Raw genomic sequence first — 121,896 nt, 5'->3', positions numbered from 1 at the left:
ATCGGAGTTAGAAAAGAAATTGTTTTGGGATTGGCTGTCATTAAAAAATAAAACATTAGACCGGCGCAAGTATGAATAGTGGCGGTTTAAAAAGATTTTAATTCTCAGCAGGATAAATTATAAGAGTGAAGGTAGGAATAGCATTCCTCAAAAAAAGAATTTTTACGAGTATGGCATTGTCGAATAAGAATAGAAGTCTCGAAAGCCGTGGATCAATGAAAGACAGTATGCCAGTAAAACGGTAAATTTAAATGAAATATGTAGCGCGAATGAATATTTCTCGATGGGTCGATCGATGCTTGCAGACTCTGTCATAAGATTTGCATAATTTCCAAATCTGTTGTGCGCAACGACGATGAAAAAAACTGGAATCGACGTTGGTACACGTGCCTCCACGATGTTTCATATATGCTCGTGAGAGGGTGGCGATCGCGTAGAAGATTTTCAAGCCCGACTGCTCCACGTCTGTGCCGAAAGGAAGAAGGGGTGGACGTTGATAACCGGGAAGATATTGCGGTTTAAACGGCTGGAAAATTGTCCAAACTGCCATGATGCATAATTTCGACGTGACTTAGCGGCACTTGACTTGACGCTTTGTCCCTGTTTAATGCGACAGGCGTGTTGTAGTGTCTGTGTGTAGTGTCGATAGACCAGACAGGGTTGCTGCTGTCGTAGGAGGGTATTTTATTTGCAAAGACAATGTCAACTCCGGTTATGAACGTTTCGTTGCGATATTAACGAATTAATTCACACGTTTAAGCAGGGTAATCGATCGTTAACTATTGTCACATAGCACTCTGTACGCTAATATGTAAACTCTTTTCGATTACAATTAGATCTGTGTATACAACGAACGATCGTTTATAGAAGCAACGTGTTCCAATACTTTCGAGGAGATAAAGTATCGTAGCATATGATGCGATTCTACGTACTCTTCACGCGATATATGGATAGTAAATTACAATTTAAAAATAGAATGTCTTTAATTTGTTGTTTCTTCGATTCTTAACAACGACTTCTAACTAAAATCGAGAAACCTTGGTGTCGCTTCCCTTAATCAAGAAAACTCGGTCTACGACATTTTAGGAGCTTCTTTTTTATACTTTGATCACGAGCAGAGCTCGTATTGCCTACTATCTGCCGTGTACTTTCCTTTTGCAGCCTGTCAATCTCGCATTAACGACATTTTGTTTTTAAATTGATAGGGATCGATTGCAATTTATCGACAAACATTGAGCACAGTTTTTGGTGGTAGTTTTCAATTTTTATTTCGAACCGTAGCTCATCGTAAAAATACAATATATTAAATTCTTGAGTAGGTTTTCACGGACGTTGCGCGGAAAACCGATAGGATTCTTTATACGATGTTTGATCTCGTGATCTCCGCGTGCCGATCCTATAATTTTATTGGATCCCCATTTTACGACTATGTGTAACTGTTTGACACGAGCGAGATTGTTACCCCGGATACGAGATTGACACGTTTTACTGTCTCACGTGCAAATATAAGCGATATACGTTTAAGTCGCGTCAAGCATAATCCACTTTTCGATTTCGTCCCACGTACGCTTTCGTTTGTTTCTCCCATTTTTTTTTCTTTTCGATTCCGCGATCGTTCCAACTTTCGACGAGTTTATTTTCATGGAATACCAAACTTTATGGAGAATACAGTCAGATCATTTTTTGTGTTCCTTTTAACGGATCGATTTGCCATTTGGTTTTTTAACTGTACGTTCGAACTAACGGTTTGATCGGAGATCCAAATATTTTCATACATATAAAATATAGAACATATGTAGAATAAAGGTTTGATCTCCAATTAAATATAAATATCATATCATATCAATATCGATATCATAAATACGAATATTATATTAGTAAAATGAACTGTACGATATACTAGCATTATATTAGATATATGCAATAATATTATTCTGTATATTTAAAATCTTTGATATGAAAGCCATGTTATAGAGAAAAAATATAATAATACCTATAGTTAAAAACGCTAACGAGCAAAACCTTGAACATTAGTAATTTGAATTAATGAACTATACAGTGAAAATGACTATAGATTTCCAAATAATCCAAGAACTGTCATGTTATGGAGAAGACAATTCGCTTATTGTCAATTATAATCTCATTTATAGTTCCATCGGTTCGCTTTACTTGGACGGTCTCTGTGGGCTGCCAAAAACAGCAGGGTCGCTGATGAATGGATTCGAAAACGCGGAAATAGAAACGCAAATCAGCCCCTTTGCAACGATGAACCGGAGAACGCTTAGATTTCATGCGGCCGGACCATCCGGCAGCCGACAGACGGGTTGCAAATTCTTGGTTCTAACGAAAATTAGCAATAATTGACCAGAAAATGAACGTTTGTGGCGGATTAAAAGGGGGCATACCGCAAAACAAGCACACGGCTTTGGCCGCGTATGCCTGGCGTTCCTGCGGTATCATAAAACCAGTCCACGGTCTGTAATTTGTAATGAATACGGCTCTAACTAGCCCTCACCCCCTTTCATTGGCTGACAAATCACGCTTCCGTGGTAGAGAGACGGGCGCCTGTATACCTGGACACGTAACTGTGTGAGAATTTGTACATTGGACCTCTTCCTACATAAAGTGCCTAAACCATGCGACAGGACGCTACGTGATATGTCCGTTCATTCGGTATTCAAATGATACGGGGATGATACATGATTTTGATCCGACAATCGGATTATCAACGTTATGATATATAATTTGGCTGCTGGCTGTCTTCTCGCTATCTAACGTACTCTTTGCGCGGCTCTGGTTTTCGAAAAGAGCCAAATGATTTAACGACCTATCGGATTGGATTATCTGGAAGAAGATGAAAGGAAATTATTTTAACGATTTGTTACTACAGCTGTTGACACTTTTTAATCGTGATAATTAACTAAATGTTGGAAGTAGAATCCACGTTTATTCACTTGTTCTTGCACGATCTTTTTTCATCATGTGATTAACTAGCTGCGATTAAATGTAGTGTCACTCTTCGTGAATAGCGCCTTAGGCAAGGTATAAATACGCGTTTGTCCTACTAGATGAACCCTACTATTTTCTCGTATATATCACGTGACAAGTAGGTATACACGTCCATTAAAAGCACTCATTCGTTGGATATTCGATCATACGACACACGATCGTAATCTTGGCCTACGTTGTTATTATTCCCCGAAAATAGAGTGTTACTCGATAATCACGATCCGCCGTGTCATGTGTCACTTTTCGCTTATTATTCGTGATAGGAGACAAGATTAAGTTCGTCTTGCTAGAAATTCTGTGGAAGGATGAGAAAATCGTGGTACATTCGAACCTTGAAATCTAGCTATAGCGCCTGTTAGATTCTTTTACATATTATCGATGACCCGAAATGAAATTCTTTTATGTTTTTCATAACATATTCTTACCTTTTTACAGTGCATCTTTTTTTATATTTAAACATATAGTTTCGTCGTCTAGATCGAGTTGAATTATTAGTTTAGTAAAATTATTAATCTATTTACGCTTTAATTAAATAATTTTATTTGTCGATGTTTGCGTTTAAAAGTAAGTCTGTCTATTCGCGTCGAGTCTAACGCATATCGGTTACCATTCGCATTTCTCCACCGCACATATATTTTATGAGATAAACGAGTCCAGTGAATACTCAGCACTACTAATCCATTCTAAACAAGTTTTACGAGGACACTTTGTGTCAGAGGGTACACTCCCTTCTTATTCCTCGCAAGAAAATTTCTTCCGTTGTGAAAATTCACTTCCACCTCGTCCTCTTGCCAGTAATCTAGAAAGAGGAAGAGGGTGCAACGAATCCTTTTATCTTTCTCTTCGTCGATGTACGATCGTAGAAAGGGAGGGAGGCTCGAAAACGCGCGCGCACCTCACTTCTTCTTTCCAACCCCCTCTCTAGAACCGATATCGTCTATCCACCTATCCCCATCCGGCGCAATCAAAGATTTACAGGAATAAATAGTAAATAGAACCTGGAGGGAAGTACTAGAACCAATTATTGCTCTCCTTCCTTCTTTCTTTTGCTTACTCTTTTTCTTCATCCTTCTTCGTCTGTACGTGTATTTGAACATTATGTTATACTCGAATTGTTCTCGGTTCCCTACGAAATGTTTCGTTACTGTTAGATTTCCTCTGCGATGAAGTATTAATACCTTGAATTAAAAGGGCAAGTGAAACTAGTAATTACCAACTTTTACACTGCGATTTTTATATAAAAAATAAAGCGAGTCTTCTATATAATTGATAAAGTTGATATAATTATTGCATAGTCCTGTAATTCAACTTTATAACTATTGCTTTATATCAATGTACTTTTATTTAGTCTTAGTTTTTTTTCCATTTTTCAGTTTTCGGTCTACAGTTCTAAATTTAGTTATAGTCTGTTTCGTTATAGTCTGTTTCGTTATATTTTGTCTATATTTTTCATGTATATTGAACAAACTTATGCTCGTTTACCATCCTAAATAAACAAAAACAATTGGTTTATTGTACGAATTTTCATTGGAACGCGATATCCTAAGGATATACCCTAAGGACATAGCGATCGTTCGACGTGAGGAAAAAACGAACTGCAGCGAACGATGGCTAATAATCGTGAACGATCACATGGGCCGCACGGAAAAGACGTATCGTATGTTTCTCGAGCGAATTTCTCGACGAGTTCTAACCAAGGAAGTAGACCCTCTCGACCATTCTTCCGACGACGTTACGAGAGAAGTACGAAGAGGAGGGATCGAAACTCTCGCGCGCGCACCCTTTCCTTTACCTCTCAAAGTTTCCCTTCCTTCTTCCCTTTGGATGGAGCCGATATACCGAACATATAGGTGTCTCGTCACCGTATCACCTATCCACCCTACCCTTTAGTCGGAGTCGGAGGGTGCTTCTGAATAGTGTTGGTGGCTTCAGGAGGGAGACGAAGGAAGGTGGAAAACGCCTGAGCTGTTAGTGGGGTCTTTTGGTTGAAAAAGGGGGCGCGCATGCGTCCCTCGAAATCAAGTCAGAGCCACTCCCGATCGCCAATGACCGTCCAACACGATCCTCCAAGTGATTCTACCAGCGCTTCAGTCTAACGTCCGCATCCGCACAGTCAACAACCCCTTATCACGAGCTTCTCTTGGATGCAGTTTCGACGTTGCGCGTGTTAGAGTCCCTCCCTATTCGGAAAACTTACATTAACCGTATGTACTTTTATCATTTGATAGAGAATTAGATAGAGTGTCTTACCATCAGTTTCCAAACACGATGGACAAAATTCTCTTTCCGTTACTCAATTTTCAACCGGGGTCCTTCGACTATTCGACTAATTCCATCTGTTCAAGACAAGAAAGATTCAAGCACTATCATCGATTCGTCTCTTAACGTTTTTACAAAACCTACTAATTACAAGCAGACTTTTTTCTCGTCGTCGACTTTTGACTCGCAGTGATTTTTCTCCGTTAGCGATACGCTACTCATTTTGGTACTAGTATAGTGTTTTGTGTCAAAGTTTTGGATAATTCGTTGGGGTTATGTTCGTTAGGTTATCCTAATCTTTCTAGATGAGTGATTGCATAATATTTGTACTGTACATATATGTAAATTTATTCTTCTGAGGAAATAAATCTATCTTCATTTTTTGAAACAAGATTTTCCGGTAACTAATTGGAAATATAAAGTATATTCTTCGCTAGGTTGTCAATTTTTACGAAGTCCTATTTCTCTACCCTCTTAAGCGGAAAACTCGTTGCGAGTTTCGCTTCAAGTTTAATTCCGAAATTTCTTATCTGATGTACAAGCTCTAACGTAGATCCACATTTCGTATTTAAAAAGACTTGAAAGCTAAGTGAATTGATTTGGAGATTCGTCGACAACGAATCTTAGCATAGTTCTTCGTTTTGTTTATTCTCTATTTCTCGATAGAAGATTTTATCAAGTTGCAGTTATTCTCGATGGGTGAATCGAGACACACGAGGTTCTCCGTTTCAGTCGGCTCCTAGAACTGATTCGATTCTACTGTTTCATTCATTTTTAATTGGACGTTGCTGTCGACAATGGCACCTGTTCCTGTTTCATGCGGGTACGCACATGACACGTCACGTGGGGGCCGCCAGAGTTGTCGACTCGTGCCTCGGTGTTGCACGTGACATCTCGACTTTCTGACGAACACCACAGAGAAAAGTGGGGTCATCGTGCTTTAAACTGTGAAACGAAGAGGCGGTGTGACCCGTTTCATAACGAGCGGCAACGCGATCGACCGGCCGAGCAAGTAATCGTGGCGATTCTCCGTCAATCTTCGCCTGATACGGCCCGACCATTACGGTAAGTCACTACTTGAATCTATTCTCACATACTCTGCGTCTTACTACCTCATCTCTTAGGAGACTCTTTCAGCCTGTCTCTTTAAAATTAATCGAAATAATTCGAACGTTGATACAGTTGTATCTAGGATAGTTATTTGATAAAAATTTGTCATAACAAAAAATAGACAAAATTGTGTATTCTTTTTATCGAATTTTGGTATTTCAATATCGAAAAACAAAGGAACCGTAGAATTTTTTGAAAGACAAGAGACGACAGTGCGAAGTTTGAATAGAAGGTTCGTCATTAATCAGTTCAGAAGTTGTTATTAATACCGTTTCAATTGTTGGGAACTCGAGTAGTCTGACTATCATGACGAGCAACTACTGAACTCCGTTGGACGATTAAACAGCGCACAACTCGTCGAGTTATTATCTTACTTTCCAAGTATCATATTATATCATTTTCCATGCAATTGAAGATTAAATTGTTGGTTGATGTAGCTGCGTAACATCACGTTCGTACCATGCGATGTATTTAATTCGTTAATTCGAGCCTCGTAACATAGCGATCGAAACGTCTCAGGGTGAATTTATAAATCTATACGCAAATTTTAATTCAAAATTGGTCTTATGTAATTATAATCGCTCTGTGAATAGTAATCGATTTCTCTGCCTTATGTTTTTCATTGTTTTATAACGCCAAGTGTCTAGATGACGTTGATCATTCTCTGGAATTTAATCGTTTTTCTCTTAGCTCTTTAATGTTTCGAGATTACTTCTTAAGGGAGTGATAAACACTCTGCGATGGACGTTGATTTTTCAAAAATTCAGAGATGTCTATTCTTATTGAAAAAATGAAATTGACGCAAATGTTTCGAAATCGTTGAATTTCAGTTCGCTATAGGATTTCGTTGATCCTCGTCCGCCGTTTCACCTCCGAAGCTCCTCTGGTTTCTTTAGCCAATTCCCTGGTCCTCGAATCATATTTACGCGAGCGTTTTCAATTGCGTTTGCACGGTAATTTCACATCAGCGGAAACGAGCATGGTGACGAAGACGAGGAGTTGCAAGGTCAAGAAGTCGTCTCGAAACCCCGATGGGATGTTCCATCACTTTCCAACGATTTTACCTTGCACCATTCACCAATAGAGGGGAAACTTCTTCCTTACCCATTTAATGATCTACCAGAGGAACCGAATGAAAAGTTGCCAAAGTGTGTCGTTTTCAACGTTATGCACGTTCCACTCGTCTGTTTCTTTTTCTTTTGCGTTTCTTCGACGAACTCAAGTTCAAACGTTCGTTCAAACGTTAGCTCTTTTTTTCTCTAAAAAAAAAAAAAAAAAAAAACGACAGTTACTTCTATGTAAGGAGCTTCTACACGAGTGATAAATATCTGTTTCTACGTTATTCTAATATGTTTGTTTCATTTCTCCCCTATAAATTATTTTTATCTTTCAAATATTCCAATATAAAATGTTTCGGAATTATAGGCCAGGGCGGTATGATTTATCCCTGTATAATATTGCTGAACGCATTACCAGTCTCTTTAGTCATTAGTGATCGTAATTTTTCAAATCTGATAGAGAATCGGAGCACATTGTTCATATATAATACATTATATTTTTGTTAATTTCCTCACTTTTCATCGAATTTTATCATAAGTTGCGCAAAAAATGCAATTCCAACTGAATTTGATAAAATAACGGATATCATTGTACCGTACGGTAAAATTCTTCATTATCTTTATAATATTATTCGATCTACGCCTATGAAACACCTTATATGGTGCAAATTTAAAGGAAAGTTTCTTGTAAATAGTATAAAAGTGATTATTGATATTAGAAAGTGGAGTAAATTCATGCGAAGTAATTGTTATTTAACTCTCATAGTAATCGGACCATTCCATTTTGCGGTTTCCATTACAGGGAACGTCCCTAAAAAAAATTTCTTCAGAACACCATGTGCGTGATGTCTTCTGAAATAAGAACCTCCTTATAAAAGACATTTTATTTTGTCGCGTGTCATTTGATGCTCGGAGCCATTAGCCATGCCCGGTGGTTTTAACTTGTAGGACGAAGGTAGGTTTACCTTTCCTCTCAACGTACCTGATTGTAAACTTAACTTTCTTGAGTGCTTCGCTTCCTGAATAGCTTGGATATCTTCCTTCTTCCGCCTTCATTAACGTACCGCGATATATTCCTGCGGTTCAGTCTTTTAGTTAAAATGAGATCCTTGGTAAACTTGTACTAGCAATAATTAGTAGTCCGCTACAATTGAAGGTATTAATAATAATAATTGGTTAAAAGACGGAATTGATTTTTAGTATTACACACTGCAGAAAGTTTGCCGCATCTACTGAAATTTAAACGATCTTTTCTGAAATAGATAAAGACTCTTTTCCCTCTTGCATTATGTATTACTTCATCATACACCTTTCATTTTGATTTTATTGATACGAATTTTATATTTTTATCTTTGGTAATAGAAACGTTAGCTCGTAAGAAAATTCTAAAATGAAAGTTGGGAAGGACTTTTTACCTCCAGTTAAAATCGAACCACCTTTCAAGCGTGACAAATCTCGAAAGGACGCTCGTGTTTCCAATCTTTGTTGATCCTAGTGCGATAGTTACGTATTAATAATGAGTAGTATGGTCTGACATTTTTATCGCAAAATGTCTGTTTACCCGTTTTAAGGAAATTAATCCCTAAAGGTCAGTTGGATGAGCTCGCAACGAAAGTGTCACACGTAAATCCTGATAATCGGCGTTTGCTATTTCCGCCGATCTTTTGACTGTGAAAGATTAAAGAAAATCGATAGATATCAAGCTTGAAGGGTGGGAAAGTTACAGGTGTGATGGTGAACTGGGTAAGCCTCGATATAATTTCTGGCAGTAAAAACATAGGAAATGAAAAGAAATAGGAGAAAAAGGAACATATATATGTAATTAGAAATGGAAAAACTGAAATTTCGTTTGAGTCCCACACAGAACCCAATAACGACAGGAAAATCGACGTCTCCTTATCTGCATAATTTTTTAAAAGTTTGTGTGTCCGTATACACAGTCATCGAATGGACCAGGTAGAACATTATTTTATATACAAAAAGTAGTCGAAACTGTTTTCGGTTGAAGTGTTGTTTTCGAGAAAATCAATTTTGAAATATAAGTCGCCGACTGAATGCGCGTGTCTATCCAAATTTTGAAATTTCGGTTTCTCAAATTCCTCTTACAAAAAACTTTAATTTTCTGTTTTCGGCATATTTTTTCACGTAAAAGAAACTTTCTGGCTGATAATAGCAAAGTTGAAGAACTAGTAGAATTGAAAATATAGGGAGCTTTTATGAGGTAAAAATAATAAATCGTTCACGGATACCGCCGTCGTTATCGTGATATCAAGCGGCACTTAATCGACGCGAAGTCGATGTTCCTGCATCCAGTTGGTTATTTATCTGGATTGCATCGGGTTAATGAAAGTGCAGCAAAAGGTGGCGTATTGGCCACGCAGTAGCGAGTGCAGTTTCATCGAGCGTGCAATGCAACGAAAATATCAAAAAGCCCTTCGAACTTATCGACGTAGGCGTGAAGCAATTTCACAGCAGGGAGCAGAAAGCAGCTTTAGCAACAAAGCTCCGCTCGTGGAAGAGTGCGATATTATTTAATGCTCGGCCAGTCGCACGGAAGCGTTATACGTGCTATATGGGCGCACGTACCCGTGTGAAAATTCCCTTCTTGCTAATACCTACTATGCATTGATTCACCGAGAGCCGCGATGTAACAGCCAACAATTTCTCCGAAACACTTCCTTCCATAGAATTTACTGTCATTAATGAGACTTTGGTTTTGTAATCGAATACACTGGCTTGTACCGGAGTGAATGCTAGCGAATCGATCTATCCTATAGTAAACGATACAGTGAAACTTTTATTCGAGCTTGTAACTACAGAGAAAGACACGCACTGGAAAATAAAGCGGAAAGAGGAAAATTGATCTCTGCGTTTGGTGTTTGTCGAAAATCAGTTGCTGCTGGTAGCAATGACTATGAAAAAAGGATATCAGGATCTTGTTCACGACTCGTATTGAAGAAAAGAATAACCTATCTTTGTCGTATTATAGGTGTACGTGAAAGATTAATCGTGTTTTCAATCACACAACGAATCTACTACTACTGGTATATTTCACGGGTATAGTGTATTTATGAACTCGCGGTAAAGTATACGTGGATCGTTGAATAAACATTTCGATGAATTAACAACGGGGATTGCGCTGGAATTTACCTGGTTCGTTAAAAAATTAATTGTCGGAACACGGCAGATAGAGAGTGCGAACGGAAGCTCCCCGAGTAATATCGTAATTGTTATCATCGACGCAAAAAGCGTTTGTGTCGAAAATTCTCGGGCGACTACGATTGATATTAGTAATTAGATTTCGTTTCGTTAACTTTTTTTCGATCGATTTCATATCCGTCCTCGCGCCTCTGAAGAATATACTCGATTTGATAAAAAATTTATTCGCAATCAACTTTGTCGTGTGCATTTGCTTGAAATTAAAAAATGAATTTTTATTAAGATATTTGCATTTGAATGTTGGCACGTGTACGTGATACGTAGATAACATTTTTTGATCGTACTTTATATTGTTCCGACGATCGAATCTGTCATTCGATCGAACGATCTCTCCTTTTTTCCCCGTTCGATCGACCAATGATCGACGCGACGTGACGTCGTGTCCATGTCGCACCAAAAGCATCGAGTATCGAGGGATGAAAATGGTTTCCGCCGGAACTAAACATGCACACGGCGAATAAACATTGGCGTCGGTGTGTGCAATATTTTCCATTTCAATTTATATATAATTTGGTGCAGAGGATAGAGACCGTTGCCAAGAGTAATGAGGTATATATTTTCTATGAGAATGACGGTACACGGTAGCAAGTTCATTGATCAAACTCGGCGTACTTGATTAGTATCGCGCGTGAAGATATTCCAATTGGGAATTATTAATGTTTGTCACACGTCACTTCGCAAACATTTCTTTTCTCGTTAGTAAACTCATTCACAACGAGTGTGATGATTCCTCGACATCTCAATATCCTGATATATTTGATCTGAATATACGAAAATTAAAGAGTGAGGTACGTTCGTGCATCTTCTTACGATAGGATAGTCGCCAGCTTTGATGACCGTTTCCTTTGAATCTGCCACGACGCTTTTTCCATGTCTCTGTTCTTGTCTAGCTATCTCTTTCTTTGGCGTTACGTGTGTTCACGTTCACGTTGCGAGTAAGAACAACACGTGCCACTCAGAGGAGCTCTTGTAACATCGTGTTTGCTGTGTAGTCGAGTACGTACGCAGGTACATCCCGTGTACATGGGTTATATCGATCCCGAGGGAATATACTGTACCGCGCATATGTATTTATCACTTTAACAATTAGTTTAATTGTTTGTACAACTGGGTAACGCTCGTTCACAGGGAACCACCGTACGGAGTTCGCCTTACGATATAACATAACGAAATGAGGATGAAAATTCTGCTAATACACGTACAGAGTTCATTAATCCGCTAAAAGTGCTACGTACCATGTGGAAACGTTTCCTTGAACGAACAATAACGAGGTTCCTTCACAATTATTATTTTTCTCATCTTTTTTTACGCGATATTTAAAAAGGATTCTCGCGTTGCTATTAAGAGGCATGAAGCGTTCAATCTATTTCAAAAGTGGTAAAAATTTTTAATAAGTTCAGGTAATTAGTGAATCCCGAATTTGGAAAAACTTGAAAAATAAATCTATCGGAATTACACAGTAGAATTGGCGGTATAGCGAATTTAGATGCTTCACGGATTAATATTAGCATAAGCCGACACGATTCACGAATCGAATGATAGCTGTTTCAAAATTCCAATTTCTTCTTTTAAGATATTCCAAGTCGCAAATGCATGAAAGTATCGTCGAGGATTTTTTGTTCACGGTACCTTGAAATTTATTCACACTCTGTATAAATCTGCTGCGTGCACATATGCAATACGAGGACGTTACCTCGTTCTTGACTTAGGGATTCGACTCGTAATCCTATAATCCTTGTTTGCAGTCTGATCTTGCTCTTGTGGGTTTACGACACATCAATCGCTATTGCGGAAGAAACTTTGATCAAACACTAATTCAGATTCAAACGTTTTTTTGATCATCGATAATAAAATTATAAAGAGCTAAGGTAATTGATCATAGTCCAAGTGGAAAATATTCAATTAGGGGAAAAATGCAATTTAGATTGCATAATGTACAGGTATAAAAAATGTAACGTACACATGTATAATACATCTCAGATTCAAATCGAAACTTACCGTCTTTCTGATTACCTCGATACTATTAATATGGAATATTTGATTTCGATATGATTAGGAGTGATTATAGACGATATTGTGGGATATTTTTGAGAATCGTTGTGTTTTTTATATAAATTGTAGATCATTTCCAAGTGTTAAACCTCTAATAGGATGATAACGATTCAGGAAAGGTAACTGATAATAATGATTCGTGGAAACAAAACTTTCTCCGAAAGAGTTGGTTGCTCCGTGAAAAAATATTTGGTTTCGACGAATTGAACATTCTTTCCGTAAAAAATATTTTGTTTAGACCACATAAAAATATGTGCATATTTTTTTTATCTACGGCTACAGGACTGTATTTAACAAAGATACATTTCACATCGATCGAACGTTACGAAATAAAGAAACATTTATCGAATTTACACGATCCGCAAAACGAATCTTGAGCCTGCAAGATTTCCAGCGTGGTGAAATATTTTTTGTGCAGAGTATTTTCGATAAGAAATTGAATCGACTTTTCTGAGACTTTGAGGCCTGGATAACTGCATTTATCGTGACAATTGCTACCCCGATTACTTCCGGGCTATGTTTAAAGAATGGTCGAATGTTTTCACGCACACCGGGCTAACAAAGTTATATCACGACCAAGTTGAGCTTCTTTAACGAGTTCATTCTGGGAACGAATTAATAGGTGTTATCCCCTTGATAGAATTTAAGTAACGAGATTAAAACTAAAGGGCCCTTTCCTCGTCAAGAAATTTTGTCTGTTGCCAGTCGACAACGTATTAAAATACGACGTCCTCTCCGTGAGGAAAGGTTCTTATTATCATCCGAGCGATTATCCGAAAAAGCGAACCGCCAACGATGACAAAGAATAATAATATTTGCATTAATTTAGACGGTGAAACATTTTCAATTAGTCGGGCATAGCATTTTCATCGCGTCACTCGCCTTCTCCATTCGTTGTTGTATTATTTGATTGAGAAAATGCTTGACACTTTCTTGTTGGGATAGAAAATTGAAATATATCCATTTATTTGTTTAACGTGTAACCGTTGCTTATTTGTACGGCGAAGGACTGGAATTACAGTTTTCTGCCAGAGAATCTGTTGTTAATTCGACGACAATTAAAATAGCATGTCATTATCGTGATGCGTACGCGACACAATTATGTAATTTGAAAATTCTATAATTCGTATAATTTTATAGGATCGATTGACAGTAAAAAATTAACGATAAAACTTATAGCTTATGTTCGATTTAAAAAAGAAAAGAAAGTGTTCGATAAAGGGAGAAGTAAATGGTTAAAGATGTCGATTATCCTATGGTAGAACTGGTGATCGTTGGTGGTTAAGGTGAAAACCGAGGAAAGGGGTGAGCAACCGACGAGAGGTGCGGCGTGGCCGTTTTCCAAGTAACTCGGAATTAGGATTAAAGGTGGCCAAAAATTAAATCCTTATCTCGGCAGAGCCGACAAGCAAGGCGGAGCGAAAGGGGTCTGAGCGGTTAAGGGAAGAAGGAGTTCTTAGAGAGGTTGCTCTCGCTGTCTCTGCACGGTTGGTCCTTGAGAGGGCGACACTTAATCTGTGACGCCAGCGCTGCAATTTCTTCCCATTAGCGGGCTCCTTCGCGATTAAACATTTGCATAATCTCGGGACGCTTGTTATAATTCGGAGACATAATATACATATATTTAAGAGCGCCGTGCAGATCAGCAATACGCCAGCGTTTCTACACTTTTCGAAAATTTTCTTTTCCATCTCGTACAAATCGTCTTTCCTCCAAAAGCTTTATATCTAGGATAGAGCGCGACGTTACACAAGCTGTAACCTCTTTTATCGTTATTACGTATTAATTCAATTGAAATTCAGTAGAATTACGCGCAATTGTACGCGAATTCCGTTTGCTTGATATATATATTGATATATCTCACGTACCGAGCTAATTTAACGAGGGTACAATTTCCATGTAAATTATAGTAACGTCATATTAACTTTCTCTTTATTAAGCAAACAATACACATGACCATTAATGAAGATAGAGAAATTGTTTGCGCGATAAAACATAGAAAAACAAATCTGGCGATTTGGTAATCGCACTGGCAGTGACTGGCTAGTTTTTCACCGGGGACTGAGCTCATTTAATGCAGATTACAGACGAATGCTAATGAAGGCTAATGAGATTTATAGGAGGGCTGTACGCAAATAATGCTGTTGCGTAATGTACGCGCGCAATCTAACAGTTATATAACCTTTTGATTACGAGGAATATCAATAATCTCCAACGATACCTAGCGTTGCACCCTTCGGCAGACATTTACAATTTGGTCTTCCATTTAGAAAATATTTCCAATCAGTTTGCATTCATTTTTCGATCTCCTTTCGATGTTCATAAATTAGTATTTATGCTTTGTATTTTAACGTATCATGAATAGCAAACGGCACAAATGTGTCGCCCTAAGGTGAGAGACGATTTCATGTTTTAACGTTGCAAAATGGAAGTAGAGCCGACATTATCAACTGCCTTACGTAGCTGAGAAAAGCTAAATGATAAGAATAGTTTGAGAACCTCTGTTTGCTCACCTTCCTATGAAATTGGCGAGGTCCACTTTGACGCGTCGATGAGCTTCTATGCCTCGTAGTGCTTTCAAAACTTCTCTTACCCTCCCGTGCTTTCCTGCGGTTGCCCTTGGCATGTGTTGTATGCCACGCCACGCACATGGATTCACGTTTGAATTCTCCGTAGAATATGATATAACTCGGACAATTTATCGCTCAAGTGCGCATGTACTGTTGATAGAGCTAGCGGTGCTTCATACGGTATATTTATCATTAGCCCTGATTTTCGTATTCGTTTCGATCATTATATTGTATAATACTTTTATACATTCATTCGTACGAGTGAAAAAAAATTTCCATCGAAATAAATATTGTGATATGTTCATAAAAATAATTCGTAATTATTCAACACATGCAACTGGCTTCTTTTCTAATTTTCATTAAAATCAAAAGCGATCGTACGTTCTGTCTTAATGTTAAAGGGAAAGGTGAATTAGGAAAATATATTTTATCAATAACGTGGATACTTAAGATAATCAGCGATTTAACGCAGTGACTGCACAGCTTGCAGGAAACCACCTTCCCGGAATTTAGTTTGATATACAGCACTTCTTATGTTAGCTTGTATAGCGTAATAGTAAGTTCCTTAATCATAGAAACAGTTACGGCGTATTACCCCAGAAGTGTACATCGTTGTTTGCTATTCATTAGCCAGGATTATATCGGGGTGACCGATGGATGCTCACAGTTCTGCCTTTATGGGATTATTTCAATTTCTCTGATAGCATCGCCGATTCCAGTGGCTCTCCCTTTGCCGATGAGAGACTTGCTGTCATACTAGCGATATTACAGCTGTCGTCCCTACAAATTACATAATTAGGTACGATAGAATTCTCAACTGCATCGTGCGACTATTTTTTCCTTTCTTCTCATTGGTTTTTGCATTTTCTCGCCTTCCGGCTTTTTATATTCCATAAGCATGGATGTAATAATTAACCATTAAAATAATCAGTTAAAACGTAATATTATAAAAATATCTCAACTTCTTTGGCAACGTTGAAAGAAAGCGATCTCGTGTCTATTAGTATCTTTCGAAATTTCTAGTTGCCAAGTTACCGAGTCCGGGTAACAGAGTTTCGGCTTAGCATTCTTTCTACTAAGCATCGCCCACCATAAATCTTCTTTGAACGATAGCCTGAAAGGTCTTCCGGTGATAAGAGAGCTCGCGCAGGACACAAGGTAAAGAATAAGGTGTATGTTGGTTGGCATAGCAGGAAGGAAAACTCGTGCTCGAGCTTAGGCATCGGACCGATGCCTAAGAAGCATAAAATCCGAAAATCCGTGAGATCCGTGCGATTTCGCTCCCTTGGCATCGAATCTGTCCCTCTTTCTTCTTCCACTTTTCCTATGTTCGTTCCCCAACTTCTTTCCAGCAATACCAAGACAATCTTCCTCCCGAAACCAACCGTGATCTTTAACGCGGTCTGGTTTCCTGAACATTCGTGCGAAATCTCCGTTAAGCCAAGAGCAAGATAGGCTTTACAATGGACGTTGGACGTTGAACGTCTATCCACGTGGTGTGTTCCAGCCAGGCTAAACGACCATCCGATTGTCCTCTCCTCTCGTCTAATTTCTCTATGAGCGAAGAAACTCGAGCGTTATTCCGTGGCTAAGAAGTATCGCGGAGTTCAGAAGTGGCTCGGTTCATTTCGATGATTGAATCGAAACGCACCGTTCATTAGTTCAATGAGCTTTTGTTTTGTGATGCCATAAAGTCAAGTTTATAGTTCTGTTCCATATGTTGTTGATTCTCGGGCGTTTTTGAAAAAAGCTCCGTCTCTCTTGATAGACATTAACACGCTAAAATTATTAAATCTACGAAAACGAAAGGTTTTAAATTTCTCGTTCTTGCAATTGCTAGAAACATTATGAAAAGAAAAATATCCAGAATTGGTTAATAGGAACGATTTCGTTTGCCAACGAGATTTCACTCGTCTTTCTTAGTTTATGGATTAAACGAAATATGAAATCTTATCCTTTCAATTTTACGCGAAAGATTCATTTTCCGCGAAGCTATAAACTTTTCTTAGAGAAACTGTAGGTCGATGGGTGGGAGAACCTTGGAAGAAGGTAGCAGGGTTAAATACAAGTTCGCGGAAGTTAATTCGCTGAAACGTTCGAACCCGACGTTTGGATGATCGATGCGCTCCAATCCATAAGCAACTTGCGGCGTGGATCGAAATTCATCCAATTATTGGTGAATTCGATGGGCTATAACCAAGCGTCGAAGAAAGCACGGAGAAAGAAGTGCGAGTATAATTGAGGAACGAGGAAGTCGTGATAGAAGAAGCAACCCTCTTTTCTATTCTACGACGAAACACTGGTGCTCTGGTGAGTCAAGCTAGGAACAGGAAAGGAAGCCCGAAATCCAAGTAAATCTGTTCCAATTCCCCCAGTTCCATGCTCTGAACGTTCCGTAGCCACGTTCACGCTTGTCCCTTACTTATTTCTTGCACCGTACACGGCCCCACGGGGGTAGTGTCTTACTTATTCCCTTAAGCTCGTTTCCGTCGTGCTCGGATTCCCCCAGATACGACATCGTTCGCGTCATTCTCCAACGGCTTTCATTAACCCTTTCCAGCGTTAAACCGTTGTTTGTATAAGTCTGCGTAAAGTCTGCTTCGAATGTATGCTACAATTTCGGTGCTTCGCACGCGGAATGCCTTGCGTTTTAAACGTTCTCGGGAGATAGTTGCCACGCGGAATGAGCCTCTGTGTTAACCGGAACGTTAAACGCGACAAATTCGTCGTTTTACGCCATGAAACAAACGAATATCATTTTCGTGTTCGTTTCGTATTTGTAGTCTCAAATTCGTTTAAATCCTCGATTCTTTAGAGATTCGAATAATACGGCAACTGTTATTCCGTCGCTTTTAGAGATCCTTTCTCAAGTGTCTAACGAGTTTCCGTACTTGCATCTGGCGCATATCCGTATAATGCTATTTACGTGGACTGTACGTTTCTTCTTGCAGTTAGTTCAGGCCGAATTTATTTAAGCGAATTATGAACTGTGTAAAGCTAGTCTTAAGTTCGTCTAGTTTGTTTGCAACTATTACATCGGAATCGTGTTGAGGCGCAAGTTTTGTACGGTTAAAGTTCACCGTGGAACACATGGAAAAGTGTTCGCGGCCAAAGCGTAAACTGGCCGCGTAAGATTATTAGCGCGGTGAGTTTATGGCAACCTTGATACCGCGCAAATATAGTAGTAGATGATAATCAGGGATGGGTTCTAAATGCGTGCAATACTAACTTACTTCAACGCGATAAATGATAAGAATAAAGTCCTACTCTTTACGTGCTACTACGATACCCTCGGAATTGAAAGCGCGTTTGCTACCCAGGCAGAAGCAAGTTTTTGTTAAAACAGGTTTAACTTTATGAGATAGAGTAAGGACACCTCTATTCTAGCGAATAGTTTACCTTTAGAGTTAATTTTCTAGATATCTCATAAACCGATTGCACGCATGGAATTACAAATTGCGACTAGAACGAATGGAATTTTCTTATAAATAGATTTTAATTTTGTTCAAGATCCGACGTTTCGCATCTGTCGAAAAAGGGAATTTCTCGCGCGGCTAATCGCTTAATTTGTTAAGTTGATTTTAATTTACCTTCCTCTCGAAGAAATCTCGTTTCCCCACGCTTTTATCAGTTCTTAATGTTTTCTAACCGTTCGTTTGCTCGTCGTAAGAATATCAGTTAATTACTAAAGTTTCAAACCGAAACGAATTGTCCAACGTTCTTTCCATCATCAATTATTAATCGTCCCCAACTACTTAAGAATCGGCCTTTTATTTTATTCTTTCGAACAACAAAGACAATTGACGCTAAAATCACGAGCGAAAGGTTCCAAAAATTTTCAACATTTTGTTACTGTTCTTACCACCTCTCAAATATAGGTAAGTAAGGGTACGTGCTCTTTATATAATTTTTCAAAACGTAGTTCCGATTCTTATTAAACATCTAAAATGAATTATAATTTACACAACGTGATTTTTTACTAGCCTGGTACAAAAATAGAAAGAAGTCATAATCGAGGAAATTTCAGTGTAGGTGCACAACTTGGCCATGATGCAGCAAAATTGCATACAATGCTCGCTGCAAACGTAGGTACGACAAAATTATACTCTACGGAAAAAATGGGTTGAATAAAATATGAACAATTTATGTTTATACTTATATCTTATTAGGAAGAATAACGAAATAATTCTGACTAATGGAACGGTTAATGAAACAAAAATTAGAAATTTTCGGTATTTATCGTGTTCAACGCGAAACAGCCTTTTCATTTTTAATTTTGTATTGTAATAAATTTATGCGATCAAGCGAAGTAAGGATATTCGTTTGAGACAAATAATAATTAATCGCAGAGATGATAAATCGTACTACCTACGATTTCGAATATAACAAGTAACGTAATATCCATCGAGCAAGATCGACCATATTAATAATGTACCATGTAAAATAAAAATATTTACTGCTCACCAGCACGTTGCAATTTTTGGTTAAAACGTTGTGAGCGAAATCTTTTTCTTTTTTCAGGCTTTACAGCATAAAGTCGGAACTAATTATAGAATCGTTAAGAAAAGTTTTTATTTTATTATTTAGCGATTCTATAATTAATTCCGAGTTTATGAATTTCTTACGGGAGGCGAATTTAAAAAGGCTGACGAAATTACACGCTAGTATTACTTTACTTTTAATATCATCGTGAAATATGTTCTTCCCCACGAATGAATTCTTCACGATCAGCAGCAGCAGGTTATTTTCTTTTAACGAATTAACCTGTTTCGTTTCAAGGTCCATGAATGTATGTGTGTTGCGAGAACAAAACTCTTGTTTGCGCGGCACATGGCATCATCTAGTTGTCCTACCGATGTTTCTCTTCTCTTATTGTTAATCTTCTTAATGCATGTTCCGTCGCGTCGCGTCGGGAAACTGGCACACAATACTAGGTCTCATTTTGGTGTATATTATTTATGGTGGTCCACGCAGTGTGATGCTGCTGCACCTATACCTAGGTCAAACATCTGCGCGCTCAATGCGTCCCTCGTAGATAGGTATGTGTTTATTAAATTCAGAATTAGACGAGCTGGCTGACATCTCGGATTCCAGGGTTCCGTGGAAACGGCGAATCAGCATTGTCCTTCGGTCTGGTTGACCCCAGACCAAGTTTCATGCTGCTTGCGCCGTTGCTTCCCGCATATTGCACGTGTACGTGCACTTATGTTCCCGATGAGCACATAAAGATTCGTCTCTGTATATGTGTGTCAGTGGCCTGTCTCTCTTTCTTCCCCCCCCCCCCCCCTCTCTGTATATTCGTCACTGGCATAAAAACTCTGCCATTAAAATACCTGGGAGTTGCCTATTTATAAAATCACTTTCGTTGCTCGTTTTCATTGTTATTTCATTCGAACAAAGGACAGTACGAACTGAAAGTAGCAAGATTTTTCACTTCGTTGAACCCTTTTGGCTCGAGCATCGAGTGATAATATTCGCCTTTGTTGAGGAATGAGATTATTTCAGTTGTTGCATTACAGCGTTAAAAAGGAACGGTGCTTCCCTCCAATAGATTTTTTAAACAATCTCGCCAAGGAAATTTTTATGTAATGGTAATTAACGTAGATGAACTCTATTTGGGGAAATGTACTTTGTACGGCTGTGGTCCGCTTTGTCCGACGCAAGCATCAAAGTTTTTCGTTCTTCCTGAACGCATCGTAGGGAACCAACGAAAATGCAACGTAAAAGAGCGGTGAATAGAGCGGCAGAAGAATGACAGCTGGAAGCCTTCAGACCGCGTGTCTCCATATTTAAATGTTCGAAATAGCACGAATCAAAGCGTGTATCGGTATACAATCATTTTCGTCGTTTTATCCTATGCTTCTCATCAAAAGCGCAAATAAAACAGTTTTTAACAGCTACGTTTATTCGAGGTAATTTTTAATAACATTGTAATATATTCCTGGAAACACTGGAATTCGATCTTTGATATTAGAAAGTATTATAGTAAAAAGCAATCGATATGAGTCGCAAAATTTGATCTCTCAACCTCGAAGGAAATGCAGGAACGATGTGATTACATCTAGCTCCTATAGGAAGAATAATTGGAATTACGTTCTAATTAAGGATCTTGAGCGGCGACGGTCTCCAAGTTGTGTTGCGTGCCACTTTTTTTACGAGTTCGCTCCAGCGACCGGATTAACTTAACCCTTGCTTCCTTCTATCTGCCTGCAATCTGTTTCTTCGTAGCATCCCTTGGTGTTGCGTGGCCATGACGAAGGTAGGGTCTTCTTTCATCTCCGCTCCGCCAGCTTCGTCCTCGGCTTTCTTTGCCTTTTGACGCTGCCGGGGATGAAGTTCCGCTGTTGCTTATTTTCCTTCAGCGTCTCAAATTATATGTCCAACTTATTTTCTCGCCCGACTCGCCCGGGGGATTTCTGCGAATCTCTCAATGCCGAACATTCCATGACGTATCAGAAGGAAACTGGCTACCAGTCGAACGAGTGAGTAGAAGAAGGGACCAAAGGAGAGGGAAACGAGATCTCCTCAAAAGGGTGAGGACTTTATTAAACCCCAAAAGAACCGCGTCGTTCGATTCGATTTCCGAAGCACGCGATTCTGTTTGATGTGAACAACTCCCTTTGCGATCGTAACTTTCCACGATTAAAGTTAAAGGTGTGCCCGTCGTGGCGTTACGTACTACGTATGGTTCCTTAAGTACTAAGCACGCTTTTTCTCAAGGTTCTACCTTACGGGTTGCGGGAAAGGCGTGAGAAGAAGTAATTGCCTCGCCGCCGAAGCTACTCTCGATATCGAGCTAGAAATGCAGAAACGCCTTTGGAAATCAAATCGAATTACTCTGTTCTTTTGGGACTTAATAAAGTCTCTGTTCCTTTGAAGCTACTTCTTCGTACCTTTTCGCGTTCACTCTATCGACGCTTGACGTTCTCTTCTAACGTTCGATTCGCGCAACCAATGCAATTACAACCATGTTATCTCGAGTCCTCATAAATTCCCACGAATTTTTTCTTCCTTTCCAATTTTTTTTTTTTCGTTTTATCCTCTTATTTTCTTTGCTTTCTCTTTTGTTTGCGAAATCTTGGTAAAATATGGGTTTGCGAAGAAAATAACAAATTTATTAAATAACATAGATTTACATTCACATCTAAGAAATTGCAATCACTTTCTCATAAACTCGATAAATCGTACAAGATATTGGCGAGGAATTAAACAGCTCGGATTCTTTTTGGAAAGGAAAAATTGTCTCCGATTTATCGCTTAACGTTCTGCTGCGATTGATGTCTCAAAGACTAGCATTGGAGATGACTGATGAGTCGGCCGATTGCTTGGCTTTCTCCATGATGAAATTAAATCGATGTAACTGCAGACGCGTGCATACTTCGTCGTAGGAATGGTAAAATCGAAACCGTATCCGTTTCTACTTAACGTTTCTTCTCCGGCGATAAACCGCGCCGGTGCATTTAATTCGCTTGGTAAACGTGCGATGCGACGCAGGAACGTCGTTTCCTTCTACCTCTACCCTTCCGTTTCTTCGGTTTTTCTTTAATGGCCACCTTTCACGGGGCTCGTATAACATTAGAACCCTGTACGATGAAACGGAGACGCACGTTTTCGCGTCATAGCGGGTATTTCCTTGGGAGCAACGTCGTTGCGATTGTGAAACGCGTGACGTTTAAACTGAAGAAAGCATTTGAATAGCACGAAATTGAATCATTTATCGTGCTAATCACGTCGCGTTAACCATTTCTACACATCGACGTTCAATCTCTAACGTAACGTCCGTCGCGTCGATCGATCTCACTCTTACGAAACGCTCGATGTTTCATCAAATTATTGGTCAAATCAGACGGTTAGGGCCCAAAAGATAATAAAAGCCACAAGAAAAAGAAAGAGGCGAAAAAGAAGAAGAGTGAAAGCCTTGGTTTCTTTAACGGTGCCACTAACGGAACAGCGCCAGCCACCAACATACGGTTCGGTGGTCTTTTTAATGCTGGCATTACGTTGCGTTTAACGTTTATGACAGCCAGACTGACGGATATTTTATAATGCCTCCCACTAAAATTCATAGCGGCCGGGTTATACGACGTATTTTCGCTGTCTTTAAGTTGGCATCATGCACCCTCCACAATCACACTGTCAACCTGCAACTCATCGTCGTCTCGAATTTTATTCGCCGTGAATATATGTATGTATGTACCGATATCAGAGAAATCTCAAGAACCTTGATTTTTTCCCCGGTTTCATAAATAATCGGATGATCAGGGCCATTTCTACTGGAAGTCGTATATAGGCCGTATATAGGGACCATTCGTTGGTAGTGAAATATTTCATAATGTTTTAAGAAGCGAAGAAATCAAACAGCAATTGCCTCCTTAATAAGGCAAAGGACGCACGATACGATCATACGTTGTTAAAACGAAATTATTGAGATCGTAGATAAAAATTGTTTGATCGAATTGTTAAAACATAGTTGAATGGATTAAGGACCAAACCATTTCACGCAAACCATTTCGGATGATGGATTTTATTAGAAAAGTGATCCTCGACCTGCTTACCGTTTTCCTCGACCAGCTTTTTCCATTTACCCTCTTCACTTAATTGCAATTCGAGCGAAGTAGAGAGTTACATGGTGACGACATTCTCTTTGTTCGGTGAGTGGTAGGTAAAAAAGATGCGCTCTTATCAGACACGCGGATTGCTTGTCCGGGAATCGATGCCGGAACGTGGATCACAAAGCTGTTTCCATACGACACAGCGCTTAACCGTATCATCGTTTAGCTGATTGCAAAAGAATCGAATCGCGTATCGAATTCCTTGCCCAACGAATATCACTTAAATTATCATATTGCCGGTTGAGATTGTCTGTTCGCTGTACAGGGTGATTTCGAAATCGTGTTGCTTCCGGAAATAGGAAAGTAATTAAGTAAATAACAAAAGGAACAAGTAGACCGTTAGTACTTGAACGCTTGATCGACGAATGTTTAACATCGATTTTCTTGAAGACGAAGCTTCGTACGAACAAATTTTATATTACAATATATCTTGTATCTACCATTGCCCGAGAAATCACCCCCTTTCCAGTTGTATCACGATTTCAGAATCACCCTGTATACCTGGTACAGAACAAAGGAGATTTAATTAATAGAATTAACCTGAAATGGCTGCCGTCTCTCTGGCCGGTTTGCAATTTCAATTCCTCTTCGGTATGCCCCCTACCCCGGTGAAAAGGTGACGCGCGCCATCGTCGTTCCTTACACTTAGATTAAATGCATTTTCTAAATTCCAAAACTCGCGACGGACTCGTAAATCACTCCTGAAGACTACTCGGAGGATGAACAACTTGTTCTTACCGTCACAGTGCAGGTGAAACCGACGAGCAGGTGTATGCTCGAGTTTTACGCTTCGGAAGCTGCGCCGTGATTTACGTTCGCACCCATTTGATCGCTAATTTTTTGAATAATCGATAACTCGTCAGTTTAAGTTGTGGGTAAATTTTCGATGGAAGATTGACTTTTCGATTATCGGATTTTAGTTGAAAATTTAGTCAGACCGCGATAAGAGCGTTTACAACTAATTAAAAAATTCGATTAAACCAATATTTTTTAATACGATTATTTTTGTCGAAATTTTTTTCGAGACGTGATCGAATAAAATTTGCTTTTTCTATAGGTATCGTTTGAGATTCTTCTAAATGTTTCCCTGTAGAATGAATGTTGCGTTTGTAAGCGAAAGCATTGAACGGCATTTAAAATCAATAACTGGAGAACGGTTGAGAAATTCGCGTATCCATGACTAGGAACGGTAATTAAACCTGTCATTGTGCCGAGACGTAGCCGTCGCGTAACCGACGGCTGTAGCTGTCGCTCTCTATGTTGACCGTTTAAAAATATTTTCTTCGATTTATTTTGTTCGCTTCTTCGTTTCGCTTTCACGTAGCAACGCCACGTCACTTGCACGAAGCGTGATAAACGAGAGAACGCTGTGTCATTAACGTGGTAACCAAAAATTTTTTAATCTTAAAGCGATTCACCTTAATATCAGGTAGATCTAAAAATTCATTCGTGATTTTTTCAATTTTAGACACAGAGGAAGCTTGGTAGAGTTATCTTATCGATCAGATATCAATAAAATTTCAGAATATATCAAAGGGGAGTAGAATATTATTTCTATGGTTTGATTGTTGAATCAAATTCGAAAAGAAAAATTGAAACGATTTTTCATCTCATCTATTTTCTTTCAACCACATTACATATACCCTGGTGAATCGAACATCCACCTGTCCACTCTACCGCAGAGTATACACGTTCAACCGAATCTTATCCTTTCTTTATCAATTTATTTCTAGAAAAAACGTACTCCTATTTTATCTCGATCGGTGTTTGTTCTTCGAATCCCTTCCATATGCCCTTCCAACGAGCAGAAATGAGCCGTGACAAAATCGCTAAATTGAACACTTCCGCGGTCGCGCACACGCGAAAGTGTAAGTACACGCATATGTATGTACATCAATAAATAAACCGTAGCTGTATCGTGGTTGGCGCGGAAGGAACGTGTGTACGAAGCTCGTCTCACAATATGGTTTCCAATATTGTCCAATATGTATGATTCACCCCGCTGTTTGCACGAATCGTACGCCGTCTCTACTTACGATCGGTCTGCATCCGTTTCACGTGTGTGCCTGCTACTGCGTGTTCTTGAAAGATGGGTTATTGCGTTCTGGAAACCAGCAACAAGATTCCGACGAGCCTAGTTCGTCTCCTGCGTCATTATCGTTGTATTTTATTGGTTGTTTTAGTGACACTGTTCGATATTTTATCGAGGTCGTAACCATTTCCGGCTAAAATATTTTTCGATTATAATCCCTTTACGTTTGCAGCCAAGAAAATCGATTGGGATGTATTTTTGAGCTGAATGACGGTAACGGAAAGTTTTTTTCTCTTTCTTCTTTTTCATTTTTTATGTTTTGCATATACGTTGCGTTTGAATCATTTATTCACCAGTTTATATTTAATCATTTCATTTGTGTAAATTCATGTTCTTATGAATCTTATGATTGTACGTAGATAGGGATTTCCTTCATCTCCTAATTGTTATAACGAATACTTTATTTTGTATATTTCGTATATTTTTGCTTGTGATGTGGACGGAGCAGCGACGATAATAATTTTATAGGTGAGAATGGGAAGGAAATCAATTGCCTTTAAACACATGGAATAGATTTTTTGCAAACGTCTGACAGTCGAACGTCAGCCAATCTCCTTGAAAGTCACATTTAATATCGTACTCTTCTTGGAGTTTCGTACGAAAGAGAAACAAAGGTAATAACCTGGTAGCGGGCTGCGACAAAGGATATTACGATCTGGTATCACGTTGGAAGAAAGAATATCCTCGCGAGCAACGAAGACGGTCCGCGTCCGGAATGGTACACGCGACCAGTAGCTGGAAGAAATAATTAACAAGACTCGGACTGGCCTCCCTCCCATCGAAGGAGTAAAAAGGCGGTCGATTGAATCCGTCTACGCGTGGGTGCAAAAGTGCCTTTATTTTCAATTTTCATAATAGCCGTATCGACCGGTGGCGGCGGTGGCGGTGGACTAGCTCGAACACGAGAACGCGAAAGCCTCCCAACAGTGTCTGCGTACCCGTGTGTCTGTGTACCCTGTGCGCGTATATGGAGGAGGGACGATATAATCGAAAAGGGGACATGCAGCGTAGTAGTTTACTCCAAAGGAGGGCGGTTGTACAGAGAGGCGTAGAGAAGAGGAAGGGATAGATATCAATCATAGGGGTTCAAGCCTGTCAAGCCTTCGCCAAACTGACTCTGGCCTCTATGATAAAGACACCCGAATCGAATGAAACAATGATATAGAGGCTGTCCTTTTTCCTCAACGAGGAATTATCTTCTGGGTCTTCGTCGAGTTCGCCCATACATATTTGAGTAATTTGTAATCAAACAGTTTGAAAATATTTAGGAAGGAATCGCTTTTCTCAGCGCGACGCGACGCGACGGTGAGAAACTAGTTACCGTTAGGGCTAACGAATTTATTGACAAAAGGACTTATATTAACATATTTAATCGCGTAGTGTTAATATTTTTCGTAAAATGAAAGTTAAACCATTTAGTCTATCAAAAAAGAGATAGTCCTCGTTTAATATTTTCACTGCCGACGTAGCGACTATGATACAAGATATTGTTCTCTTAAAAACATTTAGCGTTTTGCTTGTAATATGTATTTCACGGGCAAAAGGAATGCTTCCACGAAGCAAAACATCGGCAAGGTTTTTGTCTGCTTGTTCGGTTAAGAAGTTCGGACGGCCCAGAAGCAACTGAAAGGGCTGGGACGGAAGTAGAATGGAAAACAATAACTTTTTCATTTACCGGGCAAGATATTACCGCGATATGAGCGAGGCTGCACGATAAAACTAAGGCAGCGTCGCACGACGATGGCGACGACGACGACGACGACGACGACGACGACGAACGAACGAGGAAACTCACGATCGGGTATATTATTACATGGTTATATATCGTTCTCGTATCAAGATTTCTGTTCTCTTGCTGTTGCAGAAATCCTTTCGACGTGTAGCCGAAGAACAAGATCGAAGACAGGTTCGCATCGACGATAGCTTGGCGAGAATGGGTTTTCAATGTGCTGCTCGTCGGTGAGTTCTCTGAAAATGTCTACGTAAAATATTTCTTGATCGCCGTAATGGATAGAAAATAACCTACTGCGTATTGCCACTTGCGAAATATTTATTACTTGAGATTTGATCCTGTTTTACTGCCAGGCCTTCCTTTCGCTCCTTACGAGATAATAACTGTAGGTTACATGGGGAAACGTTTCTCGAAATATTTACAAATGTATCTTATCTTTTATGATTGTTACATAATTTACATCGATCTTCCTTTTTTCAAGCTTTTTATTTGTAGGTTGTAGATATGTCATAGATATTAATTAAAATTGATATTAGATAATAACATAATGATATCGTAACGAGTAATATAATGGTTCAAAGACCTCTTATGCAGTATTAATAACACTATCAAACGTAATCCATGTTAATCCTGCAACTGAAGCAATTTCGATGTCGAATATGGACATTGTTACAATATAGAGATAAGACTCGCGTATATTCTACCTTACCAAAATATGATCAAAATGTATATGTATAATACTTTATACATTATAATTTAACATAATACTTACGCAGTATATATAATGGCGGCTAAAAGAAGATTCAAATTGTTACTCGTCTGTACGAGAATTAATAAATTTTGTACTAATAATGAATATCTTTTACTATATTGCCAACGAATATCTATTCTAGAGTATACATATAGTACATCTGTTTATCGTTCGTACTGAATATAATTCCATTTTGTAAAGTTACCATGTAAGATTACAGCCTTTGAATCGTTTATTTTTAAAATTTTCTCTCGTTCGTCAATGTAGATTTGAAACGACTAATAATCGAAACCTTTCGTAGTTAGGGCGATAATTTCTAGTGAATTATTTCGATCGAGATATCAACGATTCCTCTTTTTTATACTCGTTTATACTCGTCTCGAAAGAAACATCTGACTTTGATATCACTCTGCTTTTGACCCACCCCGTATATCGTCATTGTGTAAATGCGCAATATCCAGAGCTGGCTGTCTGCTATCAATGTCTTCGCACGATTTATCGTGACTTTACACGCGAACCTTTCGCGAACGCCCACTGCCATTCCGCCGGAAAAACTTTCTCAATTCGTGTTAGTTTCGCTTATCAAGCAGCGCAAATTTGCTCAGCTATTAATCCTACTTTCGATCTCGTTTTCTCTCCTCTTTATATCCGCCACGGATATCAGACGATATACATACCTTTTATCCGCCAATTTTGTTATCCTGCATTAGTTTTTGGAAATTAATTTTGTCGTTTACTATTCCCTTCTTATCCAATCCACCGTATACTGACACAATCATCATAAAAACAACATCGTCGGAGATACTTCTATTGTTGAATTTGCGATTAAATTGCAAAGATAGGCAATATACCTATCGATACCTCAATGATCGGTACGAATATTTCACGAAAGTGATAACTTTTACGCTTTAAGTTGATATAAAGTGTAATTAATAATACCATTCCAAGCGACTAATTACTTTTTTATCGACTTCTATAACCAACGGAATGTGTGTGACGATCTTTGAATTTTTGTTATTAGTATCTATGTATACCTTTGATACATCATCGAAAATGGAACGAATATTTCAAAACGGTTTCTATAATTCATTAATTATATAATACATGTGTATTATACACTCGATATATTATTTTCCGTTGTTTTCGTGTTTCAAAGGATTAAATCTGACGCTTTCATTTTCCTGGTAAATCGAAGATTTTTTCTGCAGACTATCGACATTCAAACATTTTTACTGTCGACTAGTCAATTTTGTAATCGAGAAGTAATATTTGGTGGTTTCGTAGAACTGATGGCGAACGCACACATATCGCATTAATATACCGACATGCGCAAGTTTTCGATGCATAAAGGACATAGATGAGGCACAAGGGAGGGGGAAAATATTAATGCCAGGGATTAATGCCCTAAACATTCCGTTAATCGTCGTTAGCCATTCGCCGGTCGAATAATAGGAGGATCAACATTGCCGATAGTGTACATTGGCCCATATCGGTGAAATACGTGCTGCTATAATATGTACACGGCTACAGTAGCTGCTGGCATATACATATATGTTGCGATACAGTTTCAATCCCATTGCAACCGACTGCATTCATATATCTGTTCCTTTCTTTTTATTTCGATATCGCAAGCTTCGATCCTGCATTGATAACGCGAGCAATTATCGTGATTTATGATTTATGCATATAAAGGTTGTATTAATTGGACAAAGTCATTGATATTTGATGAATTATAAATATCTTGCGATAATTAGGATGGTATTAGCCTAGTAAGCAACTAGCACATTACATTTTACAAGAAAATTTCCATTTATGTGTGTTGTTTTCGATAGCTTATGATCACCAATTTTTGTAATTGAGAAGCTCTTTAAAAAAAGAGGCTCATTGAACCAGTCGGATTAGTCGCCACCTTCCAAGGATTAAACTTTGGTACGGAAAAATCATTTTTTTACTAGTAATGTGTTAAAAAATATTCGTTAAAGGATGAAATCGAAAATTTGTTTTATTGCCATATTCTATTAATGGAGGTAACTTGGAATAGCTATTTCATTCCCCTCTACTTGATAAGCTTTAGATCACAGTGAACCAACTGGAACAGGGGCGAAAAGGGTGTTTGATTAATTTAGTTGAGGATTTAAAAATCTTGTACGCAGTCGCACGTGGTTTTCCACGTGATAAGTCATGAGCAACGAGGAAATATTGATTGATGAGTTACGTGTCCGTTAGATGAGCAATTTCGAGGAATGATCTGGACCATGGCCCTTTTAGTACACGTCGAACGAATGTTGATGTAGGCGATGGTTCGCGGTGAGCAGGCCATGTATTCGAGAGTATGGAATAGAGTGACGAAGGGCTAGCCGCATGTTACATAGATTTGCGATTACATACATACTATATACATGCATTTATATGTTCATCGGTGCATATTTGCCGCAGAAATTTCATACGGTAACGTAGTCATACTAGCTGTACCCTTTAAATCATTGTACTTTGTTTGAATGAAATCATCTATCTCATGAAATTAGATTTTTTCACTGGGTCGAAATTCATATAAACAAATTATTATGCGTATTTAACTTTTCTCGTACATGGTACTTTAAGGCGGGGGGGGGGGGGGGCGTAACGTCGACGGTACATCGGCTATACTTTTGGTCGCACTTTGTATAATAAATATTCTGTGGTAATCTGTAAACCAAATTGTATCGAAAATAAATTTATGAAAAAATCGTCAACGAACTTGGAAAAAATCTAAACCACGTTTAACTCGATAGGAATAACCAGGGCGATGTTGAAGTAAGAAATACGATGTTTTTAGTCGAAACTGACCTCGTATAACGTTGAAACACGCACACAGAGTGGAGATTCTTTGTGTTACCGTATGCATCAAAGAGTGGCACTGGAGCATCCGCGGCCTCTTTTGCACACACAGAGACTTGAGCCTGGATGTGTTACATAAGCGGAGAGAGGCGGTCGAAGAGTGCCGTTTCATCGACGTGCCACTGTGACGATCGTCACAGCACCCAGCACCGGTCCATCAAACCCATTTCCACCGTACTATTACACCAATCAGCATCGCTTCTGTCGTGGTCCACCTGGCCTGGTCCACCGACCAGGAATTCTATCGTGAATTCCTATTCGACGGAGCTGAAAAATTTCTCCCGTTAGTTATACGTACGTTATCATCGAAGGTCCAAAATCGTCCAATTTTCAGAGAAACTTGGTCAACATCTTCGACCTTTGTTATTTTATATACTTTTAAATTGCTCAGTTTCCAGGGAGCATGCGAATCGCAGTGTTAAACGATCGGAGGATCTAACGGAAGAAGATTAAATGCCCACGATAATATAATAAATCTATAAATTTGCAGAAAAAAAATATTAAGGAAAATAATCTACTCTAAATTAGGTACTGAAATGGCAATTACATGTTATCAAATTTCAGTTGCAAAACTCATTTTATTACAACACTTATATTTTGACATAATTTTAAATATTACACTACTACATGTGTTTCGTAACTAAGAAATACATACTTTTCACATAGTTACTAAAAAGAAAAATTGCCTTGTCGTTAGATAAAAATAAGCCAAGCGAATATTCGTATGTAACAACACGAATCAGAAGTATACGCCACGACTGGTCAGACTGGAATTAGAAATACACATAGTTCGTTTTTTTTTTTTTTTTTTTGATACGTTGTATCAGATCGTTATGCAATTGTTCGCCTGCCATTGCGAAGTGTTGATTTAACAGAAAAGGGGATATTACGCATTAACAAGATGTTGCGTTAAGACACCTTAGACATTTATGAAACACGATGAATATGTAAGCGGCTTGTGCGTTATGTAAGAACGCGTTTAAAGCATCATCCAGATTTCAAAGACGTTATGCCCGTGAAATCATTCTTGATATTTTAGTACTAATGAGAACAAATATTACGTAATTCTTTTTCGGCGATAAAACCATTTTTGAGTGATCGCTTCTAATTAAATAGCTGGCCGTTAAAATTCGCCTACGTGTTTTGAAATCCAATCTGTTTATTTGAAACAAAACAGAGAAGAACACGTATTGAGGTAAAAAATAATTGTGAACGATGATCATTTCATTTTTATCTATTCGTTGGGATGAGTCCAAGTGAATCGATTAGTTTTCGTAGCGCTAGTATTTACTTAGTTAATAAATGAGAATATTACTGGAAAGAATATAGCGCGGTAATTTTTCTTGAAAAATTAGCAAGATTCGTTCCCATCGAAGAAACTTGCGAAGAAAACGGGACTAAAACTGACAGCAAAGTGCTACGAAAATGCCAGCACTCTTGAATAGTTAAAGTCCATGCCTTCGCACAGCTGATCCATTCGGCAATCAATTTCACGAACGGCCAATTTCTCGCGCCGAAGTCTTCATCCGCCATCGGTTCCTCAATTACGCAAAATGGCAGGCAGTTCCAAGATGATAAATTATAGCGAACGCGACGTTGCCTAGAATCTGATCGATTTTTACTGGCCTCGAGCATAAGCTTTCGAGTTGGACCAATGAAATATATAATAGATTTTCCAAGCATTTTGTTATCCTTGTTGCTTTCGTAGTAGAGAACTGGACTTAAATAAGGGAACTTAAAGGCTTCTACGTGCAAAAAGAAGAATTTTTATTTTTTCTTCGATTATCACTTTTTTCTTATATCATCGTAAATATCATCATAGATTCGTAAATTTTTCCTCGCTCGAACAAAGTAAATTTCACTGTTCTTCGTTGATGTAATTATTGGTTGTAACGCGTTTCAAAGTTCTTTAGAGAATTCTGTCTTTTCTCGTAGACCGCTGCAAAACTATTCGTCCTAACTGGTAGTCAAGCCAAGGCAATCCGTTAAAAAAGAGTTGAAGGGGAAGAAAAGGTACGAAGTAATCCATCTGCTCATCTTCCAGTAATTAAAACTTATAATTCGCGGGAACCCTCGGCTCGTCGCTTCCGCCGCGGCATAGCGCGCCGGCCAGGCAACCCTTGTCTTATCTTTCTTCTGCTACTTCCACTTGCTCTTCGTCAGCGTCTTCATTTTCATCTTCCTCCCCCTGGTGTGGCTCGCCCTCGCCTCGTATGGCCTTCTGCATATTTCATACTTTGTACCGCAATTACTTTATCGCGCTTCCATGGATTTTGGTTGCCGTTGGACGGAGGGTGTTAGAACAGAGCCGAGGGAATACTTATCTTCCTGTCGACACTGCGGTCCAAATATATTCAAAATACTTCTTCCGGTGTTCATTCGGCTCGCCCGAGGAGATCGTTCAACGTTCCTGGGTATTCTGATTGATTCATTAATTTTTCCGGACCGTAATATTGCCAGGTTTATTAAACCGAACGCGTGCTGGTCTTTGTTAATGCTTTACCGAGGAAAAGTGGTTTATGAACGTCTACTCGGTGGTAGGGAAAGGTAGGGTTATAAAACAGTTTTATCATCGAGTAAAGCTACTCATATTAAACATTTAAATTCTAAAATATCAGTATAGGTCTAAATTCATTCTAAGATTTTGGTAAATAGCGTCTATAAAATAAGCCTATACTTTCAGCGGAAATTGAATTAATTCTTATGTTCTTGTTACACGGAGAAAAATTACAAAGTTACAACGATATCGTCTCAAAGAAATTTAAGCAAAATTCGAGCGGAATATAGAACATATATTTTTGAAGTCATAGTCCATTCTCGCGGGAGAACACTGTGTATTCGAGTCGATGAAATTTATCTTTAAAGCAGAGCGACAGTTTTCTTCGAACGAAGAGGCGAACGCACCGTGAAACATTCCTTGAATTTCCGCACGCTATCGGAGCTGTTCCCACAAAAGGAGCACAGTAGAGTACTGAGATTTTCTCTTCCGCGCATATTCGCGCACATATCTAGCTGGTCTGAAAAAAAGGTGACCGTGGAGTTCGCTTCGCGTGGAACGATGAAACAAGTCAGAATAAGGAAGAAATATAAGTTTTAGCGCTGCACGTTGGAAAAGACTAAGAAAGTAGGGAAGGAAGTTGACATGAAAGGAATGAGAAAGGAACAAGATAGAAATAAAGAAAAGAAAGGGTAAAGGAAACGCGGAATAGAAAAGTAGAAAACTAGAATATATTTTCTAGCTCCCTTGGCAAGTCAACGATATTAAAGAAGAAGAAAAGACGAAAAGTGACCCGGCCGAAACTCGGCGACAAATTCCAAAGCGCGTGTTCTCTCTATGTTATTGCCTTCTGATGGGATCCAAGTTGGATACGTGTATACGTGTGTGCGAATTTCTTTGAGTTTCTTCAGGTACATCATTTTTGTTTTCCAACCACCAATTTAGAAGTATCAGATCGAAGAAAGGTGCGTGTTTTAATTACCAAATGAAATACATGACAAATGACAATTATTATTAAATTTTACAAAATTAAAGTTGTAAAATTCATTTTACTAAAACACCTTCTATTACAATTTTACTTTGAACGTTGATTCCTGTAAGTTTAACATTTCAAATTAAATCAATTTAGAATATATGTGTGACGTATACTAGTTTTTTACTGAGCTTGTCGATTGTTCTTTGAGACAGGTTTCACATTTCGATTCAACGTTTTTTTTCCCTATACGAAGGAAAATTTTGACGCTTTTGATGCTTCAATAATTCAAACGTTCGGAGAAATTGCAAGTTTCTTAAGAACCAGATAATAAGAGATTTCGTTTCTACGTTTCTAACGTTGAATTTTACAGCGTGTTCTTCCTTTCCGTCGCTGAAAGAAAACAACCAGTGTTTTTATACGGCTTTCTTTAAACGATGTGACACAATTGCCTAACAGTGGCAAGACTTCTTCCTTCTTGCATACTTTGCTACGTGTTTCAGGATTTATTTTTAATACGTGCCGCTCGTAAACAAGTAGCCATAAAAAGAACAGCGTGTGAGCCTGGTGTCTAAGCGTGGAAAGTCTCACGTGCTAAATGAAACGTCGTACAGTCACGTAAGAACTTATACCTCTGCTCATTGAATAATGAATTTAACATATCTCGGAAACAATTAGAATCGTTTGAAATTCTTCTTTCGTTACCTCTACTAGTCAAATATTCAACATTGTAATTAAATTGCTATAATATTTAATGAAACTTCAATTCCTTTTGTGTAGATTTCTTTTATTTCTAGTTGTAAATTAAATATCTGCCGTATATAAGTACGCTTCCCCTTCCTCTCAGTCCTTCCGTTCCAGATTTTATTTTGCCTAATTATTTTTAACTGAAATTAATTACAATAGAAATGATGTATCTGTAAATTCAGAAATACATCTTTTCAATTTGTTTAATTTTAAATAATTCTTATTTAATATTAAATAAAAGTCTATTTTGGAACATGAAACATGGGTGTTATTTTACTATTCTCCGTTTCGTATCAAACATAGTGGTTTGGTGAGATAGAGGAAAGAAGGAAAATTATAGAAAGGTGACTGCATATGCAATTTAGCATCTACTAAAGAACCATTCGTTGTATGCGCATACGGATCTATCTGGTAAGAGGAAACAGTGTCGCAGATGGCTGATCCACTCAATTTCAGATTCATGGATGCTAGACTGAAAAATGGTGTCTACCCCTTCGTTCTGACTCTTTTCCCCTTCCATTGGCGATTTGCTCTTTTTCCACTTTGTCTCCCTACATCTTTTTGTCTCTCTGCGTTCTTTTGCATATCCTTTCTGGGGGATCTGTTCTGACTCACCCATTCATCTCGTTTGAATAATTATCTTCCCCCGATGATTTTGCTTTATTATTAAGTTACCATATCGTATGTGGAAATTTTAATCGATAGGATTCGATAGTTTTGATCGATAGCTTGATAGAAATCGATAGCTTTGCTTTTGCCATCGTTTGTTTTGCCCTTCCTTCATTTCCGTGATTAAAGAAGAATGTATACTTATTTACTTAAAAGAAATCTTTTTTTAATAAAAAACAAATAAGGAAAACTCTGCGTATAAAGAATTGTTTTCGTGGTCTTGATTAAAAATCAACGAAATAAAGCAATCAAGCCATCTAAATGCTACAACTAAGAAAACACGAAAAAAGAAGTTAAAAATAGAAATTGTTTTACCGAAATGGACGAGAACAGTTAAAATGGAAGATTGTTTTTGAAACAGGATCTTTCTTGGCTCGATCAAGTATATTTCTCTCTACGTTCGATTCGATTTGTCTCTTCCTTTTTCCCCCTAGTCTTCTCTTCGTCGTGAGACTTTCTTCCCGTGGGGTGAGCGGGAAAAGACACGTCTAAAATATAATAAACCCCAGCAACGTTACGACATACGGGCTCAGCCGTCCCTGTAAATACCCGAGTATGGATTTTGAATATTTTATAGGTCGCATAGGTGGGCGCACGTGCGCCAGCACGACTACGTTTGAGATTGTGTATCTCTATAGGGTGTTACGTACAGGAACACCATCAAAACAAAGATAAATTTCCTACTCTTTCCTATTTTCCTATTTTTAATTCTAAGGCTTTTGGTGTCATAGAATTTTTCGGACTTTTTCAGTCAAACATTTTTTCGAGTCTTTGAATTAAACATATCCACTTTAATCTTAATTTTTTCAGAAATGCTACTTGAAATTCCTATCGCTATAAATCTGGAAATATTTCTAAATTATACGATTCTTTGAAATTATGTGTTTTTTCGTAGATCGGAAGCAGAAAAATAATATGAAGTTTGTTTCTTGATATTTGATACTGTATCGAGTTAAAGGTGATGTGTTGAAATGAGATTCGTTGTGTATAAACGGGATTGATGTTGTTTTGTGTAACGTCTTAGAAAGCTCATTTCTAAGTTTTAAATACGTACAGTTTCACTGACACACACCCTATATATGAAAGTATCTGCATATAGGTTGGTCCAGTCTGTATATTTTTCCGAAGGTAAAGAGCTTGCTGAGGGCAGAGGAGTCCTGATGCAATTTTCGTTGCACTAGATGTTTGCTCGCTTTTTGGAATCTCATCCTGTTTGCTCGTATTCTATTGAGTTGGAGCAAAACAGTTTCGTTAAACTACAGCCTCCCATTACTTAGAAATCCATAGAAAATGATCACTTATGTTTAAAATTTATGCTTCTTTTTATACGTCGATTCTCGGCGATTGCCTTGATTTTCCCTGACTTTACTCCATTTTACTTCTGTCAGTGTGATAAAAAGATGTATCGACGCGTTAACAATTCTCTTTCATTAGAGGAATTTCTGTTGAATTTATACAGATTGTTTGTATTTAGAGAACAGCAAAATAATTTCGTTTAGAGTATTACAGCGTGCGTTGCAAGCAATATTAAGAATAGTTAGAGTTTAACATTAATAACTTATGACGCTTGAACGGTGCTTCGAAGAGAGCAATTTACAAGTTTTATCTTTTGTCAATACAGCTAAAGTTGTTTCGTGTGTTTGAAATTCAGATAACGTGGGTAAAAATTCAAATAGAGTTGTATACATATATAGAACGACAGGTATATTTCTTAAAAGTAGGTAACGTTTAAGGGAATGTGAGCAGAAAATGTATGATATTAGTATCGTTGTTTCGTTCTTGTAAAAGGAAGGATTAATTAGCTTTTAATCGATCGTAGATTAAATCTACGATAATTCTAATCCAATATATATTCCAATATCCCAAATTCGATAAAATAGTAATTTAATGAAATATTTATTGGAATAATCGCTAACTTTATAAATAAGATAAACTGTGTCAGTAACTCTGGTCGGTCGGGCCCGAATGGAAGATTATTGTGTACGTAACAACTTAGAGAGTAAATTACTATGAGAGTTGGCTGTGACGGCGTGCATCGAAGGCTAACGAGCTTAACGCAAGCAATCAGAATAATGACAAAGTTGCACGTTAATCCATAAAGAGCGAGTTGACGCGAATTTCCGCGCGCAGTCGAAATTGAGGTGATTTTTCGCGTCCCATCGGTTGTGCCACCGTTACATCTTGCGTTTCCAACGCCACGAGGAAGTTTGCTTCTCAATTTAAAGTTTGGAATTACATTCGGTCGCGCCATGTTCGACACTCTGCGAGAAGGAATTATTATCCTTGAATCACGTGTGACATTAAGAAGAATACATTTTTTCAGGTGATTAAAACTTGAAATAATTCCAGGCCGATTTGCAATTTTATTTTTTGAACACGGTATGGAAACAATTTGTAGGAAGATGTTGCGCGAACATCGATTTCCAAAATAGAACGAATAAATCACCATCCGTCTATACCCGAAGTCAGTCTCCTTATCCTAGTACCTCGCGAGCCAGAAAATCTGAGAAAATAACCGACGGAAAGTCGAAAACATTAACCGAAACTGACAAGTGTGGCCACACACGTGTCTCCTACTCCTCCTGTCGTGACATCGACCCCGTCGCCGTCCTTGCCCTCGTCTTCGTCTTCGTCGTCGTCTTCTAGCAGCTCCTCGGCGTCTAAATTATAAATTACTCGCGTGTAATTTCGTGCCAGTGGAGGTGGGTAGGAAAACGAACTCGAGCGAGACGGAGACGACTAACGCGAATTGTGGAATGGGAGAGGCTGGAATGGAAGTGACGTAAAAGTCGTTGTTGGAGGGGCGTGGAACTGGGTGGGGTGGTGGCTGAAGAGACGAAAAGCGAAAGAGGAGGGACGAATTAAGCGAGCGAAAACGCTGTTTTAGAAGTAGCGACATTCGTGCAGGGAAGGAGGAGGACAGCTTGCACGAGGTGTTTTCGAAACGGAAAAAAAGTAAATAACAAAAAATAAGGGGGTTGGAAGGGGAAAATGAAAGGAGGGAAGGAGACGAAACTCATAATGGTAGAAAATTCGATGCAAGCAGCTTACGCGAAGTGTTTTCAAAAAGGAGAAAGGAGAGCGAATAAGAAAAGAAGGGAGGAAATTGGTTGAAAAAAGGCACGCGTAAGGGAGGATAGAAGGAAAGATAGCTTCGCTAGAATCTTTCGGAGATTGCTTAATTAACGGCAGAAGTCTGCTATAATTTCGTTGGTACATTAAATCAAGATGCAACCAGCCCCCTCCTATTCTCACCCGGTCGAGGAACCTTCTATTCTCCCGAACCAGCAACTCTCTCCAGGACCGAACGCACCTCGACCGAGTACAAAAGCCGCGTAGGTTGTCCCGAACCTTAATTATCCCTCGTGCTCTCGTATATACTCGTCGAGGTCGTGCTCGTGTTGTATTATAGGCCGTAGTAGCGTTACCGAAACAACACCCTCGGTTTGCCTAGCAAGCTCGTTTTGCATCGAGCAAAGGGCTTCGTTAAAGCTCATCAAAGGAAAAACCATTCATCGAACTGAGTGTCCAAAGTAATTCTTGGCATGGTTTCTATATAACTAAATAGGAAAATATGTATATTTACGATACTTTGGAAGGTTACGATCGCTAGGAATATGAATAGCAACTATTCTACCAGATATATTTTCTATCAGATTGAGTCGTAATTAAAAAAAAAAAGAACTATTTGTATAACTCGAAAAACGAGGCGACGTTACTCGTGAGCCAACGACTTGTGATTTGTTTGTACGTTCAAGTGGTCTTTTCCATGCAAGTAAAAGTATTTTTGTTTTTTCCTTAGTATAGGCGTAATTACTTCGATAGGAAACGTGTGATCTTTTTACGCAACGAATACAGTCCTTCAGTTACAAGCAATTTTAAATTGGATTTAATTAAGCTGTACGCTTGAGTAAAAATTTCTGGAATTAATACCGGTAGAGAGAGCATGGAAACGTAATTACATTCCGATGATACCCGTGAAATAAAGAAAGTATAGAAAAATAAAACATTCGGAAGCTCTGTAAAATTTCCTTTAATTACGCGACCACTCCGTTTCCACCGAATACTCGGCGAAACTGCATTGTAAGTTTACACAGTGGACACGATAAAATATCCTGCATTAAGCAGCGGACATTCCATCGTCGAGTAAGTTTTAACAAATCCTCGATATCGCTTTCCCCCATTTTATGAAATATTTTATCCTTTACCGGATCCATTGTTTAACTTTTCATTTCGTTAATAAAAGTGTCACATTTTCTATCGCTTAATAACGCTTCCGGATATGTCTAGTTATCCTAAAAATTTTGCTAATTTCAGTTTTGTGGAAATTCGGTAAAGCAGTGTTTTGATGCAGCGGTCGCCTCTCTTTATTAATAATTAAGCCAGGTATAATTATATATTATCTAGATTTTTCTTTACGTTACAGTCTTCATTTAGTTCCTTTCTCACAATGCACAACAAAAAGAGAGAATTCTTCATAAGTCCCACTTTTACCATTTCATTCCAGCGGAAATCAGCTTCTCACTTGTATTGCCGACGGTGGTGGACGTTCTGGACTGTGGGTGACCCGAAATTATTTGCAGGAATGTCCTGAATTGCTGGCCCAAGGGTGGCTTCCGTATATTCCGAGGCCAAACCGCGTACACACGCTCCTAATTTTGCTGGTGAGAGCACGAGCCACCGTCAAATTGGATTTTATTGAATGCGTCTGCTAGGGGATTGTTCCGGGACGGTTTGTGTCTGGTTGGACTATTCATTGTGGATCGAACGTTCTCAGAAATTGTTAAGACTGGAGGTGTTTCGCGATGTTCCTTGATCGCTAAAAGGTTGAATGTTAAAACCGATGTCCGTTACGATTTTTCGTGTATCGTTCACACTCGGTACATTTCTTTACCTCAAACAGAAGGGGCAATTTTTGTTTAAAAAGAGATTGAAACAAGCCAGAAGTTTCAGTTGATTAAATTAGTTCACAGCGGGTATTTTAATTCCATTTTTACGACCTACGCTTTTCTATTGTACATACATATGTATTTAACGTTTATATTATATCGTTATATATGTGGTAATTAAGTATTCTATTATCATTGTTATACTTCTTCACAGATTTCTTCACTCGGAAATTTCTAACCTTCTCGATTGCTTACGATGTTCGTTGTTAACACGATTATTGTTATATACAAAGCATCGTTTCAAATACTGCAAAGTTTTTACAAAATTCTCATTCTTCTGAATGAACGATCTTATTTGATTCTCCGAATTTTAGATAGGAATTGTCGTGGAATTTCGTTTAACCCGATATCCTGAAATTCATCGAGAGCATTAAGAAGCAAAGGTACGAAGCGGAAAGAATAGACTTTCTCGATGAAGGTCAGCGGTGGGTAACGAGTGTGTAAGCCAGTTGAGGTTCTCCCATCAGGAAGTCGTTAGATAAGACTTAAAACAACGGCTGCCTTGCAAGTAATGGTCGTACCGTGAACACTGTGAAACGATGATGGTTACTACTACTGGACGTTTACAACTAGAAACGTTCTGAACGAAATGTATATATACGTGCGCCTAACGCAGAGATGGACGTTACTAAGAGGAAGGTAAGCCGCATGGTCGAATGTACTAACATAAAAGCTAATGTAGCAAAGTGCGGTTATGTCTGCAATGGAACTGGTCCTCCTGGTGTACATTCGACCCTTTCCTCCGGATCTGCAGGTCCCCTAATATCCTTCTCGATGCCACCCTCGTGTCCTGTCTTCTCAACCGATAATTTTCTCTCGGACCAACAGCTTCTCTTGTCTCTCGCACATTTTACTGTCTCTTGACTTTTCTTCCATGCGTCCATTCGAGTTTCGATAATCGAAATTTTTTTAAAATATACTATAAAATATGCTACAAACTATACTATCCGTGTTTCGTTCTACGCTTTACTGTTATTAAGAGAGCGACAGTTAGCATTTAATTATCGAAATTAGACGTTTGATTTTCGAGGTTTCTAATCAATGGTTTATCGATCAAACTTTTCAAAACGGGTTAGACAATTTTCATACATGGTTGAACAAAATCTCAGCAAGCAAGGTCGCTTAAATCTGCCGATGGAGATTGAATGCAAATTGATTTATCGGTTGTTCGATAATGACCATTCACTTCTTCCGGCAATCTCATCTTTAGATGAAGTTAGGGAGGAAGGGCGGCGGCCTCGATGCTAATGAGAGTGTCAAAACCCAGCAAGAAGGGAGTTATAATTAGCTATCGAGTAAATGGAAATTGAAGACAACGAAAGAAGGGTATAATGAAGTTAATATCTGCTGGCCGTGCAGGTGCAAACACCCGATTAATATATCTATTGATGTGCGGATAATAATCGGGATTCGTGCTTTTTACCCGACAATGTTCGTGTTTAAGATACAAGTTTGCATTGTTAATGAATTTTGTACAAAAGGCAGCTCGCTGGCGATATTAATGGACACATTTAAGCCAAACGTGAGAAAACAATGTCACTAGCTGGAAAAATTAAACCAGGACTATGACGTTAAGAAAAGTATTACGATGTCAATAGCGTAATAATAGCATCACTGTGTTGAAATTCAGTAAGTTTTAATAATAATAACAACAATACACAACAGTACCGATAAATAATATATGTAACTAAAGTAAGATAACATAAAACTGATATATAATAATAATTGTCCGAAGAGAAAATCTTGCATTGATTAAAATTTGTATCGTTTGTTTTGATTGCTTGTCTGAAATCAATTGATTCCTTGAAAATAATACTTCTAGCTTCACATGTGTATACAGTGCACTGCACACTATGCACAAAGATGGGTGGCTAACTACAACTATAACTCCAAGAACAGTTATGTCCAGGTTCTGTTTTGGCTACAAGTGCGAAATCGGTAACATGATGCGTGTTTCTGACAAGCATATAGCCTGAATTCCCGCGTATTTTTGGAGTGATTGAAAAGATTCAAACAGTCGCTCGGAAAGTTCATTCCGATTTTCATTTCGATTCGATATGTATATATTGAATTTATATAGATGCTATTTTGTTCCACAACCTTCCTTTCACACCATTTTTTTTTTTGTTTCACAACCTTTCACGCAACTTGAATATTCCATACTTCCAGAAGCCCTCAGGTTTTTGGTGAAAAACTTCGATGGAGAGATATTAAACAAAATTTATTATTTTATTAAATTCCTTAAAAAGTGGGAACGAACTTTCCGGGCAATCAATATTATATATAATATGTTGATAACGGTTTCGTATTATTCAAACATGTAATGTAAAAACACTCACAACATTTCGTTTATTGCATCCATTACTTCTTTTTACTGTTTTATTTAACAGTAGTTAACATTTTTATAGGATACCGCATGAAGTATCTAAGACGCGAATTCGCGTCTCCCGACACCAACGGTTGGAAAATGAAAGCCGGAGTCTCCAATTCGCAAAGTGTTAAAGCGTTGGCGGCACTAACAAAAATATTCGGAATTAAAAGTCGCCACAAACTTACGAACGAATCTATTCCAGTTAACGGACTATTTACGCTGCAAAAGAATTAGATAAATAAACGAGGTATTTTATAGATATTGAAAGATAATTTAGATAAAAGGAAAAGTTGATCTGTGGCAATAGTGTTTTATCCGGTATTTATACTTATAAGGCTATTGAAAAAATGAAAATCAGCGTATACTTATTTCTCCATAAATTATATACCAAGCTGGCAATAACCAGCGCTGCCAGCCCAGCCGATTTTCACAAAACGAAGACGTAAAATATACAGGTGGGGCGAGTTTCGATCTAAGAGGGTGAACAGAGTGAGAGAGAGGTTGGTAACGGGGCAAGGGAAGGCTGCTTCCATTAATATTCTTGAGAAGCGAGGATCGAACTTCAATTATTCAGAGGAACGCCGTTATACGATCGTCACCCTCTGTAATGGTGCCGAGTGTCTTTTTGGCGTTTCGTCTGTTTTTGCACTCTCTCACTCATACATCCACATGTTGTACGCGTATGTACGTGTATGAACCTTGATAGCTGCCTTTGAATTTTCTCGAGAAATCGAGGAAAAAGACGAGGACAACGTCCCCATGGGATATAAGGGGTTCCAGGGCCGACACCAAGCTGTGTGTAGGCTCACGATACTGATTATACCCATACCGCGAGCAACCTGTGCGTTCCCAATACGAATTAAAATATATATATCGTGCTTGTTCGCAGGCATCCAAGACTGATATCTTGACTTCCTGACCTCCAGCATTAAACAATCCACGAACAATTGGAAGTCAAGACAACAAATAAGATACTAATCTTGTTTCGACATTGCTTTTTGATTCTGGTTTGGATCGTGACGTAATTGTTTAACTTCGTTCGAATAACGATTGATATTTTCGACGCCTGTATAAAATTGTCCACGTAAAATGAGCGATCTTCTCGGTTAATTTCTAAATGGAATATTTGTAACGAATAGTATAATAAAACAAGTTTTGTGCGCATGTCTCTGGCAATTTTTCTGCAACAACTGACTGTTGTATAAACTACGAGAAATTGATTCGAAAGGAGAAACAAAAATTTGGAAATAGAAAACTGTTGTAAAGGGAATGTAATGACCGGGTCCGTTATCAGAGTTTTATTCGATTTATTGAAAAGCATGGTACATTCTCTTGGTACAAGGTCTCTTTTTCAGAGGTTCGCTTTTTTAACGAACTTTTTTAACATACATCCTTCACATAATACGCATACATATCGGAAAAGCACTTGGGCGAGATGTTTTGCATGTCGTGAAAATATTTTCTTGCGTCGGAACAAATTAGGCTTAATAAATGATAAAAAAAATGTCTCTTTTTCTAAGTGGCGAAAAGACATTCTGAAAAATTTTGTCAAGTATTTTCGCTAGGAGCATAGAAAGCGTAGCAGAAATATCGATGAATTCTCGCGTAAAGCGAATCGATGTCGCGATATCCAAAGAAAACACGAGAGAAACTTTCGTGAGATTCTTTTAAACCTACTACAAAGCAGTACATACAAAGCGTCGGAGATACTTGTCAAGATTGTCAAGAAACGCCTTGCATTCCTAGATGCAACTTTCGAAGCATCTATAAACTTGTTTGGCGGACAAGAATCGCGAGTTGGAAGCGTATAAGCAGATTTCACAGATGATAAGGGTAAGGCAAGCGAGATGTATCAGAGAGGAGTCGATCAGGAAACAGCGAACATCTTGCGACAACGTTCGCGCAGAATTCGTGGAATTTCTTGTATCAGTAGCAAAAGGATTCTTCCCTGGAAGCTGACGTGTTCTTTGAAGACATGGGCGCCTTGAGCTTTTCGGCGCCTAAGCGCGACTCGTCAAGAATATGCTCAAGTATTTTAATATCGAGCCAGGCGAGTGTGTAGGATTGGCGAGCTTCAGCATTGTCCAAAGGACTTTGCTGCATGTGTGAATGAATAGGAATGCCGTTGGGCTTTGTACGAAAGCCTTTATTGTTTGGCTGTCCAGCGATCAGTGGTTATCACGTGCCGTCTGCCCGACGATGGATCTTGCTTCGTTTCGCATTTGTTAGTCTCCAGGTTTTCCACCCTCGAGCTTTCCATCCACGTGAAATAATTCACGGAATGGTCCAGCTGTTTCTCGATGTGATATTTTCATGATTGACATTATTCTCCGTGTTCTTCTACCGATTAATTTTTCCCACAGTTTTTCTAATCGAAAGAAAACGAAAGTGCAAGGAATTATAAGAATTTACGATCGTTTGAATAATATTTTTACTATTGCTGTTATTTTATTTGGTTCTTTGACAATGAGCGTTGCGTTGCCAATAATATAGAAGGAATTTTCTCTTCCATTTTTCTTTTCCAAATTTTAAGCACATCGAAATCGAGATAATATCATAAACACCTGATAAAACGATTGCGAACAATTATGGCAAATTTTAGTCGCAAAATATTTGTAAGGGTATGACGAAGGTTGAGAAACTCTGTCCGACTATTGCACATAGTTTTTCCACTGGCATATAGTGATTCAGGTATGTGCAGACGCCAAACTACACGTAGTGCTCAGCCAAGGCTGCATTCTGATCCAGACAGTAGAAAAACTCGATACTGTTATGCCATACGTTCGCGTGTAACTTCCTTTATTTGATCCAGCCGCATTGAAGAACATGGACACAACGGTCTTGTTTCCTCATCGCTATTCCATCTTCACGCTGAAAATCTGACTTGCCGCTGCTTTTATAAATGAATAACGTTGAACCGGACGCTAAACAACTACGTCAAATTATCTTGTAATAATAGTGAAAAATATTTATCTTTCATCAAGAAACAAAATGGTAATCTTTCTAAAAGTGGAATTAATATATCATTATTATTATATATATCATATATATTATTATGTATTGTATATATTATATTATATATTATTATATATATAGTGAAAAATATTTATCTTTCATCAAGAAACAAAATGGTAATCTTTCTAAAAGTGGAATTAATATATCATTATTATTATATATATCATATCAAACTTTGCCTAAACAATAGAGAATTTGAAGATTCTGAAATTGAAGTTTCTCTTGCAATCCGATTTATGGCTACATAGATTATTTCATTTTATTCATTTAATTAAATGTAAATATAAACTATTCTACAGTTAAATAATTAATCGCTTCAATAATGAATTCGCTGAAATAATGAATTAGCTATCACAATGTAAACAACCATAAAGCTTAGGATACGCAAAAAAATAATTATATCTTTATATATTTGAAAAATAATTTGGTATTTTTTCCTCCTGGTCGGCAATCCGAACAAGCCGAAAAAGGAAAATAAGTACCAAAGATTAACTTACAAAACTATCGGACTTACAAAATTATCGGAGTATTCAGGCATGAATGTAACAGCCGCGTCATAAATTAATTAACGGCAGGTTGCACGGCACACGGTTATGCAGGTAACGCTCGATCGTTGCATAATCTACAACATCAGGGATGCATTCGATTCCGTCCATCAGTCAGCGATCGCGAAATTCAAAAAAGAAGAAAGAAAAAATACATGGGATTGAAAAAAAGGAGAAACTGGAACTGGCCGTATTGGAATTCAACCGAAACGTCAATTACCCTTTCAGCTTGAAATGCAACGGCATGTCACGGTGTCTACGTTAGAGGGGTTGGTTGCATTTTGCAATGTATTCTGATCTGACCGTCTCACAAACCTGATACCGTTATACTATACGGTTTTGCGTACAGTTTCCACCCTCTTCGACGCGATCTGCAGATGTTTCCCCCTTTCCCGCGTCTATCTGTTTCCTGTTTTCCCTTCTCTCTTCTCTTCCGTTCTCTTCTTTTTTTTTCATTCGCATTGCTCTCACACGCAAAACGAGAAGAATTTCAAGCTCGCCCCCGGGAAACAACGGAAAGGGTAGAGCGGAGGAGCAAACGAGGGGATCTTCTCTCGTTACCGACATGACTGCTCGACGTTCGACTGCTCGCCTCTATGACACAAACAGCACAGTGGAGGTCTCGCGCGATACGTAAAAGAAGTTCGTGCAACCTGGAAGAACGATGTCAACCCAATGAAATGAATTGGTTTGACAACATTTCTTGCGTAGGTGTCTTAGGATATCGATAAGCTATCTCTTTCGAATTATTTTCGAGTTGAAAAAAGTAAGGAAAGTGGCTTAAAAAAGAAACGAAGGAAATAATTCTATATTGGTTGATGTTTGGCATCGTTCGTTCGCCTTCTATTCTAAATTCGAACGAATATTCCCACTTAACTACTTACTTTTGTTTCAGTCACAGAGATGAACAAATTGGGATACGCTTGTACTGTTAGTAATGTGTAATTTGTAATGTGTAATGTGTAATGTGTAAGTTGTACTGTGTAATAAACCGAAGTTTCTTGAAATTTCGACAACTTTCCACCACGTAGTTATTAATGCTCGGTTCGTGAATTTTTGTGAATACAACGAGGAATATTCAATTAGTAACATATTCTGACAATTTGTGAAAAAGTTAGAAGCATGAGATTATTTATTAAGGGGAAACAGTGTTGGTTATTTTCAAATTATAAATTAAATTTTCATTACTTTTACCAAATATGGAAAAACGAAACCAAAAGCAGGTGTGCGTTAGATACTTTTTTCATCTAAATACCCACATGGAATAAGATCAACATCATTGAATCGTTGAAAAAGTAAAACAGTTGGAATTAACGGAGAGAGAGGAAGAGAGAGAGAGAGGGTGTGTGTGTGTGTGTGTGTGTGTGAGAGAGAGAGAAGAGAATCGAAGAAGAAAAGGGGAAGAGCGTAAATCGGTCATAGATGCGACAACGATGCGTCGCGATGCCTTGTAAAAGCAGGACGCACGTTTGTAAAAGCAGCATGTACAGCGTGCGGTTTCATGTGTTATTTATATTCTAAACGTATGCGAACAAAAGCCTGTTGGACCACATGGCGCGAAACGTACGAGGGCGGCGTGTGTGTGCTTGCCAAGTAACGAACGACGAAACCAGTGCTATTTCCACGTTGCTATCGCCGACGATCTCACGTTCCTCGGTTGCTGTTTGTGCTTAATTTCGTTCATCTATGCCACTGATGAAGCCAATAAAATTTCATCGTCCATGGTCGATGAAGCCGTTTAGCATTTCTCCAACAGCCCCGCCATGCGGGACCGTTTAAAGGCGCATGAATAATAAGGTGCCGCTGGGAGAAACGTGGCTGGACGGAATATAAAAGCAGAAATAAGAGAATGGAAAAATACTTGGGTCTACGCTATTTCTCCCTCTCCCTCTCTGACTCTCTCTCTCCCTTCCTCTCTCGCATTATTATTTCAAGTTTTCTGTTGCCGTACATGGACCATGAAATGGTTTTGAACTGCTTCGACGGGATATTAATTTTCAGCCGCTGCTCTAATGTTATTGTTACCGAGACGAGTTTGCGATTGGTTTCCTCCTTGCGCTAAAAAAATGTTGGAAACTAAAAGTGGTCTTTTTTACGCATGTATCGATTCAAAATTGCTTTCGGGCTAGGGCATTTTGTGGTTTCTTGAAATTTCGGTCAAAATTGTATAATTCGGTTCTTTGACTCCTTCGCTATGAGAGATAACTAATGAAAAAGAATTTCAACTTTAGTCTTACAAATTACAATAATCATTGCAATACCCTCAATAGCCTTAGCGAACAACCTTAAGACTTGTACGAAATTTCATTCCATCCCTAGAATTTCAAAACTTGCGATACTTTCACGATGAAACTTTTCGGTAGAAAGCAGAACACGATAAAGGGCTGGCGAAATGCTACGGAGTTTGATAACGAGACACATAGAGGATGTCTGTCGTGACGTCCTCTCTCTCTCTCTCTCTCTCTCTCTCTCTCTCTCTCTCTCCTTCGTCCTTTCGATTTTCAACCTCCGCTCGTAGATACACGTTTTAGACTCTTGTTCGGGGCCATTAACCTCTGCGCGCGAGAAACTGTGCGAACGAAAGGAACGCGTCGAGGAACGTACCATGGATTCGACAGAGCCAGGGGGTAAAGGTAAGCACGCAAAAATGCCATAAACCAGTATAGCGTAATAACCATAGTGTCTGTACGGACAGAAAGCAAGAGGATGAGGGAGAAGTAAGATTCAGAATGAAAGAGAGAAAGAGAAAAGGATAAAGAGGGTGAAAGTGGGAGTCGAAACGGTGACAAAGGGAAGTACGATACTCTTGGAAAGCCAGTTGGGGTTTCACCACGCGTTATATTCAATAAAACCCAAATGTACCGCAAGAGACCCTTTTTTTACCCCCTTCTGGTACTAGGCCATTTTTGCCCCAACCCTCTCCTCTCTCACCCTTTCCATCTAACTCTCCTTTACTTTCTTATTCTTCTTCTACCTATTCTTCTTCCCCTTCCTCAATTGCTTCTGTTGCTGTCAGTTTCTTTCGTTTTCCCTTTAGCTCTCTTATACGCGTACGGGAAGGTTTACCTTTCGTAGAGAGGGTGGGAGGGAGGGAGGGAGAGAGAGAGGGGGGGACTCAAGGCCATTCGTCGAAGTTTATTTTGCGTAAGCGACGAAACTTGCCCCGAGGCAGTGTAAAATGTTCTGGATTCTTTTGCCTCGTCCTCTTCCTCGTTCTACGTCGTGTTTCTCCTACTTCCAGCCATCCTCTTACGCGTCCCTTCCTTCTTCAGTTTTTTGTCTTCCTCCTTTGGTGGCAAAACCAAGAAAGTTACCCTTGGGACAAAGATAATCCCTGTAGCGAGGAGCATCAAAGCGGCGCGCTCTCTGTTTTTGATGGGAATTAATTTGGATCTTGTTTTAATTAAAGAAGGATCGTCTCCGCAGGGGACTTTCTTCGCGAAGAAGTGGCAAGGAGGAGGAGAGTTCGCTTTTTAAACGAACCAGAATGGCCTCACTATGATTGTTTCCGCTTGGAGAAATTTTTGAAATAGACCTGTAATTGCAGAATACAGATTTTCAATCTGGTTTGTTAGTGGGATCAATGAGAACGACGACGAATTATGTGGTCAATAATTAACACTGAATTCATTCTATTTCTGAAAGATACGTACTTAGGATTTAGCGTCTAGAATCGAGGAATCGAGGAACATCCATCGGTTCTTTTATCGTTGGTTTCTAGTTGGAACGTGTAACCAAGTTTAATACTAAATCAAAGTTGCAGGAACGATTCCTTTGACGATAATGACGTTATATTCTGTACCTTATGCGACAGATATTTGTAATGAAATTTTTTCATGAATTTGTTCAGATTTATCGTCTAAGAAACTTTCCCGGATTCGATACTCGCCACAGCGGTGACTTATTATTATTATTCGATCGATTTTTATTTCTGCCTGATATCGTGGAAACGATGCGACGCGACGACGGGATATCCCGGAGCTGTGACGCAGAAGGGAGGCGAACGAAGTTCGTGAAATTCCGTGAAGCTCCACGGGAGTTGAACGGTATGGGGGTGTTATTGGGTCGCGGCCACTTAATATGCAAATGCATCGTACAGGCTAGGCAGCTTGCTACCACTGCTGTTCACCCTGTAACCGGAGCAGGCGGCGGCCAACAGGACCAATACTTTAATTTGCATTTAAAATTGCTCAAGGGTTGACAGCCGCCACCTTGTTCCCCCTCCCTCTTATTTCAGACAGACCTGCTGCGAAACAAATGCCTCGGGCGTAATCGCTGCTCGATGAATCGGAGATTTTACTAGGAACGCTGGTCATGATTTTTTCATAGGATCAGATTCGAGAATCATCGAGCATGCCACGAGATCCTCTAAAAGTTTACGTAGATTTGTTGCGGTCCGCTTACTATTTTTTTAATAATCAATTGGAAGCTCGTTGGACCGTTAATCGTAAAAAAATGAATTAACTCGTTGGTCCGATTCACAATCTCTTGGACGTAATAATTTCTTCGTTAATAGATTTCTTGCCTTTAAACACGTTATTTATTTAGTTTCTGTTTATTCTGAAAATCAAGTATCTCAGTAATTTCGAAACTGGAGCAAATATAACAGCGATTTAGAAGCCCGATCAAAATGGACGATAACCATTATACAAGGCATATGCTGTCGCGTTATTTGTTTGATTTATGCCTTGATATAAAATTGGCCATGCGACGCGTCTAACGGAAAAGTCAATTGGCACGTCGCGTCGCGGCGTCAAGCAGACATCATCGCGTGCAACCTTTTTCAGCTCGATCAGCCGGCCGTTTCGGTTGTTGTTTAATGCAAACAGAAAACAGCGTCCGAGGGCTTTGCCAGTCGTGCTCTTTGTACAACGACGAGGATTTATTCGCGATATTATTGCGACATCGTAAGCCAGCACGAAATCTCTGTAAAACTAAATTCGAAACAACACCATGTGGTTCCTCGGTGCTCGCGCGAAACTTGTTTGTGAAATTTCCGTTCAAACATTTATTCTACACGGCTCGATTGGAAAGCAAACACGCGGTTGCTGGTCGTGAAAATAATTTCACGAGCGACGATGTCGCAGTTAAGCTCATCGATGTAACCATCGAACGTATTGAGACACAGCACGTGCTATAAAAATAGTGGGTACTAGTCCAAATCCTATAATCATTTAGCGTTAATACGTGTACCAGCGGCGACGTATTGTTTAAAAATCGTTAGAGATAATTAGCCAGACGCTGTTTAAGTTTTGTACGATTAATGACAAGATGTGCGCGACCGTAAAGCAGATGTTTAAAGGTAGATAATAGGTATGACTTAAAATCATACCTACGCATATGTAATCACGCGTATCTAGCCACAAAATAACCAAACTGTGCAGCGTAAATGAGGCTATAAATCTCGTGGGGGACTTTAGGTGATTAAAATGAAAAATTCATCGACCTTTAAGCTGATCGAAATGCTTTCCGTTTGGTACAGTCGAAAAGAACGCAAGATCCCTGTTTGTCGCAAGTTGCGAAGATCCGAATAGATTGACTGGATCGTGATATTCGGTAAGCCATGAAACGATTGTTTCGCCGCAGTAAGCGATTTTACCGAAACTCCGATTCGAAGTTCACCGCAACGATACGTTCGATATCGCTTTATTCTTCGCCGAGTGCCTCTCCTTCCGACTCGTTTGTTTCCCCTACTGCTCCCGAAATCTGCCCTTCCATTCCCCTTTCTCTCTCTCTCTCTCTCTCTGTTCTTCCTCTAGCCCGTATCCGTTGCTTCTTCTTTGGATGTTTGAACTGAACGGGTGTACGGGGGTTAGGCATAATGTGAAAGGGTTGACGGGTATTGCGAACACACCGCAACAGGCTTGTACCATCGTCGATCCCTTCAGGCAGATTGTAATTTACCACGCAGCTTCTTGAGGTAACTAGGAACTGCGGAAGCACGTAGGTCGCAGAACGCGTGGCAGATCTACCGATAACAGTGATTTTTCTCTTTGATTTTTTACTAGCGCCAAAAGTTTCGAATCGCTATGTACTCTATTCAAAAGTAACATTTACAGCAAGTTTGCAACTTAAAATTAAATGTAATAAATTATCTGGAGAGAATTGCAAGACAAAAATATGCAAAATGTCTCACCATGAATATGTTTTTCTTAGAAATAGTATAAAAAAATATATCGAGATATTATTTGATGTTATTTAATGGATTTCAGATGAATCGTCGTGTGATAGACGTGAAATCGTTTTAACTTTTACGATAGTTGCTTCCGGGCGGTCATATTTTTCCAAATTGACGAAAACGAGTACGTTTAACGATTTTTTCCTTCTCCGCTTTTTTCTTTTATTTTTTTAGATGGAAGATAGAAACGAATACGTATCAAAAGCAATAACAACGCTATCGAGTAACATTCAGTTTATTTCCCACCGGGTTCTTTTTGTTAAAGAAAATTAGTTTACTCTGTAGAATCTTTGGATTTTTGTAAATCAAGAATTCTCTGTCAATTCTACTACAATTATATTAATATTAACGAAAATGCTTTTCCCATTAATAAATCCAATGCAACAATAGAAGTTACGCTGTATTAAATCTTATTTGATATCTAAGGAATTCCAGCGTCTATCTGTCGCTTTTGTTTGTGATTGACTACAATATTTCGTTGCATCTCGCACATAAGCTTTCGTTCCTTTTGTTCATCATACCCTATACAGCGATCGTTTTTCGCGTTTACAGAGGGAATACTTTCAATTATATTCATAAGCCGTTAAATAATTTTCATTGTAGCATTCTTACTTGTGAGTGACACTCAGGCCGTTTCCGTTGTTTATTGTTCACGTGTAATTTCATAATTATTACGGGGAAAATAATTATATCGCTTGAAACGCGTAATATCGTTTAGTGGAAAATTGATGCAATTACTTGTGTAGTACTGATGTACATCGACGAATTAATAAACAATATGATCATAATATTAAATCGTCAGGCGTGTAATATGAATGGCTCGTCGAGCAAATGATTTGAAACAGCAGTTGTGCCTGTCAAAATTTGTTATTTAAATAGTATTCGGAATCTTGGACGAAATTCTACCAAATCGGTATATTTTCTCTATGAAGTTTCTTTGGAGTGTTAAAATACCAAACAAATATTTTACATTTAATGTTACATACAATTACATTTTATGTTTAATATTTGAGTCTTTCGGAAGCCCAATCGATCAACTTCGCATTTGGTAAACTTTTCATCATTGTTTAAATAATGTTGCGAATTATCGTATGTATATACCTAGACGAATAAATTTTATTTTCACTTACTTTTGCGTTAAGAATTTATTTGTTTCGCTTTTACCTAAAATATTCTATTCAAGACCACATTTATAAATGACAAAGAATTCGACTTTTAACAGTCGATATTATAGAATCGTTCAACTTTCAAAGAGCAATGTCGAAAATATTCGTGTGCATGATTTAATGGAAACTTTAAAATACACAATACCGTTATTACGTCAATGTATTTTCTGTTAAAAATAAAAACATCGACCGTTATTGTTGAGAGTGAACTAAAAATAAAACGACAAACACTATTGTTACTTTGAATGATAAAAAGTTAATTGCCATATTCGCCACATTAAAAAAAAGAAGTAACAAAAGCTGGCATTCTTGTTATTAAATTGTTATTCACAAATGGCGCATGACTACAATGAAAGTCTCCCCACGAGCGCAGCGGCGCTCATTTAAATAAACGAGGCTGTTAAATTTCACCTCTATTACGTTTCAAAAATTCAAGCGCACGATTTTCCCATTCGTGAAAGGGGTTCCTATCAATTTGAATATTTATAAGGAAAGGAGGCCCCGTGAAATTCCCAAGTAGGTTTACAGATATTGGTACGATTTGACCAGCCTTTGAATACATTAATGGAACTCGAAGAAGCAATTACGCCGCACAGGCCAGCTGTCTTTTCTTTCTTGCTACACTTCTAGAAACCGTTCGAACATTATGTGAATTAAAAGAAGTATACTGGGTCATATACGAGCATGATTTTTTATTACAACTATGTATTCGAAAGCATTCGGTTTGTCCTTCGGTGTTATCGATTCACTCTGTTGCTCGAAATTCTCGACGAAGTCCATAAGAAAAAGCCCAATTTCCGAACGATCGTTCATGTTAATTCGTTTTGCCTGTTTTACGCGTAGATTTTCCAAGCGTTTCGCACCACAGTTTCCGCCTCGTTAAACAATGCGGTGTGGCAAGGAGAAAAAGAGAGAAAAAGAAAGAAAAAGAAAGAGAGAGGAGAGGGAAGAGAAACTGTTGCGTTGTAAAAAGCTGCTGGACAAGTATTATCGCGATGATGGAAAATCGAAAAGAGAAAAAAAATGAAACTGAGCACGTATCGGATTTAAACGTGTCCAATTATCGAGTGCGTTTCAACCAGGGACGAGTGTAGGATGTTTATTACGAACAATTGTTCGAGCAGACGAAAAGAGTGAATGAGGGAAACCAAAAAAGAGAACAGTGAAAAAAGAATAAACTGCCCCTTGTTGCTTGTTTATCGGTCGGTTGGTATCATGAATTGATGTAGAAGTTGCGTTAATTGTGCGCATCTGCACAAAAATAAATCGCGATCGAGGCAGATTAAATCGAAGTTGAATCCGGTCGCGTTTATTACTCCGGGAAATCCATGCAATTCTCTCTAATTCCGATTTTTTATCTCCATTTGTCTGCTTTCTTCTCCTGTTCCCATCCCTTTCGGTGTGCGTTTCGTAGCCTGGATTCTCGCGTTTCAGCTTTACTTTTGCGGTCGTACTCGTCCGTTCAATCGTTTTACGTTCTACGCACTCTAATAAATTATTTATAGCCTTGAAAATACTTATAGAAAATTCTACTATAGAATGACAACGAAAGAAATCTGTTTACTTAACATTCGTAATTTAACCTTTTTCTCTTGTGAATCACCGTTCGTGCTTCCCAGAGAGTCATCGAAACAGGGAATTTTGATCTACCGGAGGTGGGAGGGGTCTTAATAGCTTCTAACCCTGCCTCATATTGCAGTTTTCATGCTAGAAACTCAGAAAACATTTCACTTTTCCCTCGTCTCTCTTTCTCTCTCTCTCTCTCACACACACACACTCACACACTCACTTTCGGCTCGCTTTTCCAGTCGCAAGATGCGTTCACCTTAAATTACGACACGGCAGTCTTGCATCTCCCATCTACTGTCCCCCCTCCCTGCCTAGCCCTTTTCTTCGTGGTTTACTTCTCTCATCGGGTTAAGCATCAAGTAACCGATTGCAAATACGTAGAATGGGGGTTGCGAAGACGCGGAAAAGGGGAATTGAAGTTTGCCTAGGTTGTAAGAGGAGACGCTGGTAAATATCTTCCTTACCTATCTTCTCGTCGATTTCCGGATGGCGTCTTCGTTTCGAGGAACGCCATTCCACCTCTCACCAACACGGGAACCAATAGTTGTGCAACCGCCTTACCAATGTCTCGCCGCATTTCAACGAGTTCAAACTGAATCAGTTAATCTTTAATGTGTAACCGATGTTCGGTACATCGTCTACAGTATACATTATTTTTACGGTTCTTCTTTTTGGCATAAATATGGCATACGTAGATCTCGGAAAAAAGCACTTATTCGATATATATTAAAGCTTCGGAAATTTATAATCTTTATGTCAATTAAATCGATAGTTTTCCTACAGTTTCCTGGTCAGCGAATAAAGGAGCAGTTTTAACGAATAGGTTCGACTGCCTTGTTATTTTTCGGTGGTTGATGTAACTTTAAACAATAGACAAAGATAAAAGAACAAACGTTTTCTTCGCTAACAATAATTTCGGTTTAAGAGTTCGCGAAATTTCAGTCGCGAAAATTCCCGCAGGAAATTACCGTCGACCCTATTAATATTGCACCAGAGGGACTTAAATATTTATAACTATAGAGACTGTCGTGGATTAAAAGTGTTGAAATCGGATCAAGGAATGCGGGATACAATAGGAAACTCGAAATCAAATATTTGAAGTTCCTTTTCCTGAAGAGGATTTCATTCCGCCTTGTTCTTCGTTTAGAGGATCTAAATAACTATGTCTATGAACCATTGTAGGACGCCTGCAAAGGTCTTGAATTCCGTTACGAGCTTTTACTCAGCTCACATAATTCGTTGTTGCTTTCCTGCTTCGAAATTTAATACTTTGTGTACAATTTAATTATTTGACGTTTAATTTTCTAATGGTATATCTATTATCTTAACCATAACACTCGGCAATAATTCATTTGTATCATAAGGCAAATTGATTTCGAAGAAGTCGATTATACTCTTATTATTATTCGATCGTCGCCCTTCCGCGACCACCACTTACAAACCAAGAAGAATTTATCGTCGGATCACGACGTAATTGCGGTATAATCCAGGAAACACGTCGACTCGATAATTTCGAGCGCTTTACCATCGTTCCCTGGACGGGATAGAAATCGTTTCGCAGACATTGGTAGTCCGTAAAGGCAGACGGTTAAGAGGTGGAGGAAAAGGAAATTCCGCGGCGTGTCGCGGAGCGTTTCTCAGATGGTTGCGTTCCCCTTCTAAGACGATTATGTCAAAAAAAAGAATTAAAGATGTCAAGTTGAAAAGTGGAGCTTTAACGTACGAGGAAAACGGTGGGCGACTGGGACGAAAGGACGTGGGGGAGGGGAGGGGGTCAGGAGACGCGGAGAGATTCGGTAAAAGAACATATTGAAAGAAGTATAAAGAAGGGGCGACATTGAAGAAAAAAGAGTCCCTCCAGGCAAAGAACAGACGTTGAAAAGATAGAACAGCTTGTTGGAGGTATCTCCATCATCGACCTTTTACACTTCGACTCCCTTTTCGTTCTCCTCCATACTTTATCTCTTCTTTTTTTCTTTCTGCTCTCTCGTATCGGATCTAGATCTTTCTACCTTCCTTCTTCCTTCCTTTCTCCTCCTCGAGAAACCGTGAGGAAGTCCTAGAAGAAGGCTCAGAGGGGTCGAAGGAGGGTAGACCAACGCCCTCTTTGGTACCAGAGCCAGTTTGCTCTTTACATTACATTTATTTTACTTCATTTTTCGCGGAATAAATGTCTTCGGGGCTTTGCCAGTCGGTTAGGAAAATACTTTCATAATACTTGGCTCCTCTTTCATCAACCCTGCACGCAACGTGCTTTCTTCCTTCTTCCAGCTTTTTCTCTTACATTATCTTCTCTCTTTCTGTCTCTCTCTTTCAGTCCGTCCGTCTGTCTGTCTGTCTGTCTGTCTGTCTGTCTGTCTGTCTCTCTCTCTCTCTCTCTCTCTATATATATATATATATATATATATATATATATATATATATCTTTTTTTTCCGTCTTCTCCCTTTGCCTTTGTCTTCGAAAGGAGCGCGGTTTCTTTCTTTCTTTGCCGGGGAGAAGCCATGGAATAAAATAATAAAGGCAACCAAGGTACGACATCCTCCACCCTTCTTTACGCACCCAAGCCACCCGTTTGTTGCGTCTACCAACGAGAACTAATATCGCAGATCTTCGTTCGCGATACAAATGACAGTTTTTGGATAGCTTGTGTGGCTGATGTTATGTTATGATTTATGGTTTCAAGCTCGCGGGAAAATACTTGTCATTAAGCGATTATCGGCTTTCTTCTAGTGGAGCGGAGCCAAGTTAAAACTTCTTCCTATTTTCCGGCGGGATTCGACGAGTTTCTTAAATAAAATAATTACTGGGTAAGATTGAAATCTAATGAAACGAAGTGTTATACTCATGCGAATGATTCATCTCACTTTTTTCTCGATTAATAGGAGATCAAACATTCCTTCAATGATATCGATAATATAAAAGATTTGGTTGAAATTTATAGTGGAATGATATCGTTAGCCAAAGGATTATTTCGGAAGACCAAGGTACTCTCGACTCTCGATTCGGAGTTGGTGGATTTCCGATTGCCCCACCCGGAAACAGGTTGTTCCTTTTCTCCGGAAGGTGAGACGAAGGTAGATCTATTGACTGTGCCAGTCTCGACAGTCCTCGGTGGTAATTCGAGAGGAAGATCTGAACGCCGATGAGAGTCGACTGATTGCGAGTCACGAGGGGGAAAGGGCTTCTCTTCCCTCACAGTTTAACGAAGTTATCAACGAAATCGGCAAAACAAGTCGGATGTAGTCTTTGTTCGGGAATCATTATCCGCCCCCTGATCTTCGATTACGCGTCTACGTGTAATGATTGGAAGAAGAATGTCTCGGGTTCTAAAGAATGAAAAGCATGTAATGTATTCGGTATAAATATTAATGCCAGAAGAAAGTGGGGAATTATCGAGGGAAAGAGTAACCGACGACCGCGAATTTGATATTGAAAAGGATGTATCTTCGAAGAGATACAATGAGGTCATAAATTATTCCTGTGAAAAAAAGTAGTCGACAAGGATTCTAATACGTATCAACGTGGATTTGCACTCTAAAAATTACTAAAAATATCAACGATAACTTGAATTTTATCTATTTACAAAGTTGCAACCAACCACTGTTTAGATTAATATATTACGCAACATGCATATAAATTTCCGAAATTTATGTCGTTATTGTATACAATAACAAGCATGTCGAAGACGCCATTGAAGAGGCGCTTAAAGCGAAATTTCTTTTATTTTATTTTAAAGTTCCATACTTTTTTACCAGGAGGATGTATTATCGAAAGACACATAGGAACGCCTTGACAATGAAGCTGCTAAAAACTTGAGAGCGGAATACGTATTTTCAAACCAATATGTATATTAAATCAGACGTGCTGTTAAAAGTTGTACATGCAGAACTGCACCGTGGGATTTTTATTATTCTCCATATTCGCATACCTGAGAATTGCACTAATTAAAATCGTTAACAGTAAACGAAGCTTGTGGATTTAATTAACCAAAATATCTCTCCGAAGTAACTACCAAGGTAATGTAACTTGATTCGATCAACTATGATTTAACAACCGGCCATTTCACATTTCAAATGTAGATACACTCGTTTTACGTTGAAAATGAGAACATTTTGTAAGAGATCCGTATCTATAAGTAAGCTCGGATTCGGGATATTCGTAACTTTGTATCTCTTTAACGAATTCGTGTTTGAATAAAAGAAAGGAAAGAAAAGAAGAGAAATACAACAAGACAGAATGAAAGAAAGAAAAGTGGAATAAACGAATGTTCGAATAAGCGAATGGCGTATCCGAAGGATCTGCAGAAAGAATACGGCACTTTAAATGATTCTCCAGGGTGAGGGGGAGTGAAACTTCGCAATCACGTTCTGCAATAGTTTCTCATTAGTTGAAGAGTGTACAGCGCAATACACTTGCTGCACTTGGCATCTAAACTGCAGTTCTCTCTTTCCTGGACTCGCGATAGTTTGATATCGAAGAGGTGAATCGAAGGAAGAGGAGACGTTGCTCGTGAACATGGGAACGATATTCCTCCCGGAATAGCTGGAGATTGCTATTTCCTTACCTTCGTTCCCAACAATTCGTACGCCATCGAAAATCGAACACGCATTTCCGTTAAATAAAACATGCATTACGTCGGTATGACAAGGTATTCTGACAAATCATTCGCGTATTCCAATTTTCCAATCGAATTAGGCCGTAAGAAATTTTCATGTAATTAATTGATCGATTTAATTTCGAATCTTAAAAACCTATAAATGTATGTAATTTTATCAATACCTATGTCATCTATGAATTCACGTTCGACAGAAGCACCTCTATCGTCGATGACGAATCATCGAGATGAATCTCTCTGGGAAGGGAAAACGAAATACAGGAAAAAATGGCCGGATTTTTGATGCGCGTGTTTTCCCCGTGTCTCGTTAATTAAGCCGTGCAGAGGTTACAATGACATATCGGAGATATCCAGCGTTTGAACTTTGATGAGAACGATGTTCGTATAGGGGTGGTTAATGCGGTGACACGCACTGGGACACCCCAGAAGGGAGTGGCCCAGCCCGGCCATTCTGGTCATTGCTCAGTCGATAATTACTTACCCCCGGCTTAATGTGCGAAGCTCATCAAACTGCCTGTGAAATATCGTTTTCACGCGCACATATGCGCCTGAATCAACGACGCTGTCATCGGAGCACGTATTACGGATACCGGGACCAAAATTTATCATGTTTGCCCGCAAAGGGTATCCGCCGACCCTGATGAAACTTCGCTCTGAACTCCACGCGGTTGAAGGATGAAACTTCTACCAAGATTTGATACTAGATAGATAGAAAATTTCTAATTTACGAATTGAAATTTTTATGATTGGATAACTTTTAGACGAACATTAATAATTGCGATTTGAATTTTGGCTTACTTTATATTTCATAAAAATTACTTCATATAAATTGTAAAATTGTATAAATCTTATCGTTTTTCCTTATATTTTAACACAGCGTCACATACATATAGTATATTTAAGGGCTTTTACATTCCTGCCTTTCCTTTCTTCCCCACAAACTTGCTGGAATTTTGGAATCAGCACAAACAAAGATAAATTTAGAATGATGAAATTACGATACATTCAAGGATTGTCTCTTTCGTTCCTTTCCTTCCTTTCCACTCCTGCCTGAACCTTAAAATCAGCAGGACTAAAGGTAAATAATAAATCCGATAATTTCCTCTTCCCATCTTTTCCTTTATTTCCTTCGTTCTTCCTTAAAGTTAAACTTGAAAGTAGCAAAAACCAAAATTACGTAATAGTTCTACACTTCTTATTGTATATTCCTTCTATATTACTCTCGGTTCCCTTCTTTCCTTTATATTCATTTCCATTGCATTTTTTCTTCTCATGTCTTTCTTTCCTTCTCCTTTTTTCTTATATTTCTTCCCCATCACTTTCACATCTTTCTTCCCGTATCTTTCTCCCCGTCTCCTTTTCCGTTTTGCTTTTTATTCATTCCTCATCTTTCTATCCTTCCTTCCATCCATATACGTACAAAATAGGATTATAAAAGAAGCAAACAATAAATAAAATGGAAGAAATAGTGATGAAAATCTTCATCTTGGATTAGAAGAAGATAACATGGGAAGATGCGGCATGAGAAATTGCAATTTTGTATTAGAAGAATATTGATGTGATCTGGAATAGGTTTTTAAATAAATAGTACAGAGTTTTCAATTTATTGTCGGTTTATTGAAATCATTTTGTAATACATACAATTCATACAATAAATGTACATGTTTCTATATCTTAACTTTTCGTAACGTACAATATACTAAATTTTAGCGCAGCACACAAAGTATCCTTAAATGGCAAATGAATTAACAATCAATGTACTATTAAGTAATTCACTGAAATTTTGTTTAATCGTAATATTTTTGTAATTTTGGTGAGGAAATGTCGTAAAGTTCGATGTTGCTTTCGTTGGAACTGCTATGTACGACATGATAAGATTTCTGTAACAAAAAATATCCAAAAATAATTATTAATAATATATTCTACAAAGTCAACTCGAATTAAATTTATGTAAGAAGAATTTTCATATATAAATATATAGAAATACAAAAATTGTATAAAAATTACTACACAATAAATATAAATTTGTAAAGTCAATTTATCAATAATAATTCCTATTTTAAATAAAATCACTAATGCATTATTTTTATTACAATAAGTAATGTCTCTAAATTTATATTCATACAAAATTAGAATTTAATTAAAGACAATACCTAACTTTGTTATCTTTAAAGTAATAGTGTAACTAAATAATAATAGAAATTAATTCTATCTTTCTTATCATTACTAAAATAAAATACAGCCACTTATATTCAATAGAACAGAAACTGAAAAACGATATAAAAAATAAAATAAAGTCCCTGTGCTTTTTAAACAATATTTAAATAATTCGCTCGCCGATAAATATTTGGAAAACACCAAAAACATTCCCCAAAATCATCCATCTTCGCTGAAGACTCCCAGAAAACTGACAGCGGGCGATCCTTACCATTTTTCTTCAAATTTCTCATATTAATTATATTATGTGCAATTGTGTGTGTGTGTGTGTGCGCGCGCGCGCGCGCATGCGTGTACACAGTATACAGAGTGTCGCACGACTCGTGGATAATCGACTGGGACGCGATTTTTGATGTGAAAATAAGTCATAGACATGAAATAAAATTTTTGCATTTAAAGCCTCACTTTGAATAGAACAAAGTTAAAATATGTTTAATTAAGAAATGGTCTAGTGCATACGCATTATACGATACATTTCCAAAATTATTTTTCTCGAAAACAAAGCATCGTGTAAAGAAACTTTATTCTACATTTTTTACTTATTTTCACATGTAGTTTAACCTTTTGTTCGCTATTCGCTCCTGTTCAGTCTATAATTAGCCAAGCTTAAATATATTTTTGCAAGTTTTAAAATCTTTTTTTCGGAAACGGAGTGTCATATAAAAAAATTGTATTCCTTCTTTTGACTCATCTTAACACGTAGAATTAGTCAATAGTCGCCAACCGCCCTGTATGTATTGGATTGGCAACTAAGTGATTGCGGATTTTGTCATTAGGTAGTATTGACAAAATCCGCAATTACTTGGTTGCGTTACATATACGTGTCGAGAAGGAAGAGAGATTGTACTCCACGAAGAGTACAACGATCGTTAGGCGTTTGCAATAAAGAAATTGGTAAATCAATGAGTTTATAGAAGAATAGAAAGAAACTGCAAAAAAAGCTGCAAAAAAGATGAAAGGAGGCAGGAAATAAGCGCAAGAACAGCAGCAGCGAACTTTGTTTAACGGAATTTTATTTACGGCAAACGACTGGTTTGATAGAACTGGCTGGTTGTTTCTTTCTTCCCTTGGCAGTGGAACGAGGGTTCCCAAGCTTTTTTCAATTACAGGCACAAAGTTACGTTGCAGATTGATATCGGCCGAACCGGGTTCTCCCTTAAAAACTAGCCTTGGTAATAATTAAGGATCCGTGAAATTAAAAGTCTATCCCTAACAACATCAGCATGATGGCAGCGATTCTTAGGTTCCCTTCCTTTCCTCGCTCGAATATTTCTCCTCTTACCCGCTACTTTCCGCGAGCATTAAAACTCGATGAAAGAGATCCTCGAGATGCCCACGAACTACTCCCGCGGCAGCTTATATCCTTAATTAATAACCCAATTGCATCTGGAACGATACATAGTCATTCTTTCCTTCTTCCACAAAGGCTTTTCAGCTGGCAGACTCGCCAATCTCTAATCACTCGCAAACGTTTCTCTTTCAATTTCCTTATTCCTTTTTCAACGTTTTCTAAACCGAGAATCGACGATGTTTCGCCGATCGTCCCTTTATTGTCAGCTAATTTTCTTTTCCTTTTCTTTCTTTTTTTTTTTTTTTTGTCGGTGCGTACTATTCTTTATGAAAGAAGTAAATTTTTTGAGAAGAGGTGTTCTTTCGTCTCATAAAAGTAATGGCGCGCGTGCTCCACGTCTCTCCGAAACAACAGACAGACATTGTGGAGCGTGATAGTAGATGCTTTCCGTGCTATAGAATTTGGACGATTCCTTAGTCAATCAGTCGCGATTTCTATTCAGAGATCTCCTATTTCTCACAATCAGACAGAAATGCAGAGGTCGTGCTTGGTCGTTGAAAGTCGGCAAATTTTTATCGGTCAAAGTATCGTATGTGATAGGAATAAAAGCGCCTCACGTCGATTCCGTACACTTTACATTTTCATAAGACGTAATGATACAATATCCTCGTCTGGAAAATCTAGAAAAATTGCAGTCTAATAAAGTATTTACATCCATTTGGTTGCATTTTACGAACAATTATCGCACCATCTCATTTTTCGCTATTAAATGATATTTAAAAAATGTTCTTATCGTATTTTTCCCTGTGATCTCACAAAGGTAGCTACAATTTCCATCACAGAATAGGAAAGATAGAGAAATGAATTTTTTAAACTAATGGTTGTTTGATCGTATAACCAGAGAAGTATGACAGAGCATGAATTTGCCGCGTAACACGTAATCAACCACACGAGGAACACCGCTCGACCAAGTAAAGACATAATTTCAATGAACAAACACAATTACAGGCTTGTTACGAAACGGGTCATTTGCCCGTCCACCGGTCTCGTCGAGAGGCCCATTTAGCCGAACAGACTGCGTTGTTCCTTCTCGATGCGTTTCGTACCGTTATGCACTTAACAGAGCGCCGTTCGACATTGCATAAAAGCCATCGCTTTCTTCCTCTACTTGGAAATTGCCATGCGTTTCGACGGTGTACTTTGGCCCGAGGAAAATTCAATATCATTCGCGTCTCCCTTCACAAAAATACATTATCTGTCCTTTACGTCGAACAACACTTATAAACAAGACTCTGATAAAGGCTAAAATACTTTTCAACCCTCCGATCGAGTGGCACCTAGCTTTCGGTGATTTTCAGATTTTTCGAACGTTAGTGAAACGAAATTTTATATCTGATTTCAACAGGACGTATCGCCACGTGTTCATTGCTTTTTAGTTTTATCCATTCGGAATCCGGATCAAGTCTTCATTTTTTCGGTTGACACATTGATTCTGTGCTTCCTGTACACATATTGATTCTGTTTGATGTTTATATTTATTCGTGAAATCATTGTTACGCTTACAGGTTTTTTTTGTAGATATCGATGATAAACTTGCTGTTTTCGTATTAATAGTACTACACAGATGGTTCGATCTGCCCAATCTGTTATTATTTTGATTTTTTTGAATTTTTCGATTGTAACTGTTAAGCTCTTGAATTGCCATTTTTTTATCGTTGCAACTGTTAATAATTCTTTATTTTATTTATTCTGTTATTTAGGATTGATCACAGGTTACGAATATCGGAAAAAGCTCTCAGTCTTATTTCGCACTTATTTCACCTCAACTTTAATTTTCACTCATTTGTCAATTTTTCTTTCATTGAAAAGATTTTTCCTACCTTTCGAAGGGAAAGGAATGATATTTTTACCTTATAATTTCTATAAATGGTTGCGTGCAATCATTTTTAATGTCGATTGCGTGTCAATACTTAATTACAATCAAATACAATTTAGTTATATACAAAGAAAAATATGGTTATAAACGTCTAATAAAAAATAGAAAATAGTGCGTGATACATTCTCTGTCTGAGGAATTTGTTGTGCGTTGCGGAGCGAGGTGAGGGTGGGGAACAACAAGAATCAGGAAAAGATGTAAGAATCGTAGTCGACGGTTATTCGGACTTGGAGGGTCATACTTGTTCTTATTATAAGGATACAACGGGTATTGCGTAAGCAGCTTGATCTGTCGACCTCTTGAAATCGAAGAAGATTGTAACTCTAAGGGTAGCTGTAGCCTTCGGGGCGTGTTTCGCTCACGACTCGCTTTATTACATCGCCTTCCTCTTGTTCCACGGATTCGTTCGACACAACGACACCTCTACTGTCCATCACCTCCATCCTCTTTCGTGTCTTTTATTTTTCTTTCTCTTCTACTTCCGCTTGTTCTTCTCCCCCTTCCTCGTTCCTCTTGTTCTCGAAATCTTGTGTTTCAAATCGATAGACGCTTTTATGCAATCGCGTGCTTCTGACCCGACTCTTCTCGCTTTCCTTCATGTTCGATCAGAGCTCTTGATGTCGTTATTCCACGATGCGATAAGTTTCTCGTTAGTTTCGACCGTATCGATGATTCTCTCGTCGATTAAAATATCTACTCTTTTCTGAATTTGAGACATCGGAAGTTACAATTTAGAATTATTATTGCCGTTTCTCAAATTTACAAGGTATTTATAAATTATTTGCTCTTCTTTGTTTATCGAACAAATTTAACGTATGTATGTATATAACATCGTTATTGTCGTTATTAATAATTTTGCGTACAATTCACTATCGAGGTAATTTTCGTCGCGATTTCGTTCCATTTCCTGTATCGCATTAGCATGTTACAGAAAGCAAGTAACAGAGATTGTATTATATCTACATTTTGCGTCCGCGCAATTTCTTCTTCGGCCATTGTACACAGTACAGCAATTGCACAGGCGCATACCCTTTTTCCTTATGCATTGCATATCGAATCGATGATTGCTTCTTTGCAATCTCGCCATTGTGGCTCGTACGAGATGGAAATATTCGAAAATTGTATATCGCTATTTCGTTTATTTATCCTTCGTACTTTCCTTTTATTTTCTTCAACTACAAGAATAATAGCAGCATTACCGTATCCTGTTACTGCGCTTCGCTCGCATCACGTTTCCATCGGGATACCGAGCAAGGTATAACAAACTATCGATTACCTATAACGAATTAACTTCTTTTTCAACTTTACAAAAGTTTTAAGTAGTCGGGATAATTTTTAATAACACGGTGTTATTTTTCTTCGATGATAATCTTGTCATTTTAAAAGGAAAGCTAAAGTTAATATTCGTGCAAATTTTAAGTATAGAGACGTTGAAATCTTTTGTCGTAAGAACAAATACAATATTGAAATAAATGTATGAATTCATTACGTTGAAAGAGTTAAAGTAGTATCGTAGAGCACTATAGGAGGGAGCATGTTTCTTAAAATGCAAAATATTACTCTTAGGAAAACTCATGAGCTACCTACTTCTCGCGAATTTTAAATTTGTAAAAAAAGCTTATGGTATGAAAAGGGGTCGTGGAAATTTCCGCTAAAATTTAACCACGGACATTTAGCAACGATCGTCCAGCAAAATTGACCGAAACATTGTCCGACTCTGGTCGGAGACGTCGCTGCCGGCCCTGTTTTTTAGCCGATACGCTGGAAAATTAAGCAAACCGTGATATCTGATCATTCTACCGTTTTATATATCTTTCGCTCAACGGCGTTGATTTTGATTTTTCCCACCAGTTAGCGGTCGGCTGGAAAAGCGACAGGGATTCTGGCCGAGCAGGCCGAAGGGTGGTTAGTAATTAAGAGTGAAGGGTAGTTTGGCAAAAGTGGATGGAACGAAGCGTTCCTGGCAATTAATTTTCGCACCCAGTTTCAGTTTGCAGTCCCACTCCTAGCATCCTGGCTCAGCCACCCCCCCCCCCTTTTTCTCTTCCCTTCACGATGCCTGTATCTCTATTCGCTTATCGTTCAACAGGATAATACACGTATACGTGTATATATAGAAAGGGACCAAGCACGCAGAGTTGCCAAGGAGGACGATGTGTGACACCTTTCAACGGTGTCAACCACGCTAGTTTAAGCTTTTGCCAACGTTCGAGTGTTAATACCATGATTAATATGCGGCGCCTCGCTTTTCACCAGACCAACGACTATCTCTCTCCGTGACTAAGACCAGCTCTGTTACCTGTACGCCTTTTACAGAACATACACGCTGCTATTCAAAGTTTACTTACAACCTGCAGCGAATTCCATTTCGTATTTATTAAACGCGCATACGTCACTCGCTCACACGCTGCGTCGATTCTTATTAATTACGCTTGAGTTGATGATTCTTCCGTGCTGAAAAAGCAATCGTGTTTGTTTCGAACTAAGTGGTTCGCAAGTTATTTTATCGTGCTGCGAGAATTTGGCATTTAGAGAAGGATAGAAATGGTAAAGATTGCGATGCGTATACAAATGGGAAAAAGTTCACTTATCAGAATTGGATTGTTTCTTTAATTATCAAGTAAGCTACGTAGTATGTAGTGTGTACATACGATAAATACGTCATGCGCCACACATACAAGTATTTAAAAAATATACGATATCATATAAATAGACAACCTGATTCTTGCCAATAATGAGATTATACATTCATATCATTCATATCTATATATGAATTGTTTTTGTATGATACAATAGGAGAAATTATCATCAACATTTAATACCTTCCATAATTTTGATGTTGATTAAAGCAGTTTTTTGTAAGAAATTATCGAACAAACGAGGTCGGCGTCAAATTTCCATAACGTAGATGCGTTTAGATGCAGTTTTTCGATCGGCCTGTACGAATTTTTCGCGCTGGCTTAACTCTCATACGATGGAACGCGATTATAAAGGCAAAGAGATTTGCGCACGAGGATTTCACCGACAGATTATAATAGTTTCTAAAATGTGAGGACCGATGGAAGAGACTGCAGCGACATTTTGTTTAATAATTTCACCAAGTCGAGCACATTTTTACGCTACGATAAATATTCAACCCCGTGAAATGTTCTTTGATACATTTAGGATTACGTATCCGCTCCTGACTTTTATCGTTTTACACGGTGATTTTAATTTTTTAATTTCTCATTCGTTGCAAAATTGTTTACACACTGCAAATTATAAAATATAAAAAAGGTATTCTCCAAGTTCATGCACCTTCTATTTAAAATTTTAATCAATGAATTTGGAAATATTGTACAGAGAATGGAATAATTGCTAAACTATATAATCTTGGATAGCAGAATCCTATGGGTTATAAATGAATCGATAAATATAATATTAATTATATTGATTCGGTAAAAAAAATAATCGTAATACAATTTGGTAAAAATTAACGATTTGCAGGGACAATTAAATACGTATATGCGATGGATAAACAAAGTTGTTACGATGCTATGTATATACGTACAAATGAGATTCTACAGATAATTCGGAAATATAACGCATAGTAGGAAACATAGCAAGAGGGTAGGTTCGGTATAGTGATCGATCAGATTCGTTGTGATGTTCTTAATTATTTATCGTAAGATATACGATGATAAATGTCGGTTATAAAACAACGGCGTAGCTTTGTTACGGTAAATTAGCTTTGAAACTCGCCACGAGATCTGAAGTTCGCGTATCAACTTTGAATATTAAGGAAGACTGATGGAAACTTTTCAGACCCTATTTATAAACATTTTAGAAGTTTCGCCAAACTCATTCCGACATATTAATAGTTATTAAGTTGCCGTACGTTAATCACTTATACATTCGTATTCTTTTCAGGCAGTCAATTTTCAATATAACAGCCGTAGAATGATTTTGTTAAAAGATTACTGCGATTATTTTAGCGAGTATTCTTAGATCAAAGGACATAAACTACGAAATCGAACGAAACCTATCAACCATCCTCTTTTGCTTATGGTCTTCCAAAGTGCATTCCTCACGCCACCGTGGAAACATATTTTCTTTGTCCACCCTCGACACGACAGGGAACAGAAAAATCCGAACAAGCGATCACGTAGTAGCGTGGCAGTTGCTTAATAACAATTATTAACCAAGGTAATCCTTACATCGGACACGATGGTGGCGGCATAAAGAAAGTCGAGGCGCTACATGGTGGGGGAGTTAACTAACTAGTTAGGCGTTACGAGGATTTACGATAGGTCCTATTTCACGTAGCTAACCAGCCGCGGGAACTGGCTCGTGGGGTCAGCGTCTATACGGGAAACAGAGAGAACGAGAATGCAAGGGTGTGCGCAGGGTTACGGGCCTTGAATAGGTAGGGAGTACATGTACGCCACAGGCAATAGTTTTCAGCTACCAGTAGTCATTTGTAATTGGAAGCCAGCAACGGTGGCTTTATTGCTACCATAAAGATCTCGGCTTCCTCGGTCGACCGCGGTCTCTTCTTGGTCGCTCCGCCTTTCGCCTCTGTCCTTTGTGTCGGCGCTAGAGTATAGTTACCGCAACGTACGCTTCTTGCGATTTACGCAAATTAGCACCGCGAACGTTTCTTATTCTTCCTCCACTTTTTGTTCTCACATATAAATCAGAAGTATCGTAGATGATAATCTCACCGATACGCGTTGATAAGCTTGTCGAACTATTTGTTTTTGCGAATCTCGGTGGACCTTCCGTGATGGGAACATCGAATGACGAAATAAGACTGATTTATAGTTATGAAAATTAATCGAGGATGTACAGGAAGATTTGGCTTTTCGGCAAATTAACCCTAGTTCGGGGAAATCCGTCGAAGTGGCAAGTTTTAGTTGCGGCACGTAAATGTATTTTTTCAAACAAAACGTTAAATAGAGATATCTTTTTCAAGATAGCATTTGTTAAGACGATTAAATGACTATATTTTAAGGAAAGACAATTTGTTATACTTATATAAGTAAACTTTATGTCAAATTGTCACATATATATGTATTTGAATGTATGTATGTGTGCATGCTGCCATCTATTACATATGTTAACGTTATTTATTGCGCATGTTAATATAGCTGCATAATTCACAACATGGTTCTGTAAATAGACCGTGTAATTTATTTTCGACGTAAATATGTCTTTAAACGAATTTTTTTAAACTAAGTATTCCACATACAAGATTCTGTATCGACAGGTTCTGATGAAACTAACGATAACATAGGCAGAATAGTAAAAATACACAGTTCGAATTATATATATATATATATATATATATATATATATATATATATATATATATATATATACAATATGAAAACGGATATCCAAACGACTACCAATGCACGGCCAGAATTTTTCAATCCTCAGGCTTGTAGAAAATACAATATTTGGCTTTTTAAAACATCTGATACTTGAGACAAAAAAAAAAAATTAAGCGAAACCATATGATTCATTCATGTGAGAATTGTTAAAACTAATATAAATATTTTCTGTGCAAAAGTTGACAAATTTGTAAATTAGCGATTTTATCGTTGTGAAATGCACGTCACGAATTCGGTTACAAATACAACAGAAAGGAAAAAGGAGGAAGTTTAACATTTGCGTATGCATACAAACCGCATTATAATTCGTTGGCCGGTAATGAAATTCTCTTTGGCTTGCCATCAACTCCCCGGGGGATTTGGTTTATACACGGCATCCCGATGGACACAAATGCAGTAGTCATCAATTTACGGTATTACGACGAAGTACTAACGCATAGAGCTCATAGTTCACGTTGCCTGATCCCCTTACGGAGCTACCGATATCTTTGACGGAAAACGGCACGTTAGAACGTTCTAACACAAATTCGTTCGGCTGTTCACGTAATTGTCGATTGAAAATAATCCGATCTCTTATTTTATTGGATATTGGTGTTTAATGACTAATCAGTATCCTCGAGCTATAAAAGCACAAAAAAATTCAGCCAGATTTCAGTTATATTAATTAATATTTTTTACAGTATCCGAACCTTGATAAATTACGTATAATGTAATTTCTGTCAATAATTCTTTTCGAAATTTATTCATTCTCAAGACGATCGAATGATCGATCGATCGTTGAGTTTAATTCCTAAAAACTCCATATCTTTAGCTTGAAATGTTAATTTCATAAATCTAATTTTCAAATCAATGATAAAAGTAGATTAAATTAACAAGTACAATGACGTAAAACGAAAGATCATTCGCATGCGATCAGATTAACTAAAACAAAAGAAATACAAAAGATCTATCTGCGTTCTATAATTTGTAGTTTGGCGTATAGTTGTATAGTAGTTGTAATAATTCACAGATTATTGGGAATCATGCGGATCACAAAGAAAATAGATGTATGAAGCAACTTGGCGATAGAGTTGATACTCGCATAAATTACTTGTATGAAAATAAACGAATTGGCAAACGTCGAGTCTCATTAAAATTCATTAATCGTGTAAGACCGTCCGTTTTTCACCGGTTGACGGAATAAACATATACGTTCCAACGAATTGAGCGACTACGCAACATTCTACCATATTATTTATCGCTTAATTCGTATGAACCGATTCGATTCGGCTTGATTAAATACATACAGTAGTCAATGAATGAACTGTCGCGTGCCCGCGGCGTTCAACGTGATCGAAGTCATTTTTCATTGGAACATGCTCGATTGGCAATTGTGCCTATACGATATCGTCAGAATTATACCACTGCTGGGGCAGAGATATCATTCTGTCCTGTTGATCGTTTAAATATTTATTCGTCGATAGACGGCATAAGTAAAAACCGATTCCATAAAACTTTTGGAAATAATACGGTGAAGCTGGCCGGCTTATCTGACCAGCGAGAAACAAGCTTGTCGAGCAAACTAAAACCGGCCCGTGTGACGCGGGCCATAGGTAATCAGAGTCAGAAACTTTGCTTAATTTAACTTTGTTAATAAGCTGCTTCGCCCTGTACTCCTCCCATGAAAATGCTAAGGCGAATCGCAGATTCGTCGAATCGCGCGATACCGCTGCACTGTTAAACAAATTAATTGACACGTTCATAAGATACCTGCCGATAAATTTCTCATTTTTAATCCCAGAAAAATAGTCTGTTTTAAATAACTTCAAAGAGAGAAAGGGGAAAATAGTTTTCAACGTCTTGTTTATCTTACTCGTGTATAACTGGTATATTACATCTTAGCTAGAATTTGTAAATAAATAAAATAAGCAAACTGCAAACTTATCGGCTATGATTGTTCGTATATACAGGGTGACCCTTCGGAAAGCAAATGGAATTCTTTATGTACAAATATGTAACATATTTTGCTCAAATCCATGAATCTTCAACTTTATGGTACTCTACGACAGATAATTATGTGTATACAGGGTGGTTGGCAACTGGTAGTACAAGCGGAAAGGGGGTGATTCTACGCGAAAAAAGAAATCGAAAATATAGAATAAAAATTTTTCGTTTGAGGCTTTGTTTTCGAGAAAATCGACTTTGAATTTTCGCTCGGTACGCGTGCACTTTATCACGTCTCGTTATAACGGATCTTACTGTAGATCGTTGTCTCGATGGAAAAATTAAAAAAAAAAAACAAAAGAAAAAAATTTTTATTCTATATTTTCGACTTCTTTTTTCGCGTAGAATCGCCCCCTTTCCGCTTGTACCACCAGTTACCAACCATCCTGTATATGTGTTGCGTTTAAAAATTTCGTTTCATAATCTCTTCCATGTCACACGTGCGTCTTTTTACATCGTTTAACGTCAGAGCGAGGAAGCGGTCTTATCTTGAGTGAGTCAGCGTTTCTTCGATATTATATTTGTTTCGTAAAAAATTTGCTATATCATTATGAACTCGACCAACGTCCTCTATAGGACCGTTGTTTATTCAAATAGTTTTACTTATTGGCCAAACGTGGCTCCAATGGCTACTCGTCTTTTCGTTTGAACAATCAATTAATTAATTAATTAATTCGTTAATTCTTATCAGCGATCTATTAAAATTTTTTTACCAAAACTTTATGTCTGAAATAGTTTGAATATTTTTATATTTTCTTCTTCATCTTAAAATGTCAACTTCCACCGCTAATTCCAGACCAAATCCATTCGCATTTTTTTCACTTTCGTATTATTAATATACATATTATTTCATATCAGATATTCAAATATATCTAGATTAACGAACATTGAACAATTCTTAATAAAATTCACAAGAAAATTTTTCTAGCATCGATCATTATACTTTCCAAGATTCCAGCCTGCAAATTCAGGCGATTTTTTTGAACTTGCCTCCGACGTTTTGTAAGCAAATGAAGACAATTTGTGAACTTATGTCACGGAGCTCGACCTTTAGCAAGTTCGTGATCTCTGCTCTCGGTATGCAACCTGTTGCCTTCGTGGCAAAAAGGTATCTCATCTGTAAGTAGAGTTCGTGAATTTGTGGTGAACTTTAACACACCTCTGATCTACGAGGCTTCGTTAACGGTATAATAATTAATTTCTATTTCACGAAATTGCATGTAAATCGCCTGAATAAACGATTTCTAAATTAGACGTAAAAATTAGAATATTTTAAGATGAATTTGATGGAAAATTTGCAAAGAATATTATTATCGACTAATTTAATATTGTAGCATATATCATGCTTTGCTGCAAATGCAGTGTAACGTAATTATTCAATTTTGCAGATATTTCGCTATAATTCATGGTGCGATTAATAGTATTAATTAACATTATTAATACAATTAACGGTGCACTATGTATAGATTATTTGTAATTTCTGGTAAAGAACAAGTACCGATAATAGTGGGAAGATAACTTGAAAAAATCTTTCAAAGAAAAAAGAGAAAATGAAGTATCCAAGTGTATTAATTATTCTGATCTGTTTATAGCACGTATTAGTACATGTTACTATTTTAAGTTATCGCGAATCGATAATACGTAATTTATGGCTTCTTTCAGAGGGAAGTGCGAAGGGACGGGCTTGCGGAATAATCGCAGGTCGTTAAATATCAATCGGATGGTGAAATTGGTATTACAAAAGCACCGCGAGTTCAATTTGGTTATTCGATATACAAAATGAGAGTGGAATTGGAGTGGAGCACAAGTGATGATAATTTTCCTTATAAAGGAGAATTATGAGTCGAGACGCAGGTGACGGGCGCGGTAGACGGCGTTTTTGACAGTACAATCATTTTTCAAGGGTGCGCGGCAAAGTGGTCGACAAAGAGAAATGACGAATAAGTTGAAGTCGGTGCGAAATGGCGGGACATTTTTTAGCAGGCAATGCTGAGTCTCCTATAAATATGTAATACCAATCTTCTAGCCGACTGTACCGAGCATTTTTACCCTTTCTGGACTGGCGTCGTTTGTCACATCTTGTCAAATTAAGCCTTGAACTTCCTTTTCATGGCAACGAGCGTGACGCACAAGAAACTCTTGCAAATAAGTAGTGTGACGTTACGCAACCTATACTGAGAGATATCTCTAGAGGGGCACCGAATCGATAGTGTGTAGTATGTATATGTAGTACGAATAGTAATCCTACTTAATGGCTCTCGGAGACGGCAGATTGACCAAGCCAATTGTTCAAACATCGGGTTAGGAAGATGATGGATGGAATTGAAGGCAATGAATAAATGGATCTTGGCAATGAGCTTGACAACGTGCCTCCTCGTTTCTCCTTCTTCTTCTTCTTCTTCTTCTTCTTCTTCTTCTGCTTCTTCTTCTTCTTCTGGCATTATTGAGAAAAAGTAAGTTAACAGATCATTGGAACATGGATACTAACGATGGAGTCAAGTTTAACGGGAATCCAAGTCGGTCTTAATAGAAAAATTTTACTTGCTAAGAGACAATGTTTCATTTCCTATACTTAAAGAAACCACTTCAAAATTGTAGACGGCTATTTTGTCTCGAATCAAGTCTACGATATTGCGTGCGTATTATGTACATACTTTCCAATTACTATGTGTATCAGTAATTAGTGTTTATAAGTACATAGATTCTCGAATTCTATGGGTGCTTGGACTGGAGTTCGAAATGAGCTTGTACAATTTAATCCTAAATACTTACTTGCTAAGTTTCTTTTACAACAAATGTTTGCGTCACAATTGTTTAGAATTTTCAAATATAAATACGTATCGAAATTGGTTCAGTTCAATAACCTTGGGAATGCTTAGATAGATTGCCGAAAGAGATTCCGTAATACTACGAAATAAATTAAAAACTATTTAAAACTGTGTAAATTAATTGGATAAATTTTTGATAATATTGCAACACTACAAATTCATCACGTGTCACGACTGAGTTCACTTAAGTCGCGTACGTATTTACAACCGAAACGCGAGATAGATAACAAACAACGATAAAAACACATATTTACTTTCATCATTGAAATTTTCTCCGAATTCGTGCGTATAATCGCATTTACCAAAATAAATTTTTTTCTGTATATATATCGATATACGTATAATGTATGCGATAAGATCAAAATTTTTTAAGGTGTTTGAATTGATGGGATAATATCTTTGCGACACTGTAGCTAATTTTGATGGGAATTTTGTAATAGCCAAAGGATGACACACAGTGCACATTCGTGTAAGCGAATTTGGGAAATGCGCTAGCTGGGTTTTCACCTACGGCGAATTTACCCTGGTTCGATGTTTATAATTCGAGAAGGACCTGGCTTTAATTACCACCCTGCAGTGTTTACACGAGCCGTAATATTTGATGCGACCAGATAGGACCTTCGTTGGCGGGGATGGACCGCATATCGCCAGAGAAATATGTATTATATCGAACATTTTACCGAAATACAAAGTTTTTCAACAGGATGTAAACGCGCAACGCTCTCGTGTTTCTACAGTTTTTTTCACTATCGTCGCTTAAAAAATCCTCCGATTGTCATCATACGAGATGCGCGCGTTGTATCGTATCTCCCAGAGACGCGTTTACCGGATTGATTTATGCTCCGTTATTTCCAAAAATATTTACACTTCCATGCGCATATTACGATAAATCAGTGAAATACCATTATTCTCTATATATACATATACATAGAAGTTACGATTTTCAAACTACGAAAGAGAGAATGACTTGCATTTTCTAATCAGGGCATATTTACTTGGTACGCGAACAGGGTGCATATAACGTGCTTGTTAACAATGCAAATGACTCGAAGCTAGGCTAGCAGAAAGAAAGAACGGAAGGAGAATAGCAACTGGTAAACAAAATGCAGAAAAATTGTTCAATTTCCGCGACCGGAGACTGTTTACCTCCAACGACCAAGGACGCGACATAACATAGCTTCAATAATTTATTATTTTATTCCTGGCTGCATCGCGGAAACACGCCAACAAAAATCGTACGTACACCGACGGGGAGCAAGAAAAATTCTCTAAAATCACTCTGATTAACTCCAAGAACTTATGAAAATATTACGTTCTTCATTATTTGAATTTTTTTATTTGGGGAAAAATAACAAGGAGAAGCGTAATGTTTACGGCAGTTTTAATCTTCTGTAAACAAACAGTTTATCAAAATAAAAAGTTAGTTCACAGATTATCGTTCATAATATTTGATTTACAGTACGGAAGATTTTGATCGCGTTTATACGTAATTTATATTTACGGGAAAAGATTGTTTTTTTTCTGCCATTGAAAGTATCGATCCCGCTTAACCGAAAAGATACCAAGAGTTCCCTTAAATCTCCACCTTTTCTATTTTGAACGCTTAGTGCATCGATGTTAGATGATGGATAAACCGCAAAATCAAACGGGCCCTTCATCAATCTCCTATTGTTCGAACTTGCAATTGATCACTCTTTCCCTACACAACCGAATAAATTAGGTAAAAGGAAAATACGAAATATATTTATAGTTAATTAAACAATTGTTACGACGATTCTCTTTGATTCTTATAAAATATATAATATGTAGGATAGGATGGAACAAATCAATTGTCAAAAAGTCTACGAATTTTCCGAACGACTGGATATTTGCGCGAGCAACGCCCTTACCTGTTTTCCAAAAAGTTCTCGGAGAAAGAGAGGAGAATGGGACGGGGATCCATATTAATTTCCGGCGGATACACGATCTTTTCGTAGTTTCCCTTATCTCTTCGCAGGTGTATATAAAAACGCCATCAGTCTCCGGTTCGCGCAATCGCCGTCAGGTTAAACCACGTAATAAAAATAGACACTCTAGCTGGCTCTTTTCCTTCCTCTTGGTTCTTCTTCTCGCTTCAGCTCGTCCAGCTTCGCAGCCCCGCAAAAGGGATTCAGTCAACAATATGGCATGATGTTTGATGAGCCGATCGATCACGGCACCCTGTCAGTTTTCCGGTTGAAACGTTGCCCTGTATGCGCGTGATCGCGCGTGTTTGCAACCGCGTGCGAATGTTCTTTTATAAGCACCGAGATCGACTACCAAACTGTATATCTACCTAGAAATGTAGGAACAGATCGTATTTGCCCACATTTTAAAAAAACATTTTTTACCTTTTTACAAACAAACTACCTATCAGAAATCGATTTCTTGGAAAACTGACTTTTCTACGAAACCGATACGACGACCCATTTAAAAGGAAAAGAAAGAGAAAAATGAAGAATATTTCATATATTTTTCTACTTCATTAGATAAATTCTTTCGGTTGATTCGAAAGTACGTGTAAAATCTTACGATCAAGTTCGAAAGGTTACGCCTACGCAATACAGATGATTTACGTTTGCACAATGATGGTGCATTTTTTTATAGAATCGTCGTAGAAAGGAATGCAGATAAAATTTCGTAGAATTACGCATCCTCTGAAGCTGCCAAGGAAACACGATGATAAGGAAATAACGGACACGATATCTATAAAGAACGATTGTCCCTTAAAAAACAGCAGAAATCTTTCAACTTATTGCCAACATCTAGATTGTCTTATTTCTATTATCTCGCGTAAAACAATTCCGAGTTATATTTACGTGGCCTTTGTTTCAGTCGGAAGCAATTAATAACGGAACAAGATAGTAGAACGTTGTATAATCACAAAATACTTATTGCATACGGTCTACGATATCTGAATATTCAAGAATTAATCAGTTCTGCAAAAGAGTAAGAAGAAGGAAGCAAAAACTGTCGTGTTTATTACCGGAAGAAATCACCACGAACAAACGTTTCTTCCATTTTATACCCTTCGATAGCTTCACAAAGAAGACATTTTCTTTATTAACGTCTGTAAAAGACGTTAGACTACATCCACGCGTATTTATCGATGTTTCCTTTTCTGCAAAAAATTCTGCAAGTCCGTAATAATTGCTTCCAAAGGCGGCCATTATTTCTCTTTTATTATATGATGCGTGCATTTTTTTTGCCCGAGTATTTTACGTTGAGGCACAAAAATCGCATCGACCGATGCGTTTAATTAATGAAGAACGCAGCTGGAACGGTGCACGAAGGAATTAATCGCTTTGATGAAGGTATTGTTTAATTCTACGAAATAAGTTTACCGAACTATTCTATCTTCCCCTACTGATAGCGTGTGTACCACAATTTTTAAACTTCGATACCGAAAGAGTGCGTATACAATTTTCAAACTTTGTCACCTTTGTGCAATGCTCCTATGTTGTTATTGTCGTTGTTCACTTTTGAATAGCGCTTTCCCTTGCGGAATTTACACCGCGAAGGTGTATTGAATATATCGATGCCAGAAAGGGAATTTTAGAAAAAAAGCAAGCGAGAAATTGTGGAACGTAACGTTCGACGGACAAGAATTACATTGTGCGGGAGTGCGAAAACGAAGCTGTCGAAAAATAGCGTAGAGGACTCTGTTCCGCGTTAATAAAATCAGTTCGCCGTAACTGGTAAAAATAATCTCGCGGGGAGATTATTTGCGAACGATTTTGTATCGAGAAATCGTAGCTAACGGGAGGAATCGGTGTAAAATTCGGTGATTGGAAAATCTAGCGCGGAAATCTAGCTGAGTGGATCGGGGAGCGTGGTATCCTGGTTGCGGGTGAAGTCACGCGTCGCGACATAAGTATGCATGAAGTTAGCTCGAAGTCGTCTGAAATATTAACTAGCCAGACTTTTGGCCAACCGAAGACTGAAAACTGTTTACCGTAGGAGGCAACTGCACGATAGCAGCCAATGTTAAAATCTCGGCCCGATGCCGGCTGCTTCCTCGCCCGTTTGATAAATAATGCGACTCGCATTTTGCGCGGGAAAACTTTCGGATTGCACCGACACGACGCGATGACTCGCAGAAAGGGAAAGAGAGAGAAAGAATGTAGAAAGGGAGGACGGGAGCGGTCGGTAGCACAAGCAATTCAATTCAGACACCCCCAAGCGAATTTTCATTCGAAAGTTTGCTTGGGCTTTTAATGAAAAGAAAGCCCCGGTTAGAGCCGATGCAGTGTGAAAATGTCCTCTTGCACGACTGCTGCCTATTCCGCTATTGCTCTACTCGCTCCTCTAACTCGATCGGTAGCATCATACTTTGGGTAGAATCCGCGAAAATCAGATTTGTGAATTGGTAACAATCTCTTAATAAAATTCAGAAAGATCTGTTGTTAGTTTCAAAGCTCTTACTGTCCTACATTTAATCCTCCATTCCTCACGAAAAAATCATCGTCGATGCGGCCCGGTTTCGCTGAAAGTTGCCGAAAAGCTTGGAAAATAAACCCACTTCCGCGAATCCAGCGAGTGGAAACAACGCAGAAAAGCCGGTATCCGGTAAAATATTAAAAATACGTAGCCAACAGTTTCGCGTAGCAAAGATTTCCAAGTTTCACGGAGGATTCCTTACAAAGCCTGACTTATTTAACCCGGAGCTAGGTGTCTGCCTGTTTCCACGATCCCCTCTGACTCCGCCAACCTACATTCTGTCCCCACCCATGCGATTTTCGTTTCGGCGAAGGGGTGAAGACGAAAAGGGGGAAAGGACGGCGGGACAGAAAGGAAGGCGATGGAAGGTTGCAGGAGCACGGTGAAAGGACGAAATGCTCTTTTGTGGTCGCCCTCCACACCGGGAACTTTATTAATTGCGCGTTTTGTTATGCAGATGCCTGCAGACCGAGCCAGCCACCTTCTCCTCTTTCTCCTTCCTCTTTCATCTTTCCTCTTTCCTCATTTCTCTTTCCTTTTTCCTCTTTCTTCTTCCTTCCTTCCCCTTTCTTCTTTCCTCTTCTGTCTTCGATAGGAGGCGAAGCTTTCCTCTCTACGACTCGTGTGTCCAGGATCATTAAAGGATTACTTTCTCTCTCTGTGTCTCTTTCTCAAATTTGTCGCCTTCAATTCAGTCAAAGTTATTTCTCTTTCCCATTTAGGTGTGCGCAAAACTTTCAAGTTTCGTCTGGCTGGCCTTTCGTGACTACTAGCCCGGTGCAAACGTTAAATTAGCCTTTCAGGATGAAACAACAAATTTTGGCTGCTGTCGATCGAACCGGCTGGATAGTCAGAGTCGTTAATTCGCGTTAAAGTGCTAATAAGCGTTGTGGTCGGTAAGCAAGAAAGTGAAGATTTTGAAGAGATACCTAGAGAACAATATCTTTGTCTCAACAGAAATGAATTCATTGGTTGTAAATCTTCGTTCGGAATACGTATTGAAAAACAAGACGTATTATCGCTTTTCAGCATGGTATGGATTTACGTTCTCATTTTAGGAACGTTCCGCCAATGAAACCGGGATGTCCTGATCTCTTGGGTGATTCAAGGGACTTAGCTCGTACATTATGTCAGCGTTTAAGAAGCGAACAGCGAGGAAAGAAATCCAGCCTTTGTTGAGAAACTTTGCTCTCGGGAATTCCGGGCTCGGAACGAGGCAGCATCCAGCTGCTTTTAATTTCCAACTAAAAAACGAGAAAGGAAAGAGTAGATGCTCGCGTCTCCTGGCGACTATTCGTGAAAATTGAACGTCAGTCTTCCACAAACGAGACGTTTTAGATGTTTTCCCTCTTTTTTAAGGAGCATTAAATAAACGAAAAATTGCTACAAGTTTTAGCAATCATATCCAGTCGTTCAAAAATGATATTTAGCCATTAAATCGCTAGAATTATTTTCATTCGATCTAGTGCCTATATTTTTTGCTGTATAATTATGTTTAGCGATAATCGCCAATTTTAACACGATAAGAAAATATAATGTAATATAGTTTATAAATTACAGAAGCATATCAAGCTTCTCCAAATACTAATAAAACTTACATTTACGATGCCTCTAAAAAAAGCAACTGTATTGTATGAATTTCGATTAATCGAAATAGTTTCTCTCGAAATATTTTAAATCGGTCAGAACTCACGTTGAAATAAAAAAAAATTAAAATAAAACTAAATTAATAATCAACTTAAGCGTTGCACTTAATTAATATTTCCATAAAATATTATTATATATATTGTATTTCTAACTTGCTCTCGAATGCTTAGCTACGTAATTGCGTAACTGCTCCACTTTCTGCGACAAGGCCGATCATCTTATTATCATTCCGAGGGAAAAAAACTGCACGGTGAATTTTGTTCAGAAAGGGAAAGAAATATCAACTTATCGTTTACTACGTCTCACATATTTTCCACAAAATTAATATATCGTGTTACATCATAAATTACCGTATACCGTAAAAATTATCGGAAATGTAAATAATACGTTACAGCCGTCGAAAGTTGAGAAAGAATTTAATAAAAAAAGGAAGAAAATGGAGAAGGCACTTACTAGCAGACGAAAGAAACGAAAGGTGAGAAGCTAGTTGGGATAAACGTTAAAAAGAGAAACTGGAAGAAGGGGGAAAGAAGAGAGAAAGAAAGAGGATCGCTCTTAAGTTATTATTAAGGTATATTTCCCCGAGGGATGTTTCGCTTCAGCTCAACTAATGACGGCATCGGAGTAGGAACAAATTTGAACGAACCCGACTTTGTCGCATCGTACCTCTTTCGTTCGCGTGCGCTAATTTCTCCTTCGTCTTCGTATATCGACTAGCTTTTTTAATAACATTTTCCTCCTAATAATATTATTCGATAGAAATGAAAGACGTTAGTCGGTTACATAATTTTTTAATCATCAAAATAATTAATGATATTATTTACGAGATATTATTAATTTCTTGATATAAACACTTACTTCTTTCTATATTTATCCCAGACGTCCTAGATTATGAAGATTTTATTAAAATTTAATAGTAAATTTCGATTTATATAAGAAAAAAATATCAGAAATATCGCGAGTCCTTTCATCTCCGCAAGAGTTTTTTCTCGATGATAGACTCGATTCAGCTAATAATAAGTATGTACATAGCTATTTTTCCTTCGCCTGGAAGATGCATCGTACCGAATAAATTACACGGCTTTAGTATTCGTTATTTGTCGATACGATGCACAGACACGTACTACTTACAAGTTATTCAATAATAGATTCCTTTTACCTTTTAATTTCTTGCATAAAATCTGAAAGACGTTTCATCAGTTAGTTCGATTACATAATCGCTACGCTGTCCATTAGAAAACGCGCAATACTTCTTTAAAGACGATGCTAATGCCAGTAATTCGATGCAGTCTGCATGAAAATCTATTCTAATCTAATTACGACAAGGAGTGAATAAAAATAGAAGATAAATTCTCTTAGAAAAACGTCAGAATCTTATTCCAACAATAACCATTCCAGTAGTAACCATTGCACAAATTCGTTACGCGTAATCTTGAATTGAATTTGTTGTTGTTGGAATTCTACATTTTTTAAAGAATATATTTAAAGAATAAAATTATAAAAATCGTAATAACACCTACGATGAGGGTAATTGTACTTTACTTTCCTATCCGAAAAATCTTCGCCATTTCAAAAGATATCCTCTATTAACGACGAACTTTATAAAGGTATTACATCGTAAAACAGAAATAAAAGTATGATATCGCATTAAGTATATTCGTGATAATCGATGATTTTCTAACGAGTGGAATTTGAAAGTTTCAACTCGTATGTGAAATACTACCGAGAATATCAATAGCAGTTTTGTTAAATGAAAAAGTTCGAAATTCTAAATATTCTGAAAGAGCAGGTAAACAACGCGACAAATCAATTAAAATTATCAAGTTCACCTTGGCCGAGTATTCATGAGGCTATCATTGAGATTAATATCGAATTAGCATTCCGCGTGCAAGCAACTTCCTTCATGCATCTGTTTGTGTTTTGCCCGGTTTGTCATCTACCAAACAAGCAGCTATACGGTTTCCGCCACCTCCTTGTCTGCTGTATATTAAACGGTGTTCGTGATTCGCAAGTCAAATTGAATTCCAGACTATTGGCATATTCTCAACAAGCTTTAACAATGGAGTCTGATACACGAGTCTCCCTACTCTTTACCAGCCTTCTGGCCAGCCGTCATCCCACTTTCGGGTAGGAGTGGTACGCTTCGAGCACGAAACCCTCCGCCCTTTTTCTTCTTCGGTTTCCTTCAATTTCCGCGGGCAGGAAAGCCATGGCGGTGCAAGCTCTCGGAAATTGGAAATAAATCGCAGAGATATCGATGCAAAATACGCGACGCCGATCGCGACCATGACTTCGTTCCGTTTTCTATGATCATCTAGTAACTTGTTTAAGATACTCCAAAGTTTTCTTTTTCAAGTACCAATTATTTCTGACGTATGAAATGTCCGTTTGAACGTTTCAGATCCTTCACCGAGTTGCAAAAGTATATCGTAGTGCGTATGCGGCGCAAACCCTATTCATTCGCATACCTCATACGGTATATGTTTTGTTTAAGATAATGTTGGAAATGTTCTTTCGCCAGATACGGAATATATTTAAGAAAGGAAAAATGTAGAGGAAGAAGGAGAAAAGAAGAAAAAGGAGGAGAAACAGGTGGAAGAGAATGAGTAGTCGAGGCATGGAATAATTAAGCGATTACCGGTGATTGGAGACGGATTTTTCGTCATAGCGGAGATTTAATTGGTCGAGATGTAGTGAGGAAGATAGGCGGTTGCATTGTCTGCAGGATGTTAAGAGGGTTAGCGCTGGAAGTATAGGGGGAGATGCTCGAGATGCTCGGTCGGCGCTGGATGCCAAGGGTGTGCAAGGGTGCTGGTGTAATGAAGAGCGACAGTGGCGTCCGGAGCTATCGCTAATTTGCCGCTAAGTGGCCGGCTTTGTTTCCGTACGTTGATCCCATCGTTCGCAATATCCTGGATCTGAGGCGACGCGACGTTCCGTGCCGCTCAAGAGAGACATCCAAATAACCCGCGGCCGTCTACTTCGAGCGCAATTCACTGTTGGCTAATTTCGACGATCGACTCAAGGAAAAAAGGAAATCGAAAACCATTAAAATATAGACACATTGTAGCGGTCCTATTCGTCCAATGATCGAAACTATCGTTAACAATTGTTATTTCTCTACAAATTGGATTATTCGAATATTATAATTTTCGACAAAAGGTTCGGTAATGAATCGAATCGGTTAACATTTGAAAGAAAAATATTTGAGATATATCGTTACCGAAGTAAGAATAAAAAGAAATACAAAGAATATTAAAAATAATAATACAACGAAATACGTAAGGATACTTGGCATGCGCGTTGAAACGAAATATATGGTAGATGATCGATTTATACAAAATTGAATACATATTGCTTTATGCGCTCCGAGCATGAAGTAAAATTTCTTTCAATGTAGTGTAAAATAACATAATAACATTTACATAGTCTTCTGTAATCTTTACGTTACATAACTTCTTACATTACATTTACGAAATATATATTTGAATAATGTTATCTGAAAACGTAAAAAAATTAATTTTTCTGTGATATCGAAATAACCAAACTAGTACTAGACTGCATCGACTATCATTTCGTGACGATATTTCAGAATGTTCGTTATATAACAAGATTTGCTTTATCGTCTTAAATTACACCGTAAATTGTAGCAAATTGTCTAAATTGTTCTAAATTGTCTTTTATACGAAAAAAGCGTTCGTAGAAATAGTCACATAACATAATACAGTAACCAGAACACAAGAAAATTTTCGATTCTAGACCCCGTGTACCATAACAATTACACAGCGGAAATTGCACTGGCAAGTCTAATATAACATATTCAATTAAAAACACGAGATAATCTCCGTGAGCCGGTAAACAAACAAAATAGTAAACAACGAATTGTTATATCGTGTAGGGTGTTTTTTCGTACAATTTCCTTCCGAAGTAATGTTTTATATGTATAAGAAACAATTAACAAATACTTTAAAGTGCTGCAATTGGACGAATTATCTTCATTAATTCGTTAAGTAAATAAACCAGTTTCTTTTAGAATCACGACGCAATTTATGTTGCATCACAATCAGTGGAATTATTTATCAAGAAAAATTGTATACGTATTATCTTCCTCAGCGTCAGACAACGATAAGCGAACTACGCGAATGATTGTGGTTATTTAGAATAACCAATCTCACCGACTTCGTCAAGATCATAACATGTCATAAGGTCAAAGTATTGAATATTTTCCTTGTGCAAAAAACCGCTCTGCAACCCCCCCCCCCCCCCATAATCGGCTCGCAAACATTTATTTTTATTTGTATACTTGACTGTTTGAAAACTTCAATGGGAAAAGTATTTTAATAACAAAAACCAATTAGCTCTACAACTACAAAATAAATGTATTGTCAGACGGACAGAAGATGATCGTAAGTACTTATTAACGAATATTATATCGAAGATTGGTTATTAAAAATTTTAGAACGACCGATTTCTTTTCCTTGAAAGCTATGCTCCGGGTATGTTTAATTAAAATTTCACGGCCTAAATTCCATCAATCCATCTTTTTCCAAATATGTAATCATTAATTGCAATCTATGCCGAACATGTTGAACTAATTATCCAACTGATAAAACCGGTAAAACTGATAAAAGTGGAAGGAAAGCGATGAAATCAAACGCAAGGGAGTTTCACAACGTCGAGACGCTCCTGAATCCTGATATGCAGACACGAATTCCCCTACATAGGAACTCTACGCATAGGCCGACTCTTAGTCTTCTTGGTAAGAGAACACAGCGCACATCGTGTTATCGCTAAACTCTGGCACCTACACCGACTACTTTAACATGGAGTATCTACCGATCGCTTTGTCCATAGTGGCAGCAGTACTCGTCGTTATTTACTATTTTACCACGAGAAATCATAATTTATTCAAGAAGCATGGAATTCTGCATATTCCACCAACGCCACTGTTTGGAAATATGGGTCCCTTCCTTAGACGACAGTGCACCATGTACGATTTTATTCTCAAAATTTATCAATTACATCCTGAAGCGAAATATGTTGGCTTCTACGAATTTCTGACGCCTGTTCTAATGCTCCGCGATCCGGAACTGATTAAAGCTGTCACTATCAAGAACGTCGAACAATTTCCGGACCATCGTCCGTTAGTGTACGAGGAAGTGGACCCTTTGTTAGGAGGAATGTTATTTTCTCTGACAGGTGACCAATGGAAGGAGCATAGAAATATGTTGTCTCCCACGTTTACTTCTAGCAAGATAAAAGGCATGTACAAACTGATGACCGATTGCGCGGTCAAATTCGTGGACCATTTAACGAAACTGCCGGAGAACGAGCGTGAAATGGAGATGAAGAGCCTTCTGAGTAAATATACAAACGACGTGATCGCTACCTGCGTGTACGGTGTCTCCGTGGACACAATAAAAGATCCAAATAACGTGTTTTACGTATACGGTAAAATAGGTACAACCTTAGTAACTTTCAAAAAATCTCTAACAATGCTGATGCACAAAAACGCCCCTTGGCTAGCGAAACTGTTGCAATTTAAATACGTAGAAAGCTATATCGCGAAATTTTTCTCTGATATCGTGACAGACACGGTCGAAGCTAGAGAAAAGACTGGCGCTTATAGATCGGACGTCATACAGCTATTGCTAGAGACTAACAAGAAGAAGGAGCTAGGAAAAGGTATGAGCGTGGAAAGTATGGCCTCTCACGCTTTCAGCTTTTTTTTCGGCGGGTTTGAAACCGTCTCCGCGCAAATTTGCATAGCGACGCACCTGTTAGCCGAGAATCCAGATGTTCAAGAAAGATTACAGCAAGAAATCGACGAAGCATTGGAAAACAACAACGGCCAATTAACCTACGATGCTCTAAACGAGATGAAGTATCTAGATGCCGTGATGAATGAATCCTTGCGACTGCATCCGGTAGCTATATTCATGGACAGGCTATGTGCTGAAGATTTCGAACTGCCACCTGCGTTACCCGGTGACAAACCTTTCACAATCAAGAAAGGAATGAACGTTTGGATTCCTGTGAAAGCGATTCATCACGATCCTAAGTACTACGAAAATTCTTTGAATTTCGATCCAGACAGATTTTTTAAAAATGGTAAGAAGATTATGAACTCGGACACGTATATGCCATTTGGCCTTGGGCCCAGAATGTGCATCGGAAACCGGTTTGCACTCACAGAGATGAAGGTATTGCTATGTCACCTTCTTGCCAAGTGCAATGTCAAGATCGGACCGAAAACGACAACTCCGTTAGAATTCGAGAAAGGTGTGATAAGCGCCACTGCGAAAAATGGATTCTGGTTGATCATTGAGCCAAGGAAAAGTTCTTATCGCTTTGCCCAGGTTAACGGAGGTGCCAATGGAATTTGTACAAATGGAATATGAAGTAAAATAACCTTTAATTTCCTTGTGTAGAAAATTTTAAACCTTTAAAATGATACGTTTATCATACGTTCGCATCATTAAACGATTAATATCATGTAATGTACAGCTTGCGAAATATAGTTCACATGTCAGAGTTTGAAAAATCAATTACTCGAAATAATCTCATACTGTAAAACGCAAGAACGTATTAAATTACACTTGTTACACGTAATTACACTTGTAGTATCGTACGTTACTCTGGTGCTATCTCATCTCGAATACGCGCCGGCAATATGGACGCCAAGCATTGAGAAATCCTGTTAACTTCCGGAAAATATCCAACATCATTTTTTCAGGTTCCTTGCGTATAAGAGGGGCGACCTGATGCCATATAACGATCATGATAATTCAGCGATTATTGTCTCAATTGAATATATTGTAAGTAGAGCAGCGTAGGACTGTTAACGAATTATCATTATTACGCAATATTTGGAACAACAGAATTAACTGTCCTGATCTTACAATACGTATTAACTTTAACATTCCCTCCTATGTCTTCAGCATTCGATATTATTTCATACGCCTATTCGCCAATCGACATTCGGTAACGATATCATCAACAGAATCTGCAGAATTAATAAATACATCGACCAACTCGACTTCCTTTATGATTCGCCATCAAAGTGTAAGAAAAATCCGTTTGTGAAATAATGCAATATCTTCTATCTTTGTGCGACACTGATATTAGATATTGTATATTCATTGTCATATTGTACTCTTGCATTGCGTAAATTTTATGAAACTTATGTTGTTAAACTTATGTATAAAAATTTGATTGTTTAACTCGTTATGCTTCTAATATTTCGCTACATTAGAAAGGTGTTTTCCCGTTAATAAAATTTGTTGTTATTATTATTATTTACCTCATTATTATTAAACGGTTAAAAAAATTGACAAACTATCGTTTCCCGTATCTGTTTCTCATCAGCGATAACTTTGGCACGTAACACCGAAAGCGCTGCATCATTCTGTAGTAAATATTAGGTTGTATTCAACGCAATTTCTATCTGAACGATAAATCTATCCATTAGTAAATACCTACAACGCTACGTCAGGCGACAAACAAAATCATGTAGTTACTTCTAAATTAAGCGGAACATTTACAGCTCGTCATTATCATGATAATATTTCTGCATCCTAATATAGTCGCATAGAGTTGCGTTTAACTTTTTTAAATTAAAACTTTAGAAACGATACCGGAAAGGTTGATATTACCATGTTTGTATATACTTCATTTTACAAAAAAGGAAGTTTCATTTTTTTCTATAGAATACCACAACAGGCATACTTTACAAAGTTTCTTATATTTGAATCAAAAACGAAATTAAGCATGTATACCTCTCTTTATCTTTATCTGTTACATGCGGATTCCAAAAAATTCCATCAAAGAAAGACTTAAGGTTGATGTTTCGTAGAAGTAACGACATATAAATATCTTAAAACGGTCGAGTTAGATGAATTATTCCGTATACTAATTTATTACCTAAAATTGGTTAAACAAAGAATTAGTTTCTTTGCGAATCACGGTGCAACATGTGCGACATTTTAATTAATGGAATAACGAATGGACAGCAATTATTTTCATAACAAAAATCGATCGAAATTTTTGATTCAGAATTAACAGTTCACGGTAATGGAATGATAGTGTCCAACTATTAACAATGAATTTAATCTAATAAGGAATGCTTATTTATGTATCTATGTCAGTACGTAAGTAAGACTCACGCGTTAACAACGACTAAAGGACGGACGGCTGTTTTGTTTATATGTTTTATGCTTCTTTCATACTGTATGACATCATCGAACAATTGTATGAAAATATTCATATGATATTGAAATATCTTATCGAATAATCTTATCGATTAGTTCCGTTTAGTCATTAGAACTAACACCTTTTTCCGAGTAGGTTATCCGTTTATCCGTCCATATAATCTATTGATGTACCGAACATCTCACATCTGTTATAAAAGATTTGAATTTTTACATTCCCGACTCGATCTTTGCTCTGCCTCAATCTATTCCAATTATTCACATAGGAATTTATGTCAATGTTTCGTCGACAGAATGATGTCGCCCGTGAACGATGATTTTGTTTAGATTGTAACTTTATAATTAATCGATTCGCTAACATTTAATTAATTCGTATGAAAATGTAAGGCCACATTAAGTAGTCTCTGATTACTATGTTTGCATTATGAAATATCGTTATTTCAGATAAGACGGCAAATGGCGTGCAGTATCGTCCGAGAATTGATCTAAAGGCAAGCAGATAAGTTAATCAAATTATCAATCGTTCGACATAACAAAACAAAAATGAGTATCAGTCGAAATAACTATAAGGAAACGTGGAGTGGTAGCCTAGTTTTTGCCGAGTCACGCTTGGTTTAAGAAGTAACGTTTAAAAGTTAGGGAATAGAACATGCTTGAAATGCCCCTGCATATCGGGACACAGACACGTTCCCTTCTATATGTATGTACTTATAAAGCTACGCGATAAATCGTTGGACAATCAGTCATCTTACTAAGCGGACGCTGTGCAAGATATCGTGTCGAAAGTGAAAATTCCAACAATGGCTTTAATTTAATATTCAGAATGGAGTATTTGTCCTTTGGTCTGTCTTTGGTAGCGATACCTGTCGCTACCTACTATTTCGCCACGAAAAATCATAATTTATTTAAGAAGCATGGTGTTTTTTCGACTGTTCACGGAGAGTTTAGACAATGGACACCACGAACTGATCGACCCCCTATTTCGATTAGGATAATAGAGGTAGCTTAATGAGTATAATGCTTGATTAACAGTTCAAAGATAGTATATATCTCCAACAACTTTGTAGAAAAGATAGTTACGCTGGTGTGTAAGGTATAAGTTAAGTAGATCAATGATTGAAGGATTGAAGGAAATCCGGTAAAGAGATGTTGACTGTTATAAAGATGATGAACCAGTGAAGTCCGGTGACGATGCTGTTGCAAAGGAAAACTTACTCGGTGGTGATCGCCCCACCACTGCTCGCGTGAGGATGGAATCCTTCGAACCATGGGAAAACCTACGTTTCCCCAATTTTTACCTGATGACGCAATAAGGAATCTCTTGACTTAAAGATGTTTTATGCCACTTAACGGTCTTAATGGTAAATCAGAAAGCCTCATTTTATGACAGTTCCTTAAGATTATTGCGATCCGTTTAATTCTATGTGCACAGCTGCTGGCTGCCTCGAACGTAAAGAGTCACCGGACGTAACACATGGAATCCTACACATTTCACCGTTGCCATTGTTTACAAATATGGGATACCTTTGCGCCAGACGGACCACCTTGCAAGACACCATTCTGGAAACCTACCAACTTCATCCCGAAGCGAAATACGTCGGCATATACGAGTCACTCACGCCTATCATAGTACTTCGTAACCTCGATTTGATTAAGTCCATCACCATGAAGAATTTCGATCACTTTACCAATCATCGTAACTTCGTCGATAAGGATATGGATCCTATCTTTGCCGAAATGCTATTTTCTATGAACGGCGAGCGATGGAAAGAGCAGAGAAGCATGTTGTCGCCAACGTTTACTTCCAATAAGATTAAGGACATATTTAATCTAATATCTGGATGTGCGATCAGATACGCGGACTATGTACTTGTCGAAAGTGACAGAAGACGAGGGCGAAATAGAAATGGAGCATCTGTTGACTAAATATACTAATGACGTAATCGCTACCTGCGTCTACGGCGTATCTGTCGACACCGTCGGAAGTTCACAACATTGAGGAAAGCTATGAGAATGCTAACGCAAAGGAACCTACCCTGCCTGACTAAGCTTCTCCACCTTCGATTTCTGGAGAAGCATATAGCAAAATTTTTCACCGAACAAGTTATCAACACGGTCCAGGAGAGGAAACGCAATGGCACTTGTCGGTCAGACATTCTACAGTTATTCATGGATGTGACTGATAAGAAAGATCCAGGAAAAGGTATGAGCATGAAAAACACGGTTAATCGCGCTTTTAGCTTATTCTTTGGTGGAACTTATTCCGTTGCAACGCAGACGAGCTTTCTGTTCTACTTTCTAGCCGAAAATCCAGAGATTTTGAAACAGGAGGAAACGAAATCGACGAAACATTGGAAAATAATAACGGACAATTGACTTACGATGCCATGATCAACGAAGCGATGAAATTGCAACCAATTAACGTATTCTTGGATAGACTATGTGTGAAAGATTTCGAGCTGCCATCAGCCTTACCTGGTGAAAAACCTTTCACCGTAAAAGCAGGAATGAACATCTGGATACCTGTTGACACGATTCATCACGATCCCAAGCACTACGAAAATCCGCAGAAATTCGATCCGGATAGATTCCTCGAGAATCTATCAGAAAGAAGATCATAAATTCGGGGGCGTTTATGCCGTTTGATCTCGGTCCCAGAATCTGTATCGGCAATCGGTTCCCGTTAACAGAGATAAAGGTATTGCTGTGTCACATTCTCGCCAAGTGCAATGTCAAGATTGGATCGAAGATGTTACTTCCGTTGCAATATGAGGAAGATGTGATAACCGCCTATGCTAAGAATGGATTTTGGCTGAATGTTGAGCCCAGAGAAAATTCTTACTGCATATCTCAAACTAATGGAACGACAAAGTGTGTATGATCAATGGAATTTATAGGAACTGAATTTAGGAATGAGCGATCTTTAACACGATACGTTGAAATCCTTCTTTGTATCCTGCTTTGTATGGTTTTTCTCAATTAATCTCGATACTGATTGAAGATTGCTATTTGCTTTACTTAAGTATGAAATTTCCTACATAATTCGTGGCTTGGTTGATTATACGTTTTTGCTCATGATTCGAACAATTAATGTCATGTAATGTACAATTTACTAAACATTATTTCTTTGTCAGAGTTTGGTAAAAAATGTTTTGTTTTATATCGACTATTTTGTAACATAATTTAAATATTAAATTAGGAAAATTCGTTTAGCATAAAAATAGAGTAAACTAAATTCAAGGATGCATGTGTCTCAATTATTGGATAAAAGAAGTTCTTGGATTCCAATTAATGAAATAAAGCTATTGTGGATTAATCGTCGATCCTAGACCTTTCGGTTTTGTTATTGTTCATCTCTGGTGTCTAAAGATTAAATAAAAGAAATGACTAATCATGATGTATAGCTAAATGAATAGTATGATGGATCTAATCGATCAGAAATACTTGGCTTTTTATTTTATATTTTCAAGAACAATTTATAGTTCATTTAATGTTCTGTACAAAGATAAATATTTTTTTGCTCAAAACAAAATATTTTATCGTAATTCTTTTGTTGTAAATTTCAGTGTAGAATACATTACTCCGGTTAATTTCGTATAAGTACGCATAATTTAAATTGAGATTGTCTAGGCAATACTAGATAGGAAAAAATATATAAAATACAATAACATTAGATTGATTACTGCTCTAATAGTACGTACATATGTACATGTACAATCTAGGTTAGCTCTTCTTCATTCTTGATAAAATTTTGTTTCAAGATTTCTGTTACAATACCATCCACGATAGTTCCAATCAATAAAAAAATAATCTGTGCACACTTTAAACTCGATTATATAAAAGGAAAACACGCCTCTGGGCCCTCAAACATTAAAATAATTATTTGGGCGCAAATAAAGTCGAATTCATTCGGTTGTCATCTAAGTTATTGATTATATCAAAGGGAAACATGAAAGGGATACGTCATAACTCGCGAATATCGCGGGCCACAACTCTAGGCAAGAATGAGACATCCACTGACACGTACCGCCTTGCACGCGCTCTCCTGAATACAATACACAGTACAATAAGCAAGTAATGGAAGTTAAGATGCTACAATCTTCTCATACAGCAGCTACAGTGACAAACAACTGACACGCGCCAAAGGCTCAAGTACTGGCATCAGCAAGGTAACCACGTGTTGAGCAGAATACGACGTATCATGAGCAGAAACTGATACTGCAAGAAGAATGCAGCAGCAATACTTCCACGAAACCCACATAAGCTGAAACCCTAATACTTCTCGAAAGACACCAGCAGAACTGAAGATTGCAGCGTCCGCAAAAGTAATCACGTACCAAAACTCCGCGCTATCATAGAATAATCCATCACGTGACAATTGGCCATGATAGTCTTAGTATAAATAAGGGTAGCCACTTAGAAACAAGCAGTCCAGTTAAAGTCCGTAACGTAGTTCAGTAAAAATTTGTAGAGAAGCAATTCAGTTGAAATTTTGTCAAAGCGCAGTTCAGTTAAAAATTTTTCAAGGGTTCAGTCAGTTCAGCTCAGTTATTGACTTCAGTTATTCAGTTCAGTTATAGAGTTCAGTCCAAGTAGTTAAAATTTTGTCAAGAATCAGTTAAAAATTTATCGAGAGTTAATATCAAGTTCAGAAGAACAGTAGTCTTTGCGAAGCAGAGAATTGTTCTAATCCAATTTTTAAGTAACGTCAAGAAGTAGAACCGAGCATTTTATTAATCGTTAACCATTCATACAGTCAGTCTTCCAATAACTATATTGACTCAGTACGATATTCCAGGAGTGCGATCGACTATACATATAAGCAAGGTGAGAAGCTAAACATTGTAACATTTTCTTCTTCGATTTTGGACTTGTACCACATATACAATTTCAATAAAACTATTCATTGACTATTATTTTCATCAATCAAGAAGATATTGAAAATATTCATTTATTCCAAGGAGACTTTAATCCTTCTCGTGCTAGTACTCCTGCAAATAGCGGGTAAGCCGAAACGTGAAAGTTTATTTATCAGTCGTATTGATACGCTAGTTAACGCTATTCATACGGTTATATTAACGAATTAAAATATGAACGATACAACAGTTTAGAAATTCAAAATAGTGACGCGCTCTAGAAGGGTGCGACAAGTTTTTGGAATCATTTCATTCAGTCATTTGCCTTGTTTCAAAATTAGCGAATGGGAGTCGAATTAATCGAAATAGTTAATAACTACTTCTGGTGACAGCAACTACCGTTTTTATTTAAATATAATTCGAGAATTCTAAGATTCGACATCTAGAGTAACATATAACGGCTACGAATACCGAAGATCAAGACCAAATCGTAACAAGTGTTTCAGTTCGGAAATAAAAATAGACACTTTTTTTAAGTCTTTGTTGATAAAAAATGATTCAAAATGTAAAAGAACCTTTTTACAGACCCCTTTTTCATTTTTTCTCGCCAACTATTTGTCGCACGAAAAAGAAGTGTAATAACACGCAGTTGTCTGCATCTAGTCTGTCAACTATTGTTTGACGTGTTTTTTCTATACATAATCAATAATTTAAATAACTATTTTCATGTTTAAAGATCCAGTGACACGTTTTCCTCTTACATAATCGAGCACATAATCGAGTAGACATATACGTGACATGATATAGCGAAATTGTAAATCCAATCACGATTTCAAACAATGGTATTTATAATGTCAAGAGAAACCGATAGTAAAAACATGAACAGATAAGGGCCTGATGCCTCTATCAGATGGGTACGAAGAAACTTCTAATACAAAGACAATGTTATTAACATTTATAATTATGTTAAAATTTCTGTTCCTCGCGTTACAATTTATCAAAATAGTAATTGATATGGAAGTGTCTCTGGAAATGCAAATTCTCTATTTTCATCCATTCTTAAAATTAACCCGAGCGAGAAGATCTAAAGACTACAAAATGCATTTTTTCAAAAATTAAACCTCAAATAAGAAATGCTACATTTTCAATTTGCTTTTACATAACGAATGGTCCTTTTATCCATGTGTCCAATGCACACAACTAATCTGGATAGAATGAACGATTCATAATGATAAATAAATAGGAAAACGGAATCTAATTTTAAACAAAAATATTTCGCTACATATTTTGTATTTTTGCAAAAAATCAATGATTTATTTAATATTCCGTAAAGGCACAAATATTCCTTCACCAAAATTGAAGTATTAGCAATTTGAATTTTTATCAAGAATATGTTTAATTTACAAAAATTAACTAATAATCACTTCGCGTTTCCGTCTTCCGTCCGCGATAATTTTTATTCTGCGCATTAAAGTACTGCATAAAACGTCACACAATCAATAAAAATTAATAATAATCTTTTCCTTATGCATATAATCCTCTGTCCGCAAACTTTTATTCTTATTTGTATACTTGAATGTTTGGGAACTTCAGTGGGAAAAGTATTTTAATAAGAATAACAAATTAACTCTACAACTACGAAATCAATATATTGTCAGCTGAATAGAAGACGATCGTAAGTACTTATTAACGAATATTATATCGAAGATTGGTTATTAAACATTTCAGAACAACCGATTTCTTTTCCTTGAAAGCTATGCTCCGGGTATGTTTAATTAAAATTTCACGGCCTAAATTTCATCGATCCATCTTTTTTCCAATTATGTAATCAGTAATTGCAATCTATGTCGAATATGTTAAACTTATTATCACCAACAACTGATAAATCTGCGCATAAATGTGAGTGGAACGCGATGGAACGTCAAACGCAAAGGAGTTCGACACCATGGAGACGCTCCTGCATACTGATATGCAGAAACGAGTTCTCCTATATAAGAACTGTGCTCATAGGCCGACTCTTAGTCTTCTTGGTAAGAGAACACAGCGCACATCGTGTCATCGCTAAACTCTGGCACCTACACCGACTACTTTACCATGGAGTACCTACCGATCGCTTTGTCCATAGTGGCAGCAGTACTCGTCGTTATTTACTACTTTACCACAAGAAATTATAATTTATTCAAGAAGCATGGAATTCTGCATATTCCACCAATGCCACTGTTTGGAAATATGGGACCCTTCCTTAGAAGACAGTGCACCATGCACGATTTTATTCTCAAAATTTATCAATTACATCCTGAAGCGAAATATGTTGGCTTCTACGAATTTCTGACGCCTGTTCTAATGCTCCGCGATCCGGAACTGGTTAAAGCTGTCACCGTTAAGAATATTGAACACTTCCCAGATCATCGACCGTTCGCGTACAAGGAAGTGGACCCTTTGTTAGGGGGAATGTTATTTTGTCTGACAGGTGACCAGTGGAAGGAGCATAGAAATATGTTGTCTCCCACGTTTACTTCTAGCAAGATAAAAGGCATGTACAAACTGATGACCGATTGCGCGGTCAAATTCGTGGACCATTTAACGAAACTGCCGGAGAACGAGCGTGAAATGGAGATGAAGAGCCTTCTGAGTAAATATACAAACGACGTGATCGCTACCTGCGTGTACGGTGTCTCCGTGGACACAATAAAAGATCCAAATAACGTGTTTTACGTATACGGTAAAATAGGTACAACCTTAGTAACTTTCAAAAAATCTCTAACAACGTTGATGCACAAAAACGCTCCTTGGCTAGCGAAACTCTTGCAATTTAAATACGTGGAAAGCTACGTCGAGAAATTTTTCTCTGATATCGTAACAGAGACAGTCAAAGCTAGAGAAAAGACTGGCGCTTATAGATCGGACGTCATACAGCTATTGCTAGAGACTAACAAAAAAAAGGAGCCAGGAAAAGGTATGAGCGTGGAAAGCATGGCCTCTCACGCTTTCAGCTTCTTCTTCGGCGGATTCGAGGCCGTTTCCACGCAAATCAGCTTAGTGACGCACCTGTTGGCCGAGAATCCAGATGTTCAAAAAAGATTACAACAAGAAATCGATGAAGCATTGGAAAACAACAACGGGCAATTAACCTACGCTATTCTAAGCGAGATGAAGTATTTAGATGCCGTGATGAATGAGTCCTTGCGACTGCATCCGGTAGCTATATTCATTGACAGGCTATGTGCTAAAGATTTTGAACTGCCACCTGCGTTACCCGGCGACAAACCTTTCACGATCAAGAAAGGAATGAACGTTTGGATTCCTGTGAAAGCGATTCATCACGATCCTAAGTACTACGAAAATTCTCTGAATTTCGATCCAGACAGATTTTTAAAAAATGGAAGGATTATAAATTCGGACACGTATATGCCATTTGGCTTTGGGCCCAGAATGTGCATCGGAAACCGGTTTGCACTCACAAAGATGAAGGTATTGCTATGTCACCTTCTTGCCAAGTGCAATGTCAAGATCGGACCGAAAACGACAACTCCGTTAGAATTCGAGAAAGGTGTGATAAACGCCGGTGCGAAAAATGGATTTTGGTTGATCATTAAGCCAAGGAAACGTTCTTATCGCTTTGCCCAGGTCAACGGAGGTGCCAAATGAATTTGTACAAATGATTTGTAGAAAATTTTAAACCTTTAAAATCATACGTTCGCATCATTAAACGATTAATATCATGTAATGTACAGCTTGCGAAATATAGTTCACATGTCAGAGTTTGAAAAATCAATTACTCGAAATAATCTCATACTGTAAAACGCAAGAACGTATTAAATTACACTTGTTACACGTAATTACACTTGTAGTATCGTACGTTACTCTGGTGCTATCTCATCTCGAATACGCGCCGGCAATATGGACGCCAAGCATTGAGAAATCCTGTTAACTTCCGGAAAATATCCAACATCATTTTTTCAGGTTCCTTGCGTATAAGAGGGGCGACCTGATGCCATATAACGATCATGATAATTCAGCGATTATTGTCTCAATTGAATATATTGTAAGTAGAGCAGCGTAGGACTGTTAACGAATTATCATTATTACGCAATATTTGGAACAACAGAATTAACTGTCCTGATCTTACAATACGTATTAACTTTAACATTCCCTCCTATGTCTTCAGCATTCGATATTATTTCATACGCCTATTCGCCAATCGACATTCGGTAACGATATCATCAACAGAATCTGCAGAATTAATAAATACATCGACCAACTCGACTTCCTTTATGATTCGCCATCAAAGTGTAAGAAAAATCCGTTTGTGAAATAATGCAATATCTTCTATCTTTGTGCGACACTGATATTAGATATTGTATATTCATTGTCATATTGTACTCTTGCATTGCGTAAATTTTATGAAACTTATGTTGTTAAACTTATGTATAAAAATTTGATTGTTTAACTCGTTATGCTTCTAATATTTCGCTACATTATTATAAAAAAAGATTTCTCTCCGTTAATTAAAATTTGTTACTGTTATTATTATTCAGTTTATTATTATTAAACAGTTCTATTACTTTAAAATATTACTGAAAATTATTAAACGGCTTTATTTTTGCAAAGAATCGGTGTGTTATTCAACCCTATCCCTAAAACTGAAGTATTCCTACTTTGAACTCTTATTAGGAATATATTTAACTTTGAAAAATTAGCAAACGATCTGTTTCTCGTATCTGTTTTCCATCGGCGATAAATTCCGCATGTGACATCTAAAGCCTGCGTTATGGTACTGTAAGTTTGTTTCATTGATACAAATATCAACAATACTACTTTCTTTCCCCAAACGAAGTAATATAGTTACGTATGTATAAATTGTACGGAGCATGCACAATTTAGTATCGTGATAACATTCCTGTTACAGTCCCATCGTAATGTAACATTAATATCGTTCTGACTTATTTCGTTCGTATGTAGTTTTAAATTGAGATGACCGAATTAGATAAATCATCCTGTATATTGATTTATTGTCTGACAGAAAATCAGATTCTCGGCAAATCACAATGCAATGTATAATATGCTCAATGGAATAATTTATCAACAGTAGTTACTTCCATAATAAATTTCCGATTCGATCGAAACTCTTGATTAACGATTAACAATTGATTTAATCTTACCTAAGGAATTCTCGTTCGTGAATTCTTTTTAGGAATTTTATAAATAATCTCGCGAGTTAACGACGGATAAAGGACGGCATAGCAAATATGTTTTATGATATTGTACGGTCTAGTAATGTCGATCAATTGTGTACACTATTACGCGTGGCACAGAAACACCAGCGATCTAAACCATACCAGCGTATCAGCGTTCGCATGTACTTAACCTTGTTTCAGAGAGTTGCGCCTGGCAAACTAATGTCGAAACGCGCATCAAAGTCCAATGCAAAAATCACACGGCGAGTGCCGCACCGGGCAGGAGTTCATCAAACATTAAGAGATAGATGAACGAGTTCATAGATCATCGAGTCCAAACTTGCTTAAAATACCAAAAAAAATTCTTGACTTTTATCTCTGCTGCTTTGAACCACTATATTCGTATCTGCGATTTTTTTTTTTTTGGAAACATTGTCAATTCCATACGAAGAGATCCTCATCGTTCGGGCAAAACGGTACATATTTCAATACATACACATATACATCAAAACATCTTATTGGTTAGATTATTCGATCTCGTTGATAGGACAAACGCCTCTTTTCAATAAATTATTCGTTTACGTGTGTCTAAGTGTTCTAAATATACCGAATATCTCAAATCTGTTACAAAATATTTGAATTTTTCTATTCCACTATTCAATACCTTCACTATACCTTAACGTACTCCAATTATTCACATAGGAATTTATGTCCACGCATTGTCCATAAGATGATGTCACCGTGAACAATGATTTTACTCCAGTCGTAACTTTAAAATCATTTAATTTAGGAACTTTTTAATTAGTCGAGACATCCGTACGAAAATTTACAGCTAGATTAAATATTGTTATTTTTACACATTACGATGTAATTATTTGTTATAAGCCATGCACTGTCGTTTGACACTTAATCTAAAGACAATCAGATAGGTTAGTTAATTCGTCAATCGATCCGGCTGATACAATAAAACAAAAATGAGTGTGAATCAAAGATAGCTGCAAGGAGCGCTTGATCACGTGGTTTTCGTGGTTTTCCTCAGCCTGGGTTCTAGAAAGAGGAAGCAAAAATACTCTAGGGTACCGTAAATTAAGCCTTCTCCAGTACTGCGTAGCGTCATAAGCTAGAAGGCTCCGAAAAAGATTTGCGACTGCAGCGTATAGGATATTCCGTAATGCATTGTGCAATTATCAACGTTTAAGTAAGCAGACAAACGTTTAAAAGATACTTTACGCATTTCCTACCTTCGCTAAATAAATCATGGCGATTTTTACGAAATACAGATTTCATCTTTTTCGTTTTTGCTTACGTAACGTTAAAGATTAGGGAGTTTACTACACTTGAGACATTCTTGCGTATCAGAATATAGACGTGTCCTCTTACTTATTTATGTATATAGCTACGCGATAAATTGATCGACCTTTAGTTATTCGGAAAGGCCGACACAGCAAACATCGTGTCGGAAGTAAAATTCTGATAGTGGTTGTGGTATATTCGAATGGAGTATCTGTCCCTTGGTCTGTTTTTAATAGCGATACTGATCGCTATCTACTACTGTGCCACGAAGAATCATAATATATTCAAGAAACATGGAATCCTGCACATTCCACCGATACCATTGTTTGGAAATATGGGATCCTTCTTCGCAAAACGGTCCACCTTGCAAGACATCATTCTGGAAGCTTATGAACTTCATCCTGAAGCGAAATATGTTGGCATATACGAGTCCCTCACGCCTATCATAGTGCTCCGCGATCTCGACTTAATCAAGTCCGTCAACATGAAGAATTTCGATCACTTTACCGATCATCGTAACTTTGTCTTCAAGGACATGGACCCTATATTTGCCGGTATGCTGTTTTCTATGAAAGGCGAGCAATGGAAGGAACAAAGGAGCATATTGTCACTCGCGTTTACTTCCAATAAGGTAAAGGATATGTTCAATCTTATGTCCGAGTGTGCTACCAGATACGCGAACTATTTGTCGAATCTAGCGGAGAATGAGCGTGAAATGGAGATGAGGGATCTGCTGACTAAATATACCAACGACGTAATCGCCACCTGCGTCTACGGTGTATCTGTTGACACCATAAAAAATCCGAAGAACGTATTTTACACGTACGGCAAATCGACCACGTTCACTAGTTTCAAAAAAGATATGGCAATGTTGGCGCAAAGGAACCTACCCTGGCTGGCGAAGCTCCTTCAGCTCAGATTTCTGGACAAACATATAGCGAAATTTTTTACCGAACAAGTGATCAACACGATCGAAGAAAGGAAACAGAATGGCACTTATCGATCAGATATTCTACAACTATTCATAGATGTAAACGACAAGAAGGGTCCAGGAAAAGGTATGAGCACGGAAAACATGGTTAATCACGCTTTTAGCTTATTCTTTGGCGGAACTGATTCCGTTGCAACGCAGACAAGCTTTCTGTTCTACCTTCTAGCCGAAAATCCAGAGATTTTGAAAAGACTACAGGAGGAAATCGACGAAACGTTGGAAAATAATAACGGACAATTGACTTACGATGCCATACAGAAGATGAAGTACTTGGATGCCATGATCAACGAAGCGATGAGATTGCAACCAATTACCGTATTCTTGGATAGACTATGCGTGAAAGATTTCGAGCTGCCACCAGCCTTACCTGGTGAAAAACCTTTCACCGTAAAAGCAGGAATGAACATCTGGATACCTGTTGACGCGATTCATCACGATCCCAAGCACTATGAAAATCCGCAGAAATTCGATCCGGGTAGATTCCTCGAGAATGGAAAGAAGATCATAAATTCGGGTGCGTTTATGCCGTTTGGTCTCGGTCCCAGAATCTGTATCGGCAATCGGTTCGCGTTAACAGAGATAAAGGTATTGCTGTGTCACATTCTCGCCAAGTGCAACGTCAAGATTGGATCGAAGATGTTGCTTCCGTTGCAATATGAGGAAGGTGTGATAACTGCCTATGCTAAGAATGGATTTTGGCTAAATGTTGAGCCCAGAGAAAATTTTTACTGCATATCTCAAACTAATGGAACGACAAAGCATCTGAGCAATGGAAATTGTAGAAATTGAATTTGCGAATGAGTGATCTTTAATGCGGTTAAAATCTTCTTTGCGTAAGAAGTAGTGTTTTTCGGTTAACTCTATGTCGGCGGACGTCACACCGAATCAGTCGTAATCCACGTGATCTATACGTTGGCTCAATTTTGTTTGGAGCATACTGAAGATGTTTTGTAATATGAGCCTGACCCCTTCCTCTCCATTAGCGATAAGAAAACTCTCGCACGATCTCGATAACAAGAGCAGGAAAGACATTTTGGAGTAAAAAAAATTTATTGCGAATCCAGCTGCGCAGCGTCCGTCTTTCGAATGTTAATACTAATACTAACTAAAGATTGCTATTTATTTTACTTAATGTGATATAAGCAAAATAAAAAGTTTCTTATATAATTCGTGATCTGATTGATTATTCGCTCGTGCTTCGAAAGATTAATATTGTGTAATGAATAATTTGCTGAATATAATTGTTTCGTTAGAGTTTGACAAAAGAAACTGTTTTTTAGCAAGTTTATGACGCAATTGAAACATTAAGTTCGAAAAATTTGTTTGGCATAAATACAGAATGAAATAAATTCAAGGATGCGTGGATATACATGTAACATATGTATACTAACTATTACATGAGAAAAGTTCTTTAATTGCAATTAATGAAAGAAAAATATCGTGGATTAAGTAAAAAGAGTGACTAATCATGACGAGTAAATGGATAAATAGAATGTTTGACACTTGCGGAAGGAAAATATTGTAATCGAGTAAATATTGTTTCGGATAGTTTGGAAGGTAATGTTAATTTTTATTCCGCATATGAGATTTAACAGAAGCACAAATTTATTGCGTAATTATACATCGTTTATCTGTAAATTATATGTATGAATATGAGTTATAATTTTTACCATAAACAATAGTCTTCAAAGCGATAAAAGTATATGTTATACATTAATAAAAGTGTCAACAGTATTTCACGTTTCGATAATTGGTCCAATTCATTATAATTGTAATGTATTTGCCATAGTTTTATCGTAGGATATATAACACTGCGAAGACGAAGAGGGAAGAAAGGTAGAAGAGCAAGAAAACTAAGATTCGTTTTCCCTTTTAGCCATCGTTTCGCGCCTTTTTCCACTAACACGACAAGACAATACACTGCTTGAATCCACCCTTACGATCTTCAGTTCATTAATTCTGGCCAAAAGCCGGTCTTGATGGTGTTGGTTACATCGCTAACCTTCGGTCTTGGAGTTTTCCTTTTCATCCCTTCCACGCACTCACCGTAGCTAAAGTGAATTACATTAGAGGGGAGAGGGTAGTTTTATCGAGTCAACCTGCTAGATATTTCCTAAGGCACCTAAGGGTCGTTGGATCGGAAACGGGTCCTTTAACAACGACCAACCTTCCGAAGAAGTTGCACGATAATCTGCACTGGACCAAATTGCTTTCCCGCTTCGTCGAATATAACTTGTTGATCGTTTATGAAAATATTCGTTGCGTTGTTTCCTATCTCGGCCAACTCCGTTGCTATTGTTAACTATGTATCTAGTTGTTATTGCTAACTTCGTTTGGCTGTTGTTAATGTTGCTAGTCGAGTGTTGGTTTAGATTGATTTCCGAAGAAATTTCATGGTAAATGTGCGTGGTTCTCATCGTGTGGTCATTCGTAAGAAACAGAGATTTTATTACGACATTGTTGTTACTGTAGTATTATACCGTTGAAGGTCATAATAAAATGATTGGAGGTAATATAGAGATTTATTATAACGTTATTTAAGGATATCGTACATTATTAACATTAGCCGTGCGAGAAAATAACTCTTAATAAAATATTTATCTTTCGTCAATATGCTCTTCGTCGAAGAGATTTCCATATCTGAGTTTCGTTTCGTATCTTTTCAATAGTCGTTATCGTTAGTTCAATTAAAGATTGCCACGTCGTTGCTTCGTTAATTATCTTCGAAGAAAAAATGTCACTGATAACTTTATCCGTTTAAAAGTTACAACTAGGTACAAGTATATAGTTTCATACAAAATACTTTTCGCAATCTAATCTAGAGATATTTAAGTTCCTTGTAAGCTACTCGCGTGTTTTCTAAAAATATTCGTATGGTGTCAAAGAGGACATATAAGTTGTTTGTTATTTTCTTTTTTATAGTGATACGATTTGATGCGGGCACAATCGCGTACTTATTATTGACAGGTCAATTAATTCATTGCGTATATTCACAATGAGTCCTCTTTTGAATTGTGGCGGCATTCGACAGCAAATACCACCACTCGACACTAACTACTGCCGGACGACGGCAGCGCAGTGGTTAGCGCCTTAAGTTACGAACGTTCGGGACCCGGGTTCCAAATCCCAGCAACCGGAGTTCGATTTTTTTTCTACGCATCAAAAATGGAAGAAAAACAGCAGTACCCCGTCAGCGACATATCTACAGTCAGCAGCTACAATTATCAGGGACAACACTTACACCTCAGAATATTTATAAATAGAATGATTGTTCCCAAATGAAATTCAAAGTAATTTCAATTGAAGATCCACAATCGCTTCAAATGGACATCGGCGGTCGTTTAGAATTGAAATCCCCGGTTTGAAATTGTGACAAATTACAGTGTACGATCGTTCCAACGTTTAGTCTTGAACCTTGTAATCATTCCAAATTGAACGAGTGGAATAAGACAGAGAAAATCGAGCAGCAACCACAAACTTTCACATCTAGAAACTATAACATAATAGACCTAAGATTATCTTCGGACGACAAAACGTTTAGAATGATCCAATCATTTAATAAATTTAATGAAATTCATTGCTTTTCCTCTGGTGTATTTCAAAAAGTTATAAAAAGAAATGATCATATGTATTTAATCGTCCCAGCTACCGATCGGAACCCTGTCTAAAGACAAAGTTCGCGATTCCCAGAAAATCGAATATCAAATCCATGAGAGTTCGCAGCACATTATCACAATTTCTTGAACCACGAGAATGAAGAAGTAGGTCGCAATTAGGTTGGTGCGATATCCGCGTGATATTGTGACGAGCAACCATCTCGTGATGTAGCAGCTTATATATACGCGGGAACTCGCTCATTAAAGCAACATTCACAAGGTCGTATGGCGTCTTTGCCACTAGCCGATCACGTAGTAGAATATATTACACATACGACTGTTATATGTATCTCGACTCCATGTTACGTGCTGGACATGCAGAGACGATGCTGACGCATCCGGCCAGAATAATTGAGATGGACGCGTAACACGTATCCATTATATGACCAAGAACACGCGCCACGATTCGATCCTCCTTTTCATTTCTTCTCCGATTCGTTTCACTGAAATACGAACAGGTTAAATGGTGGCGGAAGAATTTTGTGGGATATCCAAAAAATTCTCTATCTCTTTGGCTTTTTCCCCTTATTTACGATCACGCGGGAAAGTTGGAGAAAGAAGTAAAGAAACTCCAAAACTGAGATACATCGGTGCTTAACGGAAATTGACTCGTAAAAATAATACTATAAATAAAGAAAATCGATAAAAAGGATTGAAATGTGCCTTAGGTATAAACACAAAGCTGATCGAAAACTTTAACATCTTTGAACGAAGATATCGTTTTGTTCGCATCGTTTAATGTTCAGGAAAGGCAATCATATATTGAATCTTTTCTCTATCAGAAAGAACTTTGGAGCCCCAGACGGAGGATGCTATCGTTAATTATTTAGTTTACGGTACCTGAAACTTGAAATTTGTGAAACTAGGACGAAGTATGGTATGGACAGTATGGTATTATCTTAAAAACAATAATGTAATCTTATTATAATAAGAATCGATTATAGATTAGAATTATAAATTCTATTTCCCAATACAAACTTGTATTTATTTAGTTTGTTTCTCTGTTTAAACCCAAACTATTCTTATTCCAAATATTAATTTTGTTTAATCATATTATATTATAACAGATACATTTATCTAAATAATAAAAAGTATATAAATGTTAGTATACAGAGAAAATCTCGTAAACACGTATGAAGGAAAAAAAAAGCTATAAAACATTGATCGAGTTATTAGATCATTAGATCTGATGTATTAGATCATCCGTCAAGCATTTGGCAAACCAACTGGATAAGAGTACGCTTGTAGAATATTAGTAACGATTATTTTCTATAAATTCTACAAAATCATATTAATCATAAAGATCGTATCAATAGAAAATCATTCGACAAAATACTAAAATCGCTTAAAGTTATGAAAATTTAACGATGTTTTAACACAGTTAAATAAAACAAGATGTACTTCATCTCCGCAAAAGTCACTACGTTCTTCGTTGTTAAATAGAATCATTTTCAACTTGTTGATTTTGAATATAGATATCTAAGAGTGTTTCCCTGTTCGAACCAAAGAGAAATCGTTGACCCGAAACTTTATACAATTCGTATATTTTATGCGTTACAATGAAAATATTATATGAAAGCTTTTTATTTCTCTATACACTTTGAATACCCCAAGTATATGTGTTTTTCACTTTCTTTCGCAAAACAAGCATCTCGATTCTTAATACTTCGAAATCAAGTGACGATGCGAATAACTAAATATAAACGTTTGAAGTGACGTGTTCAACTCGAAACCTTCGGTTCTGATTTCTGGTTTACCGTCGATCTTATCGCATTGAATATATCGAAAAAATATACGTAGATATTTTCAAACGAAAGTTCGGAAGATTGATATTACAAACATCGCATATAACTTAATTGTCTGGATGTCTATCAGGAATCTTCTCGATAAACATCGTTTTTCCTGGAACCGTAATTTTCTCGACCTCGCCTTTCTTTATATTTCTCGGTTGAATGTTAAACCAAAATCCATTCTCTGACGTCATAGCAAATCCTTTCTTGTTCAGTTTCAGCGGTATAGAAGTCTTGGCGCATGGTAAGAGGTTACACTTGGCAAAAATATAGAACAACAAAACTTTCGCCTCCAATATCGCGAATCTGTTACCAATACACATTCTAGGTCCCAATCCAAAGGTAAAGAGCGAACTGGAGTTGAGCATCTGTTTCGCATCGCTGTAGAATCTATCAGGATTGAATTTGTTTGGCTCTGGATAATTCTGTGGATCGCGCTGAATTCCATAAATCGGTATCCATATGCATTCATTTTCTTGAACGATGTAGGGTTTTTTTCCTGGCAAATGTGGCGGTAATTCGAACGGTTTTACGCAAAGTCTATCGACAGCCACGATGGTCGGGTACATCCTAAGACTCTCGAGAATGACAGCGTCCAGATACTTCATGTCGTTGATAGCCTCGTACGTTGCTTCGCCCTTACAATCCTCCAAAACCTGATCGATCTCGTCTTGCAATCTCTTCTGAACTTCCTCATTAATTCCAACCTCGTAAGCAGCGAAGCACATCAGAGTAGAGGTGCTTTCGAATCCACCGAAGAAGAAGACGAACGCCTGGGCAGTCATGTCTTCGATGGTCAAGTCCTTTCCTGGGCCTAATTTCCCTCTCGTTTCCATCATCAGCTGAAGCATATCCGGACGAACGATACCTTTCTCGTCTCTGGTCTTTATCGTAATAGCCACCAAGTCTTGGAAAAAATCCGCGACCTGCTTCCTAATTATCCTGATATTTAACGCTCGAGCTACCCAGGGCAAGCTTCTTACAATGAAAAACTTGATGGATTGCGATCTCCCAAAATGAGTAGCCTCTCTACCGTACACGTAAAATTTGTTCTTCGGGTCCTTTATCGAGTTCACGTTAATGCCAAAGGCACAAGTGGCGATTACGTCGTTGGTATATTTGGTGAACGAATCTTTTAACTCCAAAGTAGTCTGGTCGGCAGGCAAAGAAGCGAAGTAATCGCCGTATTCCTTAGCGCATTCGCGCATTAGTACGAACATCGCCTTCATCTTGCTCGACGTGAAGGCTGGACTCAACGTGTTTCGTACTTCCTTCCATCTATCGCCACGAAGGGCAAATAAATTCTTACCAAACAGGGGATCTCTATCTACGCTATCAAAGGATCTGTGATCTGGAAAATGATCGAAGTTCTTCACGGTGATCGACTTGAGCAGTTCGAGATCTCGAATCATAACTATGGGTGAGGCGAAGTCGAAAAAACCAATGTACTTCGAATCGGGAAACGCCTGGTATATTTTTTCAACCGTCTCGGCGAACGAGATTCGTTGAAGTATGGCCTCCCAAATGCTTCCCAATATCGGGACGTAACTGTAGTAAGGAATCCCGCGTTTCTCAAAGAAATCGTAGGTCCGAGTGAATCTGTAATAAGCTACCGCGATTACGGCGACCACTGCCGCAATTATTGGCCACCAGTTTATTTCCATCGTTATTATTCAACGCTTCTACTGGGTATTCACTGGTATAACACCACACAACCACCTACCAGAAAACTAGATCATTGCTTTTCTTTAAAGAGATTCGACTTTCGATCGGTAATCACGAGAAAAGTTTATGTTCGATTCGATGTTAAAAAAAAGCTTAGAAGCTGTCAACGTATATGGATATTCTCATGTGAGAGAGTGGCCGGAGACGCGATTGAATGATGCTCATGCTAGAGCGCTGCGTGCGTACTGACTGGCTATGACGGGTTGATGTAACTGTTTATAGCCATTGGGCTATTTATGCTAGAGCGTGCAAACATTTGTATTATGTATGTGAGATAATAAGTCTTATCAAATTTCTGTGTATTTCTCGACTGTGTATTCTCTGGATATCTCTGATTTCTAACTACCGTTTAGCGTTGATATTGTAGAAATTATTGGTGATTTAGTCGTCAACTATGCTTTATTATTTTAGTTTTTATCTGTCTAATAGGTAAATATATCTTATCAAATATAGATGTCCTTCGTGCATTTGTATGTTTATACATTGTTTCGCGTTATTATCGCTTTTTTACTTATTAGACTGCATAAAAATGAGTCATAATCGTCTTTATTTTTATGCCACTATTCCTTTGAAAATTGCTCGACTAGAAAAATTTTCTTAATTACAATTATGCGATGCTATTAGACAATAATGTAAATTAAGATGATCGAAGAAAAAATGGATATTATTTTCGGATAATATTTGAATTTCCTATGCTGTATTTGAAACTTTTCTAGATTTTCTTTCCCAAAGAATTATGATTTAACGTAATATAAAATCGCATAAATTTTGTGAATATGAAATAATGTAGTTAATGCAGGGATTCAGTGAGAATAATCAAACGACGAAAGTATGAAACTTGACGCTATAATATAGAAACCGAAACAATGTCCAAAAGTATATTTAATATATTTTTTTGCCAAAATTTCGTACATATTATACTGTACAAAAATGAAAGCAAGTAAGGGTACTCTTCGATATACGGCGAAATATGATAAACGTAAAACTTCAAAGTATAAAGAAATCTGCACAATTGTCGTTTCTTTTTTGTCTAATATAATATCCTAATATAAATTCGAATCATTTCATATTTGGCGAAATTAATATCTTGCCAAATCAAACACGTATTTCTTTGTACAAGTTTCCTAAATGTTATTGAAAAATTGAAATTTTTTTTTATATTTTCGAAAAGCGAGATATTCGATTCGGAATATGCGCGGAAAATTTCATACGGAAATTTGAAATATTAACGAAGTTAAAGATGTACAAAGTCACGTGAGTGCAATTTTAGAAGCCTGTATCCCAAAGCTATATTTATGATATTGGTTGTTGTGAAAACTAATTATCCAATTAACTGCAAGTTTTACATACACACATAAAAGTATGTACATTCTTCTATGGGCCCGTAAGAATGGATCGTAAAATCCATTATGTTAAAATTTTTCGCGACAACAACAAAAATTGTATTGTTTCATTTTATCGGTCTTTTAATTATGTATGTGATATGTTGCAATTTTATACGATATACATACCTTTGAGATCGTTTAGGCTTACACGAACATTTCTACCACTTAAGTATAGATATACATATATTAGGTATATATAAGTATACTACTATCGAACCAGTTAACCATTTTCACTGCTAATAAGTTTTATATATTGTTAGATTTTTCACCGGGGCTGTAAATACTTTCAAGATTTCTGTATTCAAGCTTTTGTAAATTACGTCAATCTTATTGATTGCCTAAACCTACACGTTATTCACTTTATGTATACTAATGGATTTCACTCGTGTATACAGATAAATATTTACTAATATTGTTGCTTATCTGATAAAAATTCGTAATAAAATATACGCTTCAAATTCACATCAAAGAGACCACTCGAACTCAAAAAGATACGCGAAGCAAATCAATTCTAAAGGTACAATACGATTAGTCTTCTTATTCAGAACAACCATTTCTCTTCGAGTATTCACAAGCAAGCTTTCCTTCTTCTCTGGCAATTAAACTCGTTTAAAATTTCTCCCAGCAAATTTCTCTTTATTAATTCGTGCTGCTAACTTGAGATCTAAATATTACGTATTATTTGTATACCTTTACTCTGATATATTTGTTCATTTTATCATTCCACTGATCGATTCATACTGATTCTTCTTAATTCAAAATAATTCACTAATCTCATATAACTTCTTCATTCACAATCTTCCTTCAGCCAGTTCATACTGCCAGATTTTATCAATTTTACCACCTTATAAGATTTTAATAAAATTCAATTCGACGGATTAATTAAACGTTTCTTCGATTAATTAAATGTTTATCGGAACTATCCGTAACCAAAATCCATTTTTCGCCTAAGAAACACTCCTCTTGTCTTCAATTTCATAGGCATCGTCGTCTCGGAACAAACTTCGAGCCAGCAACGGGCAAAAATATGGAACAATGCGACTTTAGCCTTCATTAATGCGAACGTCTTGGCGATACAATTTCTCGGACCCATGCCAAATGGTAAATACGCTCCGCTGTTAACGAGATTACTCTTCTTATCCAAAAATCGATCTGTATCGAAGGTATTCGGTTTCTCAAAATATTTTGAATCGCGTTGGATCGCGTAGATCGGCAACCACAGATGAGAACCTTCGTTCATTACGTATGGTTTCACTCCTGGCAGAACTGGAGGTAGTTCGAATGATTTCGAGCATTCTCGATCGGTGATAGGTATAATTGGATACATTCTCAGTGTCTCGATGATCACAGCGTCGAGATACCCTAAACGACTGTTGAATATTTCGAAAGTGAACTCCCTGCTGGAATCGGCCAAAACGCAATCGATTTCAGCATGCAGTCTTTCCTGAACCTCGGGATTCACAGCCACTTCATGAGCAACAAAGCATAATAGTCCGAATGTAGTCTCGAAGTCTCCAAAAAAGAAGATAAATGCTTGGGCAGTGATATCATCAACGGTGAGATCCTTTCCCGAGTCTAATTTACCTTTGGTCTTCATCATCAGCTAAATAAAATCTGGTCTGACTATACCTTTCTCTTCTCTGACTTTGATACTGTCAGGTACCACTTCTTTGAAGAAATCCGTCATTTTTCTGCTTAATAACGTTATACAAAATCTTCTGGCTAATCCTGGGAATATTTTTATCACGATAAGTTTGAGAATCGTTACGCTGTGAATATCTAAAGTCTCTCTGCCTAAAGTATAAAATTTATTTTTTCGATCGGCCAATGAATCCATCACGATACCAAAAGCACACATCGCGAACACGTCGTTGGCATACCTGGTGAAGATGTACTTCATCTCTACCATGTTCTCATTCGCCGGAAGGGTTGACAAATATTTTACCATGTTTACAGCGGTCTCGGACATCAATTGGAACATGGATCTCATCTTACTGGAGCTGAAGGCTGGAGTGAATACTGACGTTTCTCCACCTATCGTCACGGAGTAGCAGCAGATTACTGCTGAAGAAGCTGTCTATTTGTTCTTGTTTGTTGTTGAAAATAGTCGAAATTTTTTATGGTAATGGATTTGATCAACTTTTCGTCGGGAATCATCAAGACCGGTGTCATTCTGTTGTAGAGTCCCACGTATTTCGCGTCTGGTATCAGGTTATAAATTTCCTGAACCACGTTTGCGAATGACTTTCGCGTTAATATCTACTCCCATGTGCTACCTAGTAGAGCTCTTGTGTGGTAGATCATATGCCTCGAAAGGGTTCCGTGGCCTCAAAAGATAGTATATTCCCAGAATCACGAGAAGAATCGACAGTATTACGAAGAAATTGAGTCAATTTTTCAAGTACAACGGCATTCAAACGTATGGAAATCTGTAAGTTTAAAAGTTCTTTTAAGTTACGTAAACGGTAGAGGATATATGATTCATCGATCAAACGATCGATTGAGTGATTACGAATCCAACGATTCGGTTCGATCATCAGTCGATTACAATAAATATTTAATATAATTGTCGTGTTATTATTTGATAATCATATCGTTCTTAAAATATTGGTAGTAAAGGTGAAAATAAATATTATTGGAATAGTTAAATAGCTTAAACAGCTTTAAATACTTACGAAACACAGTTTGATCCGGTTGGATACATTTCCAAACATCCGTCGTGTCGCTTGCAACAGCGCATACATACATACATACGTATATAACATCTGATCTCAAAATTTACTTTTGTTTACATATACTGATAAATTAGAGCGCGTTGATGATAATCGTTCAAATTTTTATGACGAAAACAATTTTTCAGGCATGTCCTTTAATTTGTTTAGACTAGATGGTAATATCTTTAACGAATATGTACATTCACTTTTACTTTTAACACTTTGACGGCCACTGTCAGTTAAACGTGATGGCACTCTGCCATTTGTTACACGCCGTCACGTTTACGTGATTTCAGATTTTTGCTCAATTTAGTCGGTACTTGCGCATGAGACAAATGATTTCTGTATTTGACAGTGCTTTATTGAAGAGAAAAGATTTACATATGCACTGAAAAGACCGGCGATCTGTGAGTCTGATGATCCAGTGATAGTGAATGGTCAGGAAAGGATAACATCCCGATTTTTTGTAACTGTATGGGATTGTCAGGAAATAAGTAAATATAAAATAAAGTAATATCATATGATAAAGACTTAATAATAATGATGGTTCAATGCGAATTTCTCAGAAAGCATGTCATAATTACATATAGTCAAAGTGTTAAAGAACGATGAGAAAGAAACGAAACTATAACTATTATTCAATATCTTCAATTCTTTCTTTTCTTCTTTTTGTTTCATTGACTCCTCTATTATGGTTTCTCATGTTACGAACATTTTAATTTTTAATTCTACATCAAAAAATGAAACAAACGTAGGGACGTAAAATTAAATATTACTCGAGAGTAAGATTACCCGCTTAATCTGGACGAAAATCAGATCAAAATAAAGGCACGTTGTCGTTCTATCGCACTGTCAATAAAAATATTTCTATCGGAATTTAAATAATTTAAACAATTTAAATAAAAATATTTCTATCGCGTGATATTTTATTATTTTAATTCGAGTAGAAATCCAAAACGAGGACATGTCATTCGACCTCGATGAAAATCACACGATCTCTAGAATGAATAATTTCTAAACCGCTACTTTGCAATGGCATATAATTAGGAACTCTTTGTAGATTTTCTTATATAAGTGGCGTATATAGTTACTTCTACAACTATCCAGAGCGAGGGAACAGAGGAAACGAAAGGAATAGTATAGTAATTATTCTCTACCTACGTTGATGATTAATACACTGTTAGTTGATTCTCAAAGCAACGCTTATTGCAATTCGAAAGATGTTCATGTTAAATAACCACGTACAAATTTGATTTTCCTAGTGGTCCATTTTACTCGAAAGTTAAACTCGAAAAACTCGTCTCCGTAATATTACGCAACTGGATATGTATTATGCGTTTAATCTCGCATTATAAATATTAAAACAAAAGTTTTATTGGGAAATAATTTTTTATTTATTTAACAGATTTATTTGAAATTCGCATTGGTTAAGTTATTCGCTTACGAATCTTTTATTCGATTTGCATAATGCTAGACTCTTTTACTCTGATAAAATTTAAAAGACTCCCCGAACAGACATTTCTCGCGATTTCTGACACGAACTTCCTTTCATCCATTGGTGATATCAGTCATCATCGTCCACACATCGCAGTCTCATGCAAATAATTCAGTTAGATGTACCATGTTTCCATTTAACCTGGTTCCGTTCGGTTTAAATAAATGCCAGTGAAAATCTAAATTTATATGCGAGCTTGCCATGGAAATTAATGTAAATTCTATTATACGCGAAATAAGTTGGAAATTGTAACCGTGGTTGAACCTTAATTCCTTAATCTCTCCTGTTTTCTAATATCGCAAGAATTTTATCTTACTACTGTTCCGAAAATACATTCTTTTTATCCATCAGATCGTATCACGATGTAGGTATGATTATTTCGGGTTATCGATATTTCAAAATTCTCCCAAGAAATCGGTCGAAATCCACAATTACGGGATAAAATAAGCACTAAATGGACATCTTTTCAATTGCTAGAATATTGATCAAAGAATTAATTAATCGAACGTAGAATTAATTTAATAGCACGCGGAGCTTTCGTTTTGCGAAAACAAAACATTTCCGTCTGGCAGGTCGAAAACTTTTGCGCTATACTGTATGCATCCATTTTGAATCCACGGCAGCGTATTCTAAACGCGAGGCATAATCTCTACCGGCTTGATTTTGGCACGTATTCGAAGATGAACACCTACTGATTTCCAACAGCGCAAACGAACCGTCTGAATATGGGAGAATATTGCGTGTAGTCCGATTACGAAGTTGCCTCAACAATATGGACGAGATATGCGTGCGGTAATAACCGAACCAGACGCTTTTGATCTGTTTCGACATTTTCTCGAACCGCTCCACCGGATCCTGACTACCAAACTAAATCGCATCCCTCGTTTCGCAATCGTTTGTTTTCCAAAGCTTCATCCGGGCACCCACCTGTGGACAATTAAAATGTTCCACTCATAAAAGAAAAGATTAGTGTCTCGGGTAGAATTTCAGCAAATACCGGTGCTTTTGTAGGAAATACGCGCACTGTTTCTAGATACGAAGGCTGTCTTAATAAAATATTAAAGTGTGAATTCCTCGTACAACTCTTTCAGTTTCGCGATTTTAACCTCTCTTAAAACGATAAAAAGGAAAAGAAACAGAGAGATATAGAACGTTTTTTTCCAAGAACTCAAACGTGCATCCACTTTTGCACAAGAAAACGAGCTTTCAGAGCGAAAGTTTGAGACAGGCTTACACAGGCTTTCTGATAAAGGCGAAAACGAGACCAACAGAGATAGAGAGAAAGAAAGAAAGTGGGTGGATGGGTAAGTGAGTGAGTGAATGAGAGGGCCGGGAGGGGGGGGGGCAGAGAGAGAAGAGAGAAGGAAAACGAGAAAGGGCTAGAGGAACAAAATTCATTTGGCCAAATTAAACAGAGTTTAGCAATTTGCGCTTAATCCATTTGTCGGGGATCCGGCGTCCGTCAGTCCGTCCGTTTGCTTCATATCTCTCTCTCTCTCTCTCTCTCTCTCTCTCTCTCTTCAACCCTCCCCTTAACACGACCACCATTATGCACCCTTTCCTTGCCCTTCCAACGTTTCACCTTAGTCCTGTCGATACTAATCCTCCCTTCCCCTCTCTTTCTCTGGCTTTCCCTTTCTCGGTTCTAGACCTAGAGAGTAGAGAACTCTGGTCTCGTTCTCTTTGCTTCGCATGATTCGCCGGGTGCCACTTTGAAACCGGGTGTCTCGCAAATTTCCGGCGTGCACAAGGGCCCCGTTAATAAATTGCAGGCCAGCCGTATACGATAGTTGCCACGGAGCGACAACGACAACGTGTAAACGGAAATTTCGTTTGCAGGAAGTGTAAAAGATGAGAATCGGCACTGTGGCGTACGCTGGACATCGTCGCTCTCGATGGAACAACTCTCGCTACGTGTCCTTCCGAGAAAGGTAAAGATTACACTGTTTTCTCAAGCATATAAAACGAATCGGTCTTTAGCAGGTATTTTGTAATGATTGGAACGTCCTCGGGCGTGTTCCGTTTTTCTTTATCAAACCGCAGTCTCGGGACTCGAAATTACTTTTCCTCGAAATCGACTCGCACGAGTTCGAACATTTTTCCGATATTTTAGATTCTCTTTTTCATCTATTCCCATATCTACCTCACTTTAAGAATATTAAACAATTTACGATGAACCTTAGATTATCATTTGATATTAGACGAGATTTCTTTTAAATATATCGTTCTAGGATGGATAATTCTGGCTAGGAGGATTTCGTTAAAAGTTTAGTATTCTTTCGAAACAAAACGTTTCGATTATATGACATATTTTACAATGATATTCGAGTAAAATATTAAACTTTACACAAAAAAATATACGAAACTTTCACAGTTTTCGTGAGACGTTTAAAATCATTTAAGAAAGTCGAACTTGCCTCGTGCTGTGCTCGTGAGATGTTAGAAATCCTTTTACATATCTATTTTGAAAATTTCGAACTTTGTAAGACGAAACGAGGCAGCAAATAAAATTTATAGGAATAGAAGATTAAACAGAGACTAAACTGATTCGTGGGCTGACCTATGGATCGCGTCAGCCTAATTCCTCGAGTACCTCGAACGCAATAAATCTACAAGCAGGACGTAAAGATATATCGTCTCGACTTCCACGCCAAAGTGCGCCGTTTCCTGCCCATCTAAAAGGCAGTCTTTCAACTTCCTGAAGAATCAGATACCTCCCAGTTGTTTGTCTTTTAATTCCGAAAAAAATATCTGGTAAAGCGGATTCTCTAAAATATGTTTAAGACTGCACACGTGTTCAATGACGTTCAGTTTTCAATCATATTATCACAGTAATTAACAAACCTAGTCTTTCCTATTCTTTTTATTAACCATTTAAAAAATTGAGAAATTCATCCCAGTATTCAGTCGAATTATAGTAGAAAGAAAAGTACCTTTTATAATGCACTTTGTTTCAGGTCGATATTTCAAATAGCTTCGGAGACAGAGGACTTGAAAGCGGAGCGTGTACAGCACGAATAGATGAAAAGTATCGTGACCCAAATCTTTTTCTGGGAATACGTACGCGGAATAATAAACAGTAAAAAGACATATGACTTACTACCTGCCATTGCCCACCGTACACGTGTGGACTTTGGGATAGGTCACTTAGAGTGAAGGTGCGACTGAAAGTCCTGTCGACATGAAATAAAAAGCACGTCAAAGAGGAATTTGTACTGACATCTTATTATATTAATTTTATAAAAGAAAGCATTTTTTGTACCAACTTGGAATATAAGAAGTTTAAAGTTTCCACGATTTTAATACATCTCATCTAATGCGTTTAATGATCGCGCCGGTACATATCCGTTTTTTGAACGTGCGGTAACTATACGGTGTCAAAATTGTGATTCAAAGTAATATGTAATTAGATTAGACGTAGCATCGTACGTATATCACCTCCGGCGACGTAGCTTTTTATTGAAGAAATAATTGTAGGATAATACAATTCTTAAAAATCGTGATATATCAAACCATGTTTGTATTTCATTGGCGCACTACTAAACAGGAACGAGAGGGGGGAGGGGGAGAGAAAAGAGAGAGAGAGAGAGAGAGAGAGAGAGAGACAACTCAAAGAACTCCATAGCTCGTTCCATAGAACACATTTTATCCTTCTACATTTGTACCCTACGCGAATCGAGTCTTTTAGCTACTGGTTTACATCGCACGAACCGGCTCCTATCTTATTATCATGGAATTGTTTTCAGCCCTCTTTCTCTGTTAGCCTCTCTGTTCCTCCTGCCTACCCTATTTCTCCGTCTCTCTCTTTGTCCCTTGTCATTGTATCCCTATCCCAAGACCATACTGTGTCCTTCTCTCCTCCATTTAGAAAGATACTGGAAGCAAGCACAACGGCGGAGCCAACTTAAGTGTATTGGCAGTTGCGTCCACCTTTTATTTTCATCCAATCGGGCGAGGACCTTTAAGGATCACTCCGTTGGAAACCAGCAGTACAGTGCTCTTCGAACCGAATGTTTCTGGTTTCGGGGACTCGAGAAACTCGGCTCGACTCTTAAATGCATAGATCTTGCCCGTTTTAAAACAGCACTGAAAAAACATCGAAAACCCGTTCTTGCACCAAACCCTACTTCCTGCTACGTCGCTCATCGAATATGTATATTGCTTCTTGACGAGTTTTTAAGGAAGCGCTACAAAAGTTTCAATTCAACCTAGATACGCTTTCGTGGCGATTATTCATCGAGTGATTATTCGTTTCGAAGATTTTCTAATGCCTTTTTAATGGTCTGTCATGTAAAGCGCTATATAAAGACGCGCTTACTTTATTCTCAGCTATTTAACAAAATAGTGTACAACGTAAAATGAAAAATTTGTAGCCGAACTATCGTTCCGAATGGTAGAAAGATTCCGACCTTCGATCTAGGAAATATGGTTCATGACGAAGTTCGAATCTGAATTTCTCCGCCTTGCCATCGTTTCCCCTCTCGTCATTGCCTATATCCGGTTGAGATTGGAAAGGACGAAGGTAACTTTCGTCATAAAGATAGAATTTTTAACGATGTTAAATCGAAAAAGTTACCTCCTTGATTTTTATTATCGTCCGATTAATCGTAAAAAGTAGATTGCAAAATTGATCTTGGATATGGCCGATGTTAGAAAATTGATAGAGCACATATATTCCATGTTATTTTCCCTCTATTTCCCAGATTTGCTTATTTTATTCGCAGAGTCTGCAAAATAACGCGCTAACTAAAACAAAAGAACACGTTCTTTTCGCGATTGTTTTTGTGCAATCCAAAGCAGAAGAATGCACCAGTTGCTTCTATTACGAATGAACCGTTTATACCAAACGCTATGAAGCTGTCCTACATCCCGGGAAATTCATTTCATTATTCTCATTTGTTCGAACCAAGTGAATCATCCTTTCCCCCGATGGCATTACGGTTTTGGAGCGAGCCAGAGTGTATCGAGGGTCATCGAATAAATGCTTCACTTTGTTATTGCTGCCGATGCTCTCGTTTTCACGGTGGAAAATTAGTCGGGCACGCGACACACACGCCTGCGTTTCTAACCAAGGCGCGTTTCGATTAATTTTTCCAGCATTACAACCGCGACCTCTTCGCATCGTCTGTAAACCAATACCACGGTCCTCGAACGCGCGCAGGAACAACCGACACTCAACACACACATACACATGACCTATTATCTTCGCCGATTTCCACGGAATTCATGGAGGTTGTATGACGTTCTATTATCAGTTTGCGTCACCGGGAAATTGCGTCCCCGTCAGCACGTCCTGTAATCGTGCGCGTTCGCCTGTAACGCGAAGCGTTCCGTGCGTTTTGTAATCGCAGAACGATCATGACGGTGAAACCGATCGGTTGGAAAAACTCGATTGCTACTTTCGCTCGTAGAATCTATGACAAATAGACCAACGAGTTGCCGGGGATTGAAAATGCGCTGCTGTGCCCTCTCTATTCCGAAAATTTACGACGATACTCTGTTTAGTGGAAATTTTACTCGATTAAATTGTTTCTTCGCGCGACTCAAATGATGCGAGTTATGTTGCGTCGCGCTTGAGTTGCTTTAAAAACCAAATGTATCGTTCAAAAAATCAAATTGTAAACTTCTACTGATAATATTGATTCGATCGTGCAGCGAGATGAAACGATAAAAAGGAACGCGCGCGAAAAGATTTCAAACTCGTAAAAACGGTATATCGCGAATGTCGTTCGGCAATAAATATTCACCTCTGTACCTATAATATCCGTGACACGTATTTCACTGTTTTTCCACGTCCATTCGGCCACTGGGGATACTCTAACGGAACGGAGAGAACACGCGATTCGTAGCGTGTCCACGTCCACGCGACTGCAGAAATATTCATATACTCGTGCACCAGGAGCAAAACCTTTCACGGAAGCCTTATTCCAGTACAACAATGTTCCATTAGTTTTATACGTTGTCTGCATGCGTTTATAGGCGCTCGGTGAAAAAGGAACATCGAGGACGAACCTGTCTCGAGAACTATCGCCCTTTCGATCGAATCTCACCGTGTCTACTTTTGATTATTATCCCGTTGCATTTTGTGAACTTCTCGATACAAACGACCAACGCTGTAAAACATTGGATCTAATTTCCTGAAGATCTTTTCTTACAGAACAATTATGGCTTTCAAGAATCCGATTCAAACTCACAGTTCTTTTCCAATGTAAGAAAGAGAGTAAACGATCTGT

General features: G+C 37.8%; 4 protein-coding genes, 2 long non-coding RNA genes and 1 pseudogene across 6 annotated transcripts; 4 read left to right on the top strand and 3 right to left on the bottom strand.

Moving 5' to 3' along the window:
* Positions 1-5,084: 5,084 nt before the first annotated feature.
* Positions 5,085-83,742, top strand: LOC126872962 (uncharacterized). Its single transcript, XR_007692270.1, has 4 exons — positions 5,085-6,333; positions 27,846-27,940; positions 81,447-81,620; positions 81,783-83,742. It is a non-coding gene; the product is annotated as an uncharacterized LOC126872962 (long non-coding RNA).
* A 3,413-nt stretch (positions 83,743-87,155) lies between these two features.
* Positions 87,156-97,689, bottom strand: LOC126872960 (uncharacterized). Its single transcript, XR_007692268.1, has 2 exons — positions 97,541-97,689; positions 87,156-87,203 (listed from the first exon to the last, which is right to left on the bottom strand). It is a non-coding gene; the product is annotated as an uncharacterized LOC126872960 (long non-coding RNA).
* LOC126872942 (cytochrome P450 9e2-like) lies at positions 87,195-100,050 on the top strand. Its single transcript, XM_050633232.1, has 2 exons — positions 87,195-88,653; positions 98,988-100,050. The coding sequence occupies exons 1-2, from the start codon at positions 87,195-87,197 to the stop codon at positions 99,083-99,085; spliced, it is 1,557 nt and encodes a 518-aa protein (XP_050489189.1). The 3' UTR covers positions 99,086-100,050.
* LOC126872947 (cytochrome P450 9e2-like) lies at positions 89,819-94,039 on the top strand (annotated as a pseudogene).
* LOC126872943 (cytochrome P450 9e2-like) lies at positions 94,583-108,451 on the top strand. The gene is made up of 2 exons (XM_050633233.1): positions 94,583-95,408; positions 100,816-108,451. Exon 2 carries the CDS (start codon positions 102,110-102,112, stop codon positions 103,685-103,687), a length of 1,578 nt encoding a protein of 525 aa, XP_050489190.1. The 5' UTR covers positions 94,583-95,408; positions 100,816-102,109; the 3' UTR covers positions 103,688-108,451.
* Positions 107,449-110,266, bottom strand: LOC126872941 (cytochrome P450 9e2-like). Its single transcript, XM_050633231.1, has one exon. It carries the CDS (start codon positions 110,006-110,008, stop codon positions 108,407-108,409), a length of 1,602 nt encoding a protein of 533 aa, XP_050489188.1. The 5' UTR covers positions 110,009-110,266; the 3' UTR covers positions 107,449-108,406.
* LOC126873436 (cytochrome P450 9e2-like) lies at positions 110,151-114,354 on the bottom strand. Its single transcript, XM_050634277.1, has 3 exons — positions 113,517-114,354; positions 113,118-113,334; positions 110,151-113,045 (listed from the first exon to the last, which is right to left on the bottom strand). The coding sequence occupies exons 1-3, from the start codon at positions 113,624-113,626 to the stop codon at positions 112,374-112,376; spliced, it is 999 nt and encodes a 332-aa protein (XP_050490234.1). The 5' UTR covers positions 113,627-114,354; the 3' UTR covers positions 110,151-112,373.
* Positions 114,355-121,896: the final 7,542 nt, after the last annotated feature.

The sequence above is a fragment of the Bombus huntii genome, chromosome 14 (genome assembly GCF_024542735.1).
Source record: "Bombus huntii isolate Logan2020A chromosome 14, iyBomHunt1.1, whole genome shotgun sequence".
NCBI classification, from domain to species: domain Eukaryota; kingdom Metazoa; phylum Arthropoda; class Insecta; order Hymenoptera; family Apidae; genus Bombus; species Bombus huntii.
The sequence above is the reverse complement of the archived record's forward strand: the minus strand, read 5'-3'. Positions and strand labels throughout refer to the sequence as shown.

Excerpts from the sequence above, each read along its gene's own strand:
- LOC126872942 (XM_050633232.1), top strand. The coding sequence starts at position 87,195 with ATGGAGTATCTACCGATCGCTTTGTCCATAGTGGCAGCAGTACTCGTC. Across the intron at positions 88,654-98,987 it reads TCCGTTAGAATTCGAGAAAG|GTGTGATAAACGCCGGTGCG; the intron begins GTGTGATAAGCG and ends AATTCGAGAAAG.
- LOC126872943 (XM_050633233.1), top strand. The coding sequence starts at position 102,110 with ATGGAGTATCTGTCCCTTGGTCTGTTTTTAATAGCGATACTGATCGCT.
- LOC126872941 (XM_050633231.1), bottom strand. The coding sequence starts at position 110,008 with ATGGAAATAAACTGGTGGCCAATAATTGCGGCAGTGGTCGCCGTAATC.
- LOC126873436 (XM_050634277.1), bottom strand. The coding sequence starts at position 113,626 with ATGACACCGGTCTTGATGATTCCCGACGAAAAGTTGATCAAATCCATT. Across the intron at positions 113,335-113,516 it reads AATAGACAGCTTCTTCAGCA|GTATGCCAACGACGTGTTCG; the intron begins GTAATCTGCTGC and ends CATCTTCACCAG. Across the intron at positions 113,046-113,117 it reads CGGATTTCTTCAAAGAAGTG|ACCAAAGGTAAATTAGACTC; the intron begins GTACCTGACAGT and ends CTGATGATGAAG.